This window comes from Aspergillus bombycis (assembly GCF_001792695.1).
Source record: "Aspergillus bombycis strain NRRL26010 chromosome Unknown contig00056, whole genome shotgun sequence".
NCBI lineage: Eukaryota > Fungi > Ascomycota > Eurotiomycetes > Eurotiales > Aspergillaceae > Aspergillus > Aspergillus bombycis.
Window position 1 is genome coordinate 63,947 of NW_019170058.1, and position 134,728 is coordinate 198,674.

A 134,728-nucleotide genomic window follows, 5' to 3' on the forward strand; every position below is an offset into this window, starting at 1 on the left:
GGCCCATTTGAGAAGAATATGAAACGGGGTGCATGAGACATACATCAATTTTTTGAGAAAAGGGAAAAAGCTGAAGAAGGGAAAGAAGAAAGGGGAGACAAGAAACGGCCGAGAGGGTAAGAAAAAAGAAACAGCCTGCGGAGCTGGACTGAAGTGGATTTGTAGTATATTATTTCGGTGCGACTAACAAGAACGGGTCTGCCCGATGGAGTAACTCTTGGGAGACGTTGGCAGGCCCGTAGAAAGAAATTGGAGAGTTTGGAAACGGTTGGTAGGCTATAGATTGGGAACAAATAAAAATATAAATAATATGTCTGGATCTTGGATTATTTTTTGTGGTTTTTTTAATAGCCAATAGTGCTAATTGTGCAGTAATAAAGTACTGCCAATAATCATCATCCCACCAGATCTGGTCTACCCGGGACATTTTCCGTCAGGTTGGGGTACCTTATTTAGTTTCGAGGGTTAAATTATTATGATTATAATTAATTGGTTAATGATGCAATGTAATCGATAATGCAAAGCGAATAGAAACTTTTTCTTCTTCCTTTTCTTTTTCTACTTGAAAATTTCCTACCTAGAAACTATTAAATAGGAATGGAAAGAAAAAGAAGAGAGAAAAAATTAAAGAGGAAGAAAGATAGGAAAATAAAATTGAAAAATACACCTGACAAAAAATAAACCAGAAATTAAAAGAAAAGCGAAATATAAAAATAACATCAAATAGGCTATTACAATACAGATCGATGCAGGAAAGGGAGGGTACATACTCTGTCCCTTTAGCGGATGGCGAAAAACAAAAGCCATGGTCATCGCGTGTCCTCTTCTTGCTGGTAGTGGATCCGGGAAAATGGATGATAGGGCCATAAGCCCAAGATTCGAGATATCCGTGCAGCTGCCCTCATACTTAGAGTTGTGGCTTAGAGCTGGATTAGGAAAGGAATCTATATTGTTTGTCCTCGAAGTCTCCTTGGATCCTCGTATCCATCCTACGATTCGAGATTAAATTACATGAATTAAATGGACAATATCGCTTTCCATGTATGTTTGTTTACATTTTGCATCTTACGTATGTCAATTTTCGTTTAACCCGCAGATCGGTCTGACGCTTCACGAGAATGAAAAGCGGGATGACCTACTCACAGATCCGACTTTCAATGTCAATCAGGAGAAGAAAGGGAAAAAAAAAAAAAAAAAAGAAAAAAGAGGGGACGTCCCATCAAGCCTGAGATACACGATCGCCGAATCAGATCCACTCCAGACAACTGTAGAAATCTATCCCCCTAGTAGTGAACCCCATACTGTACCATGGTTTGAATTTACATCAATAATTGTTTCCCCGTGATTGTGACAATACGCTGACAGACACTCCTACCTCTCACCTCCTAGTAGTTGAGGTCAATGCATTATAATTATATAGAACAATGCTGTGTAACTACCAGTTTATAGCTTATGCTGCTAGCCACAGAGCTACGAGGTTGTACAAGACATGGGCCAGGGTCCACATACAAGAACCATTTGGCCCTGCCTTAGAAGTTAGGATCATTTTCCATGTATGGATGTATCTATATACTATATGCACATATCCTCTTGTACGAAACTTGTAAAGTGGAAAGATAGAGCCACTCCGAGCCAATTCTTGCTCTTTCTTACTGCTATTTTTATTTTAGTGTTGTCACACAGTATCCCGGGCTGTACCTGGATTATCCTCCAAGCAACGAGAACAAAATTGTAAATGTCTCTGGGGATAGGCTTGTAGATGAGCGACATGTTATCCCAACTGGTGACGCTCGCATCTGCATCTGTACGTCTAGGCTACTACTCTGCCCTCATGGTTCAGGTGACGCTAGACATTTACATATAGCAGTTTTGGGTGTGTTGGGTAATTGTTTGATTTAGGTAAACTATGGATCAATTCACTCACTGAAAAGATATCAGCACTATCTACATACCACTGCACGCAGGGTCAACTACCACAAGTAGATGCAGCAGCAATAAAAACCCTGACCCTACTGAATCTTATGCTGTGCAATACAGGCATGTCTGTACAGAGTACAGTCATATATCGAGGTGATTCCTACCTACCTAGGCACATGAGGTCCACACCATGTACCTAGTCGGTATTGTAATGTAATGTAAGGGAGAAATTTTTTAGTAAGGATATCCCCATCCTTCAACCGCAAGTTTCCCGACACCAAGATGCTTATGATAATAAGAAACTGAAATGATTTCGGAAAAGGGATTCATTGTCTTGTTGTCATTTGTCTCTTTTTTATTAAACTGAATTCTTAAATCAAAAACTTCGCATATATTGTCGGCTGAACGGCTGGGGTCTAGAGGGATTTGCCACATCGTGATGCGGACGGGAGATTTTGCGCCTTAGTCAGATCCACACCCTGCAATGTCAGGTGTCTACCGCATTAGTATGCGAATACCGTTGCTGGATACTAGTAGAATCGACGGTGTCATAGCTGACATTCAGCCAATATTTCCTCCCAGTCATTATTACTAATCTTCTGTCCAGTCATCGTAGATCACGCAAGCAGATACGTTCCTAGAAAAAGCAATAGTGACCCAGAAAATCCAAGGGTTGGCTCCAGACATTCTGCTCGAGCCAGAAGCTGACGTGAATTGGCACCATAACTGCATAACCATGTATTGTATACATCCAGTGATGTTGTAGAGAATGGAAGGATGAGCGGTGAGCAGCAACAAGCGAGTTGCCACTGCCGTGACGTGTGGTTGAGGCGGCATATTTCTGATGCGAATAAGGAATATATCACCCCTGGCAGAATCTGATAGATACACTGGTGGATGTGGAATGTGATGCAGACATAATTGATGCATCCCGCCCGTGTTCTGCAACCTCGACCATGGTCCTTAGGCTGATCTCTGTTGGGACTGTTGTGTTTTGATATGAATGGAAGATTCGAGGGACAACAATTTCCCAACAGCGTCTTCAAGACCAAAGATCATGAGTGGTCGAGGTCTGTAGGCTAGAACTGATGTTGATGCAGTCGCGAAACTGCATAGCGGTGTGCTGTAGTATGCGAGATCGCCGTTGGCTGTGTCAGTTCATCATTAGGTTGAAGTCGAGTGTCCCTAAGGTGTTTTTTTTTACCCCGCTCTTAATTGTTTTTCCAACCACCTCTTCACAAAGAATGTATTCGTTGATCTATCTCGAGAAGTGATCTCAGCACAAAGTTACTAGGCCAAGTTTAAAACCGATGGACCAATGCTTCGCGCTATCAACGCCAAGTCCTACAGCCCCATTATATGCAGGATAAGAGCGGCACATCCTAATGACTTAACGCCGAAGGGATGATCCCGAAGGTATTTCCAGGAATTCACTCACATAAGGTGCAAATGCACGTTTACGAGACCCATGCGTACTATTCCTTCTAGCTTAATTGGTGGACTGACAGACGTAAGGGGTACTGGATGAAGTTTGCCACACTACAGACGGGACTATTCTCCTTTCAAGGTGAGGGATTAGGCGACCTTTGATTATAGGTTGTCCAACTCGGAAGGATATAGGTAGATAGAAACTAAATTGATTTCGATAGATAGATCGAGCTATGTATTGTATGCTAATTGCAAAATTACATGCAGGTACATACGAAGACGATCTGTATACTAGTATACATACACACCTCCTATAGGCCAGCGGGCCAATCGATAAGTTGATGCCTAGCTATGAAGATATCACAAGATATAGTGCGGTTAAGCAAGGTGCTAGTTTCAACTATGTGAACACCTCAATATTGAGTCGGTATAAAGACACCCTCTTCGGAAAGCCGCGGAAGCCACAGCGATCTGCGCTCAGCCTCGCAGATTTTGCCACTGTGGCGTGATAGATGTCCAGCACATATGTGAGAGTGCATAGAGCAGGCCGCCAGCCACCATTTCTATTAGAGTGCATTAGCCACAATTTGCCACAAAGCCTATTTCGGTAAAGAATAAACACTTTGTAGGTCAGTGCTTGCTCCCTTTGTTGTCTCCTTGTCTCGGATGAACCTCCCAAGTATTACTTTCAGGATGGAAATGCCTCGCATCTTTTTACCTGGATAGTCAAGCCTGCCGACTGTTTCAAGCGGTGAAACAATTTCTGGTGCTGAATCCTGCTTTGCTTTGTCCAAAGAACATACTACCGGTCGACTTTCTCGTCTTGAGCTGTGGGGTAGCTCTAATGACGTCTTATTTTCCCTCCCGAACATGGCTCCCCTGCTAATGCAGGGACCTCAATTAGGAACAAGTACAGTGCAAGCCGAGCCTTATGAGGGTGACAGTGAATAATCGTGGCAGGGGTTGCGATTGGGCATCAGGAATCCAAGATCATATACGGAACCCAAAGCAAGGAATAACAAACGAGAGAGCACTAAGTAAAGTCCAAGTGGAGAACTTGGGATACGCTTAACACTATACGGATGGTTGGGCATATGGCTTAATCCAAATTGGCCATCAGTTCTTACGTTTTGGCCGAATCCAGCCGGCATAGGGCAAGGCGTAGGAGGTGTCAACTCAATAGTCCTTATTTGATTATCTCTTTTAGGCCACACATATACCCACGGCGGCACCATGTCCTTGTAATGGTGACTCTCTCTCGTTCTTCTCCTTGAATTATAGTTATGTCAACGACAGCGTGGATACATTTTTTGAGTAGACTAGCCAGCATTGGTAAGGCTATCATTAGGTAGTCTAGTTTGAATCCCGATTCCCGGCCTCGGCCTTTGAAGAACAAGTTCCCTTCCCGCGGTTCTCTCCCTTTCCATTTTCTTTCCTTTCTTTTTTCTCTGTTCTTATTTTCCTTTTCCTTTTCCTTTTTCTTATGGGAAAATTGTCCTAACCATGTGTTTGGGCGACGTATGTTACTTCGGGAACACTATGAAGAGGGCGACGGCACGTTACCTAACCTGATCTATATCGCCATTGACACTTGGCCCTGACGATCCCTGATTCTTTCGCACCCTCTTGCTGCATCTCTGTTGTTCTCAGCGGAGGACTGGTCAAAATCAACAGTAATGAAATTCGTAATTTTCGTCTTATTCTGAGCCGGGAAACATGGATTCCTGGTCGATCGTATTGACAGCAAGCGGTTTGAAGCCATTGTCCATGAGAATATTTCCGTGTCAGGAGGTCATTCGAAGACCCACTCTCTTTGAGATCCTTGGTCACCAAGACCTCTATTCATCCAGACCATGTGGAAATCTGCAGATCAGCGACGGTGATCTTGTTCTGATATCTTGGCGTCGAATGTCTGTCATATCCAATTGTAGCCACAAAACCCAATTATGCCTTCAAAACCAATGTCAAAAAAAAGAATAACCCGGTGTGAATCTCAACTCCGACAGACTAGTGACCATCCCGTCTCCATTTTCGCTTGTATTTCCTTTTTCTTCTTCTTTTTCATTATGGAGAAGAATAACCTACGTATCATTGTCCCCCTCCCCACCGCCAAACAAAGCATCGAAATGGGTGCCTAAACTCAACAGCCTCACCGATCAATCCCCAAGATGATCCTCCCTTCGGCCGAAAGTGCGCCACATGACAATAGTCCCACCAGGATCATGGAACCCCGAAGTTTGATTTCTACTGACGATACCTTGAAATGGTTCGCTGCTTGCATATGGATAGCGTCGCGGGCCTCTGCGATGGCCCTACCAAAATATGCAAGGGCTATCACTGCGCGCTGAAACCTATGGGGAATTCTGTAGGCGCCCAATCAATCGGAACCCATGGACTCTGCCAGTTTCTGCGCTTCGGAATCCGCGTCTACCCCTTTCGTGCGGCAAATCTGATATGGACACAGCGCATCCATGTCGTCGCGATGGGACTGTCGAGAGTGCGGGAGAGTCTTCGGCATGCTGGAGCTACCTAGGGGAGCTGCCGTTACCGAGGCTGTACAGGTATCATGTTGGTGAATTTTCTCCTATATAATCTTCCTCAGTTTTTTCAGACGTGTTTGGTGTTAATGCCTCGTTACTTTACAGACGTCCGTAATCTTTGTCTTGAGCATTCGGAGGCTCTAAGTTGAAATACCTTGTTTCTCTCAAAAGTACCTACAATGCCCTTGCACCAGCTGGGAGTAGGTCGTTGGGGGTCCAAGGCACATCCACCACTTCAAACGGTGCTTTTGCCTAAGACATGTTTTACTCGATCATCGCCGTCTAATATGCAATATCGCTGCTGATATGGTGACCGGTGCACTGTGATCACTGATCACGACTCCAAATCACCTCCATGGTTATTCTAATCTGCTTCTTGAATGCCTGAGCTCCAAAAGAAGAGAACACATGGTTTCTCCTTAGCGTCTACCAACTTGAACGATTAATCGCATTGCGATGCAGGCGAACCATTTCATTCCTAGTTAACTATATACAGGGTTAAAGATCCATATCCATTATTCACGCGTGTAAACCATATCATTTGGTAAGTCTATTGAAGGTTCTTTCCAAAGAAATCAACCAGCTTGGGGCCAGACTCATTCAGATCATCATAGATGTCAAAGTGGTTCTTGCCCTTCACAACGAACAACTCCTTAGGCTCCTTCGCAGTCTCAACTGCCTTCTTGCTGTAGTGAAGCGTCTGCGCCTCACTGCCAGCAATCATTAATAGAGGTCTGGGCGAGATGAGGTGCTGGAAGTTGAACGAGTCGTAAGGAATCATAAGATCATAGCTGACGGGGGGCACCTTCTGAGTCGAGCGCTCATGCTTTCCCCTGGCCGTTCCATAGTACGCGACAGCGTCCTTAAAGAACGGGTCCGCATCGTCCGCCACATTCGTCGCATCGAACATGGCAGGGACCTCACTGGGAATACCGCTGGCGACGTTAGTCCGCCACTGGCCGGCAAACTGAAGGGCACCGGCGATAGCCTGGGCATTCTCCTTGTTGTGTTCATGCACACCTCCGTTGCGTGTCATGCGACCGACGCAGGCCGCGCTGACGGTAGCCAGAGCGCGGATGCGAGCATCCGACTGAGCGGCGTAGGAAGCGTAGCCGCCCGAGGCGCAGATGCCCAGCACTCCGATCCGCGATGCGTCCACCTGATCCTTCAGTGTTGTCAGGTAGCTGACGGCTGCCTTGATGTCTTCGACACGCTGGTGGGGGTCTTCGAGGCCGCGGGGCTCGCCGGTGCTTTCGCCTTGGTAACCGGCGTCGAAGGTGAGGGCGTAGAAGCCGGCCTTAGCCAGAGCTTTCGCGTGGTCGGTCGAGGTTTGCTCTTTCACACCGGTCATCGGGTGGCTGACTACCACGGCGGCGCCTTTGCGGTCTGGGGCACCGTCTGCTGGTGCGTAGAGTTCACCGCAAATCTTCAGGTGGAAGGATGGGAAGAGGACCTGAGTTGGGGAAGACATGGTGTTGGGAGATCGGCGATTGAATCGGATAGATTTGACGTTGGAATTAGTTTCCGGACAAGGATTTCATATTGCAATGCGATCTGTAACAGCGAAGCTGCTGTTGAATGAGAGTGCCTTCGTACATCGTGTTTTAGATATTATGAAGAATCGTTCAGGTCGAACCCCAAAGAAGCATGAAACCTACTAGTAGCTACGACCATGACGTAGCCAAAGTCCGAAATACTTTGGCGGAACCTAAACTGTTTCGGGCGAAGGAAGTGTTCTCAGGCTTGGATTGGCCCTTGTCATTGGTTCGTTGGGTCCTGAGAAATACAGTAGTCTTACTAAGTAGAGTTGGAATCTGATTTAGCGTCCGATGCACTGGGATTCGGCCGAATTTTTTGAAACGATCGGCATACCGTCGGCCGAAGGAATTAAAGGCTGTGATTATCTCCTGATGAGGGATTACCCTCCCTCCGGAGTTTGAGCGGACATAGGGGCATGTTCAAAGTGAGTAGAATAGAATGGTAAGGAGTTAAGAAGGATTTATAATCAAATAGTGTTTGTCGCTGACGGACTGCGTATAGTAACCATCGGGGTTATCGCCAATAGCTTCTTGTGAATAAGCAACGATGGCAATTTAGTCAGTACGACTTGGGTTTTAGTTAACAGTCTAGAAGGAAAGTATTGTGATATAAATTGAGCTCGTGTTGCTTAGGATAGATGGTTGGTTCATCTTCTCTGTTAATCAACACAACATCCTCCCTAACAAGCACTTAACTTCTATTCTAGAATATATATTCAGCAATGTCCTCTACACAATCAAGATATGCCAAAGCTCATGAGTCCCTTCAGGGACCTGGCGATGCACGACCTACCGCGTTACAAATCGTCCACGATGAAAACCGGATAAACGATCTCACTGACAAGGTGATCATGATCACAGGCTGTTCATCCGGGCTCGGCATCGAGACCGCCAAGGCCCTCTTCCACACAGGAGCGACACTATATCTGACGGCCCGAGACCTACAAAAGGCCAAGACCGCATTGAGTGAGATCGTCGATAGTCCACGAGTCCATCTTCTCCACCTAGATCTGAATTCCTTGGCATCCGTCCGCGCATGCGCTGAAGAATTCAGATCTAGAGAGAGTACTCTGAACATTCTGATCGAGAACGCCGGCGTGATGGCATGCCCCGAAGGTCGGACTGCGGACGGGTTCGAAACGCAGTTCGGCACAAACCATCTAGCTCATTTCCTGCTCTTTTACCTGCTGAAGCCACTTTTGCTCTCTTCATCAACCGCTGGTTTCCACTCCCGAGTGGTCGTGGTCGCTTCCAGCGCTCACCGGGTTTCGTCGGTTCATTTCGATAATATCACTTTAGAAGGCGAATATGAACCATGGAAAGCCTATGGTCAAAGCAAGACAGCAAATATCTGGACGGCTAATGAGATTGAGAGACGCTATGGCTCAAAGGGTCTTCATGCTCTGAGTCTGCACCCTGGTGCGATCGCCACCGAGCTCCTTCGTCATGTCTCGGATGAACAGAAATCCGCGTGGGATGGGGATGACTGGCTCAAGAAGTATTGGAAGAGTCCTGAACAGGGAGCCGCGACTAGCGTCTGGGGTGCCGTAGCGAGGGAGCTGGAAGGCACCGGAGGAAAATATCTGGACAACTGTCAAATCGCAACACCTGCTGAGCCGACCAAGCGACATGGACCAGGCCATGCTCCGTGGGCGTACAACCCGGATGGTGAAGCAAAACTTTGGGCGAAAACCTTGGAATTACTTGAGTTAAAGAACGAGTAAGACTGTGATGTTATTCATTAGACCAATTTTCAATTCCTTATAGAAAATGCTGCGATATGGGTACTAGTCACTACGAGATTAATGAACTTGGGGTTGAAAAGAAAACAAAGGGTTAGCACCAAAATTCTGGTAACAAGCAGTATGAAAGCGACCAATAAAAAAAACACCTGACAATGTAGTGAGGCGACTTGTATCACTGTGCTGAGATGGTCACACATAAATCTTCTTGGCTGTGTATAAAGCCATCGAATGCATACGTAGTGCTGTAAACAACAGGACAAATATAAATGAGGGGATGGAAAGGACGCCGTTATCGGAGCGGTTATCAGACCTTATTTATGACGGAGAGACTTCGCATAATCGTCTATTACCAGCAAATCTATTCGTGGATTCAGCATTCCTGATCGCTGCCCAAACCATAATTGAGATGCATTAGCCGAGAGCTTGGCTGACGATCTTCCACTAAGAGGGCAGGTGTGGGTACACAGCCTCGTTTGAGACTTTGAGTCGCCCGGGGTTGAATGTACGATGCGCTCCTGTTATCAAGCCCGGGGTAGACATGAGGTAATGATATTACTGAATATGATATGCGAGGGAGACGTACTCCCGTATACTCATGAATCATTGAGTCAGGACTGGCTCGGGATCACCCCGCCAGTTACTCCGCATTAGTAGAACCAAACGCGATGTCGTCTGCTCCCAGAGGCCTTTTCGGAATACGGATGGTTGTTTTAGACAAAGAAACAGGAAATGTCAACACGTTGTTCGAACCGAGTCCTCAACCGAGTTCGGTCTATACAGGTTGGCAGAACTATACCCAGATTATAGATACCATATCGTAGACTCATTTAAACGATGCCCTTCTAGGATATCGTCGCCCAATCCTGAATTGACAATTATCCCATGGGTGTTTGGCTAAATTGAAAAGTGGCCTTCTTTTGAATCGGCCAACATTGTAACCCTGAAGTTGTATTGGTCGAACCCGATTCGGATTTCCGTATCCGGTATGGAGGCGGAGGGCGGCGCTCCGTGCCGAGAGAACTGCAGTCGGGCAAAGCAGCACGACAACATAACCCGCTTTCATAATTCTTCCGTAGACGACAGAGAGATACATCGTAACCATCTCTCTTTGCCGTGAGGAAACCCCGTCTTTGTTGGACGGCGGGGGTCGCATGACCCTCACCCCACGTTAAACTAAATTGGAGCGTGCGGTGTAGCACGTCCCGCCTTTAGCGAGAGGAAATGATAGTACGTACTATTCATCCTTGTTTCGGAGGAATCTCCATCATATCAAAGAGGAAGGGAGCGGTTGGTAGTCCATGCGCCCCCGACCAATTGGTCTGAGCGTTGAGGGGGGGGAAGGAAGTGCCCCGGTGAATGTGGTCAGATACTGCAATCGGTTAGTAGTTACTGATAAGGTAGTGAGTAAAATGATCAGATAAGAGATTCGATGGAGGAGCCTGTGGGGCCTCAGGAACGCCGCTCGAATGAGGATTAGCGGGATACACGTGAGCCGGCACTTTGAATCGGGACTGGAGGATTCGCCGGTCTTGGCAATGAACATGGTACAGTACACAGTGCAATGGACCGACTGTGAATTCAACCACGAGGATTCCAGATGTTAACGGTCCTAAGGGGATAGAAAGGGAATCATCCTTTGAGAATGTTAACCCAGCATCGATGCCCGACTTCTTCTCCCGATATCGTTCCATAAAAAGAATCATCTAAAAAATTTCGAGCCACGAGGATTTCCCGGAACCAAAAGCGGACTGGCGGGGGGCGGGTTTCCGCCGATAGATAACGGGCAGATTATGATGACCTTAAAGTATCGAATAACACACCCGAAGTTCGGACGTTAACCAGTGCGCTGGTGCCGGCCTTCCGCTTAGCCGCCTAGTCCCCTACCTTAATTCATTCAACGAATCATCGACTCGAACGGCCCACCTCCACTCCTACTGTCCTCCCCCGTCGGCCATTCCCACCCTCTTTCTCGTCCGACTCCGGCTCAGTGCTCGCCGCCCTCCGCTGATATCTGTCCGGACATAAATTCCCTTCCTTTCTCGCCTCAAGTCTCTTCTCTTTCTTCTTCACTGCTCCAGACATCTCTCTCCTCTCTCTCTCTCTATCCTTAAATATCCTTGAATAGCCTTGACTTCGGTCAATTGACACTTTTTGCCACCGGTTTCTTATCGATACTTGATAAGCCCCTCACCTTCACCTTCACATATTTTCTCAAAAGAGACCCAAAGCAAATTCAAGATGTCCAACCTTCCCATTGAGCCCGAGTTCGAGCAGGCCTACAAGGGTATGTAATCTGAAACTTATATTTCATTGATCTATTCTTTTTATATATAGATCTTTTGTCGGATTGTTTCTAACAAAAGTTTTTCCAGAGCTCGCCTCTACCCTTGAGAACTCCACTCTCTTCCAGAAGAACCCTGAGTACCGCAAGGCTCTCGCCGTTGTCTCCGTTCCCGAGCGTGTCATCCAGTTCCGTGTCGTCTGGGAGGATGACAACCACCAGGTTCAGGTGAACCGTGGTTTCCGTGTTCAGTTCAACTCCGCTCTCGGTCCCTACAAGGGTGGTCTTCGTTTCCACCCCTCCGTCAACCTTTCTATCCTCAAGTTCTTGGGTTTCGAGCAGATCTTCAAGAATGCTCTGACCGGTCTGAACATGGGTGGTGGTAAGGGTGGTTCCGACTTCGACCCCAAGGGCAAGTCCGACAACGAAATCCGCCGCTTCTGTGTTTCCTTCATGACCGAGCTCTGCAAGCACATCGGTGCCGACACTGACGTCCCCGCTGGTGATATCGGTGTCACCGGCCGTGAGGTCGGTTTCCTCTTCGGCCAGTACCGCAAGATCCGCAACCAGTGGGAGGGTGTCCTCACCGGTAAGGGTGGCAGCTGGGGTGGTTCTCTGATCCGTCCCGAGGCCACTGGCTACGGTGTTGTCTACTACGTTGAGCACATGATCAAGCACGCCACCGACGGCAAGGAGTCTTTCGCCGGCAAGCGCGTCGCCATCTCTGGTTCCGGTAACGTCGCCCAGTACGCCGCTCTCAAGGTTATCGAGCTCGGCGGTTCCGTCGTCTCCCTCTCCGACAGCAAGGGTTCCCTGATCGTCAACGGTGAGGGTAGCTTCACCTCCGAGGAGATCAACACCATCGCCCAGATCAAGGTCGACCGCAAGCAGATCTCCGAGATTGCCAACACCGAGGCCTTCGCTTCCAAGTTCAAGTACATCCCCGGTGCCCGTCCCTGGACCCACGTCGGCAAGGTCGACATCGCTCTCCCCTCCGCTACCCAGAACGAAGTCTCCGGCGAGGAGGCCCAGGCCCTCATCGACGCTGGCTGCAAGTTCATCGCCGAAGGTTCCAACATGGGCTCCACCCAGGACGCCATCGATATCTTCGAGGCCCACCGTGAGGCCAACAAGGGTGCTGCCGCCATCTGGTACGCCCCCGGTAAGGCTGCCAACGCCGGTGGTGTCGCCGTTTCCGGTCTTGAGATGGCCCAGAACTCTGCTCGCATCAACTGGACCTCCGAGGAGGTCGATGCCCGCCTTAAGGGTATCATGGAGGACTGCTTCAAGAACGGTCTCGAGACTGCTATCGAGTACGCTACTCCTTCTGAGGGCGTCCTTCCTTCCCTCGTCACCGGTAGCAACATTGCTGGTTTCACCAAGGTTGCTGCTGCCATGAAGGACCAGGGTGACTGGTGGTAAACATTCTGCGAATGTTTCCCCTCAAGTCAGCTTCTTTGATTCATGCTTCCATTGATACCTCTTGTTTATGATGATGATCCTTCTTGGTTCCTTTTGCCTGTTTAAGCGCGGTTGGTTGATAGAGGCGCCGGTGTTCTTGCTTGCCTTTTTTAACCATTATGATTTTAGACATCGTTTGATGTCTTGCACATAATCATGATTTATGAATAAATATTATTATACTCAAAAAATTTTCTTCATCCAATTCTCGTCTGAAAGTATCACAATCATTAAGTGTTGTAGTCTTCCCTATCAAGCAGTCTGTGACTGGTAATGGTACTAAACCGCACCTTCTCTTTTGTACAAATGAATCTTTCATCAACTGAAGTAAGCCCGATTTGTTCGATACTTCTTAAATCAATCAAACAGGATTAGACATCTCATTAATATGTGTGTATAGTACTAGTATATACATATCATTAAGCTAGCAAACTGCATAAGATTCCATCAGGCTGGCTAGAATTTTTCTGATGTGTTTGTTTTGTCCTAGACTGGAACCAAACCAAGGTAAATATGGCTTCTCTATAACTATATATTGGAGCTGGAGAAAAAGAACAAGAGGTAGAAAGCATAAACGAAGAGGGGAAAAAAACCAGGTCTATCAATCAGGCCATATCCTCCTTCGCTGTTTGACTGGTCGCTTGGACAGGGACGGCCGGCTTAGTGCGCTTCCTCATTCCAAGAAAAGACAGACCAAGAGCAACAACCCACTCGGACCATAAAATGGGAAGGGCGCGATATAAGTGCGGGTTGCAGCCATCAGTCCAAATCTGAAGCAGGATCTCGTAGAGTTCGTGGGCAGGGAAAACATAGCCCAGCCAGTAGAACCCTGGCGAGAGCTCAAAGGGGCCGATACTGCTTGAGACATTGAGGATGATCCAGGTTAACATGAAGAATGACATGAACTGCATCGGAATGAATGCCGTGGCAGCGTCGATGATCAGAAAGTTTAGGTGCATGACTAGCCAGATCGCCATCCATGTCAGCCCAAATTGATCTGACGTGGCGTTCCAATCCTCCCGGAAGGCCCATGTGTAACCACTCATACAGAGGGAGGCGATGAAGGTATGGCAAATGGAGAAAGCCAGCCGGAGGGCGATATTCTGCTTTAGTGATAGGCCGGAGAAGATGTTGAACTGTGCGGAAATACCGTTGAGCGCCATGAGAAAAAAGAACTGTTGCAGGATGGGCATGACCATGGAAACAGTGTTGTAGTAGAATCGAACTCCTTGAGCAATAGGCCGGAGATCAATTGAAGAGCTTGAGATAGGATTCAGCACAGTTTTGGCGATGTATGGGTCGGAGACATTGGCGGTGGATAATATTGTAGTTCCATTCATCTGGTCATAAGCACCGGCTGTACCATGGACGAGCTGAACCAGCATCGAATACACACTTTGGGCATAGGCAGAGTATTTAGCTCCGTTCCAGATATAAGTCAGTGCCTGAGAGTTATTATACTCCCTAGCGGCTTCTGCGGAAGAAACCGCCGTGGCTAAGCGGGAGGAAGCATTTGCTTTGGAATATATATGGCACCCCAATAGTGACCTTTGCAAACAGCATTTCGCACATCCTGCTCCGTGGGGTATTCGTCTACGGAATGTCGCTGGATGGTTGGAAATGACGGGCTTTTTAGTTGATCGTACGCTGTCATGACGGACTGGCCTATCACGTCCTGATCATAATCTATAAACAAAAGTTTCATCATGCTGAATCGAATCGAATCGTGATAGGCAGTACCATACAGATAACACATGTTCGCGAGAAACAGCAACTGGAGAGAAATAAACGCTCCTGCCAGCGCACCGAAGAATGGTTTTGGCAGCTGCATGTCGCTGGCTGAAGGATTGGGATGTTGTCGGTATGATTGATGATGGTATTGGTTTTTCCAGTGAAACAGAATGGCAAGAAGAAGCCTTGGGTAAATAACGATTGACTTCTTAACATACAATGAGATGAAGAAGAAAGAAGAAAAACGAAAGAAAGGCGCCGCCTAGGACCAGGGAAACCCATAGGGGACTGACTGTTCCCCTAATATAGCCCATGGATTTGCCATTGATAAACCGACGTCCGACATCCGAGCGGATAATTCACCGAGCTGTAGGTTATATCCTAATTCTGCGCCTCATTGGGTTTCCCTTTTCACCTCCGGCGTAAGCCCAGGCCATGATTGCTGTTGGACCCATTGAGTCTAAGCAACTGAGGACGTTGTTCTTAGGGCAACCTCCCTGTCCGCTTAGCTAATCGGAGCAAATTAGCTAAGCGGGTGGCATTAGGCAGTCGGACTGCCTGCTAATCGGATCCAAGATCGTCTCGTTAGTGAAGCTACTAGCGACAAGGAAAGGACCCTTTGCCTGCCGGTAATCCGACCTCGAGCAAGGAGCCGGAAGTGTATTCTATTGAGTCCATGGTTACTGAACACGACGATCATCTATTCCCCCCCAAAAGAAGACAAGGATCTGTCGTCGGAATCAGGCAGTTTCAAGGCCTTGTTTGTTAATGTTGTCTATTTGTATTCAGTTCATATCAGGGCATACTCTGGAGTGGAATATATGCCCCCCGAACTACTAATACCGTTCAGTCATAACGTGTCCATATCCTTGCCAGATTGAGCCATGGGCAATGCAACGCAAACGTTCAAACGAGAAACCCCACCCTGAGACGATGATCATCGCCCATCGATCGTAGTGGAGAAGAATTCCATGCTATATACCTAGTCCTTGTCGCTTCCAAGAAACTATAAAAGTGTCTGAGATTCGTCTATAAGATGCCGAAGTCCTCAAGATTAGCCTCTCCGTTAGCGAAAAAGGGTTGATTCCATCTATTCAGATCTCCTATCTTTTCTTGACTCTTTGATTGTGCTCTTTGAGTTTTGATATCGCGCATAGTCCACGAACAGCATGCCTATCAATGTAGTCGTTGTTGGCGCTGGTCTCGCTGGCCTGGGTGCTGCAATTTCATTGAGCCGTGCAGGCCATGAGGTCCAGGTCTGATGATCCCTATCTTGCTGTGTATCCTGCACTGTCTTGGAAGGTGGAGTTGACTAATCCTGTTCATAGGTTATTGAGCAGTCAGGTTTTCTAAACGAAGTTGGCGCTGCTATCCATGTGGCGCCCAATGCCACCCGAATTCTCAAGGCCTGGGGATGTGAATTGAAAAGTTTACATCCCGTCTACTGCAAGAAATTACAGGTGTGGGATGCCTCTGGGAATCTCATGTGGACCCCCATTGTGAGTTACTGCTGGTGTTTCTGTTTTTGCCGGCGTAGCTGTGAATAGCCGGAAGGCCAGGTGACAAAAGAGCGTCAGATTGCCCTAAATACCTCAGATGAATGGCTGTTGACCCATCGAGTTGACCTGCATAATGCCCTGCGCACCATAGCCACTAACGAGGCTAATGGCCGTAAAATCAACATCCGCCTCTCTTCGCGTGTATTATCAGTGGTACGTCATTATGCACCCAATATGGCCCTGATTGTACCAGGTGGCGCTTACTGATCTCATATTTGCTGTCCACAGGATGCAGAGGCCGGCAAAGTGGTCCTCGAGGATGGTACCATATATGTCGCTGACCTAGTTGTTGGGGCTGACGGTATTCATGTAGGCTGTCCTTCAAGAATCATGATTTACATAACCTACCTGATACTAAAGTTATCCAATGCTGCCAGTCTCGCACCGTTCAGGCCATCGTCGGAGAAAACAAAGGACGTCAGAGTACCGGCCAGAATTGCTTTCGTTTCTTGGTATCCATGGAAAAGATACAGGCCAATCCACTAACTGCTACACTTATGGCGAAGACAGGCATTGATGGCGTGCATGTCTTCGCGGCGCATGACCGACGCACCGTGGTTTATCCCTGTCGGAGTGGCCAGTTGCTGAACGTGGCGGGTATTCACCCTGCGGGCAAAGAGACGAACGCCAGAGATTCATCATGGCTTGATGGGGGCAAATTGAGCCAGTTGATAGAGACTTATCAGGATTTTGGCGAAGAGCTTCAGGAGATGTGTCGCCTCGCGGAAGATCTGAAGCTGTGGAGCCTGGCTTCGCGCAGGCCAGCTCCCACGTTCGTGAGAGGCAAATTGGCTTTGATTGGAGATGCTGCGCATCCCATGTTACCTCGTAAGTAACTTTTATATGCGTGCAATTGGCTTTTTCCCTCGTGCTCCACTTTGTATACTGATTGGGTGCGCCGCAGACCAAGGACAAGGCGCCGCTCAAGCATTCGAAGATGCGGCAGCGCTTGGTGGGGTGATGACGGAGGACATGACCGTAGAGCAGATCCCGCAACGTCTGGAGTTGTACAACAGGATGCGGTACAAGCACGCGGTGACCGTGATGATGATGTCCAAAACCCACGACGAGCGACGGGCGGAGATGTTGGAGGAGCTCTGTTCCTATGTGTCTGACGCGGAGGTGCCTAGGGATATGTTCGCCTTCACGTGGCCGTCAGACCCAATTGGGGATGCACATCAACTGGTACAAGAAGCCCAGTTATAGACATAACGACCCATGTTGTCTACAAGAATTGATCCCATGTGGATGTATATTCGACTGCAATGCTCATAAATTTACCATGAACATACAGACACTGTGCCAGGGATATCCGTATTGGTAACAGGAAGGCATACAACAATTGAGGCTGTAGACGTAGCCCGTCTTGCAATGCTGTCCCCTCGTGTAGAACAATACAAGTTATACAACGCAAGGGCAATCGCCGAATGGTCACGTTACTCGGAGATGATTAGCTAAGCGGCTCTGTATCAATTCCGGACTAGGCCATGAGGTAATTAATGGAATTAATGTGCCCCTAAGGAGTGGAACTTGAAGTCTCTAGGATACTTTTTCTTTTCCTGTTAATTTCAAACTTTTTGATAATTATCTCGGTGTGAAGTCCAATCAAATTGACCAGCCAGGTGAGTTCGTTCGATATGCCCAAGGAGGACCCAGTTCCCAGAAGGGTAACGGCCTGTGATGCGTGCTACAAACGAAAGGTACATCCATCCATACTACACTATATAGCCACAGTTTACAACTGCCTCGGATCAGATCAAATGTGACCGCGTTGGTCCCCAATGTAACTGGTGCATTCACCATGATATGGTCTGCACATTTTCGTCAGACTGGCGTTCGAAGAGACGACGTCAGGATGGCAGGTATAGATAGACTCGTATTTTCTCAACCTCCTTCGATCTCCTTGACAATCAGTCATGACCAACCGTGAAACTAATTCCTCATAGTAGCCAAAGAATTAGCTTGATCGACCGTATTCGGCGCATCGATGAACGCAGAGCAGAAGCTGCAGCCATAGGTTTGTACTTGCTTGTCCCATCACCTTGTTCATTTCATCTTATCCTTTCATACATTGGATCGCCTACTTACTTGCTAATGAAGAAAGACCACCCGAAAAACAGCCTGTCCAACTAGAGCAAGCATATCCGCTACTGCCGTCCCCCAGGATCATTCACTTTGCAGGTTGGAAGATTGGAAATATTGCTCCGCAGATAGGAATACCGAGTCTTCTCCCAGAGGGTCTCCGCTGGATTGAGTCAAGAACCGGGACTGTTATTCCTCTTCCAAACCTTTGCCATGCTCCATGGGAGAAACCACCCCTATCTTCTACGTCCCCCAACCTAGATGGTGTCCATGAGGCCGTGTCAACACCTTCTGGGCTTCCCGCGCGGACGGTACTGAAGCAGTATCTGGACATGTATACTTCATCGGCCATCCGCGCAATCTTTCCTGTCATCAACTCGTCACTCTTCTCCCAGACGATACGTGCAGCCTATTCGCTGCCTGGCCACGATACAAGAGCCCATTCTCCTAGTTCAAGAGCATGCATCTTCGCTTTTCTCGCGTTGGTTTCTAGCTTAGATCATCCTGCCACTCGCTGTACAGCCCCTAAGCCGCCTCCTATCCCTCGAGACGAGTATGCCATGAAAGCCCATGCTCTTTTGCCATCCTTGCTTCAAGAACCGCTCAACTTGGATGCATTGCAGACAACTCTTCTACTGGTACTGAAATCCATTCTATTTTGCTGTTTTATCTTTCATCAAAAAGGAAGCTTCAAACTTCAAACTGGGAACCTGCGCTAATCCATTCATCTTGATCGATCCCCAGTCAATACTAGGGATACTCACCGGCGAACTGCAAACAGCAACAAACTATAATTCGATCTCATCACGTTTCATCATCGCTCTGGGAGCTCACACAATGGGAGATCCATGCGCGATGCCGGAATCTACCGTCAGTGGTTCCAGAGACAAAGCGACTAGGAAACACCTTCGCGACCTTTTTTGGCTCTGTTATGCCCTTGACAAGGATCTTTCGTTGCGTACTGGGCAGAGCCACTGTCTCAGGGATGAAGATTGCGATCTTCAACTACCACCCGGTTACACCGAGAAATTGCAGTCTGGGATGACATATTCTGCGATCGAAAATGCACACAGCCTTCTGTTTCCAATCGATCTACGGCTTAGCATGGTCAAATCTCGAATTTTCACCACTCTCTACTCACACCGTGGACTACAGAAAAACGACGCTGAAGTCATTCGATCAATCCGGGAACTAGACGAAGAGTTAGAACTCTGGAGAATATCTATGCCCTCAAATCTGAGACCTAAACTATCATTCGCAAAAGAAACCTCCGAAGACCAGCGAGTCGACACGATGTATCTCGTGCTGACACATCTAAACTACTACTTCTGCGTTAACATAATCCACCTAGCTGGAAGTCGATGCGAAGCGTGGCGTTCGACTTCCACACCGGCAGGGATGATGGACGGACTACGCTTAAGCCTAACTTTATCCGTGGAAGCTAGTCGATCCCTTTTACTCTTTCTGCATTGTTCCAAATCACTCGTGAGTGTAGGGAGCTTTTGGTAAGAGACCTATATGTACAGAACTTGGCTTTCGTCCTTATTATACCAACTACACACAGCGTTCTTCTAACCCTCTATTGGCCATCTAGGACTCTCCTTTTCTATCCCATGTCAGCAATGCTCACGATATTCTGCAACCTGCTGGAGAATCCACGTGCTGAGAGCGCGGCGAGTGATACGCAACTCCTGACAGTAACAGAGCACACGACTGAGCGGGTCTTCCTGAGACAAATTTCTCGAGCTGATAAAGCCGCCCATCTGCAAGCCATCACCGGATTTATTTCTAGTCTTCGAGATCTTGCCCAGCAGGCGGTTCGACAAGCAACCAAAGAAACGAGACCATCCAGAGTCGTTTTTTGAAGTGTCTCGAGAATGGTCTGGATGAGCATTAGTTAGTCACATGAGGAACATGCTGCGATATTATACGATCTAATGCGTGATGGACTTGACTAGAGTATGTGTTGATTCACATATTCAAAAGCCGTAGGGTCGTGTAACTCATTTATATACACGAGAGTTCTTTTCCCGTACATTGTTGTTCCCTCTATATGGTATATACTTCATGTGTTGGACCCTCACTTCATAGAGGAATCTATAACATTACTCAAAGACTCTGGGCATATACAACTATAGAATTATTTACTCCGAACATCGGCCCAGTCAACCGGTATATGCACTGGTCTAGCTCAAGAGGTACCCTGCATAAGCATACCCTAAACTTTTTTTTCCCTCAACGCCTCGCTATGCTAAGAAAGCAAGAGCAAACTGTAACCGTCAATTAAAATGATAATATCGCGAAATAGGGTATCACAAAAAGTAGAAACACTGCAAAGAAAAATACAGTCGAAAGCGAGATTAGCATTACGATTCAGGCCAGGGGGCCAAATCATGTTGAAGGCCGCCGTGGGCAGCTGAACGGGGTTGCCCATTATTAGCCAAGTCGGGCTGAGATGACGATTGGTCAGAAAGGGTAACCGCTGGCAGCAGGTCCGACAGGACGCTTCGCCGTCGTGAATAGACTCCGCCCACAGAAGGGTTTTCCTTCTCGCGCTGGACAATATTGGGTCTAGAGCGGTGGCGACGTGGGCGGCGGAGGTGTTCGTTTGGTACCGGGTCAACCTGCTTCTTTGCAGCAGGTACTAGGTTCAAGTACACCGGAAAGATGGCACCGGCGCAGAAGACAGCAACGAGGACACTATATGAGAATGACATGCCCCCAGCGAGGCTGGCTGCATATTGTGCGAACGGAAAGCAGGCACCTCCGCTGATCGCTGTCGTCAGAAGCGTTGCAGCGGTCTTTGTGTGTTGGCCTGCGCCGCGGAGAGAGATGGCGAATATAATGCTAAATGCGCCACTTTCAAAAAGGTAGACCATGAGAGCCATGGTAACCGCCGCGATTCCCGTCGTTTTCATGCATAGTACGGAGAATACTATCATTCCAATGTACGATATAAGCAGAATCCATCGTGGCTTCAAGAACCATTGCAGAAAGGCGGCAAGGAAACGACCAACCGCAAAGATAGAATGGGCGATGGTCAGATAATCAAAGGAGCTAAGGCGGGAACTGTGTTTCGAATAAGTGAACGTCCAGGAATATCGAAGTGAACCGTCAACTTACTTGGGGTAGGCATCCTCGACAAAAGCATTGAAGCTTTGCGAGATTACTTCCTGTCCGGCGACGTAGAAAAATTGTGAAAACACTCCTAGTCCTAGGGTCAACCAGACCACCGGAATTCCAGCGACCAGGGTCATGTTGTCGTTCCGACGCCGGTTTGCTAGCTCTTGAAGATCCTCATCTGATGCCTCTGGGATTGGTAGGTAATAGAAAGCCACAGCCAGAAGCACGTCAAATAACGCAATGCCCAGATAAGTCCATTGAACATCAACCAGAGAAGAAACGTCGGTCACCTTTTTGAAAAGGACCTTTTTCGCTAAGAGCGGCGAAACTACGCTTCCTATCGCTTGGACACCCTGCGAGATATTCAATCGGATCTCCGAATTCTCTAGGGGCCCACACAGCGCTATGAACGGGTTGGCAGCGGTTTCCAGTACTGCTAATCCAAAGCCAACGATGAAGTTAGAGACGATGAAGGCAGAATACGAAGTCAGAACAGCTGAGGGCCAAAATATCAAAGTGCCGCAAGCGTAAATACACAGGCCTGTGATGAAAGTCGACTTGAACCCCCCAATGTTTCAGCACCGTGCGGCCCACCAGCGGTGGGCCTATGAAATAACCCCCGAAATAAACGGCGTTCAGGCCCAACGATCGCCAGGCGTCTAAACGAACAATATCCTGGAATTGATTGTTGAGAATATCCAGCAACCCATAAGCGAATCCCCACAGGAAAAACAAGATCGTCGTTAGGGAGATCGGCGCAATGGATTCCTTATTGCTTAGCTTCAGCATATTCGCCGGTTTCTTCATGTTGACAAAGTCGAAAAAGGTGATACTAGGTAGGTATGAGGTGGTGATAGTTGTATTCGCTTCCGCATCTTGAGGAGGCGGGTTATTGGCCATCAGGAACTCTCTGAGATCTATTGAACCATCCGTCTCTCTCCGACTGGCACTGCTACCACTGCCTGACGGGGAGGATTTACTATGGTTAGCGGACTGCGAGCGTCGTCGCATGTTGGGACCTGGGAGAGTTGGAAGGGGCGCAGGTTCAGTAACATCTGGAATATCTGGGATATCCAGAGGCCCAGCCGTGGGGGCATCTGGTACGGTCGTGCTATCGTCCGTGTCCCGAATCATCTTTGGAACGATTCGCGCTACGAGAGGCTTAAGACTAGGCACACAGGCGCACATGACCGACACATTGACCTCGACCACCGACCACATGAACGAAAGAGAAGCATACCCTTGTCAGGTCAGCATGGGGCGTTAAATAGTTGGTTGAGGGATGAAGCCATGTCACACATACAATTTAGGTCGTCACCGCTAGCGTCCTGCAGGTGGATCTCTCTCAGCAAGATTTGGCGCGATGTAGCTGCATTTTGAAGGTAGGCAATGCGGATAACATCAACTACTGCAACGAAGAAACCAAAGCTAAAGGTGATGACAATGATGATTTTCTGTTTCCGCGGAAGACGCATTTGAGTTAAGATGGGGTTTGGCAAGAAAAGAATGGCCAGGTCGGTAATGATGTTCACCGGAGAGGAAGAAAGGTATAGCGTGAGGATATCGGTACAGTGTGCATTCGGGGCCAGGGGATAGGAAAAGGCCGCGCCAACCGGACGACATTGAAAGACGTTGACCAGTGTGAGCGCCAATCCGGCGGCATTTACGACAAAAAGAGTCACATAATTTGCGCAACGGAAAACCCTTTCCCCTTGGGTTAGAGTGAGATAGAAGACGAGGATGGAGGTTTTGACCGCCATCAACGCGGGGTTCTATTCAATCAGCAATCGGAGCCGACCGGACCTGAGCGGACAACTCACATATAGCACAGTGAATGCATAATTGGCTCGATTGAGGCTGTACCGGTCACTCAGAGCTATGTCGTCATCATGAAGGCCTAGGCCTTTCCTCGTGGCATAAAAGAGGGAGAATGAGAAGCCAAAATCGATGACCTATGTAACGTCAGTCATTGTTTTCGCCGTTCGTCTGTTCTTTTCCCCCCATGCGATGACGCTCGAATTCCAGCATTCGTATGCAACCGACGGGCGAGACACCAGACATACCCATGCCAACAACATCAAATAGTCATGTAGTCCGACTTTCTTAACGATGAAAACCCGCGAGACGAAGCGCAGTGCGACAAAGACGGAGGCGATGACGAAGAAGACAATGGACACGACCAGCACTTCTGGTCTGCGGTCCTCCATGGTGAGCGACCGCGACCACAGCACACGAAGCCTCGCGTGAACCCCGGAGATCGCAGAGTAACAACCCAAGGGTGTTTCACGACCATTCAGAACTTATCGCAAGAGAATTCGACAGAGAGGTAAGCGTTAATTCTCGAGGTTGAAACGGCTCCATGGTCATCGAATGCGGAGGAATCGAGAAAAGAAAGAGGGCATCCCCGATGACGAAAAAAAATTGACCGAGTACAGAGTAAGAGAGTGCGTGCGTGCGTGTGTGTGACACGCAGACCAGGAAGCTTGTTGGAGGGGCGGAGGCTGGAAAGACTGGATGTGTCGTTATTGAACTTGGCAATATTAATATTAATCGAGGTCAATTTACCCGAGAAAATCCGCCAAAAGAAGAGTCTATCACGCAGTCGTCAGACAGTGAGAATTTGCAAGAGACAACGTCAGAGAAGGAGGAAGAAAGGTTGACGATGAGGAGAAAGCGGAGAAAAGAAATTGTGTGGTTCGGCGTGGGTCTTGTTCGCCCAAGGGATGAGATCCTGCGTATTTTGATTTGTCTTCAATAGTTTGCAGCCTCCTCACGAAGGTGACGATGACTGGAATTCCAGTTTGCCATGGACCTTTTGGGAAAATTGGACTGGTAACCTGAAGTTCTTCCTTATACTCCGTGGAGAGTCAAGGGAAGCGGCCGATCTTGAGAAAAGAAGGTATGTCTTGGGCTTGTCGTTCGGAGGTATGTATGTACATACAGACATACATGACTTAACTTTCACTTCATCCGTTCTGCTTCCGGTCTTCTTTCCTTTCCTTTTTTTTTAACCTCATATCAGCTCGTCGTTTCTGACTCAGCCACTTTTTTTTTTTTTTAATTTATTTTCGCTTCATCCCTCGCATGCATGCAACCCAATCCGTAACGATGGGATTCTCATCTCTTCCGCCCCCCCACACCAGGATAAGAAATCACAAGAACCATTGTTGCGATCAAGATCGAAGTCCATTTCCCATACATGCCCCACGCATAATTCGAAAGGATCTGAATATAAGCCCTCTCGTACAGGGGGATCTACCGTGCAGTTGGGAACGTGTGACACTTAATAAACTTACTAGTATTGATTCTGATGGACAAAAATAGGACGGGGTTGGAACAACTGCAGGATTCGCTCTTGGCATCCTGAAAGGGACAATGCCTCGGCTGCAAATCAGGAGCAGTTCGATCAGATCTATCAGTTCGATTGATGAGGATCTTCATATCACAGAGACAATTACGACCGCCTGAAGAATGAAGTAACGCTGTCCATGTACAATGGTCCCCCATACTTCGACTAACTCTCGCTAACGCTTGACTAGTGACCATCGTGGCCCTTCTCCACCATGTCAGGCGTTGATTTTGTGACTAAATCTAGGTGCGGAGAACGCTACGGAGCCTACCGCTCGCTCGCGATGCAACCCAAGCCATCACATGGGCTCGTCTCCCCTCGATTGCCCTGAGTTCTGCTCTCTGCCCGGAGGCAATAGGCCAGAATGAAACGTCCCATTCTTCAGGACGATCAGTCGGCTTCCGACGGGAAGCGCTGCCTCAGGGGCTGGAGTCGTTGCGACACCCCGCTATAAAGCCGGCAGGTTCTGCTCTGTTTCGTGGACAGGACTTGAGACAGCGGAAGATAAGCTGCAGTGTGGTCAGCGATCTTGACCCCATATCAAACTAGGGACATGAGACCAGCTTACTTCCTTGCGGCCCTGGCCTCTCTGGCTGGCACTCATGCTAATGCCGAGGCCGACTTGGCTGGCACGATCTGGGACGATTTCAAAGGAGCAGTCACCTGTGCTGGCTGTGAGGTATGTCGGATGGACACCAAACTATCCACGGAAAGCAAGATGAGCTGACTCTCGTGACTCTCGTAGGGCCTGCTGGGGGCACTCAAACTAGTAGCTGGTCTGGGTCAAAGTGCATTGGAACATGTTGTGACGGACGCATGTAAGCTGGCCGGGGTGAGTAAATGCTTTCGGACGGAGTCCATCACCAGTCAAAGTCTAAAAGGACGTCGGTTAATGCCTCATGCCAGATCGAGGATGACGATGTTTGTGAGGGCGCAATCAAAGAAGAAGGCACGGCCGTTTATTACACCCTGAAGAATTTGAAGGTCGGCTCGCATACGTCCAAAACCTTCTGCTCAAGTATCGCCGGTCTTTGTGACTACCCTGACGTTCGGCCATACAACCTCACGTTCCCCGTGGCCAAATCCTCGGCCACTCGTCCACCTCCGAGTGGTCACTCTCCGATCCGGGTCGCACACATCAGTGACACGCACGTTGACTTGCAGTACACCCCCGGAGCCAATGCACAATGCACCAAGCCTATTTGCTGTCGTAGTTTCACCCCGGAGGACGCCCCCGGTAATACCTCGACCCCGTGCGGGCTCTGGGGTGACCATCACTGCGATCCCCCACTTCGTCTCGAGGACTCGATGATGGACGCTATCGCGGCCCTCGACCCAACGTTTTCCATCTACACGGGGGACGTTCCACCACACGACATCTGGCTGGTGAATCAGAGCGCAGTCCTCCAGAGCTTCAACTCCACCTACTCTAACCTGGGGAAACTGGGCGTCGTCTACGCGGCCCTAGGGAATCACGACACAGCCCCGGTCAATCTCTTCCCTTCGGACAAAGTCCCGGCCTCCCACAACCCCCAATGGGCCTACGATGCCCTGGCCAGCGACTGGTCCAGCCTGGTCGAGGGTTCACCCAGCTCAACCACCAAACACGGTTCCTACTCCATTGTCCACCCCAATAGCAACCTCCGCATCATCTCCTACAACAGCGTCTTCTACTACAAGTACAACTTCTACGCCTTCCAGGAACCAATGGAATACGACCCGGACAACCAACTCCAGTGGCTCATCTCCGAGTTGCAAGCCGCCGAGACCGCCGGCCAGCGCGTCTGGATGATCGCTCACATCCCCACCGGCAACACCGACACCCTGCACGACTACTCGCACTACCTCGACCAGATCATCAACCGCTACAGCGCCAGCATTGCCGCCCTCTTCTTCGGCCACACCCACACTGACCTCTTCCAAATTTCGTACACCAACTACACCGCCCGCACCGCCGACTCCGCCACCGCAATCGGCTACGTCACCCCATCCATGACCCCGGACTCGGGCGCCCCAGCCTTCCGCATCTACGACATCGACCCCGTCACCTTCGCCGTGCTCGACTACACCGTCTACACGGCCGACATCAACAGCACTAATTCCCCCAACACCCCACCGAAGTGGGTCAAATACTACTCCGCCAAAGAAGCCTACGGCTCCCTGCTGACCCCACCCGTCACCGACCCCACGGTCGAAATGACCCCCGCCTTCTGGCACAAGGTGACAGCCCAAATGGAGAAGGACGACTCCGTCTTCCAGGCGTGGTGGTCGCGCACCACGCGAGGCTACAACGTCACGGAGTGCACGGGCGAATGTGCAACGAATAAGATCTGCTCCCTGCGCGGCGGAGACGCCCAGTTCAACTGTGAGGGGCCGGGAACGCCGTTTAGTATTACGAAGCGGAGTGACGGTGTCAGCGAGGTGCATGTGGAGAGGCCCCTCTGTGAGGATGCAGTGTTGGCGAGAATTGTGGGAGGTCTGGCGCGGAAGGGAGTCGATGCGGAAAAGTTTGTTCGGGAGCAGGCGAAGCTTTATGAGAAGGTTTGAGTTGACTGGGGAAGAAGGGTTTAATCTCTGTGCGACGTGGTTGATATCTTGGTATATATAATGTTGAGTGTCTAATGATCCACCTTCGGAAAGCATTGACTTTGGAACCTTATATGGAAACGATCTACTAGTACCACAGCCGCACATGTTACGGAGTATATAGTCAGAAAGAAATCAAGCGTGACCCGGTCTCTGTAGAACCCTACTCGCTTTACTAGTAAAAAAGGAGTCTACGGCGGACACATGTCAGGCGCATGTGTGGAACTTGCAATAAACTTTTTTATCATTGTTCCCGACCCATTGCTACCTAATGCGCGTCAGATAGAATACCCGATTCCATCCAATTTGCAATGCGCCAATCCCAGTATCGTGGTATCATGTCATGGACCCGATGCGTCCTGCGTGCTGCTTCTTGTGTCGAATGTAAATGTGGTGTTAAATAACCCGAGAAGATCTATGAACATAGCTCAAATACTCCATGCGGAGCAAATTGCGTAAAAATATGTATGAAAACGAGTGTGGAGAAGGTTAAGAAGAAGAAGAGAAAAAGGGGGGGGTATGGATATCGAAGAAGTGAAGCAGCAAAAATCAAGTCAAGAGCCAGCAGAAGAAGCTAGCATTCAACGCATTTACTCCATGTACCACTCTACATTGAAGAGACGGCCCTCAGACTCGGAAGCCAGCGAATTGAAAAAGTGACGCGACAGGTCAATGGAGGTGCTGTCGCAGCCCATGCACTTGTCGACGACCTTTCCAGATTTGACCTTGCCATTGTAGTGAACGGTCACCATGCGACCGCAGTCCTCGTCCTTCATCAGACCGACGGGAAGGGCCAGGACGTCCTCGGTGGAGCCGTCGTTGGTGAATCCACAGCTGCTAGGGGCAAGTTGAGAGGTGGCAGTGTCGTAGAAGGTGACCTGACCCGTGCAGGGGGAGCCCTTGGAGCAGCTACCGGTGTATCCGCCGCCGCTGGGGGTGCTGGCGGTAGGCTGAGGGGCAGCAGAGGTAGTGCTAGATGACGTCGGGACCACGACCGGAGGAGCGCTGGTGGTGGTGGGCTCTGGCTGCTGGGTAGGCTCGGGCTGTTCGGTAGGCTCCGGGGTGGGAGTAGTAGAGGTAGTCGGCTCAACCGGGGTGGGAGTCCAAACTGGCTGGATGGTTGCAGATTGCCGGGGCTCGGGGGCCTCACTCTGCTCGGGCTCGTCAGGAACCTCACTGGGTTGAGCAGGCTCGGGAGTCACGACGGGAGCCGAGGATGCAGGGACAGAGACAGTGGGACGAGCCGTTGTCGGGGCAGGTTGGTCCATGGTGATGGTCGTGGTCACCGTCACGGTAGTCCATTCGACAGTGGTGCGGGTGTTCACGACAACATCCTGGCGCTTCTGCACAGGAGCGGTGGAGGCGACGGCAGCGAAAAGGGCGCCGGCGAGGGCGAGAGTCTTAGCCAGAGGAGCCATTGCAGGTATGATATCTTGGTTTTCAAGGAAGGTTGTGATCGGCGAGCCGAGGAAGTTCAATTGAAGGAATGAGTCAATTTAACCCACTGCGCAGCAGTTTGGGGATATGGATGAACACTCAGAAAGAATGAGAGTGTCGTTGGAAGGAAGAAGGAAGGAACGACAGAAAGCTGTCTAAGAGAGAGAAGACTGTGGTGAGTATCGGTGAAGAGAAGGGAAGAGAAAGAAGGGAGAAGCCGGTAAGGGAGGGAAGACCCAAGTATTTAAAACGAGGTGCATGGATGGTGACTTCCCTCCTCGGGTAGGTACACCTAGTTAGTTAGTACCTTAGTAGTAGTAGTAGTAGTAGTAGTCGACTCGTATAGGACTAGCATCCAGACTAATTCCTTTGTCTCTGTGTCTTTTCTTTTTTTTTTTTTTGTATTTCATTATTTATTTATTATTTTGACTTTTACATTTTTTATATTTTATATTTTTCCGTTTCTTCTGGATATCATTGGCATGCGCAGTGGACTGTTCAGGAACCCAGCGAATAATTTGCATGTTCATCAGATAGAAGTGGATCTCTCTGTTGTCCAAGCCCCGGACCCACCGCACAGCTCGTGAACCCATGGGACGGATTAAATATTGCGGCCAACCATCAATGGCTCACTCACCTCACCACTGGCTCCAAATTCGCCCACTTTCAATGATTGCTCGGTTCCACTCGCCCTGAACCTCAACCGTTGGATTGGGATCATCTTAACTTTGGGTTGTCTGATTGGGATGGCCCGAGAGTTATCCCAATGGAGGAGAAGGTCCCTGATCCTACCAAGGCATGTACATAGTACTCGGAGTATGTACTATGTTGTTGTGATCATTCCCCTTGCATTGATCTGGAAAATCCGGAACAAAAAAAAATACCATGAAAGGCACACATGTATGCTTCATTGCTCACCGGCACTTTGACCTGTCAGCCTCAACCGGATGACGTGTGGTTCAAAAGCAGCAGCGTCCGAGCCATCCGAAGTTTGGTGATTGATTGAATTCAGGTACCCGCTCCCCGACCAATTTGAGAATCTCACTGATTGGCGGTGCAAGATTGGCGCCGGTGTTACAGCGTGTACAATCTATGCCCATTTCAAGCATGGTTTCGCGACTAAATCTCGTCTAGCTCGCTTTAGTGTAGGCTTGGTATTGAGTTTAGGTTTTTTTTTTTTCTGCCCCCTTACGGTCCCTCCTCCATTCCTCGTCTCTGTCCATTTTGTTTGCCTTGGAGTTCCAGGGGGGATCGGCGCCTCGCTCGTTGTCCGAAATGACGATGGTACCTGACCTCCGCCACACTCTTGGCCTTGCACCTATTTCCGGTGTGGCTTTGCCCTCGTGGACTCCAGAGAAGTACATCAAATAAAGAATAAAATAAAAATAAGAATGAGAATGAAAACGAAAATGAAATGACATTGTCAGCCTTTTCGATGACGCTTTCTTTTTGAATCTGATGAGGAGGACTCGGCTGACGAAACGTCCACCCCCAAAACAAAAAGATTTCTTCAGAGACATTAATTCGTCAATTGTCTTAGGTCCAAGGATGAACAATTGAAGCGAAAGGAAGCGAGCAGAGGTTGACCCAACCCCTGTCAGCAAGTCATGGATGCTCGGGTACAATGAAAAAAAAAATAAAAAAGAGAACGGCTCATTCTGACATGGATACGTGGATGTCAATGCGCCGGCCAATATCATCCTTTTCCGACAACACACTGTCTCTCGCAACGGCTTTGTGCAATTGGGGGGTTCTTTCTTCTCTCATTCGTGAATACAATCGGGCCCTCCGAAGTCCAGACCTCTTCTTTCTAAGCTCTATGCAGAGTAGCATGGAAAAGTGGAAAGAAAAAGATGCAACCCTAATGGGGCGTTTTGACTGTTTAGTCTTCATCCCCCACCCGTGCACTGGACTTAATCGACTCAGTCCTTTCAGGTACCAACGCCACCCGCAAGATCACATTTTCTCAACGCCTTCGTAGTGCCGTTTTACCCCCCCTTCTTTTTCTTTCTTTGGAGGGGCGAGAGTCGAAACTGTGGCACACAAAGAGGGGAGAGCCTGTGTCCCTGCATGGTTTCATAGCGATTCAGACCAGAACCTTCGAACGGCGGCTTACGATAGCTACAGCTGAGTGGGAAAAGCAAAAAAAAAAAGAAAAAAGGGAAAAAAGAGGAGAACCCGGTTCGACGTCGGCATGTACTCGGTATCCTGTCATCAAGCCCGCTCATGCATGTATGTCTTGTGAGAGTGAGATGTGGTTCTGTGGACACCGCGAACTCCACCAGTCTAGGCCCAGATTTAATCTATCGTTGCCCGATAGATTGAATCTGGTCCCTACTCCCCCTAGCCCTATGTTATCGGTCCCTGAAGATTAGATGGAAAACCACCGAATCCATAATACTACCCGCTTTAAGGGCATGGATGGGGAATCCAAAACGAAGAGACAATAAAATGATATCAAATAAAACCACATCACAAAATAGCCTCGTACAAAGCCCCTCCCCTACATGTCACATCTGATATAATACTCCTCGTTGCCCAGCCCCAGTCTCATCTCATTCCAACCAGGCCCCCAAATAAGCGGAACGGGGGAAGAGAATGTGAATGTGTTCCCTTTGACAGGACGACACATCACAACCAGGACCAAGCCCGACGGAATACGAACAACCCTGTACAACTCGGAAAGACAATGCAAAGTCATACGTCAGAGCAGAAGTCCCCAAGTCTAGACCCGGGTACACATCTGGCCTGCGTCGTGCTCGGGACTCACCGTGGAAAGAGACTAATCGGGTTCAAAGCGGGAAACTTAGGGTATTGTCTAGTCTGCTAGTAGTATTGAGTGGTATTGAACTGGTAATGATGGGGACAATTCGATGCAGAAGAGGTTAGGGCAGGGAACCCCTCTTTTGGCACTACTAGCGGTAGGAAAATTTTTCTCCTCGCTAGGGCTTTTGCGACGGCGGGCTTGACATGATTGGGTGCTTCGTGGGACGGGAATTATCAACTGGTGAGTAGTAACTAACGTAACAACAACGTAGTTGAATTGAAGTATATGCGTTGCATGAATCTCGAATCTCCTTCTTTTGACCAATACCTGTCCTAGTCAACACTATGAGCGAGACGCTCCCGATCTAGACAACGCCGGCCGTATTTCACCACTGGAAGTGACCTGGATATGATATAGTACTATGCAAGTATGATTCTCGGTATCTTGTTCCTGCCTCTTTTGCTCGACTGTATACCGCTGTACTAAAGTACAAGGGAGTCACTTGTGTGACTTGTGCTACGGGAGATCCTTTGTCGCAGGTAGCACTGAATGGTACTGCTCATTTTGCCTTCCCCCAATGACGGCGGCACGGGAGGCAATTCACGGCGCAGAATGTAGCAGTACCTCAACTACACAAGTCATTATCTCAAGCTCCGGGGAGCCAGGCGATGCATGTCTCCTACAACTACATGGCTCACATCGGTTCCCGAGTGCATGGCACAAGACTCTCCATGAATAAATCACAAACGTTAGATTCCTAACCCATTCTATCTAAGTCACATTTTGCCATTAGGACCGTCCCAGGACGTTGAAAATAGAAAGATACAAACCAGTCAAGGTTTTTGGAGTACATGCATGTCACACAACTCATAGAAGAACAGCAAAACCATGAAATAAACAGTAGAAGCAAAATCAAGACCCAGTATCCATCAAACTCATGATATCAATGCGCACAAACAAAACATCAGATCCATACCCGCACGCCGTTTGCAAACCCAATCATTATATAGAATATGTTCAACCTTGGCACATCAGGCAGGCTTCCTTGTTCTCAATGCTGCATTGGAGAACCTGCTGAGAATAGATGTCATTCTCGCGCTCCTCGCTCGTCTTCTGCTCATCCTCGCTCTGAGAGTCGCCGTTAGCGGCCTCCTCCGCACGTGGGCTGGGCTCAACAAGGCCATTGGCCTGTCCGTTGGTCTCGCTTGTGGGGGAGCGAGGAACAGCGGAGTATGTGTTGGATGCAGCACCCACGGCCCGCTTCCGGAAAGAAGCATTGGCCCGAGCGACGTTCGTATCAGCAACCTTGAGGGCCTCCTGGTCCACGGTGAACTGGATGGGAGCCGAAGCGGCCATGGTACGCAAGTAGTACATGCCGGTCTTCAAGCCCATCTTCCAGCCAGCGAAGTGCATGCTGGTGATCTTACCCATAGTCGGCTCCTTGAGGTGGATGTTAAGCGACTGGGACTGGTCAATGTAGGCACCACGGTCTGCCGCCATCTGCAAGATCGAACGCTGGGAGATCTCCCACACGGTCTTGTAGAGGGCCTTGATGTCGGCGGGGATGTTAGGGATGTTCTGAACGGAGCCACCCTCGGCAATGATACGGTTCTTCATGTTGTCCGACCACAAACCAAGGTCGACCAAGTCCTTGAGAAGCCAGGGGTTGACGACCTGAAACTCACCCGCAAGGACACGGCGGGAGTAGATGTTCGAGGTGTAAGGCTCGAAACACTCATTGAAACCCAAGATTTGACTGGTGCTTGCGGTCGGCATAGGCGCCACTAGCAAGCTGTTGCGCACTCCGGTCTGCGCGATCTTTGCCTTGAGAGCGTCCCAGTCCCAGAGATCAGTGGGGGTCCGGTCCCACATGTCGTACTGAAGAATTCCCTGGGAGACGGGAGAGCCTTCATATGACTCGTACGTTCCAAATTCCTTGGCCAGGTCAGATGAAGCAGTCAAAGCTCCGTGGTAGATGGTCTCGAAGATTTGAGTGTTCAGCTGCTTCGCCTCGGGCGAGTCGAATGGCAAACGCAGGGCAAGGAAGGCATCGGCCAGACCATTGACACCAAGAGCAATGGGGCGGTGACGCATGTTGCTGTTCTTGGCCTCAGGGACGGGGTAGTAGTTGATATCAATGATCTTGTTCAGGTTACGAACCAGCACCTGCACGACTTCGTGCAGCTTGCCAAAGTCGTATTCACCCCGGGCAGCATCAACGAAGGTAGGGAGGGCAAGAGAGGCAAGGTTGCAAACAGCAACCTCATCCGGAGCAGTATACTCAATGATTTCAGTACAGAGGTTGGAGCTGCGGATTGTTCCCAGGTTCTTCTGGTTACTCTTTCTGTTACAGGCATCCTTGTACAGCATGAAAGGATTTCCAGTCTCGGTCTGAGCTTCCAAAATAGCATACCAGAGCTTCTGAGCCTTGATGGTCTTGCGGCCACGACCTTCCTTTTCGTATCTACTCTCTTGTTAGTACGAGTGGTTGATTTGGGAATCGGAGGGGAGTATGTCTAACCTTTCATAGAGCGCCTCGAATTCATCACCATAAACATCGGCCAAGCCGGGGGCCTCGTTAGGACAGAAGAGAGTCCACTCGCCGTTGGCTTCAACCCGCTTCATGAACAAGTCCGGAGTCCAGAGGGCATAGAAGAGATCACGAGCTCTCACTTCCTCCTTACCATGGTTCTTGCGGAGATCAAGGAATTCGAAAACATCGGCGTGCCAAGGTTCCAAGTAGATGGCAAAAGCACCTGGACGCTTGTTTCCTCCCTGGTCTACATATCTGGCAGTGTTGTTGAACACCCGGAGCATAGGAACAATACCATTGGAGGATCCATTGGTACCACCAATGTAGGAGCCGGTAGCACGAATGCGGTGCACATTGAGGCCAATTCCACCCGCGGTCTTGGAGATCAATGCACAAGTCTTGAGGGTGTCATAAATACCTTCGATGCTATCCTCCTTCATATCGACAAGGAAGCATGAAGCAAGCTGAGGCTGAGGGGTACCGGCATTGAACAAGGTCGGGGAGGCATGGGTGAAATACTTCTGAGACATCAAGTGATAGGTCTCGATAGCCTTCTCAATGTCATTACCGTGAATTCCAACAGCAACACGCATCAAAAGGTGCTGAGGGCGTTCAGCAACCTTTCCATCAATCCGCAGCAAGTATGACCGCTCAAGAGTCTTGAAGCCGAAAAAGTTGTAGTTGAAATCACGGTCATACACAATAGCTGAGTTGAGTTCGTCGGCATGTTTCATGATAATCTCGTACGTTTCCTTTGATATCATCGGGGCAGGCTTCTTATTCTTTGGGTTGATATAGTGGTATAGGTCTGAGATAACCAGGGAAAATTGCTTCTTCGTTTGCTTGTGAAGGTTCGAAACAGCTATACGAGCAGCAAGAATGGCGTAGTCTGGATGTGTGGTAGTCATGTATGCCGCAGTCTCAGCAGCCTACACAAACCCATCAGTACATTGCGTCGATTTATCTGCGGAGCTGCAGAGCCATACCAGGTTGTCAAGTTCAACAGTGGTGACACCCTGGTAAACACCAGAAATGACCTTCTGGGTGATAGCAGCAGCGTCAACATGCTCAGGGTCAAGACCATAACATAGCCTTGACACACGAGCAGTAATTTTGTCGAACTGCACGCGTTCTTTGCGTCCGTCTAATAATCACGGTTGGTTAGCGGGTGTCCAAGTCGGTGGCAAGGTTTCGGACGAAACACGACAAAGGTCGCATTTGGTAGCAGAATACAAGCTTAGGTTCGAAACTAGAAAGAATTAAAGGAGATCAATGCATACCTCTCTTGTAGACAAACATTTTGACGTGTAGAGGGGAGAGCTCGGAAGATACGTGAAGACGATGATAAGAAACAGGGTATAATAGTATTACTGAACGGATGAAGTGCTAAGGCTCTGGAATGAAGAAAAACAAAGGCAAAGTCGTTTTAAGATGATAAGGAAAGCCCTGAGGACTGGAGTGAAGAGGGGATGAGAAGGAGAAAAGAAGTTGGAGGGGCAGAGAGTCCAGCAGATATTTGATGCTGCCGGGACCAACAACGCGTTGACGGTGGATATCAACGCGAATTTTCGTGTTTGGACCAAGTAAATGGGGCTCCCTTACTTAAGCATCGAACCCCAAAGAACCCGCCAACTCACGTGATTCTGATGCTTTCGTCACGCCACGCGATTGACGAACCTCCGATCTCGCTAGAGTCTGAATTTCCGGGTATACGGTGCTCTATACTTCTTTCAGCTTTATATCTGACGTCAGGTCTATTGCCTATCAATTAGTTTAGGCGCACTAAGAAGTCTGGGCTTAGATCAAGGAGCACAAGATAGTTACAAGGTTGATTTCCTTACTATCTACCGGGAAGGAGCATACAGCCTCCTTCTAGTTATTGCAACACACCCCCTTACATGACTGAGATTGGTCTCAATATACGATTGGTACAAAGAATAGAACAAGAATGGAATTAAGTCATTCCACCCGGATACCCGATACTCACTGCGCAGCTGAGTAGAACGATTCGAAGGTTGATCACCCTTACAGCGTAGCGGCGAAGCGACGAAGACAACCGCAGCAAAAGCAGCAGCGGGAATATGTCTGTCAGACGAGCCAGCATTGGCGGTATGAAGAGGTACTCCAGAGGAAGAGGTCGAGCTGGGGTTAGTTCCAGAGCCGGAGCCGGAGCCAGAGTTAGAATCAGAATCAGAGCCGGAGGTAGGGATAACTCCAGCACTGGAACTGGAGCCGGAGCCGGAAGTGCTGGTAGCGGTAGCAGTGACAAAGCCGGAGCTGCTTGATTTGGAATCGGCAGTGGAAGTACCGGTGGAAGAGGCACTCGAGGAGGTTGAGGTGTTGACGACTGGGAGAGAGATGTTAGCGCACTACAAATCACGCCCTCGATATCAGCAGTCTACGATGTACATACCGACTTTGTGTCCAGCAGAGGAACAGGTGTCAGCGAACTGCTTCAGAGCGTCCTGCTTGTCATCATCGCTGCACAAGCTCTCGATTTTGGTCTGCACTTTATCAACACAGACGGCTTTGAGATCACCGGGGCTTGGCTCGTTGCTAATCGAGTTGTCAGAAACCATGCTATTCCCAAGCTCACATTTTTCTGGTTCTAGTATAAGCGTACCTGAGAGCGTCAAGAAGGCAAGCCCTAGGGACTGCAGCGGCGGCAATGTTGCCGAGGGCCAAAAAAGACAAGACAAGAGCAGACTTAGCGAACAACATGACGGCGAAAGTGAGCGTTTAGGGGTACAGGTGATAATTTGAACTGTCGAGTTCGGGGCGCTGTGTAAAAAGACTGACTAAAACAAGTTTGATGCTAAAGAACGGACTGGGGGGGGGGGGGGGAGAAAGGAGTGACAGCTTGCGATAAAGAGTGACAGACAAGCGATGGAAAGAATGATAGATGATCTTGAGTTTGGAGCAGCGGAATGGAAATTTAATGGAAGAAGAGAAAGTGAAGAGGGGACCTGTCTCACCCAATCAGGCATCGACCCTGCCGATCCTTTCCTGGCCCTGAGATCATGTCTGGGGTGGTTCTCATTTCCAATCAGTTTCCCTTGCAAATTTTACTGTACGGAACTATCTATTTTAAGTGGGTCCTTCTACTGCGGATTGCTTTTGTGGTTAAGTATCGGGACTCGATTGGTGGAGCTTCCCGGCAGTATTGCCATCCGGTTGTAACGCATGTAATCTCAAAACTTCTTCCCTCAGTATTAATTAAAGCCCAAGTCTAGAACATTAGTAGATCAAGTTTCTTACCAAGTAAGTTGTACCTAGAAATCCGGTGCAAATTCAACGTTGCAAGTAAAACATTAGGAAAAGGGTCTTGTAACTGTATGCCAAATGCAACCCCCTAAAAACCAACCTGTGGGGAATACATTCTGCACCTTTAAATTGATGGTTATCAATGCCAAGTTGGGTATCAAGTAACATTGTCTCAGTCCTTTTATTATCCTAAATTTATCCAACAGCTAGCAGTAAGCTAAACTAATAAGTGGCCAGACTCCCTATGCGTCTAATTATAGTATAGTGCCTACTGTTATGCAATGTTCCCTATCCCCATTCAATGAAGTGTTCTTTAAGAAACAAAAACAAAAGGGAACGCTCTAAGATGTGTCATGCTTCAATCCGTCATCTATTCCTCATACCCGCACCGAAAATCCACCAAGACCCATCAGTCACCGGTCCCAGTTAGGGTCATAATGACTTGTAATTATCTCCTGAACGGGCAACCTATAGTCCACGATTTCCCGGCCATTCACAAGGTCATTTTCTGTCGCTCGCTTATCTGCCTCGGCTTCGTCCTTCGCGATACCCGCCTTGACGTGCCTCCGAACCAACCTCTTTCGAGCTGTTTCGAATTCAACATCCACAAACCAAAGCTCATCCATCAGTTGTGCCGCCTTATTCCATGGCTCTTTATTTAAACTTAGGTAATTCCCCTCGAAGAAAATAACCCTGCATGTGGCGGGGATTTCAATATCATCATCGACAGGATCTTTGACTGCATGATCAAAGCTTGGCGCGTACAAGCTTTGTGTCTCCGGCGTCAACTGCTCCCGCAGAGCCTGGACTAATTTCAAAAACTTCTCCCCGTCAAAAGTGAAAGCTGCACCCCGTCGCGCAGCAGCATACACCGGGTCGGGCATTTGAGCGAGTTGCGCCCGCGTAAGATGATACCCATCCATAGGGATAGCAGTCGCGATAGGCGGTGAATTGAGATGCTGTGCTGTGTAGAGTTGGTTGATGCGACTTGCCATCATGCTGGCAAGTGCTGTCTTTCCGGACCCCGGTATGCCACTCACTGCTATCATCAACCGAGAATCATCTGGCGTAGATTGCGTTTTACCTTAAGAAGAGCCATTAGTAATCCATCGGTGTAAGAATTTTTTCGTCCTCGAAATCTCAAGGCTAGACGTGCTTGCTGTGCAATATGCGGCATGCCGAGCGACTTACCCCAGATCTTATCGACTAATCTGTCTACCTGGATATCCATAATTGCCCTTATATCTATAGATCCAGAGTATATTTGGGGGTAAGGGAAGATACTAGTAGTATAGAAATCAATCAAAATACCCCGGGCCGTGTCTCATGCAGATAAACGTTGCAAAGTACTTCATCAAAGACACAAGATAACGGGGAGGCTAAATCATTCAAAACAGATCCAGGGCCTTCAAAGGTAATTTCTGGGATCAATGTGCGAATATCCAACGCAAAACGATGATACTAGTTGATGTGATGGACAAAGAAAAGCCCCGTGGTCCATTGAGATAAGTAGAGGCAGTCGGCGGGGCTTGTCATCGGAGTGGGGTTTTGCGATCTGTACGGACTCCGGAGAGGTGAGCATCATACGCCGTAGGTAACTTACGCACATACCGGCCCTACGTCACAGGGGTCGTTTTCCCATCCCCAAGTCACGAGGTTACAACAGGTACGTGAACAGGCACCACTACCACATCCAGTATCATGTTTATCTCAGGTACAAACCAATACCTTTGTCAAACTAGACCAAGCTTTGGAATCAATTCAGGTACCCTCTACATCTTAATACAACAGGCTTATTAAATTCTAGTTCATGCGATCCTCAGCGCTGCCCACTGTTCAATTACTTCTGGCTGAAGCTGTACAACCTGGAAATGCAGGTTATGTACCACGTATGCAGAATGCCAAAGGTGACGAGAATCCTAGACAAACGCCCCTCGTAAGTTGTCCGTAGATCTGCCTCCATCCTGACCCCAAGAAACAAAAGGCTGCTAAACTTCAAAAAAACAAAATCAACGTAACCCGAACAGATATAGGGAAATAAACAAATGATCATCCCATTATAAGTGCTTCCAGCCACTGTAAGGCAACCCGCAAACCGTGTATTTTGAAAGACACCAAGAACGCCGAACGTGATATCCTTCCCGCTTAACCCATTTACATCGACATGACTGTCCCTCACAAAATGGAGATGAAAGGCTCAATAATTAACACAAAATCAGAAAGAAAGTATATAAGGCCTTCACTGCTGCTGTCTGGACGGCCCATCAACTGCATCAGTATTGTTGGTACCGTCATTTGCACTGACCCCGTGGCCGATGGTACGAGACAGTCCAGCTGCTGTCCACAAGTCATCAGGGACATCCTCTCGACGGGCAAGCCGGTCCAAAATAGCTTGCATATGTTGAAGGTCCGGGTCTATAGAGTTGGAAATAGCTAATGAGATCGCAGGAAGCGGAGGCTGGCTACTCATGGTCGAATGTGCATTACGTGCACGCCTCCTGGCATCCCTCCTGGCGTTGATTTCACGTATTCGGCGATAGTGGTATTGAAACAATGAGTTCTGGGTGGCCTCTGCCTCAGAATCGGACTCGGAGTCAGTTGAAGTGGAATAGTCACACGGATTGAGGAACTCCGGATAAGGGTCGAGAACCATTTGCACAGTTGCGGCAGTTGAGTCCATGGAACTTGGCAGTGTTCCGAAAGAAGTTGCCGAGCTTCGTGCCGTCCCGTTCATTGAAGTGTTTGTGCCCGCAGACGCCGATGTAAACGAAGAGTCTGCACTAGGAAGATTGGTGTCTGGTGTGATGGTAGTTAAGAGCGTTTCCCAAGCATCGTTCGCATTGTCACCATCTGGGCTTATGCTCCGTTGGCGATCTCCGAGGCCGTCGACAATAGTCTGAGAGTTTGGGCGGCTTGGTTGATTAATAGACCGCTGACCAACCCGCCGTAACAGAGGAATAGTCGAACCAATCGAGACATCTCCACCCAAGGTCTCCGACCGAGGAAATGGCGACAAACGGACGTCGGGAGGCGCCTGAGGAGACGCGGTCCTGTGGTACGCAATTGCCGGGGCGAATCGAGGAGTGAAGGAGGGAGGCGGGTGATCTTGTTCCTGTCGAGCACCCCCATGGTCACCAGCCGCTGCGCGCAAGTATATGTCGTCTAACACAGTGTTACGCGGTATCCTCAATCTCTGGCCGGGACGGCTGTGACGAAGAACATCGTTGAGTAGGCGCTGGCCTGCTTCTCTTGCGCTGGAATCCGACAGACCATTGGTCAGATCGAATGGATCTTCACCGGAGCCGGAATTCGGGATAGGAGAGCGTACATGGCGCGAGAGCCCATTCGCTTCACGTTCAATCTCGTCCGCTAGTGGACGGGGAAACGGCGAGCGCAAAGTCGCGCTGCGCAAAGCGGAGCTACTGTAACGAGAAGGGCGCCGGATAGTGGTCTGGCGACGAATTGCAGAACGTGCGGCAGCACAAGGGTCTTTGGCAGGATTGTTCTTTGCAGCCTCTGTGGACGAAGGCTCACGGTACATACTGCAATTACGTTAGTCACGATGGCTGTACCATACACGATAAGTACCGCGTAAAGACCCGAATAAGGCCAAGTACAGAGAGAATGGGACAAACTTACGGTATACCCATGACTACGAGAGACCCAAGGCTGTTTGTACGAAGACTAGTGTCCAAAATACCCTCTAGAAGAGACCCCACGCCAGAACCACGATAAGAGTGTCGCAAAATTGAAAGAAAGAAGGTGCGACGATTGCGGGGAGGGTGCGACGAAGCGTTGTGTTGATGGAGAAACGGGGAGATTTGATTTTCCTTGTAAGGGTAAAAAGCGGAGGCAAATGGATTTGCCTTAGGCTGTCTGGCGCGCTTCAAGAGGGAGAGGCTGGGATGTGGCGCCATTAGTGGCGCCAATACCCATCTGCGTACAATTCAGTACGGTCAGCCTCGGAGTTCGAGCAAGTTTCCCGTTTCCCGGCTTAAAACGCCGCTCTTATCTCAACGGAAATCCGATAGATAGCCGCGCGAAATGATACCGAGTGATTTTTAAAGAAGAGCCATGCACTTCTCAACTCCTTCCAACTCCTTCCAACTAGCGACCACACAGATGTCGTCCTTCTCAGAGAGGTACTCCTGATCATGAGATTGACCTTGACTAGTTGCCAGAAAACATATAATCGGAGGAATGATCGAGCTCGGTCTTAGTCGCATATCCCGTCTCCTTCAGCAGACGCCTTTGACTTGGAAGTCCATCCACATCGCTGGAACAAATGGCAAAGGCTCGATCAGCGCTTACTTGTCTCACTTATTGACTTCCGGTGGAATTCGCTGCGGCCGCTTTACCTCACCTCACCTGATAGACCGATGGGACTGCATCACCATCGGTGAGAGTGTGGTCCAAGAGTCTTTATTCCGGCAGATTGAAGAAGAGATCAAGCTACGGGACCAAACATTGGGCATAGGGGCAAGCGAGTTCGAGTTGTTAACCGCCACGGCATTCGAGATCTTTAACCATGAACGGGTTGACATCGGTGTGGTTGAGGTGGGCATGGGTGGTCGGCTGGACGCTACGAACATACTGAACAATGTGCTTGTATCGGTCATCGCTAAAATAGGTCTGGATCACCAGTCGCTGCTTGGAGACACCCTGGAAGAGATCACTAGAGAGAAAGCCGGGATCTTGAAGCGGGGGGTTCCGTGCGTAGTCGATGGAACGAACCTACCAGCAGCCCTCTCGACTATTGAAGAGCGTATCAAGGAACTTGACATCGATGCTATTTACACTCGTCCCGATGCGCCGGATGAGCACTCTCCAATGCTTAGTCAACTTTTCCAGCAACTTGATCCACAGCCTCACCAGCGGGCGAATATGTGTTGCGCAATCTCTGCTTTAAAGCTGGCCCTCCGGAGAGTCCGTCCAGACCTCAAGGCTGATTCTTTGGTTTCCCAGCTCTCTCGTGTCGAGTGGCCGGGACGTCTACAAGAAATTGTGCTGAGTCCTATGGTTGCTCGCACAGACTCTGTCCTCCTTGATGGCGCTCACAATAGCCAGTCGGCCGAAGTCCTCGGGCAATATGTGGACCGTAAGCTTCGACCGCAAGGGAGTCCTGTCACTTGGGTCATCGCAGCGTCACGTGGAAAAGACATAACCTCACTTTTTCACCCTATCATCAAGGCTGGTGATAATGTTGCAACTACTGCGTTTGGGCCCGTCGACGGTATGCCTTGGGTAAAAGCAAATGATCCCCAGGAATTAGCCTCCAGTGTGCAGTCTATTTCTGCAATTGGAGATGTGAAATCATTCGATCACGACATACTTGCTGCCATCAACTGGGCCTCTAGCAAGGCCAATGGCGGTCCCATGGTTATTGCTGGAAGTCTTTACCTTGTTTCGGATGTTCTCCGTCATCTTCGAGAGGCGCAGAAACAGTTGGGAAACACCGCTGGGTCGTGATAGTTGTGTAATTGAAGATACCCTTTCATTGTTAGCAGCGCCTGGACTTCTCTGTACATGATTGACACAGACTCAAGGGTCTCTTGGAATTGAAACCAAGACCATTCTCTTACATAGATAGACAAAATGTAATACATGAACGGCATGGCTCCTTTCTTATCCTTCGTTCTTTTTTCTTTTCTGTTTCAAGTATTTCTGTAACAACCGTGACAGCAGTCATAAAAAATAAAAGTAGCATGTAAAGAACAGTGCAGTGCGCATTACTCGGAGTCCGATAAGACTGATCGGAGATACAGAGGCGGTCACTGCGTCATGCCCCAAACAGGTGGTGGCCTGAATTGTGGAGAAAGGGAAAGTTCAAAACACCCTTCAATTTGTTGCATTTGGTTCAGCCGACACAGCAGTAAGTTATAATTTCTTTTTTGGTCACTATTCTGAGACTGTTTGTGCAGTTATCTATCGAGTAGATTGAAAACTCTGACCTCAAAGAAAGCTGCAGGAATCTGATGTGTGCAGTGACGCGCTTGGTTCAACGCGGCTTGATGGGTGTGAGAGCAGTAGTCTATCTGTACGTTTTTCCTAAGCTATGCCCATGGCATGTCTTTTCCGGCATTATTAGCTTCCTTCATCTTAGCAATGTGCTTTGTTGTTCTATTGTTAACTCTCACTAATGATGTGTGGCCACGAAAGACAGGTCTTGCTGATATGAACAATACTCTCCGATCGCCTGGCTCCTGCCTTCAGCCGTCCCGTTCCTCCCCTGAAACCGCAAGGTCCGAGATCATCTGTCGACATCGGTGAATCCAGACTCTATCTGACGAGGGGGTCAACTCATATTGGTCTGGATGATGGTTTCTCGATGCAGTGGGGGGATTGAGGGGGCCCTCCATCTTCTAAACCACAAAGTGCTCCCGCCAAAGCACGACAGGCAAGACTCGGCTCCAGTCCATCAAAACGAGATGACAGGCCGAAGGATGACAGAGTGGCGAAAACCACGGCCAAGGATGTTGCAGAACTGAAGGATTACGTATGGCTGTGGCTCCAGAAACCTACTAGTAGTGGAATAAGTTACTGACGCTAATATACGGTAGCAACTGGGTGATTGTTTGGGTAAAGGCGCATTCGGATCAGTCTACAGGGCACTGAACTGGAATACTGGGGAAACTGTTGCCGTAAAACAGATAAAGTTGGCCGACCTCCCAAAGAGTGAATTACGTGTCATTATGGTAAGATCAGAGCATCCTGGCAGTGAATTGATGTACGCATTGCTAATCTGGAGTTCTGCAGCTGGAAATTGATCTTCTGAAGAATTTGGATGTAAGCTCCAATGATCGAGGACTACGCAGACCTGAACCCTGGTAGACAACTAACTCAACGACTGCAGCACTCAAACATCGTGAAGTACCATGGATTTGTAAAATCCGCTGAAACTCTAAACATCATACTAGAGTACGTTTACTGAGCCTCCATCGGATGGGATTCAGGGCAAGGGTTGCTGACAGACTTAGATACTGTGAAAATGGCTCCTTACATTCAATCGCAAAGAATTTTGGCCGTTTCCCAGAAAACCTGGTTGGGCTATATATGTCGCAGGTCCTCCACGGTCTCTTATATCTCCATGAGCAAGGTGTCATACATAGAGATATCAAAGGCGCGAATATTCTTACAACTAAGCAAGGCCTTGTCAAACTTGCGGACTTCGGTGTTGCTAGCCGTACTACTGGGCTCAATGAGTCAAGTGTTGTTGGCACGCCGTATTGGATGGCCCCAGAAGTGATTGAACTGTCAGGTGCGACAACAGCTTCAGATATCTGGAGTCTTGGTTGTACTGTGATTGAGCTGCTGGAAGGGAAACCCCCCTATTACAATCTCCAGCCAATGCCGGCTCTTTTCCGCATTGTCAATGATGATCATCCTCCCCTTCCACAAGGCGCCTCTCCGGTCTGTCCCCTGTTGTGAAAATGCCGTTTCATGTCTAACAAACACAACAGGCTGTCAAGGATTTCTTAATGCAGTGTTTCCAGAAAGACCCAAACCTCCGCGTTTCTGCGAAGAAGCTTCTAAAACACCCCTGGATTGTCAACGCCCGCAGATCTGATTCGGTTGTTCCCAAAAAGTCAACCGAGTATGAGGAGGCAGTCAAAAGTGTCCAAGAGTGGAACGAAGCCCTGCGTTCACCCGAAGCAGGAACTTTGCGAAGGCCATTAAGGCATGATTACCAAGGTTCAGCCCCTCTAACATCGTCCCGCAATACGCCCACGAAGGCGTCTCCGATTTCCAGAAATGTGGCAGATCGGTTCAGGTCGCCCGATTCCATCGAAGAAGACAATTGGGATGATGATTTCGCTACTGCAATTTCCCCTAGTGCATTGCAACTACCTCACCTTCGCCCACAGGATAACTTCGGAGGAATGCTCTCCTCTGAAAAGCTCAAGGCTTTTGCGTCTTTGGATGGGACAGTCCTAAGGCCTGAAGAAAATTTTGACGATTTCGATGATTCTTTTCGAACCTCGCTGCAGTCTGGAGACTCAGATCCCCTGGAAACCATACGACCTTTCTCAACCAAACATGTTGGCATCGAAGATACACAGCCGCAAAGCCAACCACGCTACCCGATCAATAACAACGCCATCGCCATGCATAACGTGCCCATCCTGACACAGAACCCGGTACCTCCAATGAGACAACCCCGTCCAGCTTCTTACTACAAGGAGAACTCTGTAGAGGATTACTCCGATCTTATACAGGCGAACGAAGATGTCCTAGACCGGAAGCTTGGCCTTTTTCAGGTAAACATGAAAACCGTCCTTGCTATCGGAGTGACTTATGTGCAAGTTTTCTCTAACCTCTTAACAGGAAGCCGATGACGACATGGATGGGCTAGTATTTTCGCCCACGAACGCAGTAGTCCGATATCAACCTTCCCTTGAAGATGAGAATGACCCCCAACCTCAGCTTAGGAAAAGGATATCTGTTAAACGCCATCGATCAGCCATAGAGATACAAAGGTTCGCTGAAAATGAAAGAGACGAAGATTTCTCTGATATTCTTGGTGCGGATCAAGTAACTCTGGACAAGTCTGAGAGCGAGGGAAGCTCTGACCAAGGCACATTGATGCTGAACTCTAAGCTGTCAAACGATTCTTGGCTTGGGGACCAGGATGACGAGGATGATCCGTTTGCTCAACTTGAGGAAGGGTTAGACGAAGTAGACCTGGAAGCGAATATTGCACGCGACAAACATGCACGGCTCCGTGGTCAAGTCGAGGGTCTTGTTAGCTCATTAAAGACCTCACAGGATGAGGACGTGCTTGGCGAGATCTCCGAACAACTGCTGAACGTTTTCTATGATCTCCCGGAGACTAAAAACATCATCATCAGCGCACATGGGATGCTGCCAATACTTGAAATTCTTGACATGTGCCGTCGGCGTGACATCATCTTATGCCTATTGAGAATCGTTAACGAGATCATCTACAATGATTATGAGATACAAGAAAACCTTTGTTTCGTTGGAGGTATTCCTATCATTAACGAGTTCGCCTCGAAAAAATACCCACGAGAGATCCGACTTGAAGCAGCAACCTTTGTACAGCAGATGTATCAAACTTCCACTCTCACTTTGCAAATGTTCGTCAGTGCAGGAGGACTGAATGTTCTAGTCGAGTTCCTGGAAGATGATTACGAAGATGAGCGTGATCTAGTATTAATTGGGGTGACCGGTATCTGGAGCGTTTTTGAGCTGCAGGTATGTACCTGCATTTCCACTTTGAGGAGGGATGCTCTGACAAATTCTTTTAGGGTTCAACTCCAAAGAATGACTTCTGTAGAATCCTGTCCCGCAACTCGGTATTGGATCCTCTGTCGTTAGTCCTGAGTCGGGTATTGGACGAAGAAGGGGAGCTGGCGGAGACTGTCGAGGGTCGTATTGCGAACATCTTCTTCATTTTCTCACAGGCCGAAAATCATGTAAAAGAGATGGTTGCTGAGAGAACGGTCCTACACCGTAAGAATGACTCCTCCAAGTCTTGATCGTAATAATACTAACATCCTCGCTAGGGGTACTTAAAGAACTAAAGCGCATGACTCCTGCTCACCAGATAACCATGCTGAAGTTCATCAAAAATTTGTCTATGTTATCGACCACTCTGGATTCCCTACAGAATTCGAATGCCATCGATGTGTTGACAGACTTGCTGAGGTCTACCATTAAACGACCCCATTTCCGAGAAGTTTCGAACCAGATCCTAAATACCATCTACAATATGTGCCGCTTAAACAAGCCTCGACAGGAGGACGCCGCTCTGAATGGCATTGTTCCGCTGCTCCAAAAGATAGTAAAGACCGAACGACCATTGAAGGAATTCGCACTACCAATTCTCTGCGACATGGCTCATTCTGGCAAAGTTGGCCGCCGTGAGCTGTGGCGCAACAAGGGCCTGGCATTCTATATATCTTTACTTTCCGACCCATATTGGCAAGTGACTGCGCTAGACGCTATCTTTACATGGTTAGTATTTTTGCCCCGGCTGTATTGGAATGAATGTGCTCGAGCCTAACAGATTGATAGGCTTCAAGAAGAGACAGCGAAGGTTGAGGAGCACCTCCTCGACAACCGACCCGATAAACCCTCATTTACAGATTCCATTGTTAGGTGTTTAACCATATCAAAGGCGAATGCATTTGAGAATCTCCTTGAACCCCTCCAAAAACTTCTTAGACTGAGTCCCCCCATTGCCTCGACGCTCGCGCGACCAGACCTGTTCAGCAGAATAGGGCAGAAACTACACCATAGTAAAGCAGCAGTGCGGTTGAATTTACTCCGGATAATATCCAGCATCTGCGATGCAAGCGAAGAGCAGGGTGGCCTTCTAGCCAAATATGGGTTGCTGGATGCGATCAGGGAGTTAGAGAACGATCCTGCCATTCTCGTCAGGGATATGGCTGGGAAATTAATTCAATCCAACGAGAAAAGCGAAGCCTATAGCCTGGGTAAACGCAAACCTGGCGTGCGACGGCGAAGTACGTCCACTACACCTCCCAGTCTATTGGCAAACCAGTCTGCCCCGTCCACGCCACAGATCAATCGAGGTAGTCAGTCCAAAGGGTTCTTTGAAGGTCGGGAGAGCCAACGGCACCCTCGAAATGCCCTGAGTGGCTCTGCCCTTGTGATCCGACCTGGAAGTAGAGACGGGGTCAGTTCGGGCCTTACGGCAGGCTTGAATGGGAACCCTGGTGTGTCAAGGAACAGGGTCCCGCGGGTGTCCAACAGGCTATCTCATGTCGACCTTCTGGCTGAAGAAGACGGTCGAAGGCCAAATTCAGTATCCCGTCGGCCGTCAATCCTACCTCGACGTCGACATACAACACAAACAGATGCCGAGTGGACGCCATGAGCTTGAAACATACGCCTGGCCTGTGTTTCACATTCTCTTTCCTGGATTCTTGTGCTTATTTTCCTTGGTCCTTGGGGGTTGCGGATTCTCAAACGCTAAAAAGTCTGCGGTATATTGGGTCTTCATAGGCATGCATTGCATAGGATGGCGCATTGGGGTTCTTCCTTTGTTGGTCTAGAACTTGTCTCACGTAGACAGTTTCTTTGTTTGAGTTATAGCAGATGCAGAGGTATCGTTCGGACTCCTGTTCGAATGCACAGTAGTTCAGGAAGATGGTCCGATCTGCCGCTTGACTGGTCTATGTATATAGTGGAGTGATGGCTATCTCCTGCAGTCATGAGTAGGAGGACTTGTTAATATGAAAGGATATACTAGATTCAGCCCCTCTCGAGCAATCAGGCGAAAGGATTAGGGTAATGTGCAATAGTCGGAGTACTTCGGGACGAGAGCTAAAAGCGGCAAGCGGCGAGTCCGATGGTGGAGCAAACTAATTATTCTACGGAATTTCAAGTCCTTCTTCCCCGTGACGCCCCCCTGACGCAAATGGCCTGATATTATACCGTTGGAACTATTGCCAATTCCACTATCCCTCTCGACTTGCGGTCGCTTCTCATACGGCATTGCTTGTGTACGGTATGAGGGCGGCGCTCCGCGCTCCGCTGCGGGCATGCGATTTTGTTCCTGCGCCGGTGCTCCGATATACCTCGTCTACTTCTTGGATTCGCCCTTTCCAGCGCGCATCGGGCCCCTGGTCTATTCACAAACCAGTCTCTAACTCAGCACGAGCCCTTAGAAACACCCGCCAACTGCGTCCACGAGCACCGTTGGTAGCGTCAATACCACACGCTTCTTATTCAACCAAGACCTCTGCCTTGTTTGGTGCGGCGGAGAAGGCGAGCGGCGGCAATGGCAGGAAACCACCGGGGTCGGAATGGTCACGGAGGAAAGTGATCACGTATACGGTTGTTGGTGGAACTATACTCATCGGAGTGGTGGCATTCTCAGACAATGTTCAGCACCTCTACCGTGCTGCGGCGAGAACGGGGAGGGTCGTTGGCACATTGGCCGTGTGTATCAATGAGTAAGTAGGAGGCATGCACATCATACGGTTTTTTCTGTCTCTTATGCTCATACCAATGCTTTAAGCTATCGAGTAACCCTCAACCGGGAAACATCCTCACCCGAAGAACGAAACGAGGAACTCCAAGCATGTCACAAGCGTTGCGCAGAGCGGACCCTAAGGGTTCTCGAGAAGAATGGCTCCATTTTTATTAAGCTGGGACAACACCTCAGTAGTATGGGCTACTTGCTGCCATTAGAATGGACTACAACCTTCATTCCGCTTCAGGATAAATGCCCTGTCTCCTCAATCGAATCAATCGAAGAAATGTTCATCGCCGACACCGGCCGTCGAATCGACGAGCTCTTCTCAAGTTTCGATACAGAGCCCATTGGCGCCGCTTCCCTTGCCCAAGTTCACATTGGTATTCTGAAGGAAACAGGTCAGAGGGTTGCAGTCAAGGTGCAGCATCCAGCATTAGCGGAATGGGCCCCCTTGGATCTGGCATTGACCAGATTCACCTTTTCCACCCTGAAGCGCTTCTTCCCTGAGTATGATTTAGAGTGGTTATCGAAGGAAATGGACCTATCCTTGCCACAAGAACTAGATTTTAGGATGGAAGCCGACAATGCGAGGCGGGCTAGCAAGTACTTTAAGGAACATTCAGATGCGCCGCTTGTCATCCCAGAAGGTACGTGCTAGCTTCATTTAAACGCAGTTACTGTATACTAATAGGCATAGTTATGTGGGCTCAGAAGCGCATACTCGTCATGGAGTTCTTGTCCGGCCGTCGACCGGATGATCTAGAGTTCCTGGATTCCAACAATATTGATCGTGACGAAGTCTCCGCTGCCCTAGCGCATATCTTCAACGAGATGATTTTTGGCGACAATGCTCCTTTGCACTGCGATCCTCATGGTGGCAATATTGCGATTCGCAAAAACCCTAACCGGCGCGGTCAAAACTTCGACATCATCCTCTACGACCATGGATTGTACCGTGATATCCCCCGTGATTTGCGTCGCAACTACGCCAAACTGTGGTTGGCGGTCATCGAAGCTGACGAGGCACACATGCGCGAGTATTCCCGTAAGGTGGCGGGCATTACGGACGAGCAGTTCCCTCTCTTCGCTAGCGCAATCACCGGTAGAGACTACACCAAGTTGACCAAGAAGAACATCGCCACCACACGAACAACTGCGGAGAAGGAGAGCATGTCCGGCGCTCTTGGAGAGGGCATGTTGCAGCAGCTGGTCGAACTGCTGGGCCAGGTACCCAGAATCATACTCCTGATTCTTAAGACCAATGACCTCAGTAAGTGTACCATTACCGCCTGCCCGAGTACAGTGGTAAACTAACAACCCGCACAGCCCGCAGTCTCGACGAAAATCTCCACACCAGACAAGGCCCCGTCCGCACATTCTTGATCCTCGCTCGCTACGCCACTCGCACTGTCTTCGAAGAACAAATGGACCTCATCCACGAAACGGGCGGTCTTCTCCGTCCCTTCAACTTCCTTCGCTTCCTCTCTGCTTGGACCGGGTTCCTCCGCGTCGAGCTCAAGCTATCGGTCTACGAGACACTGCTGTCTCTAAAGAGTCGGCTCGGACTACTCTAGTGAACCGGTTTGGATCATCTCTTCTGGACGTGTTGTCAGAAGTAGCACCTTGTAAATTCTTATTTTAGACCAATTTTTCTTCCCTCTTCTCCCTGGGAGCCCTTTCCTACTCGGTTAATGATCGATAGATGAGCACGGGTTGGCTTATCTGCATCAGCGGCGTTTCTTTCCTAGTTATCTATTTCACAATGGCGGGGCTAATGAGTGTCCACATTTTTTTGGGGTTCTTCTTTTTCTTCATTTGACTTGCTTTGGTTAAGAACGAAAAGTTCCTATTCTTTGTTTCCTTATATATGTATATCAATAGAGATCTCTCCTGAGTGGATGAATATAGATTGTCAAGAAGTCCAAAGCATCCCAATCCCTCCAGATAGATACCGCTGGCTTAAACTGCACAGGGAAATGCGGATCAATGAGCGATAGAGGACGATCTAAATTCACTGCACGCAAGTGCTTTTCATTAGACTATTTGACACATCAAGTGGACTAACTATATCACAATGCCTTCCTGCATCATCACAAACAAGGAAAAAAGAAAAGAAAAAACACATTTGTGAAGAAGAATAACAACCTTGCTGTAAAGGACTGCACCCAATGCAGTCTGTTGCCGGAATAGAATGAACCATCCAAGCACGCTATTCCATTCTAAAAGGTATTTTCAACCTCCCGCTAATAAACCGTAAAACTGTTGAGGGAATCTCATCTGGTATCAACTTGAATTTTTTGTTGGTTTGGATTTTCGAATTTTTGTACTTTGATTGTTGTGCTTGTTGATTCGTTAAGCAGTAGCAGCGGCACCCTCAGACTTCTCAATCTCGACCTTGACGTTAGGGATAGAGGCACCGGTACCTCCAAGGTTGGTTGTACGGGCATTAGGGTTCTTCGTATAGTAGTTGGAAATCGCGGACTTGATGGCGTCCTCGGCAAGCATAGAGCAGTGCAACTTCACGGGGGGCACTATGTTTGGTCAGTATGTTTTCTCCCAGAAGCAAGCATATGATTGTTTAGTGTTCTTGAGGTAAAAATGAAGGACAAGCCATTCAATGCAGCAATTGGGGCAGGGTGGACAATGGGACCTGGTTGGGGAACACATTGCGGGATATATTTTAATGAGAAAGCCGACCCAAAGTACTTCGCGTGTTCTTCAAGACCGGCAGCTTCGCACATTGGTGGCGGAATCTTAGAAGTCGACCATTTACCCCAAGATCCACATACGCATGTACGAAACCCCACAAAATAACCCCCACAGGAGCACATCAGGCAGCTTGCAAGGTTCGGCGTTCGGGTAACGAATAACCATCGGTTGGGAAAAACACGTTCAAAGGCAGGATAATGTATGGCGAGGGAAAAGAACGATGAATAACTTACAGCCTAGAACGTATAAAGTTAGCAGACTGTGATATAGATGATAATGTATAGTTTTCCTCGAAAAACTTACAAAGTTCACGAGCAATTTCAGTATTCTTAATCTTTCCAGCCTCCTCGAGAGTCATACCGCGCACCAACTCTGTCAGGTAACTCGAACTGGCAATGGCGCTGCCACAGCCAAATGTCTTGAACCTGACGTCGCTGATCACATTCGTATCCTTGTCAACACGAATCTGGAGCTTCATGACATCACCGCAAGCGGGGGCGCCAACAAGACCAGTGGCAACGTCGGCGTCATTCTTGTTGAAACTGCCAACTTTGGGGGGTGTTAGCCTTACTCCTGTCGGAGACTAGCGCCATAAAAAGAAGCATAAAAAGACAGCCGGGGAACGGCCGGGTACATCATAAAATAAAATGTATCGAGTGCATGTTCACCCCGGTCCATCAAAGGTCGAATAGCTTCTGATATATGCAAGTGGACGTACCATTACGGGGGTTGTTATAGTGATCTAACAGTGCATGCAGTCAGTTTCGTTGTCGTCCTTTTCTTATGAGGCGAAGTACGTATCTTTCTCGTGATATCCTCTCTTCGTCGCAGGGGCCCGGAGAATGGGCTGGCTTTGAATGCCGGCAAGGGCCGGGGTGATGCGAGGCGACACCACGGTGCCAACGCGGGGAGCGACAGTTACCAGACGTCTGAACATTTCCGAGGATGTATAACCAATTGCTCGAGGTCGTGAAAAGGGATTCAGATAGTTATGTGGAAAGAGCTCCGGTTGTGGGGGATGAAGAATCGATGACCGAGGTAGTGATGGATGATTGAAGAAAGATTGATCGAACTTCACTGATTGATTAATATGATAAAATGGGCGATGACAAACCCGGCCTAATTCACCGGCGCTAGGCCCCTTTCAGCAACCCCGTCGCCTTCGCGGGTCCGGCCTCGGACATGACGTTACCCCCGAGTCGCGCATAACCGAATGATAGAAGGATTGGTTATCTGATGGAGAGTTCCAGCAAATGACCTTTCCTCATGATGAGAGCATCGATGCAAGTGGTTGGCCGTCCAAGCCATTTCCCACGGGAAACCGCAGAGAGTTCCACCGGTGGGAGAACCGGCGGGATGCGTTCCTTCTAGTTTTGTTTCTAGTATAGAATCCCGGTTTAGGAACGGTATTGGTTCTCCCGATGGCCAACGAGGGTCTCGTACGGTCTGAATTACCAAGCGAGCAGAACACTCTTTTACCGGCGCGTTGGTGTAATTAATTCCTCTGATCTAGGGGGATTTGCCGCCCTCCATCTGATAAGACTTTCCTCATTCGGTTAGGGAATAACTATCCCCCGACCATTATCAGCTGATATCAACTTCCCTTCTGTTTTTGAAAAACACCTCCAAGCGCTAATTCGTGCGATGTACATTAAGATATAAGAAGCGTGGAAATGGCGGGGAAATTCTTTGGTCGATCGTCGGGTGTAAGTTCGATCTTACCCTTTAATGGTACCCGTAAAGGATGCATGAACACCGAGCCTCCTTATCGCCAGTACCATTCCCGCCGTAGGTATTATTTCACAGCAATTAATGTCACCAGTCTGTCAACGCCCCAATAGCTGCCTTTTCCATGGCTCTCATCCTCACGACCTACTGTGTCAGCTCCATCCGTACCGCGCGCCGTGAAGCGCAGGCTCCAAACACCGCTACACGTCAGAAATCCGCAGGAGAGAAGACGGAGCAAGTGTCATGGGTTCAGCAGGCACTAGAGGAAAGTCGCGAAGCTGAACGGAAGGCGTCAAAGTAACGCATGTTGTATGGTATAATCATTAGAGTTGCAGTCAGGGCGTAGTACTACAGGCTGAAGGGGTATGTATATCGCATGTAATATCAATTCTTCTCTCATTGTTTTTAGTATATGCTAACTAACTAGGCTATCCTATTATTATTGAGGTAATACTATAGGGCACACTAGTGAAATGTTAGCAGATGTACAGCCAAATGCTAAGTCAGATTTCGCAGTGATATCCATGATCAGAATTTTCAGTGTATGAAATAGTCCTTTCCAGAGTGTTGACTGGATCTACCATTTATAAAGAAGTATCATCATATCATCGGATAGCAAAAGCTGCTTTTAAAAAATCCCTCCTAGACATTATAGAGGGCAGGAGACGCAATGCGAATAGGGTTAAACATTACCTGTGAAGGTTTTTGATGTTCATAAGAGGTTAATTGAGGAAGAAGCCAGTGACTGTGGGAGAGCTAAAAAGAAAAGTAGGTAGATCGTTTAATTGGTACTAGTCCTATTCCGGTAGTCAGAAGTGAGCTGACTAAGCGTTAGACTTGGTCATGAGTCGTTCTATAGAACTTCCTAATTGAGAAGTCCTATCCAGACTCGGCTTTTATCTTTGTTTCCTCGAATTCTCCAAGGTGTCTTAGCCCTGCTTGACCAAGAATAGTGCGTTATGGTAATATTAATATGGTGTGAGGCTAGAGCATGATGTGGCTAGCATTATCTAGAAGAGAAATGTGGTTCAGGAGCAAGAGTAAACAATCACACAATATATATTCATGCACGGCTTTCTTTCACATTTCAGATTGGTCGTCTTTGAAGTCAGTGTGTCGGTGTACTATACGGGGACGGGCAGCTTTGTTATCTATGCTTACTGAAATAAATGAAAACACGCAAAAAAGGAAGCCCGAGAAGACCAGTTCGTTGTGTAAGAGTGTTTGGAAAATTCGACCATGTAGCATCATTCATATCAATCGGCAGCTCAAGGAGCAAAAAAAGAGATTGCATCATCCGTGAATCGAACACGGGCCTCATCGATGGCAACGATGAATTCTACCACTAGACCAATGATGCTTGATTAGAACCAGCACGTTATCATGCTAATTGCTTGGCATATGTTCATCTTTTTGGTATTATAGCCTAAGATAAAACCCAAAGACATGTACTATGAGTTCCAGCCATCGTAGTCATGAAATTGCATATACACAGGAGAATCACAGAATTCAATAATCGCATATCTCTGATGTATTTCATTACAGAATTGTAGGGCTTCACTGTATCAGGTACAGCCCTTATTCCTCAGTAGTTTCCCCAAGGTATAATATATGCCACACGGCCTCTTCTGTTCCATCAAGCACACCATCGTGCTGTCCGAAAGTGATTTATTTGTGTATACTACTTTGACGTATACGCGAAAACTCATTTCAACTCAAGCTACCAAATAGATTGCATGATATGATTCAATCATAGTTGTCTTCTGTAGTCCATTTTATCTCAAGTACTTCGCTTCGCTTCACTCAGTATATGCGTTTTCTGGCGATAAACACGTAGGTATAGTAACGTATGTACAAGAGCAGTCATGCAAGTATTATGCGAAAACTAATCGAACGCTTGTGAATTAACGAAAAAGAAAATAAAATAAACGAGGTTTTCTACCGACACAAACCGGTCATAAGACTGTAGAGATTAGGGAAATCGATTCTTCACATGCCAAAACCTCGATCTACCTTAATACCCCTGAAACCGACTACCCCCGATGCCGAGGAACATATTCAAAGGTAAGACCCTTTTATTTCGATGTATGAGGGTAAAACTTGTAAGAAAAGGAACAAGCCCAAGGCAGTTCTTTGCTGTATCCATTACTAGCAGCGCAAAGCCAAGACGCCAAGGCGCATACAATTAGCTCCCTTGGTAATGGTAGCATTGAGGTTTACAATAGCCTGCAATGCCTCAGATTAACTAATGATTGAATGTTCAGTCACCATCATATACCGGAGGGGTCTTTAGCTGCTTCTGCCATCTGCTGCTTCAATGCCCCTTCGTGTTGAAGGTGGTTAATGGTTTTCCGTAGATATTCGTATGTAAGCATGGTAGTCATGGCGGCTGGAACAGCACGGAATAGGTTCGTGCCTATTCCTGAGTAAAATGCTCGCCAACCCTCTTCTGTCAAGATAGTCTGACACGTACGAACGATCCCTGTATACCGAGGCCGATTAGGCATGCCATCCGACGAGGCCGCTGTTGGAGGCCTACCACGGCACTCTGGGTGGTCTACTCCTCCGCGGAAGGCTATCTCTTCCGGAGAAGACACAGGAGACGTTCTCTGTTGGGTTTGAAGTCTCGTTCGCAGTACCTCATGCGGATAGGTCATTGTGCTCGCACAGATCTTACTGAGGAATGTCGCCAACGATATCCCAATCCAGTGAGAGGTACCGTGGTCAGGATTTTCCCCAATTCCATACCCAGTAAATGCCATTTTCAAATATTCATAAAGCGGAAATTGTATGGCAACGTGTGTCAATCCCAACAATGCCGGTGTGAGCCCCGCGTAAAATGACCGAATCCCTTCGGTCCTGTACATCTTGCGAGCCGCATCCCATGTGCCCGAGTACCGCCATGGAGCACGGAAACCCTCGCTATCCGATCTAAGGCTCTGTGACATAAGTCGCGTTTTGATGACCCAAATCGGATTAGTCACAATTGTAGAGCAAGCGCCAGCCGTTAGAGAAGCATAACCTCTTGCAAGCCACCAGCTATCTGCTTAGAGCTTTAGTAAAACAGATTCCCGAGATAAATAAGAAAGGGGACAAACCGGTGACTTCATGATAATATTCCCGAGACCTATCATAAACTGCCAAATAAACTGCCCATGTAGGCAAATATCCCAAAATCATGGGGCCTAAACCTTGGTATAGTCCTCGAATACCATCTTCACGCCATATCATCCTTCCAGTACCTAGCATACCTCGGTATAACGCTTTCGTTTCAACCACCTGCCCGCCTCTCCGCACAAACCCTCCTTGGGCCTGCAACTTGGTCTTGATCACATCGAGAGGGCATGTCACAATACCTGACGCGACACCCGCACTGGCACCGCAAAAGGGGGCAATATAGAAATCTGGAACGCGGGTAGAGAGTAGTTCGAGGCGAGTGATCAACGCAGAACTCGGTGGGCTTGTAGCGGAAGACGCATCGAAGTTGGGGTGGGTAGGGCCGTCTGTATGTGTAATTTGCTGCTCTTGGGAGCTGTTGGCAGTCGCCGAAGTGCCGTGTTCTTCTGAAAACATCCTTCTAGCCAGCGCCCAAGTAGTCTATCTATCCGTCTTAATTGTCACGAGGGCTCCCGGACCCGAGCATAGCGGTGCTCGCTCCGGAACCCAGAATGGTTGGTTGTCCTGCGGAGTGTGAATGTTTTCCGTCTTTTGCAGCGAGCGTTGGAATGGCAGTGTCTGGTCCAATGAATTGAGGGGGTCTTGACAAATGACTCGATGCTGAGAAATCCACCTTATGATTGAGCGTGCCCTATCCGAAGCACAGACAGGTGGGGTCTTTGAAGCGACTCAGCTCCCCTACAGGACCACAGGATGAATTTAACGGTTGATGATCCCCATAACCAATTCTCAAAGATTGGGGATGGTCGGTAGGGTTGCAAGTCTCGAGGGGGAAATGAGTCAATCGAGATTTTCGGAACTGACGGCGAGGACGGAGCAGCACGGAGAATGGTAACTGAGGTGAATCGAAGGAACGCCCTCTGTCGGTCAGGTGGAGTACTATTAAGTTCACCCCGGTCCCAAGCGCTATGCAGTCTGAGGCAAGCCGAGAATTAGTCACGTGCGCAAAGATCGGAAGCGTCAAGGTCAGGTTGATTGCCTCAGGCATGAAAGATCGGATGTTTTTGGGAAAGTCACCCGCCGAACCTCCGTTTTGCACAATCTCCAACGTCGGGCCAACTCTTGTTCAGCTTGTCTGATATCTCACGACCCCCCTCCTCTCCGCATTATATCAATTGACCCCAGAATACATCCATTTGGGATTATTCACCATGTCCGCTCCCTCTCTCAGCAGCTATATCGTCAAGCGCCCTTGGCTCAAGCGCTGGATGATGCCCATTGCCAATTGGTACACCGACGCCGCCGGCTACAGAAGACTCGGTTTGAAGTAGGCCTCCCTGCCCTCAATCTCCCAAAACAGGCGCCAGGAAATACCGATAGGTCGAAGCGATGGCTCCCAATTGAATGCCTCAATATTTCCTATAGCCTCTCTCGTCCTATCTCGGTCTACGCCTATCCAGGGAACAATTTTCAATAGCTCGACATCAGACGCAGTTTAGCTAATAGAAACAGGGCTGATGACCTGATCCCCGAGGAGAGCGAGGTTGTCCAGACGGCCATCAAGCGCCTTCCCCCTAAGGAGGCTTATGACCGTGTCTTCCGTATCCGCAGGGCTTTCCAGGTTTGTCTCTACTAACTACGATATCTTCCCAACCAGTGGTCTAATGCATACAACAAATAGTGCTCCGTTTCCCACACCCTCCTCCCCGCCAATGAGCAGACCAAGCCTCAAGATGTGAGTTGAATTTCAAGCTTTTTACTTAGCATTTCGCCCTCCCATTCTCCGCAAAGCCTCTCGACCAATCCCGTGAAGCGGATTTGTCAACCGACCTACATCATATATAGGCCACCTCAGACCCCAAACCAAAGGAAGCCGAGACTTTCTATAGGGAATTGGAGCAACAAATCGCTGATTGCTATTGCTAGGATGTCGAATACTTGAGCCCCATCATCCGTGAGATCGAGAAGGAGCAGAAGGAGCGTGCGGATCTCGACTCCCTCGTTGTCAAGCGCCGGTAAATACCTTGTGCTCAGTTCTGCTGATTAGGAAGAGTCAAAACCGCGCCATGGTGATAGAAAAGCGGGCTATAGATGAAGACAGGCTTATGTTTCGGTTCGGTTGCAGCGCTTAGTTGCGATGAGCACTGGGCTGAATTTAATTGGTTTTGATACGTCGTTCGATCATGTGTACTGATACTGTACAAATTCATTTATCGTCATTTTGTTGATTGAATTCTCCCAATTGACCATTCAGTCAGTAATGTCTGTGGCTGAGGCTCCACCAGTCGTAGTATCTGCAGCCATGGATACATATGCCGGGTCTAACCAGATAAGCATTTGGCTTGACGAGCACGGCCAACTAGTACTCTTCTGAAGGGTTTTTCTCATACTACCAACTGCAACCTGGGAAAGCACTCCGTTTCGCAGGATACCTGCGGTTTTCAATTTCGTGGTACACACTACCAGGCCGCCCAATATATACCAACAACGTCGTACACTACAAACCAAGAATTTACTCTCTAAGTAGTCAAGACCGCGATATCCACGTTCTCTACCCTCCACATGTACCACATAAATAAACTTCTATCGAGGGCATGTGAGAACTGCATTCCACGCATTTCGCTTTCGGGGTTCACATAACATACCTATACGGCGCGAATTTCGCAGCCAGCTCTAACATATCCTTCTCTGCCATGTACTTGAACTTACCGCCCCCCTTTGCCTTTAATTTACTCACATCTTTCCCTACGAAAGCTGCGCATCCTCTTCTATCCCATAGTTAGTAACCATTTGGGGATTCTCCAGCGATGCCCGCATAGACATAGTGCACAACGACTTACTGCACGCCCAGATCACCGGTCGAGAAGACGTCTATGCGTTTCAACGCAAAGCAAGCAAACATCTCAACCGACCACTTGCCCAAGCCCCGGACAGCCGTCAGCTTCTCGAGAAGTTCTTCATCGCTTGCATTCAGCAGCATTCGGGCACTCAATTCACCACTTGCGAATTTGTGCGATAGTCCTTGGATATATTCGGCTTTCCGCTGAGAGAGACCGGCAGTCCGCAGTGTCGCGATATCACACTTGATTATCTCTTCGGGTTTCGGGAAACAGTTCGTCTCTAGTGCAACATCTCCGCTACCCTTGCTGTTGAACAATGCCACGAATTTATCCCTGATTGACTTCGCCGCAGCGCCTGATACCTGCTGTCCGATGATGCTAACCACCAGGCTCCGGAAAGGATCGACCTCCTCTGCTAAACCCTCTGGCGAAAAGAGCGGACACGGGTGTTGCTTTATGACCGGCTCCAATCGGAGGTCTGTAGCTATTAGATGAGCGACAGCTTTCTCGAGAAGCGTACCGGTCGTGGCTGTTGGGCGTGGTCGGCCGGTCTTGCTAGGCGAGGCATTCTCAGTACCGGGTGGGTAGGCAACCAGAGAAGAACCGTGAGGTGTTAGAAGGGTCGCATTTGTTCTGTGAGGTTCAACGGGACGGTCAAGAGGAGGGGGTGTAGAGTGTAGCCTGCTAATACTACGATCAGTGGGTAAAGGATCGAAAATGTTACTGGGCTTTTCTTGTTCGGCCGTGTCGGCTTTTGCTGTTTTGCTTGGAGGTGGGTTCTCAAAAGTCCGTTCTAGATTCAAGCCCGCGGTTTTCTTTCCCTTTGCAGGGGGCTTTCGTGCTTTGGTGACGCCGTTGGTTTGCTGGGCTTTGCTAGTCTTCTTTGTTTGGATGGAGGGTTGTAAGCTGTTGGTCACGGTGCTTAAGCGTGCAGAGCGCCGGAGGGCCATTGTATATTCCTGTATAGCTCTCTATATACTTTCCACTTCAGAAATGAAATTGGTGTTCTGTATCTTGAATGTAATTAACTCAGCGGTCTTTTGGAAAGCTTGCGTTGGAGCTGTGGTTAGTGGATTGTCACGGTGAGAGCTCGGGATATGTCATCAATCACGGGGCTCGTATTTCCCGCAGCAGTAGTAACCTTTGAGAATATTGAGCTTATGTGCTTATTTGGTGTAGTTCGTAGGCATTAAGGAATGAATCTACTTGAAGGCAGTGAAAGCGATATTAGGAAGTTAGGTGTAACTCCGTATATTTTGTGATGTGGGTCCCAGCTATTGTGTTTCCCCTATACATGTGCTACGGTCATTTGAGTGCATAACACTCGAAAGCAGCTTGGCAAGTTAACATATTGTAAATAGTAATGGGTAATACCTCCAGCTGTCATTCTTCTGGTAGCAATTGCTAACGCATGCTTATTCGGTATAGCTGGTCTATCTTCTGGTATGGTAATATGCCATGTTTAGTCCGAGAATATACTACTAGTAGTATCTTTCATGGTATATCCTTTGTGGCTAGAGTGTGGACTGAGTACTCGAACCATTCAAGATAATTACCGAGTATCATCTAAAATCTTCAGAGTACAACATGTACGTACATGCATACATAATCAAGTCTCACTGCAGAACAGTCCACTTGGTGCTACCGAATAATATATCATTATTGTTCCTTGCCTTTGCCCTTACAGTGTGGCTCAGTTATGCATAGAGGATAATAGAGACGTATCGTTTTGAAAGACTCTAATATCGGCAAAAGTAGTATTTCTTTTCTTTTCTTTTTTCTTTTTTTCTTGTTTTTGAAATAAAATGAAATCCGAATAGAATCGCCCACTGCATACAGAAATCGAGTCCACATACACACACATCCAAGGAAAAGTCACACAAAAGAATGTGCTTGCGTCATCTCGACGTTAATTAATGCTCAAGCGAACCGAAGCCGTCGATAAACTTGATTATCCACATCAGCAGCCCTAGTGTATGTAATACTGCTGCCCGTTGTATATTGAATTACTAGGTAGTAAGTAGCCTGAAGATACCTATCGATACGGCTGCCACTAGGAAATATGGTACAGGTGCTCCATATTATCTAAGTCCGTAACTAGGGTCAACAAACCGGCCCTTGGCCGAAGGAAATGGGCTTGGCCGGACATTGCACTCAATTAGCCGTCTAATATTAGAAACCCATAGAACAAATGCACCGTATACAGAGCTTTGCATGCGCTTGAGTTGCACTCGGACTTTGTTTTCAGTCCGATCTTAGCGATATCAGCCAACTTTCTCGAACGCGACAATGACCAATTGTGATCGGTAGCGGCTAACGTGCTGATATGATAATGTATGAGTTGTTCAAAAAGCTTAAGTTAAGTGGTGCCAAGCTGACAGGCAGGGTTTCCGATATGATGAATATCGGAGCGGAACCCAAAGCCGCTGCTGCATATTCCTGGTGGTTCAGGTCGCACTGACATTGTCTAATGACCCCCCTACTCGAGTTGCACGGCGTCCTGTAATCGTCGGGGTAACCGCGTCTCTATGTTCCGTTTCGCATGTAACTCTGTGATGTATATGAATATGATGATTGTTCATTCATCCTCAGCCACTTTTGGCTATTTCCGGGCCGCAGTTGTTTCATCCTTTGAGAGCAGTCATACGAACTAACGTCGTCGGGGCACTGGGGCGTTAGGTAGTGTTTAGCCACCCGCCCAGTGGCGTCCTCGAAGAACGTGGTGGCGGGTAGGTACAGGTAAGATTCGTCTTAGGTATTGGTGTATTTACATAGTGTGACAAGGAGTATTATACCTAGTATACAATACTCTGTTTCCGATCAAGTCTAGCTTCAGCTCAGCCGAGTAGATACTGAGCCAATCGATTGATAAATGAATGAATGAGTAGTTAACTACATGCAATGGCAGCATGACTAAACAATGTATTGATGTTCTGCAACCATAATACCCTGTTCCAAGTTCACTGAGTGCCTTTTAGGTACCTCCTACCAAGGTAATTCTCGGTGATAGTGGTTTACTAGAGGTGGTATAACCCTAAACACCCACTCCCCATTTGCCCCATCCATGGATACGGAGTACCTTTCCGGAGCCTTCTTTGGCTCCATAGTCTGCATGAACGAGAGGGGTAGATGGAGATATATAGCTACCAGGGTGTTGTAATAAGACTATGTGTGGTCCGTAGTTTATGAGAGGATTGCGATAAGGTGCATCCCTACGATACCAAGGCCAGCATTTGAAAAGCGGTGCGCTCATCGTCGAAGATGATGGTAGTTTCCATTAGATACAGAAGAGAGATGTGGAATATAAACGAGTGTTATGTGAATTCTTTCATCAATATTGTATATTGTGGATAGAGCCGGTCCTCATCCCCTAACAGTGCGAAGCAAGCCCTTTCACGGAGTCGTATAGAATATAGTCACTTCTATATCTACCACTAAGCTCAGCGGACAACCTAGCTAAATCCCGGGCCTGGTATTACTAAATGTAGGTGTGGATCTGCTCTGGCTGTGAGAAGGCTAGCGAGCTCTTAGATAGACTATATATGACTCTAGGCGGGCGAAAGATAGCATGTCAAATGTCATAGGAAAAGAGAAAGATGCCGGAAGGTCATTTCGATCTGTGTTCTCGATACTCTATATGTGTTGGGATTAAATCTGCTACCGTGCCGTTCCAGATTCCCTGGAAGGAATATGTAAAACACGGAAGTCACTTGAAACCCTTTCCTAGTGACAGATCGGCGAGCAGTCATTGAAAGGATAAGATGGAAGTGTAGACAAATGTTGAAAAGATAATGATCATTCCTTAAACTCTGGCTACATGTGATTGGCCTGTCATTTGCCTCTTTAGCCTTGGATATCTCAGGAAGCGTGTCACAAGGCACGAGGTTGACGCTGGTATGCAGATCGAATCCTTCAATCTGGTTGACCTCAATACAGTACAAAACCTCCTTTGAAGCTACGGTATATCCGCTCTAGAGATAACGGGAAAGCTGATCGGCTATTGCGATTAGGGGATTGTCCGAGTTAGAAGCCGACTTTGTCCGAGCTAAGTAATTGTGACGACCAGGAGTGAAGATGGGTTATAGAGTTGAGTTGCGAAAGTTGATACTCTGGATGATGCGGATGGACATGGATTCACTGTAGCACTTACATAAGATACCTTGTGTTGTCGCCGCTCTCGTCCGAAGCATACGTACCCTTGATATGCTTTCGGGTCTTTCTCTGCTTTTCTAACATGTGCGACGATCAAACCAGGGTTTGCAAGCATTACGTGGACTAGTTTAATGGGTTTGAAGGCACCGAAGTGCATCAGGCTTGTATATCTAGGTGTAACATGCCAAGGATATGGGATTGTAATAACTTTGTACACTGTATGGTCAAGGTAAAGAGCCAACGGAAACGCCACGGTGTGGAATGTACTGGCAAACACTACACAAAAGCCATTACCTACTTCGTAGTGCATGACTCTCTGTGAGATGGGGAGAGAAGCTAGAAGATCGGGTACATTACGAAATAGTACTTTCGAAATACTCCATGCAGTTATACCAATAATATGGCAGACTACCAGGAAGGGGCGATTGTTACGACGGCTAGCTGTGGAGTTGGATGGGCCGTGGCCGATAGTGGAGTGAAGGGTGAGAACCCTAAACCGATCGCGACGAGAAAAGTAAGCAATCAGCTTTCATTCTTTCCAACAAAGGCTGGTTTATGAAGAAGGAAAAGGATCGATCTGCCAAGCTATTGCCGTTGAGTTTCCCAATTATTGTAAACAACTGGAACATTCCTCAAAATGGCTTTTGTATCTGGAGGACTACCGGATTCTGTATAGAGACGGTTCTGTTTACGTCCATATTGGAATGATTCGTCGGTCGTACTTTAATCATCATAGTATTTTTTTTATTTCCAGAGTGAGACTGAGAATTCGCCACAGCAGGGAGGAGTACTTAGGTATAGTCAGCGTCAAGCATAGAGTCTAGAAGACGTCTTTGTTGGTTTGTGCAGATTAAACTGAGTCGGGTTGCCCCGTTGTGTTGTAAGATCGCAATTACAGGAGCTTAGTATGGGTCTGACTAGCTTCATTAGCATCAGACCAAGTGGGCCAGAGCTGAAGTATGGAAATTACAGCCGTAGTTGTATTCTTCGACACGTGATGATGATTATCCATTGGACGTTCCAGCCGTGGTTTCGCCACTAGACTCACCTATTCTTATCCACCATTGGTAAACGGTTTACTTATACTAGTAATTACCCACTTTATCCATGGTACCTGACCAGTCCGGCTCAGAAAAAAAACATGAGCCAAGAAACAAAAGAAAAAATCGAACCATGGAATCGGTTACATTGGGTTTTACGGAGTAGATCGAGTTATCGTCAACAGACGGAGTAGAGGTAAAGCGATTAGTTAGGTTACCCCATGAGAATAAAATGCGATCGCGGCCAGAAGAATGTAAGTAAACGGCAGTTGACATGACAAGAACGAAGATTCTGACAGCCACATATGAACGCGCATGTCAGCATGAGGCCAGAGTTGGTCGCCGACCACTTGGGCAGGCGACTCTCCATTCCAATTGTCTGTTCGCAATGGCTCACAAACCAGAAATGGGAAAGGGAGCGGGTCCCACTAGATTCCAGCAAATTCAGATCGGCCACGGCAGGCTTTATTTATCCTCTATTAATGAATTTGTCTAACGTTAATAGCATTCAAGGGACTCCGAGAAATGAAGGAATGACATTTGCTCCTAAATATGGTATGAATTGGGTCGGCCGTAGCAGATAGTTTCGGTTTGGAATGGGGTGATCGGGCTTGCTCACTTATTGCCTAGGTAGATGCTGGACTGAGTGGTAATAATACTCCCGACAACGACGCTGCATGCAAATCCATGATATCCAGGTACTAGTAATCTGTCTGAGTCTGGCCCCTTCTAGCGCCAATACAGAGAACAAATAGTACTTTGTAGGTACTCCGTACTGGAGGGGGGAATTGTCTGTAAATCTGTATTGTTGTTAATGAATGATCACCATGATGATCTTGATAGTCGTATCTATACTTCTATACTGATTATATCTGTTTAAATAGAGTCACTCCACTATGAGGTCAGGGATTTTTATTTTTTTTTTTTTGCTCTTTGTTTTGAGACAGTATTTTGGCGCATACCAGCTGTCCTACTCCGTATACTGTACATAATACTCAATACTCAATACCAAAATACTGTTTGTAGTACTATCGATGTTCTAATAATGATAATTTAGTGAAAAATGGTAGAAGAACTACAGGAGAGCAGAAAGGCAGACATCCCAAGTTGTGCGCAATACAGACACGCAAGGATGATATTGTATACTGTGTAGGTACTTTTTCCGATCATTATTTTGGTTTTGATTATGATTATTGCTATTTCGGCTACAGTAGGATTGTACCGACGGGGGTCCAGGTACACAGCGGAGGAGTGGGACGGATTGACAATGTTTTGGTATGAATGGTCAATGGCGATGGGGAAGGAAGGCTCCGATGGCGAATCAGAATTGGAATTGAACCTTGGTGATTGGAAAGGTGCGACACGATAGGGGAAACTCAGCAGGAACAACGGGCTCATTCCCGGTCAGAAGAAAGAAAAAAACAGGATTTCCCCCTCCTGCTAGCATTGCATCCGGTAATAATATTTTCCCATGCGAAACAAAACAGAGGATTCAAAAATAAAAAAATAATGGATTACCGTGGTGATACACGTACTAGTAACGTAATTAATTTTGGTCGTAGCAAGGAGGGACCCCCCCCGGTCTCAGGTCCACCGTCCTCGGGCCACGACTCCTTTCTTGCGCTCCTGGAAAGCCAATCCTTCCTTCCCTCTTCTGACGCTTTTCTTCGCCATCCTAGTCTCTCTTTTCTCTTCCTCTCCTTTTCTCTCTTTCTGTTGTGTCAAGACGTGCCTACCGAATCTGTGCACATCCTTTCGCTGAAGGAACCATCATCAACCAGCTTCTCTTTCGTTGAAGCTCTATCTTTCTTCCACTCGTTTATTTATCTTTGAATCCCACCCCTCTTTCAACTCTTCGCGACTTTGCGCTACTGTTATCTGGTAAGGGCTAAACATCGCCCCTCATACTCAAGTAGTCCACAAGATTATTAGTAAGTGAAGGCTTCCATTATCTATTCAATACTCAGACAATCCTTCAATGTGTTCCATTGGATATACCAATACCTGAGACTGCGTGCGCTACTAAACCCTGGTTGCCTGTTCTCTGAAGAAAGTTTTTGATGGTGCCCAACGTACTAACACTATCTCTAATCGAAGGAATCGCATAACAATGTTCATCAAATACGCTCTTCCCGCCCTGGCTGCGGCCCAGGCCGTCTTTGCTGCTAGCGATAGTAAGTGAAGAATGGCGCACAGAAACAAGATTCAAAACAAATAACTAACCATCGACATAGACTGCGGCAAGGGTGATACCATCAAGATCGAGAACCAGAGCGATGCCGACGGCTACTCCAGCTGCAGCACCCTTAAGGGCGATGTTGAGGTCTCCGGAACCTACGCCGGCGATCTTCAACTCAATGGAATCAAGCAGATCTCCGGTTCGCTGAGCTGCGATGGTGCTTCCAACATGACCGGTTTCTCAGCTTCTCAGCTGAACTCCATTGGCGACACCTTCAAGCTGACTGGTCTTACCACCCTCACTACCCTCAGCTTCGGCTCGCTCACCAAGGTTGGCTCGATCGAATTTACCGCTCTGCCTCAGCTCCAGAGCCTGGACTTCACCAAGGGAGTTACGGAAGCTGGCAGTGTCGTCATTACCAACACTGGCTTGAGCAGCCTTAACGGTATCTCGCTTGAGACTGTCGGCGGCTTCGATATTACCGAGAACACCAACCTGAAGACCGTCAACGTCAACAACCTGAAGAACGCTACTGCTCTCATCAACTTCGCTGGTAACATGGACGGCCTCGAGATTGAATTCCCCAACCTTGGTACTGGTCAGAACATGACCTTCCGTAACGTCAGCTCGGTTTCCGTTCCCTCTTTGGAGAAGCTCAAGGGCCAGCTCGGCTTCTGGGGTAACAAGTTCCAGTCGTTCAGCGCTCCTAACCTTACCGAGACCAGCGACTTGATCTTCAACGACAACAGCAAGCTCAGCAACATCAGCATGCCTGTGCTCAAGACTGTCAACGGTGGCTTCCAGATTGCCCGCAGTGACAAGCTTAACGTCATCGACTTCCCCAAGTTGGAGACCGTCACCGGTGCTATTGACTTCAGCGGTGAATTCAACGAGTAAGTTTGGAAGCTTGCCATGAGTGGCATGAAAAATTTGAAAATCCGTTCTAACGATATCTTCTAGGGCCCACCTTGACTCCCTTAAGTTAGTTCGCGGTGACTTCAACATGCAGAGCACTGGTAACATCAGCTGCACTGCCTTCGACAAGATGGCCAAGGGCCGCGAGGTCATCAAGGGCACGGAAACCTGCAAGACCACCGAAACCCCCGAGACCCGTGATGGCAAGTCTGGCTCTACCACTTCCACTGGCAAGGCTTCTGCCACCTCTACTGGTGCTGCTTCTGCTCTCGATGTGTCTTCTATGCCTGCCATGGGCTTGGCCGCTGTCTTCGGTGCCCTTGTCCAGTATGCTCTGTAAAGGACTTCTCGATACCAAACCGTTGTGCACTTTGTTATTTCTTTTATCGGACTCCACTTACTGCCGTGTAGAGTTGCTTAATAAGCAATGGGTATATTGATTCCTGTGCTTGGTTTTTATGACTATAATTGAACTTGTTTGAGCAAATTCGCAGTCTGGGTTTGTCGCCCTCAGTGGAAACCTGTAACGTCCATCTGATGGTCCAGCTTTTTTTTTTGTCTCACTTTGTATGAAATTGCAATTGGTGGTTAATATGTCTGAAGCCGCTCACTCGTGTCGGTCTCGAGGCAAGCCAGCGTGCTTGATATCAGTAATTACGTGCGGGCCACACGCTTTGTTGAAGACAGGCGTCTAAAGTCTTGTTTTATAGCGCTCCTTTTCAGATGATGTATTTGTGTCATAAACATTTTTATTCTTTGGCCACTTGTTCCAGGGCCAGTTTGTGCTGTAGGTAAGATTGTGAATGACTTGACCTCGTAAATCAATAACTCTTTGAATGTAGGGAGATATCTTCCTGGAGGCATGCAGTAGCCATGGGAGTTGCTGGGGTCTTTGACGTGGAGAACAGAAAAATCCAAGTCAACCATGGCAACTACCATTCCGACTGATACTGTACTACACCCATCGCAAGATTCGTAACCGATGAGGTCATTGCGGCTCTCGCCCGGAGGCGATGCTGAGATCGTGCACGATTCAGCAAACGGAAATGGATCTCAGAACGGGACGTGTTATCTCCATGAGCATTTAGCACACGGCGGCCCGTGGGAGGGTATGTGCTTCGTACAGCTGTGCCTACATGGGCTACTTCTCCTAAAAACAAAAAAGTTCTTCAATGGTTGCAGACAAATTGACGAGTCATTTCACACGGTGGGTGCTCTCCTTATACAGCTTCATGCAGAGAGTCCTGCAATCACCTACCTTCAGGATTTCCCCGTTAAGGTTTAACCTTTGACAAATTGTGACCAGAAAGGAACCTCTCTACTTCAATATTCGAGATCATGATATATTATCCCATCTTAAGGGGTGGCTGAGTGGGTGCTCCTCTTCGACAGAGAACGATGATCCGCCTTTGTCGATCCGATATAGTTTCAATTGACAGATCTATATCTGTTTCATTTCACTCCCCCCCCTCCCCTCCCAATAAACACTAATATGCACCATGGTGGGGACTAGGGAGAGTGAGTGAAGAGGAGTGGAAAGTCAACAGACAAAGAAGGGAGATCGAGATATCCACACGGGAAGCAAAAGTAGATAGATGGAAACTAGGGTGCAAGAAATTAAGGTGCCGGAAATCGACCCGTGCTGGTGGGCTCTAATGTTAAATATTGGAGAGATAGAGGTTCCCAGGACAAGATACTACCCCCAAAACAAGAAAATGATGGATAGTCTAGGTAATTATTAGTTCTAAGGCCGATAGACACTGGAGACTCGTGGATCTGATCGTGTATCTGGTGTGGCCGGAACAAAATTCCTTGGTTTCAACCATGTGGACGAAAGGGTCGGAGAGCCCGCGGGTTCCTTTCCCTTTCTTTTCTCTCTGACTCTCTCTTTCTATTCTTATTATTCTTATTCACGTTATCTTTCGTCTAACCTCCCCTACGTCTTATTCCCCGTTGGTGTGGATATCGTGTGATGGGAGGGAAGTTTCTCTCTCGGCTTTTGGTACTTTTGTACCAGCTGGACAGGTGGTTCTGCCGGGTACGCTTTGGGAAATGTGGATAAAAGGGACTATTCTGTTTATGTACGGATTGACATTGCGTTTTTACGTTCAATGGAGCATGGGGTTCACAGTGGGTTCCCTTCCTTTCCGAGTAAGCAGTGGCTGTTCATTGAGTTTTGCTCCCGATCCCCGTGAATGACCATATCTCTCTCCCTTCGGTGATAGACAGATAGATGGGGACTTGGGTTTCGACAACCGGGATTTGCTGGGGTTATCTTTTCCCTGGCATTTGACACCAAGTGAGGAAGCCCGTGTTTATTGAAATTGGGTACCGACGGGTCGTTCTATTGAAGGGCACTCTGGGACGCAAGAAAACCAAGGAAAGAACAAATACTTGGAACCGAAAGCTTGGTCGATTTGGAATGCGGTGGGTGGGATTGATATGATAGATACAATGGCCATGCCTTGCAGCTTCTATGCGGATACTACCTGCCGTATCTGGCTGTGGATGCCTCAGGTTTGTTTTCTTTTCTGAGTTAGGGCTCAATCATGTCGGCTTCGTTTAGCCTGGATAGGTAATGTAAGGTGGCTGTCTGTCTCCGGCGTGTTGACGCAATTGGCTATGCTTGAGAGAGCGGTTCTACGTGGTGTTGGACCGGGGGAGGGTGCTATGCCTGGTACGCTACGCAGCTCAGTTGTCCTAGAGCATGCGTTGGTTTGGTTTAGTGTCGTCGGCAGGTAGGAAGGAAGGTAGGAAAGTTTTGGGCTTCGTGGATTCGGTGGCAATAATGGTCAATGTGGATGGATACCTTGCTATCATCATACAAAGGATCCTACTGGGCTTGTCTGCACGCTGTTCAGCAGGCATAGGTGATCCTTGCAGGAGTGGATAATGGAACCTCTGTCTCTCTATGTGCGTAATAGAGAATACAGGGAAAAAAAAAAAAGGAAAGAGGCACTGCATGCATATATCAAAGAAAGGTCGGATGTAGGTACGTATGCTAATAATACTATGCCGGCGGCAATAAACTATTGGGATTGGGGGGGGGGGGGGGGGGAGGAGAAGGAGGAGGAAGAACCAGAGCCACAACCTGAAACACGAGCACGAGTCGATTAACTTAGACATCGAATCTCGCCCCCAGCTGGTAGAGCAATGCCTTCGTGGCCACCTCCCAGCGAATGGATGAGACTTGATACATGTTGTCCCCATTGCGCAGGGTTAGCCCTGGGGAGGGATGTCCCCTGTTTGAGGGTAGCAGTTGTATGCATGTAGTAATGATGCAGGTCGTTAATGTATGTGTGTGCGCTTTGAAACCGGTAGGAGGCGTTGGGTGTCTGTGTGGTTGATCGGTTGGTCTGTTGTGGGTAGGGCTTCTGGGACCAATGTGATGCATCATATTGTTTGGAGATTGTTCGAGTACCGTGGCGAGTTGGGGTTCCCGTTGAGGCGTTTTGTCGTGACGTCCATTTTATTTATGACTTAACTCTTTTGGGAATGTTGATTACTCGTTTTTCTTTTTTTTGATTTTTATATGATTATTATTAACCTTTCACCTCAGGGTGGCAAAAAAATAAATAAATGTATAGTTGAGTGTCGCAATTGAAGGATTCCATTTGATCGTGGTCGGGGATGTTGATCGTGCCCTAAGGCGAGGCACCTAGTTCGTACTAATAAGATTGGTGCTATTGCACTGACCCCCCGCTGGATATCCTGCCGTGTAACACCACCAACACAATAGCTCGACCTTATGAAGTAACCAGGAGTGCATCCCGGGAAGTCATGACCCAGTACGTTTTAATGGAATCATATGTGCAAACCCGTTGGTGTGGATGAGATCCCGAGAGAGGACTTCCCACGGGAAGGGGAGCCCTTGCAACTGGAGGAGGGCCGATTAAGGTTCAAACCTCACACGTCCCCCTCTCATCTATTCCTGCTCCCACAGTCTGGGTCACCAATAACAGGCCGGATGATGGAGTATCGACTCTTCCAGACCATGGTATATCGGAGAATATATGAGGAATTGACCAAACCCCAGGCCATTCGGACAATTTCGGTGGCATCGTGAAGGTTCAATGTAGGTACACATGACTGGTTCTGGGATTGTCCATGGCTTGAGAGGAACTCACTTGCAAAAAGGTACGTATGCGATGTATGTACTCAGGTACATGCATACCGACATCCGTCTGTGTATGTGTGTACGTGACGGTCCTTTTTTTTTTGTTTTTTTTTTGAGTTTCGAAAAAGAGTTCGTGCCTGGGTGACGAGTACGTGCCAGGTTGAGTTTGTTGGTCCAAACAGGGGTTCATCATGGGGTGCTCGTCTTGATTCTGACCTCTGTCTCGGCGGTCTTCAAGAATTGGATAGATAGATGGAGGTATTGCCAACTCATCAAGCTAAGGGAACCGGGGCACTCCTAGTCCTGAATTTCGCTTATATTGGTGCTTAATTAAAAAGCCTCTGCGGGTTGGCTACTAACGTCCAGAGTCAGTCGAAAGTCGAAACTCCCCCAATCGGGTAAAGAAACGAATCATCCGCCATCATAACGGGGGAAACGGGTGCAAAGTGGGAAAAAAAATTCATACGGGACTGCTATATCCAGGGAGTGTCAATCCGGGAATGACCAAGACCAATCTTTGGTTACTCTAGCCTCAAGACTCCCAAGGGATGGGCGAGCACGGAACGTGGGGCTAGCTGAGAGAAAGAACACTTGCTCGATGCATGAGGCCCACTGAATTCTTCATCCTCACCCGTCGATCCCTAGATGTTCGAATATGACAGATCTTATCCGGGCTGCCACGAGACCCACCACTAACCATCCTAACGGGGTCACAACAGTCCACACATCATCTGGGCTGTTACGCTTGTTTGTACTGTTTGAATTTGACCCCCATATACCGTATTTGGATCCTCCGCTTCTCTTCCTCTCCACCGAAGTACTCCGTCCCCGGGCTCTGTCTCAAGGATCCCGGGTAGGATGATGGACGGGCAAGCCGCCGACCTCATGGGCTGATGACCAGCATAATAACCCTAGCCTTGCGAATCTCCTTCACGGAGCAACTTCCCTGGATAATCTCCACCCTGGCCTGTGGGTTGGATCTAGTGAAGCTCCTCGAGCGATCTGAATCCGTCTCTCCCGTTGGAGACGTCATCAAATAACCCAATTCCAAATCACTGTGCTCGGTAGCGGGTGACAGCCTTAAACACAGTGTTAACCAAAATAAGAAAAAAAGAGTCCAGAACTAATAATCGTTGGGTCTGACAGCCGTCAGATCCTGGTCACTGGGATTTCCCGGTGACCCAAGTGTATGGGTCTGTCTCGGGGGCTGTGACGATCAGAAACTCTGTGTTTTGACCCCCCTTCTTTTATGAAAGCTAGGAAAGTAGCGTTCCGGCCCCATTCGGCTATACTCGCTGATAATGTGGATTCTGATACGATGGCGTTGAGATCCAGTATTGGTCTATGTGGTCATGCTAAACATTCAACGTCTGGTAGGCATCAACTCCTCACAGAGAATGTCTCAGGTACCTCTTGATGTGTGGACGATTTTCTCTCTGCCCCAGAGTCCTTGCTTCGTGCTATCTGGCTCTGAACACCTCCTGTGGAGGAAAGATTTACCTCGGGGAACCTGCGTCCGCCTGTGCGTCGGATGTAAATGTACGGTTCATTATCATGGTTCGTCGAGGCGCTCCATTGGTATTTTTGTCCATCTTTCGAATATTCTAGGTCCCTCACTGTGTGCCACACTAGACAGGGGAGTAAGATGGGACCCTGCTGCAAGATGACTGTATGTCGATACATTGTAAATCGAGAACGGAGGACTCCGTAGCTCGAGCGATCGAACCCACCCAGAAGGACAAGTATTCCCCTTGTCTCATCATGGCTGTGGCTGCAACTCGCGGGTGTCCGATCTGAGCTGCTTGGGAACGATGCTCATGATCTAGAATAGCTGATTCTCTGTTTGGACCACGCCCCAGCATACTGGACTCACCATGGATTTCTCCGAACCTATGTCTTCGACATCTATCGGACAAGCACCGGAACCAGTTCCGTAACAGCCACAATGCCTGCGCATGGCTGCAGACAATAGGCACTATTTTTACTTAATCCTCACGGGTTCTCCAGATTTGGGGGGAAGGGAGTAGGAAAGGAATGCGATGCTATCCTAGGTAGTTTAAGAGGAGATACAACCGCATGGCTGACGGCCATTGGCCCAGATGGACTATTGAAGAGGTCGAAGCAAGGGGATTCGATGCATTTACCTTCTATGGCCCGTGTAGATCGAATTCAAACCATTGCATCGGTGACAAATCAAGGGCTGTGAATACTTTCTATTCAAAATGAGTGCCTCGCGATCATAGCACGTTGATTCGTCGATCGTCTCGGCCTCGCGTCTGTGCCCATTTTGTGACCGAGATTCGGACGAGTCTCTCCCAAAAGGACACTAAATGGGGTCTGTTGAACTTTGCGGAATGTTGAGGCTACTTCCCCGCGGCCTCATGGAGACCGGAAGGGATGAAGTGGGCTGCAGATGCACACATGTAAGTAGTAGGAGTTTACTGGAGTCTCTTACGGACAGGAGGCTCCATGATGCCCTAACTTTCTACCTCTATCGGGGATCCGGGCATGCAATACGGGCAGGTAGGGGGGGAAACAAAATATTATTATTTTTGAATTATATATTTTATGTAAAATAGATATTTTACGTATTTATTCTTCTATCTTTTGTATCTGTACCAAAAGATGAATTCATTAATTAAATAAATAAAAAAGGAAAGGAAGGGAAAGAAAATACAGTGAAAGCGAAAAATGGAAAATATTCTGTAGTTTTCTATTCTAGGAGATCAACATTACTTCAGAAAAGTCACAATAATGACAATAATAATAATAATAATAATAATAATAATAATAATAATCACAGATTAATAACAAGATCTATTATTATTTTAAAACTATTTGTAAAAAAGAAAACCCAAATAATACTATTGATCGATCTCTTGGACCGAAACAAGAGAAAGCGAGAGAGAGATCTGTATGTCATTGTCGGAAAGTACATCCACACACACCCTAATCAAAATCCACTTCCCTATCGAGATGAGCGCAGATCTTCAACATGATACATCTCCATCTTCACTCTATCGATTACTGCAGTCTCCATGGAGTCCTGAGCGCCGCCACAATCCATTCTCGCCCCCCTCTCTCCTACTACTTCGGGTTACTTGGATCCATTTCCCTCCTCGTTCACCAACTGCAAAGATATAAAACATGCAGCGGATCGCACCGTACCTTCGGGAAGCATTCTGTTCTTCATCTTGTCTATACCTCGTGGATCAGTCTGACTACTCTCTCGTCTGATCCCTTATTTCTCTCCCATAGCAACAGTCTCCCTTGATTGTTTCATCACCAGCCCTTACTTCGTGCCTTTGACCTCAGACTAATTTATTATCAACTGTCTTTCCCGCCCTGAAACCCTCGTCGATCTATCCTCCCCAGAGACATTTGTTTATGTCAATCTCAGACATTCGCACATATAGACGCATCGTACATATCGACATCTCACCCGGTCCTCCACTCGACTAAGACATACATATCCTCCCGGTGCACCTCACCTTATCTCGAAACTTTAGCCAAAACCGCAGCTGCCATGTTTGAAGATATGAGTTCGATGACGGATGACATCTCACGGCGCTGCTCTCTTCCGTAAGTTATGACTATCACTGCTGGACGACGCATAATTGACATGGACTCCCAGAAGCGTCCGTTCTATCGCCAATGCTCCTAGTAACGCAACAGAAATGACCGACGACCGTCGGCTACCACCCCTGCCTCGCGTAGACCCATTGCCTCGCGGGCCCTTCAACCCTTTGGCCTCCAAGATCTTTGCTCCTAGCCCTCCCAGCTCCCAGGACTCGTTCCCCGTCAAGTCGCCGTGGCCAGCATCCGAACACATTGTTACGCCCCCTTCGCCTGCCAATTCGGCCGATAGCTCATGGCCCGAGTCTCTGCCTTCTCAGAAGATGTTTGAATGGCCCCAGGATCTTTCTTCGGCCGACCTTGTGAACTTGATCGCCCCAAAGCATATTAACCGCAAGCCCCCGCTGCAGCAACTGTGTGGCCGAAAGCGTAAGGGGAGCATGATCACGGGTGAATGTGACGACCAGAGGGAGAAGCACCGCATTGCAGAGGGCAACCGACGAAAGAACTTGAGCCAGTTGCACCGTGAGCTCGACAGTCGTATTCATGACTTCTTCCTTGAACGGGCCGGGTGGAATCCATCCAAGAGTCTTCCCGAGTCGAAGGAGCACATCGTGCAGGGTGCCATTTTCCTCATCGATTTCATGCTTCTGATCATTGTCCATCTTATTCGCCAGGAAAATGAGATGCCTCGCCAGCTCTCTGAGAAGCTTCAACCTCAAATCCGGTGCATGCAACTTCAGCAGTTGATCGCCAACCTCCAGCAGCAGAACCAGTCCGCCCAGCAACAGATCAAGTCCTTGAAGCAAGAAAACCAGCTCTTAGAGGAGCGGAACCAAGCGCTTGAGCTCCAGCTGAAGTCATATGAACACATGTTCCGATCGCCCAAGACCGAACAGCCAAGCCCCCAGCCTCTTACCCAGCTTTCCGATTCCAGGCCGCGCAACATGCTGCCTGGCCTACGGGTCTTCTGCGACGAGATCGCCGTGAATGGCACGGAGGTCTCCCGCTTCGACCCGCCACACACCGGGTCTTCCCAGTCCTTTTCGCAGAGCTTCCTTAGCCATTCACCCCCAGTGACCGGGCCTTCGTCCCCCGTCTTCACACAAGCGACTTTTTCGGTTCCCACGTCGCGGCGCCAGTCGATGATTCCATCCCCATGAGATGGTGGCTGGACATGTTGCCTCACATACAGAACCCCTGCTTGGCCTTGTAATGAATTTCCTTCTCCTCGGGCATAGAGTTGTGATTTGGAGTCGATTCTGCTGTTTTAATTGTGTTTTCTCGCATAGCGTGGCATTGTACCATTTGATTTTCCATCGGGACGGATTATTGACACCGGGATGTCTTGCTGATCTCATCCAGGGTCTCTGGGCCACTGTCTTCTTGTTTTCACTGGATCCTGGCGAACTGGAGCAAGTGTGGTGTACATTAAAAATTGGGTCAGGGATTGTGAGTTGCACGGATTTCCTTTTCTTATGTTGAAATACATAATTTCTTTCCTTTGTCCATATTGGGATTGGTTGTCTTCGTCTTTTGGTTTCCTGTGGGGATTTCGGAGTGGACGGGGGATTTTTCTTCCTGCAGGGTCTATCTATACATATATATATATATATGTACGGTTGATTTCGGTTGTTTTCCATTGTTTTCCTTGTGTATGTATCCATGTCCTCTTTAAAGCGAATACGAACATAGAGCGAATGTGATTGAATAAAGTATTATTATTATTATTATTATTATTATTATCATCATCACCGTTCAAGACTTGTTTAGTGTCGCCAAATTCTCATGTAATATGTAGAGATGAACCCCCTGATCCAAAAGGCGGACGAATTGAACGGGTCCCATTGGCCGCGCGTGTGCCAAGAAGACAAAGACCTTTTCGTCAAGTGGAATACCGAGCGAGGGCTCATGGCCGGCATCATACAGAGAATGAACGAGATCTGGTTGTTTGGATGCCCCAGGGACTTCGAGGCGGATGCATTGGTGTCGTGGGGAAGAGTCCCCAGGAATGAATGGCGTAGGGCCGAGAAAATGAACTTGGAGAACGGTATGGACGGAGGCAGGATGGGATTTGGTGGTGGAATATCTCATGCATCTATAAAAAGTAACGTGAACGCCAATCCCGAAGCGTGTTTGTCTGGACTTTTCCATCTCCCACCCCCCCATTTTCGTCGCATTCGAGAAGCTATTGTTTTTTGATTTTTCCCCTTCTTTTCCTTCTCCTTCGACACGGTCCCGTTCACATCTTGCTTTGTGCAAGTCTTGTAATAATATCATTATTCTCCTCGTCTTGACGTCCGTCAAATCCATTCGTTTGGTTTCTCTAGTCTTTCCCCCCGGTTTTTATTTTTATTTTTATTTTTTTTTTCTGGCCGAGTGGCATCTTGTTGCCGCTCCCTCCCGCAACCAAACGTTTCTGTCCTTTTTCCACACTCACGGACCATCTTCGTTCCTCCTGCCCCCTTCCCCATACTTCTTCTGCGCAAACCTCGACTTTTTTCTTTTTCATTTTTCTTTTTTTTTTCTCTCCTTTGCATTCCATTTCCCGTCCCAACTGAGTCGACAACAACTTCGGATTGCCTTCGACAAGTGACTCCCCTCGACTTTGTCGGCGCCACCGCCAAGTGCTCTTTTCGGTCGCTCCTTTTCCCTTCCGTTCTACCTTCATTGGTCGTGCGATCGGCTAAAGGGTCATTGATCTCCGGACGTTGGTGCCAGCGACCCTACGTCTTCCCGGGATCGTCATCCGGTTGGAGACACCGACAACTTTCGTCTTGGAACGATATCCCTATCCCAAGTCCTCTTCGCTTCTCGCTATTGCTTAGATCGCAAAGATGCTTCTGCCCAAGGGTGGTGTAACGTGGAAGTCGGCGAAGGCGAGGTTGCCTCCATGGAGGGCCATTCTGGTCCTAGTGACGCGGACTCGTTTCCTGGTGTCATTAGCCCTCACCGGCTTGTTGATCTTGCTGTGGCGTGGTATTAGCAAGTCCGCTTCGGAGATGCAAAAGTAAGTGCTCGACTCACTTTCAACCTGGCTTTGGCGCGACACGCGGCTTGAACCAACCCCTGCACATGATGCACATCCTAACTCGACGGTCTAGTTTCTACTGTTACGGACCTTCCAAGTCACCAATGGACATGAGTCTCAACGAAATAGCCGAATGGAATGCCCATATGCAAACCCCTGTCGTCTATAACCATCATGAAGCTTACGAAGTCAACTCCTCTACCATTTTCAACGTCAACCTCAACCCCATTGGCTCTAGTGCTCAAGCTGTCGCAAACGCCGAACGAGTGCTCATCTTGACGCCGCTGAGAGATGCTGCCCCATACTTGCAAAAGTACTTCGAGCTTCTCTACAAGCTGACCTATCCTCATGAGCTCATTGACCTGGCTTTCCTCGTCGGCGATTCCAAGGATGACACCGAAAGCGTACTCGTGTCTGAATTGAACCGGATCCAGGTACAGGGTGATAAGGTTGCGTTCCGCAGTGCGAGCATTATTAAGAAGGACTTTGGGGCCGATGTAAACATGAACGTTGAGGATCGACACTCGTTCGCCGCCCAGGGTCCGCGCCGTAAGGCTATTGGCCGGGCACGCAACTATCTGCTCTACTCCGCCCTGAAGCCTGACCACTCTTGGGTTTACTGGAGAGATGTGGATATTGTCGACAGCCCAGAGACTATCCTTCAGGACTTTATGGCCCATGACAGAGATATTCTCGTTCCCAGTAAGTGGACTGCTACGGTTGTCCTATAGCAAAGGCTGACCTCTCTGCAGATATCTGGTTCCACAGATATAAGGACGGTGTTGATGTCGAGGGTCGCTGTAAGTGGAGATAATGCCTGCCGATGATGGTCAATGCTAACCTTTACAGTTGATTACAACTCGTGGATTGAGTCTGACAAGGGACGACGACTGCGACAAACACTCGATCCGGACACCGTGCTGGCTGAGGGCTACAAGGAATATGACACGGGCCGCCAATATCTTGTTTCAATGGGTGACTGGAGGAATAATAAGGACGAAGAGGTCGAGCTTGATGGAATTGGTGGTGTCAACATTCTCGTCAAGGCCGACGTCCATCGTACAGGTATGTTGTGCACGGCCTTTGGAATGATTGCCCCGGAGAGCTGCCGCTAACTGAAAACCCTAGGAATCAATTTCCCCGCATATGCCTTCGAGAACCAGGCCGAAACCGAGGGATTTGCGCGCATGGCGAAGCGAGCGGGATACCAAGTGTACGGCTTGCCTAATTACGTGGTGTGGCATATCGACACTGATGAAAAACCCGGCAACCTTGGAGAACGTAAAGCGTACTAAGCGCGTGCCTGGACTTGGTCCTTTCTTCACCGAACTGGCGGCTTTCGGTTCTTATTTTCTCCAAGATTTTAATACCCTTTTCCCCGTTTATGTCCGTGGTTCACAACATGGGATTCTTTTCCTTCTTGATACTTGTGCTTTTTGCCTCTACCATTTGCCCCCACTTGGACGTTTGAAACGGACATCTCATGGTTCCGGTAATTAGCCTTCTTCATGTCGCGTTCTAGGGATCGTGCTGTTTCTTTTCTATTTTTGGCGCTAGGGGGAACGTGTTCAGCGGTGTCGACGCTCATAGAGTGAACGGGTGATTTTACGCTTGTATTACTGGTGTTGCCTTGTTCTCCTTGACGACTGTGCAAGCCAGCCTACTGCCCCGGCAGGGTTTCCTAAGATTGTGACGGGGATTTCCAGTCTGCCGTGGCCTGGTGCTCGCACCCACTGGGTGGCTGTTATTATCCGCATGATCAACATCTCTGAGGGACACAGCTCAGTTAGGACTGAGCCATGTCTTGAAAAATGGGAGCGAGGCGGTTGCCGTCGGCGAGCCCAGAACCAGGGCATAACGGTGCCTGGCGTCCATGTACATACATATATAGGCTACAATTTGTCGGGCTGTTATGATTGCGAAGGTTAACTGATCCGTAATTTGAAAATGCAACTACGTGTGATGTAAAGACGAAAGAAATCTGTCGAGAGTGACTGTAGTATGGATAGTAATCTGAGATGATAGAACAGATAACCAATCAATATGGATCCAATTGTTTCTGTTTCCCCGCAAGACAATCCAATCCCCCCCCCCCACTTCGACCTCCATAAATACCGACCTCCCACTAAGACATCAGCTCTAAATCCTTCTATCGATCACCGATCTGAGACATCCCCCTCCACCGACGCCAGCCGCAAAAAGAGAAACACGAAAAAGGAAAAAAAAAGAAAATAGAAAAAAAAAAATGTCCGCCAAAAAGGAATTCATCTGCCTCGTCCCCGACAAGCCGGACGCGCTGCAGAAGCGTCTGGAAGTCCGCAAGTATGTAGTCCGCCCAACCCCCCCCACCATGGAATCTCAAAAAACAACCACTAACGTGGACATCCGCTCACACACAGTCAACACCTTGAAGGGGTAAAGCCTCTTGTCCAGAATGGCTCAATCGTCTGCGGCGGTATGTTCCCCCTCCATACCCTTTAATCATCATCCCTTTCCAATTGGCCGATATGGACGTGAGAACTGACGGCGCGGGGGGGCGGCGGCGTCATCTACAGGTGGAACGTTGGATTCTCACCCCGTCCCGGGCGAGACCCCTCCCTTTAACGGGAGCGCTTTGATCGTTGTCGCCGAGAATGAGGCCGAGGTGAGGGAGTTGATCAGTAAGGATATCTATACGCGAAGTGGTGTGTGGGACGTTGAGAAGGCGCAGGTTATTCCGGTATGTTGATTTCCCTTTCTTTTCTCTTTCGTTTTTCGCTGTTGTGGTTTCGGGTTCGGCTTCTCCTTCTTGGATCCCTGGGGCTGATGTCGGTTGGTGTAGTTTATGTGTGCCGTTAGAGTTGGGGACAAGGCTCTTCCTTAGATCTTGTGGGGATTGGATTTAGTTGGTTTTATGTGAGGGATTGGGGTACTACGATTGTATATGTGTAGATAGGTACATGTCCAATACGAATGTGTGTATTGTCTGTTGTACATATATATATGAATATATGAGTGGATGTAAGATCCGATTTACAGCTTTGCCTTGGGTGTCAGCATCGCCTCTGCAACCTTGCGGCGCTGGATTTTGCCTGTCGCGGTCTTGGGGATCTGGAGAACGATCCAGACCTAGTGATCGGGTGTCAGTCAACGTGACATTCTTGTGGTATGTGGGGATGTGTTGGACAGGTAGTACATACCCTCTTGGGAGTCTTGAATTTCGCCAGCTTCTCTGCCATGAACGATTTGAGTTCGTCCTCCGTGGCGGTGTTGTTGCCCTTCAGGACCACTGCGGCACCGATGTCCTCGCCATAGTGTCCCTCGTCGGGGATGGCGAAGCACACAGCCTCGGCCACCTTGGGGTGGTGCAGGAGCGTGTTGTCCAGCTCAATGGGACTGATCTTCTCTCCGCCCTTGTTGATGAGCTCTTTGATACGGCCGGTGATGATCACGTAGCCGTCCGGATCCTTCTTACCCTGGTCTCCCGTGCGGAAGAACCCGCCCTTGGTGAACGAGGATTTGTTGGCGGATGGGTTGTTCAAATACCCCTTGGTTACATTCTCACCGCGTACGCAAATCTCGGCCTCCTTGCCCTGGGGAACCTCGTTTCCATCCTGATCGAGAATCTTGACTTCTACGCCCTGTCCGAGGCCGACACTGCCGGGCTGGCGCTTTCCGGGCGGGAGAGGGTTGCTGGTCATCTGGTGAGCGGCTTCTGTCATTGCGTATGCCTCCAGAACTGGTGCGTTGAACGTCTTTTCCAGATCCTGGAAGGTTTTGGGGGACAATGGTGAGGAGCAGGAGCGGATGAAGCGGATATTGGGGATGGGGTTGGGTAAGGGGGTTTTAAGCAGAATCTGGTGGATAGTAGGCACAGCTGTGTACCAGTTCGCGTTATAGGCTACGAAGTCTGACCAGAATTCATGGGCCGAGAACTTCGGAGGTACAATGACGGATCCTCCAGAGTATAGAGGCGCCAGGAATGCTGCTAGGAGACCATGGACATGGAAAAGAGGCATCACCAAATACGTACGATCCTTCGGCGTTAGGGCGTACGTGTCCCGGATGTTCCCTACGGCATGGTTAATACTGCTCATTGTATGCTATCCGGGCACATACTCATGGTTGTGGTGAGGTTCTTGTGGGTGAGTGGAACCTTATTCCATGTCAGTATCTATAGTTTTGCCGGAACGGGAAAACCTACAGCTTTGGGCCTGCCGGTCGTGCCACTTGTATGAAGCACGAGAGCAATATCGTCTGGCTGAGCCTGTCCGACAGTCGCACCCGCGCTACCCGCCAATTTTCCGTGTTCCTTCACATCCAAAACCACCTCTGTGCCATTCCAGTAGCACTCCGCAATCGCAGCATTGTATTTCCTTCCAGCTCGCACGGCGGGGCCATTCTGTGCATACGATCCCTTAGGGATCAGCACTAACGTCGAACTAAGGTCATCGATATAGAACTCGAACTCCTCCTGCTTATAAGCGGGATTCAGTGGAGCGGCGATCGCCCGCTGCCAGGACGCGCCTAAGAACCCGACGATGAATTCGTACGAATTTGCCAGCGCCAAGGACACCGCACCTCCGTGACCAACGCCCAGCTTGGCCAATTTAGCTTGAAACTCGGCCACATGAGCGTGCAGCTGTTGATAGGTGATGCTGAGAGTAGGGGACAGGGGGGTCTGTCTCTTGGGGACCACAACAGCAATGTCGGTGCTCCGAGAGGAGAAGGACTGCGCTAAGGTGGTCATGGTGGATCTGACAAGACACTGATGATGTCTTGGCTTCAGGGATTGATATTAAGGACGTAGATCTCCGATTCGTGGACTAATGGAAGTTGTACGATTTTGTCAGTCGAGTGTCACTTTGTTACCATCCCAGGGAGTACAGGAGGAGTAGATAGACATAGCTCAGCTCCTCTCGGCCGGTAATGGGTAGTTAGGCAACGGATATGACCGATCGCCTCCACGATTCATGGCACGATCCGCCCTCGGGGATTATCGTCATTGTTAGGGGGGTTCTCCACCCCCCACATGACTAATTAGTTAGGGGTTGCCGTTTTCTTCCGGGCTGAGTAATGTCTTGAATGGCTGTCTATGTATGTACATACAGCAATACTTGGTAGCTGCTGGCAGCTTTCCATTATGTTGTTGTCTTCTCAAGGTTGCTCAATAGATTCAACCGCCACCTATGATGCTAACTTCTGTCTGTGAGTGCAGTCTGTTGCGTTTGAGCTATTAACAACCCCTTACTTTGACCGATACCCGTTCAACCGGTTGAAGAGAGAGCTATCGTCGGATACGGCCGCCTGGAGGAGTGCTAATGAGCAATCCGACTCCAATCTTTAATCTCCGCATATAAGTTGCAGCTTCGAGGATGTAGCCTCCAGTGTGTAACCAGAACGTGGCCTGGAAAGAACCGCCGGTTTCAAAATCCCGCTAATGGTCTTCAAGAGCAGCATACGCGCAAATGCGAGGTGCAATGAGGTGACCGCAAGAGATTCAATTGCACCTTGAATGTTTCGTCGCATATTAAGCACGACAGCGGCCAAGGGGTCGATTGTTTACCGGGATGGTGGTTGTTATCGCGCTCTCTATGCGGAGAAGCCATTCCAGCGCTATTCACACTTCTTATAGAAATTGCTCTGAATTGTTGCTGACCCTATCCTGGCGCCAATCTCCCAGTATTTTATAAACCCTGGATATAGGTCGATTCCTCTTCGAAACTGCAAGTATATGCGCTTAAGATTAGTGGTTTAGTGGCCTTCAGCTCGGAGTGACCTCTTGAAGTCAGGTCAACACAAGAGGCATACATTTAACGCCAAATAGGACATGCAAAACCTAAACTCGATGCTATCATGATTCAATCCGTAGCAATCTTTAAGTTGAGTGATCTGATCAAGTACCGGACGGCCCTACTACTAGTAGCTATAGTTCCTTCACCATGATAGGAGGAAGGAGAGCATCCAATAAGGGTGGGTGTCGTTACATGACTAAGCTACATGATCCACATGTCAAGTGATATGGGATGCAAACAAGTTGCTCAAGCTGTACTCCGCACGATAGTACTTGTCTCCAACTTCTCCGATACAATTATCGTCACTCTATTTATTCGGTTGACTTGTCTATAACATCAACCGGACTCATGGCTTCTGAGAACACCCCCTCGAAGCCCGGGGGCATGCTCTCGCTCTATGCAAATCTGCTTGATCCAGCCGCCGATAACTCTCCCGGGACGATTTCTCGCGCCCCGGTCGTCTTCAAGCAAGCCTCCGAAGGCGAGTCGCAGCCAGATGAATTAGCTGCCAAGAAACAACAGCTCAATGCCGGTAGACCATAACCCTCCTCATGACCGACAGTTTCATGTATTCTTGTTTGATCTGATTGCTCACTTGTCCTTTGTTCTTCTGGTTTTGGCGATCAGCTTCTCTCCGATTTCAGCCTACGAAAAGACCCCAACTATCTGCGCAGAAACCAAAACCGAAACCAGCTTTACCGAAGGCAGCTCCTGTTCCCGCACCGGCAGCGGCTCCTAAGACTACTCTTGCAGATTGGGCTAATACCGAAGAGGATGATGTCAATGACTTCTATGCTGGCCCAAAAAGGCAGCGGGGTGGGCGCAAGAAGCGCAAGAAGAATAAGGATACGCGGGAATTTGCTCAGGACTGGGACGATATCTACGACCCGTCGCGGCCTAATAGTTACGAAGAATATAAGCACAGCGATGAGCAGATAGCCGAAGTTCGCGAGTGGAAAGATCGCCTCTACGCACATCGCATAGTGCGATCTCCGAGCCGAGATTCGTATAGTGATGAGGACTATGGAAGACCAATGAACCGTATGTGTTTTCCTATAGTGATAGTGATTCCACGGCTGAACTGTTACAGGACAATTCGCCCCTCCGAGCAGCTTCGCACCACCTCCAAACCTCAACGATATGTCACCCGCTCCCGCTGATATACCAGATGCTGCTTCCGGAGAGGAGGCATTTGCCCGGCGTGCACAACTGCAAACAAACCTAGCCGATACGGCTATGACCGACTATATACCACCACCTCCCCCAGAGGCATCTTCAGCGCCTGTTACAGATGACCCTACGGGTGGAGATGCTTATCTACGTCGCATTCAGATGTCGGCTGGAGCCCAGCCTACAGCAGAATCTGCACCACCGCCACAACCACGGCCGCTAGAAGCGCTGCAACCTGCCTCTGCAACTATTTCTCGTGCACCCGTCCGCTATACTTTACCTCCCCCACCGGCAGATATACCTGCATCAGAAGCAGAGCTTGAGGAAGTCTTCGCTAAGGAGCAACCAATGGAAGGTGAGGGTGAAGGTGAAGAGGAGGGTCAGCGCTCACTCCGACCCGGACAGAAGGGATTTGCTCAGCGTCTGCTTGAAAAGTATGGTTGGACAAAAGGTTCTGGTTTGGGCGCAACGGGATCGGGTATTGTCAACCCATTGCAGGTCAAGGTCGAGAAACAGAAGAAGCGGCCAGACTCGGAGGGTGGTGGCTTTGCCACTCCCGCTGGTAGGGGTAAAATTATTGGTGGTTCTAGGAAGAAAGAAGACGAAGGGAAGTTTGGTCAAATGAGCGAAGTCATTGTCTTGAAGGGCATGTTAGACGGCATGGATGTGGAGGCAGAACTAGAAGGCGATCAGGATGGGGGCTTGATGCAAGAGATCGGGGATGAGTGTTCTGAGAAGGTGGGCTCCTACTCCTCTGGTGCTACTATGCAATTCTAACCTGAACAGTATGGAAATGTCGAACGCGTCTTCATTGCCCGCGGCTCGGCCCCTCCAGTTCCGGTATTTGTCAAATTCACCAATCAGCTATCTGCTCTAAGAGTAAGGGTCTTTAACCGAGTGATTTGGTTGTTGGTTTACTAATGTATTTCTTCCATTCAGGCTGTCAATGCCTTGGAGGGCCGAATATTCAACGGGAATCCAATCACAGCTCGGTTCTTTGATACACAGAAATTTGAGCAAGGATTATATGAATAGGAACCACAAAGGAATAGAATTAATGAATGATACCGATAAGCATCTAATTTTTGTCTGCTTTACACCGGGCACCAAATTTCTTTGGTTCAATTTTTCAATAACACCTGGCACATCAGAACCATGTGTCACGAGAAGGGTGGTGAGAGAGAAACCATACCAAACAAGTCTATTGCGCCTCCTGAGGCTTTGCAGCATTTATCAATGAAAGTCAAAGCTCTCTTCAGCCGTGTTGCTACTGGTCTTAGTGATAGGAATCAGCCTGCTCATCACATAGGCGCTCCTTCTACCTTTGCTTCCCTCGCCTTGCGACGCGTTTGATAAGAGCACCAGTCCAAATCACCGGCCAATGTGATGTAAGACCTTTCTCAAGGCATAACAATGGTAGCAGGGATTTATATGGAGACATAGGGCTTGGTATCAGGTAATACATGATGCGCCTTGTTCTGAGTCAAATTATTGGAGAGGTTGATTGACAATAAGGAAAAGCGAGGTTGTCCCCTGTGTAACCTCCGAGCTCTTTATAGATCAATACTAGTAGATATGGCATTGGCCAACTCCTATTGCTAGTACCTACTACTACTGGTATTCCGTTATGGAGTACACTTGTTATGCATGTAATGCGTGGTGGTCAGGTGACCCAGGTCAATCTCAGTAGGGCCGGCCAGCGATTGGCTGTGGGGCATCAAGACGATGGGTTTCTAAGAGGTACTTTGGAACATTCACTGACTTCCACAGATTCAGTGATAGCGTCTCTCATTCCCACCTTTGTGTTCCCTCCCAGTTTATCTATTTTCTTTTTTTACCCTTTCTTACTTCTTTATTACCCACTCATCCCCCGCTGATACCATTCTACAGCTGATCCAGCTTGCCCACTCTTCACTTGGCTTCTATTTATTCTCTGGTAGATTCTCACCATTCACTACTTTTTGCGCCACTCCAACGATCAAGATGTCTCTGTGTCTGAATCGCCTGACGGAAGAAAGGTATGTGATAGAATTGTTTGGCGCTCGGCTACGGCCTTGCCTCAGGTTGGCTCTTCTCAGATACTGATTGCGATCTTGCGTCTGTACAGGAAGCAGTGGCGACGCGATCATCCTTTCGGATTCTATGCGAAGCCTTATCGAACCCCTCAGGGTGTGTTGGATTTGAAGCGCTGGGAATGTGGTATCCCTGGAAAGGCGCAGACTCTCTGGGACGGAGGACTTTTTAAGCTTGATGTTACTTTTCCAGACGGTACGTTGCTATCCACTTCTCGGATGTCGCGAAGACCGAACTGGGATTGGCTAACTTATTTTCGTAAAGAATACCCGACTAAGCCTCCAAAGTGTACGTATTACCACCCTCCGTTGAAGACAAACCGGGGTGGAAAGCAACGGTGACCTTCCTGGGTTCATGGCGGATAGCTAATATTCACTACAACAGGCAAATTCGTCCCTCCTCTGTTTCACCCAAATGTTTACCCCTCAGGCACCGTCTGCCTCTCAATTTTGAACGAAGAAGAAGCCTGGAAACCTGCCATCACCATTAAACAAATTCTGCTCGGCATCCAGGACCTGCTCGATGACCCCAACCCGGAGTCGCCTGCACAGGCGGAGGCATACAATCTGTTCAAGAAGGATCGGCCGGCATACGAGAAACGGGTGAGACAAGTTGTGAAGGAGAACCCAACGCTTTGAGCCACGCTCCCTTCTACGGCGGACTGGATTACGTTTTCGGGGTTTTAGTTCTTTCTTTCCACATATGTCCTCTTTCTTCACCAAATTTCTTACACGGTCATGGCGCATTATGAACGGAGGCGGACGTTGATGGCTGCTAGATAGCCACGTGGGAGTGGTTTCACATTGGCAGGCATCTCACTATGCAGCGTCTTTCTCGTTTCTTGTGAAGGGATAGGGGAGAATGAAAAGCTAGAAGGACGGGTTGTGCATTTTTCTGGCCGTGACGACTGATGGCGCATGCGCGCATCGCTTTCTTGACATTTATGATCACGATATTTTGTTTTTTTTACTCCCTCTAGCGAGCATGGCGTCTTAGCATTCACAAAATGGGTGGTTATGGACGGCGTTTTTAGAATCGCTTTGTTGTTCCTTTCTTCTCTGACCCAGCCCGGTTCTTCGGGTCTTCTCTGGCATCGTGCAATCACTGTGCTCTCGCATATCATATGGTCATTTCTACCTACAACGGGTGATCTGACACTTCCGTACTTAGTATGTGGGGTAGAATGATCCGCTTGATCGATGGGGAGGAATTGGTTTAAGGGGTCGAGTTGGTCTGCTCCAGACGTGCTCCAGTGAATTACACAATACCTCCCCTGGTACAAGGAAGTAGTATCTGGTCAGTTCTGTAACGTACGAAGAACCTTCAGAGAAAGGAGTAGTAGTCATGGAATAATCAGGCTGTCATTGGAGGGCACCGGATCCAGACCCAGAGCGGTTATCTTATCAGTGAGTCACGTCCGTCAAAAAAGATTGAATAAATTGTGGCCGAAATCGCCCCTCGATTCCGCCCCGCCGGAAATCGCATTTTTAAAAAGTCACTCTTCCCCATACCCTATACTTTTCCCGGAAAGCACGCGTGGCAATTCCTCTCCCTTCTCTTCTTCTCGTCATCTTGCTGCTTGTTACTTTTCCTAGTGAGCCAATTGCTCGTCGTCATCATGTGTGGCATTTTCGCGTGTTATAAGTATGTCCCTATCGCTTCTGCTTGATCCCTGCCCTTCCCCCCCGCGAAACCCTAGCAGCGGGTATGGGGTCCTTTCCGGATCAAGTCGCTAACAGTAGTTACCCTCGGCAGCCACCCTGATGTGCAAAAATTTAAGCCTACGGCTTTGCGCATGGCCAAGGCGTAAGTGCTCCTTCTCTTTTGTCGGACAGCAGAATTGAGACTGATTTCGTTGCCAGCGTGCGCCACCGTGGACCCGATTGGAGTGAGTCACATATATGTGGAAGGGTTTAGTGAATACTATACTGAGAAAATAACAGGCGGAAACTACATTGCTGATAAGACCAGTTAGTCAACTCCATGTCTACAAGGAATGTCCCCCCAGGAACTAAAAGCTAACGCATCGCAGTCCTTGCACACGAGCGTCTGTGTATCGTCGGTGTCGGTATGTGCCCTGCCAAGCTTCGCAAGCGAGGTGTCCTGCTAAGACCTTTCAGACTCTGGTGCTCAGCCCCTTGTGAACGATGACGGTTCCCTCGCTCTGGCCGTCAACGGAGAGATCTATAACCACCGCATCATCAGAAAGAACCTCAAGAACCAATATGACTTCAAGACACATTCGGATTGCGAAGTTGTTATCCCATTGGTACGTGCGAAAGGACCATTGTAGCCGCAAACAGTGACGTTATGGAGGCTGACGAGTTCAGTACATGGAACATGGTCTGGATGCCCCTAAGTACCTTGACGGCATGTTCTCTTGGGTTCTTTACGACAGAAAGCAAGACCGGGTTGTTGCGGCACGCGATCCCATTGGTGTCACTAGCTTCTACATCGGCTGGTCTTCGGAGACTCCGGGAGCTGTCTACTTCGCTTCGGAGCTGAAGTCCCTGCACCCAGTTTGTGACAAGATCGAGGCTTTCCCTCCTGGCCACATTTTCGACTCGAAGACCGGCTCTATGACTCGTTATTTCCAGCCTACGTGGTGGGATCCCACTAACGTTCCCACGACTCCTGTCGACCTTAAAGTCCTCCGTCACACCTTGGAGAAGTCTGTTCGGAAGCGTCTGATGGCTGAGGTTCCTTACGGTGTTCTGCTGTCCGGTGGTCTGGATTCCAGCTTGGTCGCCTCTATTGCTCAGCGTGAGACTCTGCGCATGCAGGAGGCTGCCAAGGTAGCCATCCAGAACCAGACTGGCTCATCCGATCTGGTTGGTATTGATGACAGCAACGAGCTCTCCACCGTCACCACATTCCAACAGCTGCACTCCTTCTCCATCGGTCTGCCCGGTGCTCCCGATACTGAGGCTGCCCTTGAAGTAGCCAAGTACCTTGGAACCAAGCACCACGCTTTCACGTTCACCGTTGAGGATGGTATCAACGCTCTTTCCGATGTCATCTACCACCTGGAGACTTATGATGTGACTACCATCCGTGCATCTACCCCCATGTATCTCCTCAGCCGCAAGATCAAGGCGATGGGTGTGAAGATGGTTCTGAGTGGTGAGGGAAGTGACGAGATCTTCGGTGGTTACCTCTACTTCCACGCTGCCCCCAACAAGGACGAATTCCACAAGGAGACTGTGAGACGAGTCAAGGCCCTGCACCTGGCAGACTGCCTCAGAGCGAACAAGTCGACTTCTGCCTGGGGTCTGGAAGCCCGTGTGCCGTTCTTGGACAAGAACTTCCTTGAGACTGCCATGGGCGTTGATCCTCAGGATAAGATGATCACCAAGGAGCGCATTGAGAAGTACATCCTGCGTAAAGCATTCGATACCACCGATGAGCCCGATGTCGAGCCATACCTTCCCGAGAAGATCCTCTGGCGCCAGAAGGAGCAGTTCAGCGACGGCGTTGGCTACAGCTGGATCGACGGTCTGAAGGACCATGCTGAACTTCATGTCACTGATGAAATGATGAAGAACCCCAAGCCCGAATGGGGCAACGATATCCCTGATACCAAGGAAGCGTATGTCCTGCACCTTACAGAATCATGAGTGAGAAATAGGAACTGACCATAGCAGTTACTGGTACCGTATGATGTTCGATGAGCACTTCCCACCCTCCTGCGCATCTACTGTTGAGCGCTGGGTGCCGACATGGTCGAAACAGACCGACCCTAGTGGAAGGTAAGCCTGCAATGATTCGCCTCTCTTTTTGATTGTTCGTTACCTCAAAAGGCAAATGCTAACGTTTGACACCAGAGCTATCGCGACTCACAACGCCAAGTACAAGCATGTTGAGTAAATGTTTAAATAATTATGCTTGCGATTTGTGTCGGGTGTTTGGGATAGACTCATGCATTAGAGACGTGTCTCAAAAAGTGTTTTTTCCGCCCCAAACAGCGCGGAGGGTTATGAAATCCCTTTCAAAACGGCTCCTGTTCCCCTTAGCTCTTGTATAATCATGCCTTCTTTTAGGTTAGGGCCCTCAAAATAGACCAGGTTGTAACTCTGTTATAACTTATAGATAAAATAATTGGGAGGCTTCTGGGCAGTTGACATGCGGTGGCTCATGGAAGGTGAAGAAGTAAACCTTGATAGTATATACAGCCATTGGATGAAACGTTCCGGTTGCAGATGACGGCATAGCCGCCCCAGGCATCAACGTCACGAGACTTAGCGGAATTTACCGGCAACCGAGCAACAGCCAATCAGAGAGAGCGGCTTTTCCCGTGGTTTCGTTGTTTGGGACTCAACCTTCAACCTCGCTTTTCCCCATCGCTTTCCTCCTTCTTCTCCCCTCACCGTTTCCGTTCCCCTTCAACCATTATATTACCTTTACGATACCCACGTTATCGTTAACCACTCCTCTCACATTCACAATGTCTGCTCCTGCTTCTTTCTCTGACATCGCCAAGGCGGCCAACGATGTATGCTCTTGTGGTTTCCTTTGATTTGCAAAAATCGACGACAAACAGCTTGCCGGAAGGATTTTCGTGCTAATATTCTGCGCAATAGCTCCTTAACAAGGATTTCTACCACACCAGTGCTGGTATGTGTGTCTTTCTGTTATACCTACAATTGGTGGTCACACTCCTTTTCGCGCGCAACCTAGCTAACTTGATTTTTTTTAGCCAGCCTTGAGGTCAAGTCCAAGGCTCCCAATGGCGTCACCTTCAACGTGAAGGGCAAGAACGCCCACGAGGGTCCCATCGCTGGCTCCGTAAGTCTCATAGCTTGCATACTATGAGTAATGTTAGGTTACAGGACATGATGCTAATCGATCAATCTTATAGCTCGAGGCCAAGTATGTCGACAAGCCTACTGGTAAAGGCCCCAAAAGACGCAAACGTCCCATACGCAAACCACCCAATTCCAATTGCCCATTATTGCGAGACGCTCGGTCCATGTTTTCATTTTCATGCGGCCAAGCCTTGTCTCAGCATGTCAAAGTCTTTCTTTCATCTAGGATTAGCCATCATGCAGTCTTGCTAATATTCTGTCCCCGCCCAGGCCTCACCCTCACCCAGGCATGGACCACTGCCAACGCCCTCGACACCAAGCTCGAGCTCGACAACAACATTGCCAACGGTCTCAAGGCCGAGATTCTCACCCAGTACCAGCCTTCCAAGCAGTCCAAGGGTGCTAAGGTCAACCTTCACTTCAAGCAGCCCAACCTGCACGCCCGTGCCTTCTTCGACCTCCTGAACGGCCCCTCCGCCAACTTCGACGCTGTTCTTGGCCACGAGGGCTTCCTCGTTGGTGCTGAGGGTGGCTACGACGTCCAGAAGGCTGCCATCACCAAGTACTCCGCTGCCATTGGCTACAGCGTTCCCCAGTACACCGCTGCCATCACCGCTAGCAACAACCTGTCCGTCTTCGCTGCCAGCTACTACCACCGCGTCAACGCTCAGGTTGAGGCTGGTGCTAAGGCCACCTGGGACTCCAAGACCGGTAACTCCGTCGGCCTTGAGGTTGCCAGCAAGTACAGACTCGACCCCTCTTCCTTCGCCAAGGTATGCGAACCTTTTGTGTCTATGCGAGGTGAAACAACACTAATGAGTGACAAAATAGGCCAAGATCAACGACCGTGGTGTCGCCGCTCTGGCTTACAACGTTCTGCTCCGCCCTGGTGTCACCCTTGGCCTCGGTGCTTCCTTCGATACCCAGAACCTGAACCAGGCTGCCCACAAGGTCGGTGCCAGCTTCACCTTCGAGGCTTAAACGAGTCTCTCTGTACTATCTCTCCACGCCTATAATACCGTGTTCCGCTCGCCTGAGGATAGCAATTTGTGAATAATATTAGACTTTTTCTATCTATGGTTGCTTTCTAGATGCCATATAGCTGTACCCGGAATGGGTACATATATATCAGGCTCCGCTGGGAACGAGCGAGTGTTATCAAATGCCAACCTTACTAATCGTGTACCGTATCTATCCATGATCAATGTATATCAGTTAGGACCCAGCCTCCCTCGATTGTAGAGCCAACGTCAGGTTGTTTGAAGCGTTCGTTCTGACATGTCTGCTATGGTGACCATTATTCGAAGCAAAGTTGATAAGCACAGGCTGCATTATGCCCCATCCACCTAGACAAGCGTACTAAGATCCATACAAGGGAAATGCAGCTGTGGGGGGGGGAGCCACGACCGTGCACGATTCAATCTGGGGTATATGGTTTATTAAAGGAATCACACCCCTAGCTCTTGAAAGTACTGTGCATAAAGAACTAGGAAGACAACACTTTCTATATGCCAAACCATAGAATACTCTCGACTCACTCTTCTTTCCGCCGAGCCGGTTTACTACCGCTAGCCTTGGTGCCCCGTTCCCCAGGCCAACCGATGAACCCCGTCATAGATCCAGCGCCCACCAGAATGCCGCAAACGATGATAAACCGTATAGCGAAATCCCCGCGACTTCCAATATACTGATCATTCAGCTCCGAACCCATCTCCTTCGACCGCCTCTCCTTCCGTCTCGCATCCTCAGCTGACTGCGTCTTATAATGCCCCGGCGCATTGAAATGATTCACAGGGTTTCGATAAATAAACGCCGTAGGATCATGCTCGCTCCAGCCGCCCGCAGCCGAAGACGACGACGCTCCCCCGGGAGCTTTCCTATTCCCGTACCCCCCATGCGCATAGAAACTGGGCGGCGGCCCGCGAAACTGTCCCCGGCGTTTACTCAGTCCGCTAGCTGGCCGTGATCCAGCGTATGATGCCCCTTTTGTGTGTAGGTTTGCGCTGTAGCTACTGTAGCTGCCCATAGGGTGTTGGCCAGGGTTTGCAGTGCTGTGTGTTGAATGGTGGGCTATGATTCCGTGTTCGCGATCGTAGGCGGCGCGTTTGGTGTGATTGCCGAGTATTTCGTAGGCGGAGGAGATTCGGGCGAAGCGTGAGGAGGCTTTTGGGTCGTTGGGGTTGCGGTCTGGATGGTGGCGGAGGGAGAGAGCGTAGAATTTTCTGGGTTGGAGGTTTTAATTGTTCGTCATTTTCTTTCATATTGACGGGATTGTGATTGAGGATGGGGTTTAGTGAATGCGATATTATCGTATTATGTGTGTGTGTATGTATGTATGTATGCATGTATTGTCTGACTGAGGCCAGGAGACCTGGTGGTGTGGAGGGGGTATACGCACTTTTTGATCTCCGCTGCTGACGCCGTTATGGGCACTTCGAGGATTTCATAGTGGTTCGGTTCACGACTTGCTGCGCGTCTATTTGGCGATGTCGAGAACGAAGCTGTACTGGCGTATGACGTGGGGTGAATATGGTTCCAATGTTGTGTGTGTGGATGCGTAGTCCGGAGTCGAACACCGGGGGTCCTCACGCGAGGAAATAGCATGTCTTTAGACGTGTTTGTGTTGTCATTCGATCCTAATGCTGGAAGATAGGGATAGTTTTGCAGTTGGGGGAGAGATCACGGGCGATTGGGAGGCGAAATAATAGGCAGTTGGGTGGATTGGATATAGATTGGGAGCGGAAGTACTGTATGGGAGGGAGGAAATTCCGCCGCTCATCGGAGGTGCTGCGTCATCGGCTGATTGGTGTTATCTGATAATCTAACCTTGGCCGATCAAATAGGAATGGACTAAAGATATGTACGTCCATTTAATGTATAGAAGCTATTTTAGCGTATGATTGCTATTAGTACTAGTATGTTTATTATCTTTTATTTTAACCGTTTGAAGTGTTAGACTTGTCTACATACTATCGTTAGTTGTATAATACCGTGTGTCTCGTCCATGTAATTTGGACTATGGTTGGAAAACGCAGGGTTTTCTCGGCACGACCGTAATTGAACACCTGCAGAGGACTTAGACCGAAAAAAATACATACATACGTACAACATGCACACACATATATAAGTATATCATAGCGTTGGTATAAAAACTAGCTGTGCACGCGACAATTTGCTATTGAGTCTCGAACCAACCCAATACCAAGTTACACCACAGGGCAAGCCTCTTGACCAACGTGCCTTCCGTCATATTCAAATCACAGGGGAACCAAATACTAGTAGTACCTAAGGCAAGAGCAATTCTCCCGCATTGATACGGTGGCGAGGGTGTATCCAGCTATGCCTGGTTATATGATAGTAGAAGGCAGTATGTCTTGGCATTGGAACCCTGCGATACTAAATACCGAATGCAGCCGCTCCCCTCTTTTTTTTCCGCCGTCAGATTTCTCTGCCCCCCCAACGCAGGTTTTTGCATCCCGCCAACGGATTTTCATACTTTAAATCCTTTTCATGATGGCTGCTCAGGCTAGCGAGGATCTGCAGAAGCTTGACCGTAGGTGCTTGCCCCGTTCTTACATTGTTGATCGCACTTGAACTGATAAGATATGTCCTGTCCCAGTGAACGGCCAGGGCGGCGCCGCTAAAGCGGACGCCCCTACCGTGGGTCAAGCAGAAGCCGGAGAGGCGGAGGACGATTCGGATGACGACGCTGATGAAGGAAACGCTGCTCCCGAAGGCGGAGCCAACGGAGGTGCGCCAAACCAACCAAGATACTCCCGGCCAAGGAATACGGAACCCCGCTGACCACAACCGGTGATGTATAGCCGCTAAGAAAAAGAAGAAGCGCAAGTCTAAGAAGAAGAAGAAGGGTGGTGCCAAGGTTCAGAGCGAACCCCCGCGGGTCCCTCTGTCTCAGCTCTTCGCCGGCAAGCAATATCCCGAGGGCGAGATCGTCGAGTACAAGAATGATAATTCGTACCGCACGACCAACGAAGAAAAGCGTTATCTCGACCGCATGAACAATGATTTCCTGCAGGAGTACCGCCAGGCTGCCGAGGTGCACCGTCAGGTCCGTCAGTATGCGCAGAAAACCATCAAGCCGGGCCAGACCTTGACGGAGATCGCTGAGGGCATCGAGGATTCGGTGCGTGCTTTGACTGGCCACCAGGGTCTTGAGGAAGGTGACAACCTCAAGGGTGGTATGGGTTTCCCCTGCGGTCTGAGCATCAACCATTGTGCCGCTCACTACACACCTAATGCGGGCAACAAGATGGTGTTGCAGCAAGGAGATGTGATGAAGGTCGACTTCGGCGCGCACATTAACGGCCGCATTGTCGACAGTGCTTTTACTGTGGCTTTCGATCCAGTTTATGATCCACTACTTGAGGCCGTTAAGGATGCTACCAATACTGGAATTCGCGTATGCCTTCTATACCTCTAACTTCCTAGGTTAATAGGGATGTTGCTGATTACTGAATATAGGAAGCGGGTATTGACGTCCGCATGAGCGATATTGGTGCCGCTATCCAGGAGGCCATGGAAAGTTACGAAGTTGAACTCAACGGGACTATGCACCCCGTGAAGTGTATTAGGAACCTCAACGGCCACAACATTGAACAGCACGTCATTCATGGAGGCAAGAGTGTTCCGATCGTGAAGGGTGGTGACCAGACCAAGATGGAGGAAGGTGAAGTTTTCGCCATTGAGACCTTCGGTAGTACCGGAAAGGGCTACGTGAGAGAAGACGTATGTGTACTACTGGTCGATATTGTCAGTCTAGACGGAACTAACTTACTGATAGATGGAAACCTCCCACTATGCTTTGGTTCCTAATACCTCTCCGGTGCCTTTGCGTCTCTCCTCGGCCAAGAATTTGTTGAATGTGATCAACAAGAACTTCGGCACTTTGCCTTTCTGCCGTCGTTATCTTGACCGGCTTGGACAGGACAAATATCTACTTGGAGTAAGACGATAAACTCTCTAGGCCTTCGGAAATCCCCACTAACATATTCATAGTTAAACAACCTGGTTTCGTCCGGAATTGTGCAGGACTACCCGCCACTTTGCGATGTCAAGGGCTCTTACACTGCCCAATATGAACATGTAAGACCGCACCACGCTTGTACCTGGAACTTAGAATTCCGACTAACTGGCCATGCAGACTATTGTCCTTCGGCCTAACGTGAAGGAAGTGATCAGCCGTGGAGACGATTACTAAACCAGGGCGGTTGATTGGATGTTGTATATGTTACTTTGCGTATCGTATTATTATGAGATCAAGAAAACCCCAATGATAGTATTATAAATGGCCATGAACATACTACTCGTGTATACACTCGGATCAACCCATGGATCTTGGATATCAAACCATAATTCTCGAATAGGCAAGGCGGTAGATCGGGCCAGTCACAACCATCCATGGCGCCGGCCGGGCCCCACGTGGAAACAATCCACTCCGACTCACGTTGTCGCTGCAATTAATCAGAAGACTCGGATCGTCGCTTGCCATTGCCTCCTCTTCTTTCTCTCCTTCTCTACCCGTTCTCGACCCATGGCGTAAATCTGTCACCTTTCCCTATCCCATCCCGCCCTCCCAATCATGTCCTCCGCCGTCGCGACCACCGATACTCCGCATCTCCGCGTGTCCGCCGCGAAGAACAAGGGTCTCGATGTAAAGAATGACCAGCAGCCGGTCAGAATTCCACCGCCAGAGTCGTCTATGGTTGAGGACCAATTTTTTGGACATATACGGAAGAGCCTCACCGTTCAAGACGGCAAGCGATTATCAAGGCTCATCCAGAGGTGCGTTCAACGCCTTTCACCGCTTCATCGGAGGCACCGCTAATCTCATGGGTTCACTATATCAGGTAACCAAGCTCTGCGGTCCCGAACCTCTCACCAAATATGTGGTGTTCGGTGTTGTATCTCTCCAGATATGCTGTGCATATCTACTCCGGGACACCTCGATGCTGTCCTGGCGGTTCCTTGCAACCGCATACTTGATCGGGGCAACTGCCAACCAGAACCTCTTCCTCGCCATCCATGAAATTTCTCATAACCTTGCCTTCCGGTCCCCGATGGGCAATCGCCTGTTGGCGATTTTTGCCAATCTCCCTATTGGGCTACCTTACAGCGCCGCGTTCCGGGTATGTCCTGCAGGATGTAAACGCCTAGAAGCTATCAGTCACTGACAATGTAACGACTAGCCCTACCACCTAACACATCATAAATCCCTCGGCGTCACAGGCCTCGATACCGATCTTCCAACTGCGGTTGAGGCCTTCCTTCTCGACTCCCTCCTCGGCAAGGCTTTCTTCTGTACTTTCCAGATCCTCTTCTACGCCGTCCGGCCTATGTTCATCTACAGCCCGCCCTTCACCTACATCCACGCTCTGAACCTCGCCGTCCAACTCTCCTTCAATTATGCCCTCACCAAATTCTGCGGCGGGTCGCTACAGCCCTTCTTTTACTTCATTCTGAGCTCGTTCCTCGCCGGCTCGCTCCACCCATGCGCAGGCCACTTCATCGCAGAGCATTACTTCTTCTCCAAAGTCGACCACGGAACAGAGTCCATTGTAGAGCAGAAGACGAAACTCACCGAAAAGAAACAGCCCCATCCCTTGGATAACATCCCTCCCCCCGAAACATACTCCTACTATGGACCCCTCAACATCCTGACCTACAACGTAGGTCTGCATAATGAACATCACGATTTCCCTGCCATACCCTGGACAAAATTACATGCGCTCCATCGCATCGCGAGCGAGTTCTACGAGCCGCTGCCTTGTCATCATTCCTGGGTCTGGGTTATCTGGACGTTTATTCTGGATAAGAATGTTGGGATGTGGTGCCGGGTAAAGAGAGCCCAGGGGGGCCGGATTGTCGGTGGTGGCGGGAAGTCCGGACGTAGCGGAGAGACTATCTCGGCTGAGTCGGCTGGGCCGGAGGAGAATGAAGATGGGTGGAAGGAGAGTGAACTTCAAAGCTGACCTGTATATGTACTATTGCTGTTTTTACATACTGGGTCACGGATACTGTTGATGATTGTAGAATAGAGATGATATCGTATAATCCATGTGCAATTATTAGGGAATAAGTGTTACTAGGCTTCTGGTGGTGTTGACTTGATCCATCTAATTCCAAATAGAGCGGCCGTAGAAATACATACGAAGAAATGAAAGGGAGGACGCAAGTGCATTAACTGGGAGCGAGCGTATGATGTCTGTATTGACTGGATCACGATTAACAACACTTGATAAAGATCGACCTTTAACAAGCCAAGCAGAGATGGTTAGAAACATATGATACAGGATCGGAGTACTCGTATAATTGGGATTTTGTTTTTAAATAATTGTTTCTATTGCTGTTCTGTGCTTCCATTTTGGCCGTCATGATCGAATATAGGTAATCGAGAAATGTGTAGAGGAACAGAAGAAGAAAAAAGGGGGAGGGAAGAAAGGAAGATGAAAGAGAAAAGGAAAGGGTAAAAAGTAAAGAAAGAAGGAGAATAGAAACGAAAAGGGACACAAGAGGTATGAATAAAGGCAACAGCGGTGTAGAGTGCAACTGGGGAAATAACGATATAAGGGGGTGCTGAGGCTAAGAACGATGCCACGGAAGCAACTCAAAGGGAATACAGTTCATCTGTCACAAGATAGTTCAAACATGGGGGGTAAAACTGAGATTAGTAAGAAAAGAAAAGATAAAGAGGGAAAGATCGGCGACTAGAAGAAAAAGTACGCAATCAAGAAACTAAGCAGGCACAAACCAGCCACCATTTGCACCGGCACTCCGGGCTCGACGGATTGACCGTGCTGTTGTTGCAACGCCGGCGCAGCTGATTTTTCGGTCTCGCCGCCGATCTTCCTTTGCCTCAAGCCTTGGTCTGCCAGCCTGTCTTTCAGGTTCTGGATCTGCGCCTTAGCCTCGGCAAGCTGTGCACTTAGGTCTTCACCCGAGGTTGGAATAGCGCTTGCAATGGCTGCCTTTGCAGAGGAAGCCTTGGATTCATTCGTCTGTGGGGTAGAGATGTTCCGCTTATCGCTGAAATCTGGCGGTGGGATTGGTGACGTGTCGTTGGCGACTTTGCTGGCAGCTCCTACGGCAGGGGTCTGGAAGTTGGCAGCGGGAGAAGTATAGGCAGGGGGTTCGTCATCCGGCACATTCTAAATCAGCTATTAGTCCTGCGGTGGCCTATGCGAAAGGCTGGACGATAATGTGAAACGTACAACACCGTTCGTATCCCCCTGCTCTGCGGCTGGGGAGTCCTCGGCGGATAACCAGTTCACACGGATCTTGCGCTCCTGGATTGCAGCTTTGGAAGCCTTCTCAAACTATGAGACCGTTAGGAGATTGGTCTGTAAATATCGATCGGGAAGGACGTACGATAGAAGTGACGTTCGCAAACTCCATGTCACGAGTTACCGCAACAGTTTGGACGAGGAACTTGTCCTTGCATTTGGCATCCGGGACAGGCTCCTCTTTCATGGCCTGTAGCAACACTTTATAATAGTTAGGCCTTCGGGGATTTCCGACATCGTATGGTTTATTTCTGAACCCACCTTGGACATCGACACTCTTTCCGGGTTCTATCCGTCCCGAGTTGGGGCGAACACAGTAGCTGATCCATGTTAGTAAACACCACGATCACTGTCGGCAGGGAGGAAGTTGGGGGGGGGGGAGAAAGCGACTGCGTACTGTTTCGGGGCGGTCGTTTTAACCTAGTACCGAGCAACTCTTTAGTGGGCGATCGAGATCTCAGGGGAATGTCCTTCCGCATACCTTGAAAACAACAGGCTCCTGATTTTCATTATTGAGATGTAGGATCTGGCAGACTTCACGATTGAAGGGGCCTGCGACCAAACGATTTAGTCCCGAGTCAATGATGAATGAGCCTAATCCCGAATGGTATACTCACGCTTGAAAGCCAACTCGGGAGGCTCGAGAATGATAGACATTTTGGAAGGCACAAGACACGAGTGCGCAGGCAGACACAAGGAGGGTTAGGACTAATAAATGGATCCGAGCAATGGAGAATGAATGTATGCGTGGTAGGGCAGCCGATGAGGTCAAGAAGGCTGGACAGCAGATGACTTAGGAGGCTGAGAGATGACCAATGTAGTTAGTCTGGTCAGGTAGTAAGTTGTACTGATGGTGATGCTACTGATTTATTATTCAGGCGCAATACTCGAGTTGTCGCAACGATGCCAATTGGCCCCCGGCCGCGCTGACTCAGCCAACCCGCGGGTGGAAGTCAGGTGATGTCATCACGGACTATTTATCCTCTTTTCCCCTTTCACCTCAGAGATCGCCTGGTCCTTGTACTTTACTACTATCCAGGAGTGTCTTGCATTATGGAGGACGTGATTCCGCCCTCTCCCCCCTGGTGCTGAACACCATTCATTGCGGATAATGGAAGCAATCCATTGCAGGAGGGGAACCATCCGGTTCCCCTTTTTTCCTAGTATTTCGAAAGTCTGGCCCTATCCCTCGGGATCCACTCATTTGACATCCTCGGACCCTAAAAATGTGACCCAAATCTCCCTAGTTGGTATTCGATACATGTGACGGATGTTTTGCATAAATGGTGATCTGCTCCAGATTAGTAGTACTCCTCTCTAACGTTATGGTCCATGCGTACGGAGTGCAATTCACCATACTTAATTTCTAGGGGATGCCTTCGCGAGCTCCATTGGCCATTAATTAACGTTTTAGTTAGCTGTCTGCGTCTACTGACTGACCGCTCATCATGGGATGTCAGGATATGCTCCATGAAGCCAGACACGGGTCTCAAGATATGATCCTGGATCTCACCGCTACGAGAATGCATAGTGTCGCTGTTTGACGTCCAGTTTGATATTCTACAGATGCTGCGAATAAACTCTTTGGAACGTGCTGGTTTCCCCACTAGATGTGGACTCCCAGATCTAGGACACTGTAGCTTAATTATTTTGAGTTAGTCCTCGATAACGAGAAGGACATAGTACATACCCCTGCCAGCCGTAGCAATGCCTGACGTGCCAGCTTTGTAGATTGGGTTCTGTTTCATAAGAGTCCCTAGGTTGTCCACAGTCTCGTCTGCTCTGACGGTATCCTCCCCTGGTGATGAGCCCCATATGTACGAAAAATATTAGTTATATCGAACATTTTATAGTGTAAACGAATATCGGTTTATTCAGTCGGTCAAGAAGATATCCATATAAAGCTGAACAATGGTATTGTGGTATGTATGTACATACAGTACCGTATCGACGGTGATTAATAACAGCCCAGCAGTTCCGCTAACTTGTTAGCTAAGTACGTCACTTGAACACCTTTCTTTACTACAGCTTCCACCCAAACATCCATTTAGATAACTCTCGGAAAACGTTATTATTCCTCTATTTCTCTTGGAATACTGAGCATATCGAATTGTCTGCTTCCGCCCATACGTCGGCACACCAGATAACGACGACCTTGTAGTACCTTATTCTGCCCCACTTCTTCTCCAACCGATCCCATCCATACTCAATCCCACTTCGAATCTCTCTACACCTCTCTACCCCTCTTGCTACGACACTACCATGGCTCCCTCCGATTTGGACCAGCTCATTGAGATGGGCTTTGATAAGGAACGAGCCGAGTTGGCCGTTGCCAAGGGCGGTGGCCGTAGGTGTTCCGCCATACTACCACTGGTTGTACTCCAAGTATCCACTAACAACATTCTTTTCTTCATCAGTCCAGGGCGCTTTAGAATGGCTCGAAGCGAACCAAGACAAATCTTTAGAGGAGATAAAGGCCGAGGCTAAGAACGATGATGAGGAAGAAGGTCCTGAGCTCCAACCGGGCGAGGAAGCTAGGAGCCTGGTCTGCAACGACTGTGGAAAGAAATTTCGAAGCCATGCACAAGCGGAATTCCACGCCTCCAAGTCTCAACATGTTGATTTCTCTGAATCTACGGAGGAACTCAAGCCTCTCACGGAGGAGGAAAAGAAAGCAAAGCTGGAAGAGCTCAGACAAAAGCTGGCAGCGAAGCGATCGGTGCAATCTGAGCAGGATAAGGTTGACCAGAAGAGAAATGAAGTAAATGCGCCACCCTTGACTACATTTGGAGGTGTGCCTTCTAACCACTCCGCGAATAGGAAATCCGACGAAAGAGCACCAAAGAATCCCAAGATGCGAAGGAGGAGCTCCAGAGGAAGCAAATGCTGAAGGAAGCAGAGAAGAAGAAAAAGGAGAAGCTGGCAGACATCGAAGCGAAACGACGTGTTAAGGCGAAGATTGAGGCCGATAAAGAAGAGCGGCGACGGAAGGCTGAGCGGGAGCGCGCAGAACGAGCGGGTGTAGCACCTCTAGCTGAACCAGCTTCTGCTCCATTGGCCACAAGTTCGGGCCCTCCCACTTCGAAGCCCGCATCTGCCTACACGGAAACTCGCCTGAGATTCCAAACCCCTAAAGGAAACATTATGAAAACGCTTCCTGTCACGACCACGCTGTTCGAGGTTGCTGCAGCTCTCAAACAGGAGGATGGCATTGACGTCCAGAGTTTCTTGCAAACCTTCCCAAGAAAGGTTTTTGATTCTGAAGTCTACGGGGAATCACTAAAGGACCTTGGCCTTACGCCCAGCGCAAGCCTCGTAGTCCAGTGAGGGGGCTCTTGTGGGAGGTATCGGCCATAGACAGGAGTAGATATCTATCGAGAATAGTAATGGCGAGAAGAACATTGATACCACTGGTTTGATGGGCCAATTCCCCGACGATAGTACTACATAGAGAGTCACGTGATACCGCGACTGCTGGATTCCGTCACGCGTCGAGCAGCTCAGTTGACCTCTGCCTATCGTCATTATCTCCCACTGTGTACGCCACTCGCATCGGTGTATTCTAATGCTACCCTTTCTTAGCTAGTGTAATATCTATATAACTCTTAACGATGCCCGCGTGAGCCACTCCAGTGTGCTAGGCTACCGCTACTGATAATCCCGATCTAAGCTAACGCGTCCTAGTGTTGGCGACCAACATCGAGGCAATCCGACATGCATCATGATGCCCAACACGGCCGACACTACATCAGCAAACCCGTTTGAGGAACGTCCTCGCCGCATGAATGAGTATACAGCACGGGAGATCGCCACATTGCAAGCACGGCTCGATAAGAAACTAGGCCCCGAATACATCTCCTCTCGGCCAGGCGCCGCGGGACAGAGAGTCCATTATTTGGCTGCAGACAAATGCATTAACCTTGCCAACGAGGTCTTTGGCTTCAATGGGTGGTCAAGTTCGATACAACAAATTCAGATCGATTTCGTATGTTCTATTGATAAGACCATATCTCTGTCGCGTTTACCCGAGATCGGACAACTGATAAACCCCCTCGTTGTAATAGGTTGACGAAAGCCCAAATACAGGAAAGATTAGCTTGGGTTTGTCGGTGGTAGTGAGGGTGACTCTGAAGGATGGGACTTACCATGAGGTATGCCCTATCGTGAATGACATGTCGCTGAGGTGCCCAACACTAACCATCCTGAATGACATTAGGACATCGGGTACGGTCACATTGAGAATTGTAAAGGGAAAGCCGCAGCTTTCGAAAAAGCAAAGAAAGAAGGAACCACAGATGCCCTGAAACGTACATTGAGGAACTTCGGCAACGTGCTGGGCAATTGCATTTATGATAAAGATTACGTATCGAAAGTAACGAAAGTGAAAACAGCACCTGTATGTGTTCTTATGGCATGTTAATCGACTAGGCTCGTGCTAACACGCCCCCAGGCAAGATGGGACGTGGATGACCTTCACCGACACCCTGATTTTGCACCCATCAAAAAAGAACCAGTTCAGCCGAAGCCGATACAGGAGGATGATGATCTCCCTCCTCGCCCGATTAATGCTGGAAAGAGCAACAGTAGCTCAGCCGATACCGCCTTCGATGCTGATGGAGAGTTTGGAAGTACGCAACGATAACTCAAGCTACGTTGGTATACGTTTTGCTAACGATCGCAGGTGACCTATTTGACGAAGCGGACTTTGGAGTCGCCGCAACTGGAAACCCAGATGAAATAGTAATAGGCCCAGATGCGCAGAGGTTTCAGCAGCCACCAACACCTATGAACCGTCAAACTGGTCCAGCTCCGTACAGAGGCCCTCAACAACATAATCCCTTAGCCGGAGCAAGACCCAATTCCGCCATTGTCACACCATCCAAGCCAGAACGACCGCTCAGCCAGGCAGCTGCCTCTAGACAGATACCACCTCCTATTCTGAATGGCAGGCCAAACCCTACTGCACCCGCTCAAAACCCGCCCCACAACCTTCCAAGCGGAAGGATACAACCAGGTCAACCAAGACCTAACCAGGACACAGCCTTGCCCAGTGCAGGTGGTCAGGTGCCCATTAAACGGGAACAAGTTCACAATCCCAACGATCCCAGATCCCAGGACATGCTCCCACCCGGAAGCTCACCGATGCCATCCGCTTCATTTTTCTCAGCCCGAGCAGTCGATCTCCTACGAGACAATCCACAAGCCAATGCAGCCCCGGCATTCGACCCCCACGCAGAAAGCCCATCCATCCGCAAGACAGCAGGCGTCGACCATAGCAAAAGTGTCCCGATTTCCAAACCCATGCTTGCCGGCGTATCCCCGGCCGCCAACAACACCCGTGACTTCGTCAACCCCTCTCAAGATATGCATCGGAAAATTGGCGCCCCTGGCGGAATCGGCATTCCCATGAATCGAGGCCAGACAACCTCATCCTACCGCCCATTAACAAGACCGAACATCGACCCCAGGAATGCTGCGAATGCTGCAGCTGCAAACCGGGGCGTCGGGCCACAGAATCTAAACGGTAAACGACCTCCTCTGAGTGACGTAACTAATGCATCCACCTTGGGCAGCAGCGGGCCTGCTCCCGTCGGTGGTGCAATAGACCCTAAGAGGCCGAAAATCAATGAGGGACCTCTACCACAGCAACAGCAACAGCAACAGCAACAGCAATAGGACCCTTATCGAATTCAGTATAGTTATACAGTAACATGAATAGAGTAGCCATGGTTACGCGGAGATCGCCCAGACATTGCATCGTTATAGGCCATTTCATCAGCAGTTCAAAGGCATTGGAGTTCAGGATTGGGAAACGGATAATGGAGCTCTGGGTTCAAATGTACTGAATGTTCTTGATGGATGTTATTTTCGTTATATTCTGTGCACTCTGCTCAAGGTGTGTTTCCTTAGACAATGTGGCTGGGTTGCCTGCGGAAATCACACAGATTATACTATACGTAGTCTGTCAAACAAACAAAATAAACCATGAGCATGGACGCTGCCTGGAGTTCCTATAGAGGTTTCAAAACGATAACAAAACAAGGAAAAGACAAGGGGTATGCCTTGCGAGTCCCAGCTGGTGGTGTCATTCCATCGATCGTAATCAAGCATTGAATATCTATTACTTTTCCTCCAACAAGCATTTTTTAATTGACAACTGAAAATATAGAGCTTTCTCAGAAGATCAAGATAGCGAATGTACAGCCAGGGAGACTTTCGTGTATTGCTATGCCCAGATAAGCATGTACTTCAACGAATGCATCGAACCATCAGTAGCCCTCATGACGAATATGCAAAGGACGACTTTCAGACCCCGCAGTATTATACATGAAATTGCTCCCAGAGTGTGCAGAGGAATAAAAACACTGTAGGCAAAGAAAGAAAAGAGGAAATTTTTTAGATAGCAGAGAGAAAGGATTCATGGGCTGAAGCAAAGACTCAAGGTCACGTAAACACTGACTAGAATAAAGAGAGAATCGAGCACATGGAGTCAACGAGTTAGAGAGGAGGCAAATAGTTTTACAGAGTAGAAAACCGGCCGTGAGCTGAAGTATACTTACTTCAAGCAACTCAGATTGCTGGTCATTCCCCGAGGTCTTCATCTCAACGGATGGGCTTGCTTTTCTCATGAACTGCATAGATTGAAGCTTGAAGGCCACCCAAGGCGTGTGCACCCGATAGAGTCACTGGGGTTTTATTTTCCTTTGGTGCGTGTATTGACTGCTGCAATTGATCTTCAGGTGCACCGGATTTTCGGATAACCTTGTTTGTTGGGCCTGTTTGTAGAATTGTCTGTTGAGTGTCGCCAAGAGGATGGAGTGAATCTAGAGCAGGGTCCTCAAGCCCTTCAAATCCCGGGATTTTCAATTTTGGTAGCACTGGTGATTTTCTCGGGATACTGAATTTAATTTGAGTGCTGCTTGACTCTAAAAAGCCGCGATCTCAGTAGCTGCTGTTATATATCAGGGATGGGGAAAGGGGTGTGGCATACCACTCACTTGACGTCTACCAGGGAGGACATGATCACCAAAGATGTGAGTCTCCTTAGGGTGTACTACAACCCGATGCTCACGCCGACCTGGTAGCAGGTGGTCCCCGAATATATGGTCCGGGTGTACCGCGAATGACACGGATCTAGCTCGTGCTCGAGCGGGGGTGGGTGACATATCGGGTCTGCTTGGAACGAACGGGGCCGCCGTCACATTAAGGCGGCTTAGTAGGCTAGGACTGTTTCGATTTTGTGAGCCACTCAAGTCGCCCTCTCCCCTTGTAGTGCTTTCAGCTGAAGGCTGTGGGGGTGCTGGATTTAGCGTAGGTGTGCGCTGAAAACTCTGGAGTTTTGCCTCGAGCTCCGCTTTGCATTCCACCAAGCTTTCACGATGCTTGTTCGAAAGTGAGGCTGACGCCATTAACTTACAGAGCATTTCTATATCACGCTGGAATTTGCCATAGGGTCCATCTTCATCTGCCTGGGTAATAGCTGAGCTTGCTTCAACGGAAATTGTGCTCTTTGAGGGTGCTTCACAGTCAGGTCTCTGGATATTATGGGACGATATGCTTTCAGGGGTGCTTGCTAAGCTCTGTATAAATTCGAGGCCTTCCAGTTCTTGGAGTGAAGGGCTCATTATCAGATTGTCATCGCTCGCAAGTGAGACCTTTGTGGGTGGTGTACTGCTCAAATCAAGAAGAACTTCCGAGGAAGTTCTATTGAGACTGGTTTCTGAAGCCGGCTGATCCTTGCTGGTAGCTTCGGAGCTAACGATAGTAGATTCTGCATTTTGAATAATCGCATCACCGATGACTGGCTTCGCAGCGACTTTGGCCGTGCTCAGCTGTGGCGTTTGATTCTCTTGGGGTGGTTTTGTAGGGGTAGTCACTGATGCTGGCTCATCATGACTGGCCACAGCTTTAGTGTTTAGCAGTGGGGCTTTTCGTGTGGTGCTGGATGGTGATATTCGACTTTCGCGAGTTGGGACCGTTGAAGGAGTACTATGGAGGTTAGAGTCATTCTGGGCAGCAGCAGCAAGTGTGGCCTCTGAGACACCCTGGAGTAATTTTCTAGCTTCTGCTAGAAAACACTCGGGAGGGCTAAGAAGCTGTGGTAAGTCATCCCTACTGACGGGTGTCAGAAAGAGGAAACTGTAATTAGCCTATGACTTACATTGGCCGTCTAGTTTTGACAACAGCAGATATTTGACTCCTTTCGTCATCTAAAATGTGGACCATGATTAGTTGTGCTGTGTATAACTTGTGCGAGTAACTGCTTACACCCTCTCTTCTTTCCAAACTGATACAGTGGCTTATTCTGGGCTTGTTTCTCACGACCTTTACCGTAAGAATCACTGCTATTTATTTCTAGAGCCGGGTCTAGTGAAGTCTTGCGGGTGCCAGACATTTGAGGTATGTGGTGCCCCGGCTTAGAGGCAGGAGCACGATCGGAGGTACCGGACGGGGTTCTTCGTAGTATCAGCTTTATCCATAAAATATATAACATAATGGAAGCATACCTGCCAGATACGACTCTCACATCGCCACGGCCTCTCGTACCCGCTATTCCACCACCTCGACCTCGTGATCTAGAACCCCTAGTAGACGCCGAGAGTAAAGCTTCTGATACTTTAGGGTAGTCGTCCGTTGTCTTTAAAGATCTACCACTTCCATAACTGCCAGATCCGTGCAAAGCGGCTCTCAGTTGAAGACGGTGACTTTGGCCATTTAGGAGATCATCGAGATTTTCTAGATCAATGGTGTCACCTAGTTTTTTGAACACGTCTTTTATATTAATTAGCAAGGAGCGGTTGTAGGCGACTGAGGGGATGTGTGACAATATGGCCACTTACTCTTCCATTCGGTGAGCTGTTGTCGATTCTGCTCAGCTAAACGCTGAGCCTCCGTCCCAGGCTGATTCGATAGTCGAGTGGCTTCAATATCTTCTAAACGGGCCTTCTTAACTTTCCTGTTATCTGTGGTAGAGATGTGTTCCCTCCTGGCAGTCCCCAAATCTTCCTATTAATGATAAGTGAGATGAAGATGGATGATATGTAAACAATAACTGCACAAAAACAAGGATTCACAGAGAAACTTACCATCTGGAGCCGGCTAAGCCGCTCAGCTTTCTCGGGGTCCATCTTTCACTGATCTGGCCCCGACAATGTAAGCAAGAAAGTGATGCAATGTGTAAACAAATGCGGATACAAATATAGAATATGTAGAAGATGAGGGGTAATGGAATTCTCAGTGAATGGAATGAGGTAGAGCAAAAGGCAAAAAAAAAAAAAGAAACAGAAACAAAAGTGAATGTATGCGATGGTAGACAGTGTTAATTCGATTGAAAAGGAAGGAGGCATACAACAAAGAACCTCACGAGTATGGAAAGAAATACAAACAAGAGAAAATAAGAGTGAGAGGGCGAAGAGATAAAGAGAAAGGATGTGGGGGAAAAGAGAGGAGTTGAACTGTTTTGAGCTGCTGGCAACCCAAGTTGGATGCAAACGCAGAGTGAAGTCCCGTCAAGCCAAACATAAATATACTGTTTGTTTTGGATATTATATTCCTTTACATTGTTTGCTTTCCCTAGTACAAGTCTTGAACATAAGAGTACACTGTATATGCTGAATGCTGAAAATATCTATTTACACCAGCCCAGATAAGGCTATGGACAGAAAAGTCTATCATCTTTTGGGGGAAAGGCCTAGAATAAGTATGGGGAGGTTGGGCTGTGTGGTAGCCTGGCTAAGCACTGCAAGTGCTTGCACCGCCCTCATCTATGATGGTACAATTCCAGAATCAGTATCTCATTCCAAAAGGTCTTAGTTAAAACTTATCAACACTTACTCCGGATCATTTGTGCAATTGCCTGCAGTAGGCTAACACCCATGACTGTTATCCCGAAGACAATGCACAAATACGCGGGGATCTTGGCCTTTCGCGAGGCATTACTAAGCTTGATATAGCATAGAGGAGGAAAGATGTATGCAAGAGCGGCGGCACTTGTTGCCCCGATGAGTTCGAATACGGCTCCAAGGTCGCAGGTAATCAAAGCCATGGCCATGGCTGACACAACCAGCGCCGACGTGAAAATTATGTGCCGATTCATGTTGAATGGCTCATCCGAAAAGTAATAAGTTGTCATGACTTCACGGCAGACAAAAGCCTCCAATGGCAAAGTCGTGAGCATGTTTAAGCCAAGGCAACTTCCAAGGTCAGCCCATTTGGAAAATTGCTAGGTTTATGTAATGTGGTACTTACAACCGTGCTATATTGACCATGATATTATCAGATGGGAAGTTGTTGAGCACGTTTCCTTGAGTTTGGGAGCCGAAGAAAAGAAAGCCCGAGATGCCCATAGTCAGGCACATCATGAGCGACACTCCGGTGGAGTAATGGGTCACCCGCGCAAAGCGATCCAAAGTTGGCTTCTTCAGAGAACCATATATGAGGAGGCTGTTGTGGTCTGTGGCACAGTCAGACTTCAAGCGGGATTCGATAGACTTATAAATACATACGGCAGACAAATGCTATGCACAATTAGTACACCAAGGCGGATGTTCCGGGCTATACACAGTTTGAGACCTACCGAACGATATCACTCCAACAGCCTGGAAGAAGCCGGCGTTAACAAACAACAGACTTTTTACCTCCCCCCGAGATTCCGAGGGGACACGAAACCCCTGCGTTAGCACAGCGACCAGAATAATCACCATACTCAGTAACGCTAAAGTAGACGCTTTGGCCAGCTGTATAATTGTTAGGTTTAGTTATGGCAACTCCGAGGAGAACACACCTTGGCAATATCCCGATATAGAGACAACGGGTAAGAAATACCCAGGGTAAGAAGGACGATTACTGCTCGTCTGTCGGTAAGAAGCCAGAGAAACGACATATCTCGGAGTGAAGGGAACAATGAGCCGAGCACATGCGGTATGGTATCGCCAACAATAATACAGAATGCGATCATGCCGCCGAAGGCAAAGGCCCACTGGGCAATGGATATAGCAATGAGGCCACTTTTCCCGAAGCAGTGCTGCATCGTTGCCTGGTATGAATCCGCGCCGCTCAATTTGGAGTTGATCACTATTAATCGAATGGTCCAGTCCACTGCGACTGTAAGCACAACCAAGAGCGTTATGCCCATCAGCATACCTGCCTGCCGCAGTGCATAAGGCTGTCCGATGATGCCAGCTCCGATGATACTGTTCGCCATATTCATAAAGGCCATTCGCATTCCACTTCTCGGCCTAGCATTCTCAAGGTGCTCCTCTGGAAAGAAGTCTTCGGACGTTGCGAGAGTGACACTCGGGGCTTCTATATCTGTCAGAAGAGGGACCGTCTGCCCTGTGGCACTCCTTCCTGACCGAGTATTGTCCCCGCGGGCGTAGTCCTCCTCCTCTAGCCACGAGTCTTCCGAGTGTCGGGGATAGCCATTCGATCGATGCTCGTCTTCCGTGTCGTCTTCAAGGTCAAATCTAACGCGATTCAAGGTGCGGGGAGTCCGCCTTTGGCCTTCAGCCACTGGCTGGGCAAACGAGGATTGCCGCTGGTGCTGTATTTCATTGGACAGGGTGAGAAAAGAGACCGGGGGGTGGGGAGCTGTATCAAAAGGGGTTACCGCATCGCGCTCCTCACTGGGAGACCCTGGAAGTAAGGACTGAGACTCCAGCCTATCAATTCCATTCTGGTCAACCAGGAGCAGATCTTGAGCTTCATCCCTGGGCATTGCTGCTTGCGAGGTTTCTTGTCATCCTAAATTCACATGGATGATGCTTTGGGACAGGTAATCATGCGAGCTTCACGTGAGCTCCTTATCGATAAGCAAACGTAACTTAGTGCCACTTATTTATAGCCACCAACCAATCAGCGTGATTATCCAAGGATCAATAGACCGTCAATAGACAATCCATAGATTTGAATTAATATTACTCGGTATTCCCTACGCATACGAATTATATTGCTTTTTGGCGGTAATGATTTTACAACGCTAGTCTCCCCCTAATTTTCTCCTTCTATTTCTTCTTATACTCTTGTTTTCTGGTCTTTTCCCTTGGGAATATCATAAATTTTAGTTATAGAAGTTATGAGGTGCCGTGTAAGTATAGTTCAAGCTAGTACTAGTAGTAGATCCCGCCAACGAGACTACGCAGACTTTATTTACCGAGTATACTACTACTAGTAGTATTTGCATTGCTACTACGCAGTCCCATGTCAGGTGTTTCCACCTCAGGGATCTAGTACAAATTATCCCACACGCTACCCTACAGAAATGCATAGCCGTGTTCCGATCATGGGGGTTACAGACCACACCATAAGGGGCGCCTAAAATGGCGTACACGGTCGACTTGGGGTCGGATATCTTCTATTCTACCAAATGTGACTTATATCTTACCCTGCATACCTCAGTGGAGATGCTCATCCCTGCAGGGGCTACAAGACTGCAATCTGTTGAAACCCTCAAGAACGTACTCTATTCCGGTACAATATGGGTGGATCAGGCGCCCGAGCTCAGACTGAATATTCATGTCAGCGCCGAATCGGGCTTGAGCCGACCATTGTCAATCCTTACCTCTCAAATTGGGGACGCACTATGCAACTCTCAGGTATTCTCAGAAATTGATCCGATGCGACGAGCGAATTTTCATCTAACAACTTACATAGTGCTGGTTGGAACTAGGTCTTGGGGCTCTTTTCAAAAACTGTGACCATTGGACCGAAAATAGCTCCTCTACAACTTTTCGGTTGTCGTTCGGATTACGTAGAAGGCCTGGAGGGTCTGTAACAGCTGAAACATCAAAACGTCCAGCTTTGGTCAAGTCCTTTACCAATGCAGTTCCTCCTTTATATACTCCAGCTTTTCATATATCTGCAATTGATATCTCGATGATCTATAGTCGCCGCAGTCAACCCCTGCGGTATATATCATCATCTACAGCGCCCGAGAACTGTGGAGCCACGCCACGCATGGAAATACCTTATCTCGTCGACAAAGTTGTTGAGCATTCTCAAGATTCTGCCTCTGCAAGTATTCTACTGGCCAACGACACCTGCCAAGTCTCGGAGTTCATATCCTTGTTCAACATCGGGTTCAGCGCCCTCGTGCGTGATGATCCGCCCAGGATTTACAAGTATCCAACGCTGAAGAAGAGCGATTTACAGTCTCTTTCTCGAATTGCGCCTTCAGTATTCAGTCTTAGATACCGCGAAGTGAGCAGCCGGTTATCTCCAAGTACCCACCCTTACAGATCTGACTCAATTTATTGATAGGCCATGAATGAACGGTCACAACTAATGCCCCTAATCGCCAAATCGATGTGTTCTATCTTAAAGTCCACACAAAACAAATCGCTACAAGATAAAGCTGCTGCCCTTGAGACATCACAACGCCGTCGACTTGATGGCTTATCTTCCGTTCCCGAGGTCATGGATATGAAAACAACGATAATGACCTCCCTTTGGTGCATTGCCCAAAAGAAGCTCTATAAACCTGAAGCTTCGCGAAAGCTAAGCCCATTATGGCCTACACTTAGGCCGTGCAGCGTGTCTCTGCTTCAGAGATACACCGTAACCAAAGAATACATCGAAGAACACATCCAATTCCACGATGACTGGGACATCGACGAAACAGAAACATCAGACTGTTATCTAGGCACAAATGGAGATATTGAAGTATACAACCCATATGAAACAAGCATTTTATTGTCGGATGGGAGAAATACCTCGGTTTACTCTGATATAATGGAAAGCCAGAAAAGCGAATTTGATTGTCTGGAATATAGCCCTACAACACCAAATTCCTCCTGGGAAACTGATCACGGCAAGCAATGTGTATCAACAGGCAAATCACTATACGTAGATCGGCTGAGCGATGATGAAATGCTTATGTCGGATCGTTTCGACGATTACGTATCAACTTCATTGCCTATTTCATGTATATCCTCTGACATCGATGTAGAGGGGCCCTATGGTAGAGAAAGCGATGATATGTTGGGCGACCAGTTGTGATGGCCTCCTAACTTTGGACTGTTAGTATCACGTTTATCTTATATATTATACGGAGAGTCTACGTGAGCTATTATGAGACAGTGAAAAATGGAAGGAGACAAGCAAAGTTGTGATTATTTACAATAATACGTTATTTATATACCAGAAAGGAAAAAACAAGAAAGCAATCAGCAACCCGAAATCCGTTAGCTCATGATCCACATGTTGTTAGTAGCAGGTGCATATTGTGGACATATCCATTCCATGAGAGTACAGTAGTACACATGGAATTTCCCGGCTCAGACATTGAATGGCCAAGGTGAACACACGTGGCATTAAAAAGTAATAGAAAACGCCATATAAGGGCGAGAAGCAAGTCCAGCATACTCGGATAATTGAACGCCGGGGGTTGACCGACAAGTTTCAAGGGAAAGGAACATCAGATATAGCAAGAATATAAAGCAACTGCTCTATTAAGGCACAATAACCCTTAAAACGTGCGCTCTTTATTCCATGTAAATGCATTGATCTTTGTATAAAAGTTCCGTAGATCTCTTTCTCGGAGTAGCAGGTTGTCATAAGTCGTGATGGTTAACAGGTTCGGATCACTGAGGTACCCGTCAAAATGTGGAGCGCAACGCATAGGGCTCTGGATTTCTGTGGTTACCGGTAGGTTTCCACAATTTGGCACTAGAATCCTTAGCCACCTGGTCGAGTTTGCTTGCGTCGAACGCTTCGATAAACCTTTCATCCAGAGCTCTTGACTTTGGCCAAGAGTAGCTTAAATATTCGTCAATGACTTCGCGCAAGTTCCAACCTTGAATCTTTCGGAAGCAGGCCACTACGCAGCCAGTGCGATGCTATAGATGATCAATTAGAGTAGATACCATAACACAAAGAACCCTCCACATACCTTTCCCTTGTTGCAATGGATAAGAATCGGATGATTGGCCTTGTTGAGGAGAATTTCAAGGATGCCATTGATTACATGATCAGGGGTCTTCTCTTCAGGATCCTTGTTTGCTTGAACGATAACGCGAAAGTGTGCGATCCCATTCTCGCGAAGAAAACTCATATGACTCACACCGTACGGTTCCTCGACGAGAGTGCTATGTAGCATGTTAACACATAATCCATGCGACGCATGGAAATACCACTGACATTATAGTCTTTAGGCCCAGGTTCTCTAGCGCGGGAAGATTCCAAGGGCTGGGAAATGCGCTGCGATAGATTCCTTCCACAACCTCCCCAAAATTCGGGGGTAACTCAGAGTACATCAGCTCGGATTCTGCCAATGAGCCTTTAAGGCGTGCTCTTTCTGTCACACAACCTGACGTACGTCAGCTCGAAAGCAATACAGGATGTGGGTATCGCTAGAAAACCCTCGTTGTATCAATAGAAAGATTCTCACCATTTTGACCGACAAGAGAACTGCTGGAGGCGTTCTGCGCCAGGGGAATAACCATGGCCATGTTAGCCATGTTTATGGAATAACACGGCAGGTCGCTGTATGCCTCAAAGGCCTTCGAGGATTGAAGGGGCCAATGTTCCTAGGCGGAGGTGTTCGGCACGCAAGGACAGTAAACAAGACCCTCTAGTGTTCCAACCAATTTGAAGCGGAGGAGAGGCCTATTCCCAGCCTAGAAAGTGCTGAGAAGTCGTCCAGCGAAAAATGACGCGGTGGTCTATAAAACTTGAGAGAGACTTGAAGAAGTCTGTCTCGAGAGTTTCAGACAGACGAAGATCTTTGAGTGACAAACATTTTGACGAGTTTAAAGTCGAAAGAGCTGTTAGGCTAGGACGAGCAAGAAACAAGGGAGTCTTTGAGACAGCAATCCAACAGTCTGGGGGAGTGGAGAAAGAAACAACTGTTGCACTTTTGCAGCTTCGGGGCGGTGAGCTGATGGAAAAAAAGGAGCAGAAAAGTTGCTCTTGTAGACCTTTGCCGTCAAAGCCCACTACCAGGGAGCAGCCGGCTTTAATAAAAAGAACAAATAAACCCCAGCTCTGCAGGGAAATAATAATGGGCGACAGATTTATTGAAGGACAAAGCGTATGATTATCCACTTCCGTGACGGGAAGCTTTGAGAACAAAGAGCGTCTGCAGGGTCTCTTGTTATACTCCTAATTCCCGACGCAACGCCGTGGAGTTGAGTGGTCATCAGTCTAAGTTTTCGCTTGTTTCGTGTTCAGTAGGCGGCTCCAGATCCAGGTGCAGCCCTGAAAGCCCTCTCGAACCATGGTTGGGGCCTTGGGCCTTTTCGGGGAGATCCGGGAATCCGCAAAGTAACGACAAATTCCAGACTCATCTATCTATCATGATCATCACAGCAAAGCAAGGATGGTTAAAACTCTGGCAAGGGATATCCGAAGTCCGTGTCTATTAGGCTATCAAGAAAAGTTCAAAGTCAAGTATGAATAGAGCACTCTGTTTGGAAAAGATAGGGACCGAGCTACGATGTTCCTTCTCCAAGTCCAAACATTCTAATTGAATTGTTATAGGCACTAGAATGCGAGGGATTAGCGATCTATAACTGGGAGGTTATTTAATTCGGGAAATACTCACGCTTCGCAAACTTCCTCAACAGTGATTCCCTTAACCATGGCAATGACGTGGGCGACATGGGCGATAGCAATAGGCTCGTTGCGACCCTTAACCATACAACCCTTTTGCCATTTCTCCTTCTTGACAGCCTTTGGCAGTGTCGGTGCACCTTCTAGGTATTTGGAGGATGCGTGAGACGGGCGGATTTCGCACTGTAAGGAAGCACCGTCAACAATGAAGTCCAGACGAATGGTAGGAAAACAGGCTGTTTGCTTACCCACGGGCCATCCGTTTCTATTTGAAGTCGTTCCAGAGGTATAGCCTTCACCACCTCCAGGTTCTCCTCCGTCTTTAAGCTGCAACCATTGACACCGACGTCCAAGCCGAGGGCCACCATGCGTTTCATCTCCTCGATAGTCCCGGTAAAACTGTGAACGAGACCCTTCTTGGGAAGCTTCTCAAGCCTGGGTGCCAGTAACCGCTCAAAGTCCTCGCTAGCAGCCCGGGAATGGAGGAAGAGGGGTAGTTGTATCTCTACTGCGAGATCCAGCTGGGCCTCGAAATATTTCAGTTGAGGTTCTTTTGCGCTCAGGAACAACCGGTCATAATCGAGACCTATTTCACCGAATGCAACTGTGTATCCAGAGTTTTTCGATTCTAGTGCAAGAGACCTCAGTTCGTCAAGCATTTTCGACGGTCCACCCGGAAACTCATCGAACAGTTTCGCCTGGCAGGGATGAACACCAACTGTGGCATAGCAAAACCCCGCTGTTCAAGGACTTGTCAGTTAGGACCAGACAATGTTAAGCCAGATGAGTTACACAAGTTGAGAAAGAATATAGAAAGCAGTACTACTTACGATAGTTCTGGGAAATCTCGATAGCACGTCGGGACTCTTCCACATCAGATCCTGTAACCATGAACTTCTCGCAGCCTACTTCGCGAGCACGCTGGATGATGTCGTCCAAGTCACCTTCATGAACCTGCTTTCCATGGTACTCTCCCCTGAAAACAGGATCACTAAAATTGATCCCAATCTGGTTACACGAAGGTGTCCTTCCTTATCAGCTACTGAGACGTTGATATGTAAAAGAGCAAGGGAACTCACGTCGACATATCTTAAGGGTTTACTGGTGTCACCCATATTGGCTGCAGCTGAATATTTGGTTGCGCCTGTAGAGAATGCTTTTTTGCTCAGAATAGAACAGCGAGAAAGTTGTGACAAAAAAGGGTTACTGCAAAGTACTGTATATGTCCAAGTGAGTTGTAGATACAGCAGCCGACAATCTACTCAGCCTTGACCGGGGCAGAATACATGTAGGTATTGGGCAGTGTTGAACATACCTCCACTATGCTGCTGGCAAAATCGAGGCAAGGAAAATGCGGTGCAGGTTCCTCTGGATCTTACACAACTCGAGAAGGCTGTATTACTATTCCCGAGTATCCTGGAAAGGTTTTCTACACCAAAAGCCACACGCATCTGAAAACAACGATACCTCTTTCCTGTTGCCCTCACGACTTCTTTCTTGAAAGGATCCCGTCCCTATCGATATCCGCGAGACAATTTCGGTGGTGGACCTCTTGGCGAGAGCCCACCATCAGCCACAGAATTGCTGCGCCTCCGTGGCTAGTGAAAATGCTGAGTCATTTGATAGTAGATTGTTGATGCGGAGAAGTGTCCGAATCAGTGATTGATCTCGGTGCTCCTCCGATTCTCTCGTTAATTCATTGTTCCTCATTGGATTCCGATACCTTCCTTGTTCCTGTAGGGACTATGGAGATACCAACTTACTCATTGCGACGTGTTGTCTTCATAGGAGATTGACAGCGCAAAATTCTACGCATTTTGCTCATGCTTGGGATACAAGGGACTTTCTCTTTGCCTGGATACATACACGAAGGTGTACTGTGTGCTAAGGTCGGGCTCTTCTAATCCGGGCGTTCGGGACGATGGCCGCTGTGGAGCCCTTCAATTGTTACATTCTCCGCATTCCTGCGATGGATCTGCGGAGGTTTCTGTTACCGCTGATTCTACACCATCGATAACAATTTGTTTTAAGCTCTACTTCGGCGTTTCCCCGTTTTATCAAGGCTCCAACAGTATATACTTATATGTAAGCATTGCGCACAGGTGAAATTCTATCATCTGAACATTAGATTGCTTCTTTTCTGCTATTTTGAGTGATCGTCAGCATCGTTCAACCTACACATTTATTCTGAAATGGCAGACAAGAAACTTCTGTCTGTTCAGCAAATCTCAGAGCACAATGCCGTGCAGGATTGCTGGATTGTTGTCGACAATCAGATATGGGATGTGACAGAATTCTTGAAAGAACATCCTGGAGGACCTTCGAGTGAGGCATACATCTATACTTGAACGCTACAGATATTAACACAGTCGCCTTGATCATGCAGTTATTCTGAAATACGCAGGTCGCGATGCTACCAAGGCCTATTCGGAAGTTCATGCCCCAAGCGTTCTGACAACGAACTTGCCCCAAGAAAAGCATATGGGTGTGTTGGATGTGTCCACGATCGATGACGAATGGGTCAAGCAGCCAACTACCGAGAATGCCAAAGTAGTCCTTGATCATGAGAAGCCACCATTGCATACCTTAATCAACTCGCACGATTTCGAGCTTGTGGCATCAAAGACAGCCAGTAAAAAGACATGGGCGTTTTACTCCAGCGCCGCAACAGATCTTATTACCCGGGACGCCAATAAGTCTTGCTTCGACCGAATCTGGTTCCGGCCACGGGTACTGAAGAATGTCCGATCTGTAGATACGAAGACTAAAATCCTCGGGGTCGACAGCAGCCTGCCATTATTCGTGAGTCCTGCAGCGATGGCGAAACTTATTCACCCCGATGGCGAGTGCGCTATTGCTCGAGCTTGTGGAAACCAAGGAATTATGCAGGGAGTAAGCTTGGAAAACTTCCCCATTGATTGCTCCTCGTTTAATAAGTATATCAGATCTCCAATAACTCTTCGTACACAATGGAAGAGCTCAGAGACGCCGCACCTTCGGCAAGCTTCTTTTTCCAATTATATGTCAACCGAGACCGTGAAAAGTCAGCCGCGCTGCTCCGTCAATGCTCAGCAAATCCTAACGTAAAGGCCATATTTGTGACGGTTGATGCAGCTTGGCCGGGTAAAAGAGAAGCAGACGAACGTGTCAAGGCCGACGAAAGCTTATCCGTACCGATGGCCCCATCCAAAGCGAAGAATGATAACAAAGGAGGTGGCCTGGGACGTGTGATGGCCGGTTTCATCGACCCTGGACTGACCTGGGAGGACTTGGTGTGGGTACGGCAGCATACGCATCTCCCTGTTTGCCTAAAGGGCGTGATGTCTGCAGACGACGCCATTTTGGCCATGGAAGCCGGCCTCGACGGTATTCTACTTAGCAATCATGGAGGCCGGAACCTTGACACCAGCCCTCCGTCGATCATTACGCTTCTCGAACTGCAGAAGCGCTGTCCTGAAATCTTTGACAAGATGGAGATATACGTGGATAGTGGAATCAGACGCGGGACCGACATCTTGAAGGCTATCTGCTTGGGCGCAACTGCAGTGGGTATGGGGCGCAGTATGCTATTCGCCACCAACTATGGTCAGGAGGGTGTCGAGCATTTGATAGAGAGTAAGTGATGAGTCTCTTTCCCTGTACGCTTTGTCTCTAATCATCGCTTACCATACCTTAGTCATGAGAGACGAATTAGAAACAGCTATGCGCAACAACGGGGTTACCACACTAGACGAAGCCGGTCCACATCTAGTCCACACAGCCGACATTGACCACCTGGTTCCCGAATCCCGTCAGCACCCATATGCACGAAAAGTTGCCAAAGGGCGACGTACGTTGCACGTCTCCAAGCTCTGAACAGCTCTGAGATACCCGCAGACCTGTATAGACCCCCACTAACAAAAATTAAATAAATATGAAATGCTTATCTTCAAGTGCTTTGATTCGCGTGGATGCAGAATGGTTGGATTAGGGCTCCCGTCGGCCTATAATTGTCTTGCTTGATCACGGCATGTAGGTTTGATACTTATGATGCAGATATACCCAAAGCGGCCCAGTTACATCGGAGTAGATAGACGGCTATCGGGATGCTTAAAGTGCGATCGTCATCGTTTAACAATTCAGTGGTGGCATAAATATCAAAAGTATATGTGAGATGTCTGGAAATACGGCACGAGGTAATAATTAGGTTAGGCCATACAACTTGAAGTGCATATCTTGTTCCCAGTTAAGCTTCCAATCAGAGGCATTAAAGGCGCAAGGAATAATGTGAGAGTAGATAATGGTGTCGGGTATGAAGAATGAGATACTCATTATTATCATGTTTATATGGACCAGATCACCGAAGACTGAAAGAGGAAGGTTACATACAGGGAGGTTGACTGGGATGTGTATCATCATCATGATTTGATGAGGTGAGGACCAGAGTCAAGTAAACAAAAAATACGCAATTGAGCAACCAATAAAATGAAATGAAATAAAACAAAACAAAACAATATAAACTAAAAGAAAAAAAAAGGAAATTGGGTTAGACCCAAAATCAATTACTTCATGCAATCGACAAATTACGAGGCATTGAATGCTTCTTGTCCTCGTGACTCTCCCCCAATGGGATGGCATGCAGAACAGGGAGTCGATCATTCCCTACGCTACAGTGCATCTTTAATCCCAGCCCCTAAAATACTGCGTATGTTTAATCCTACTGCCGACAAGTCTGCGAATTACTGCGTACCTTCGATCCTGCCCCGATGTTTCCACCCGTTTTCTCCTTAACGCGGTATCTTGAATCCCAGTCTATCCTTTACACAGTACCTTTGGTCATGTCCCCATAATAATCGTGTCGTTTAGACTAATTCTGGAATAAAAAGCCTCCCGGAAAATGGGGCCAACTCCGATCGACAACAAGGTCGCTTGGATCCCCACTTCACCGCCTCTCGCCTGAGTCTCAACAGTTGAGAGGAACAATGCGGGATCAGAAATTAAGACGGACTTTTGATGAATCATGCGGACGGCGGGATTCATTTACTCTTCCTGTAAAGGGTAAGAATCCTCCCAACTCGGTAATATTATGGAAGCTTCGTCATTGATCCGTCCGCTTAGCATACTACTAGTGCTCGTAATTTATGTATGTATGTATGTATGGACGGTACTGACTTCCCCGCGGTATTTGTCCTCACGAATCAATTGCGTCACTGACTACGGACGAAACGAGGATGCAGAACACACTGCATACTACATGAGATAGGTAGAAATAGAGAGCATCCAATTCAATGTTGTGCCGTCCTATTGTAGGGCTGCGATTACTAGTATTGCCCCTTTCGTTCGCTCGCTTACGCTTTCTCTGTGTCATAGTATTTCGGTCAAGGACTCTCCAACGTTGACTCATGAGTTCATCACTACTCGTAGCACCACCTGGCGTGCCTCGCGAGGGCAAGACAACAAATCTACTCCGTGCAGAGTAGTAGTCTATCCAGTCCTACAATAGGAAGATCGTAACAACTAGTACCTCCCTGTGGAGTTAAGGTGGGTGACATGGAGTTTTCTGTTTCGAAAAGAGAAAAGAAGTGATTGGATTGGTCTCTATACACGACGCTAGACCCCTCCGATGTGCTTCAAAGTCAGTTAGAAATACTTTTAATAATTTAAAACACAAAATGGTTTAAACGCACGAGGAAAGAGAGGGGAACCTCAGGGCACACCGACGTAACAAGCTTCGATGCACCAGGGTTGACCAATGTTTAATGGCGACAGGTTCCGGGACGGGCAAGCGTTTTCGTGATCATCAACTGACCTCGTAGTCATAGAAATTCATGGATTGCCTGATCGATTGGCTGTTTTACCAGCCGTAGCGCCGGGGAATATGCATGCTTGTACATCCGATCCTTGAGGTCCACGGATGTGTTGAGTGTCCATACCCCATACTTTGACTCTTATCCTGCTGAAGACCTGATATGTAATGTATGGAACCGACCATCATTACTTATTTTTTAATCTCGCATTTTACCCCACCTCTACCCTCCTCTTTCTATTTTCTTTTATCTTATTTTTCTTTTTCTTTTTCTTTTTCTCTTTCTTTTATTAAAATACAGTTGTTCAAGCGAGAAGATCTGCTTGAACGGGGACGAGTAGATCTGAATACTATTGGAGAAACAAGAAAATAGTCTGTTGCGTTTCGGTAATTACATCCATACATACCCATTTTTTTGCCCGCCCAGACGACACCATCGATCGATCCATTTAGTCGGGGAATTTAGTGGGTTACTACTATTAGCAACCCGCCGACTTGGCCCAGACCGCCCCAGTCTGCGTCAAGAGTCCACCGGAAGGGTGAAAGTGGATAGCTCACTCTTCCCCCCCCCCCCCAACGGTTCCTGCAAGCATTCAGAAGTACAAGTACTGAGCTCTCCTCGACTGCATTCCTTCCCTCCCTTCCCTACAGCTCCTGTACATCTACTCAATACTCTTGGATTCCTCTGTGTTTTTCCTACTTAATCATCTTACACCTATTTTCTACGTTATATCTTCTCATACTCGATCTACTCTAATAATATCTATATATCCATATCCCTTCCGGGTACCACCACAACTTTAAAGCACCGTTGCTTTCTTCTTTTCTTGAACATAACACCCATCAACCGCGCTACTATTTTCCTAATGGCAGCTCCTCGCTCGACTTCTTTGCGCGCCCTTCGCGCGCTCTCTCAGCAACATGCTGCTACACCCTGCCTCCGCCGGGGCCTGCACATCACTGGGGTCAACTCTGCACAACCTGTCAACGTTCAGGACCGTACGTCTTTGTACGCTACGCGCAGCTTGGCAGACCTCCAGAGGGAGTGCCACAAGAGGAAATTGGGAGTCAGCGGCAACCAGAGTGAGGTACGTATCACTGATGTTTTGAGCATGGCTTCCCATTAAACCCGAGCTAACCGCTTCACCCCCGTACAGCTCGTCGAGCGCCTTGCCAACCACGACTTCCTTCAATCCCGTGCTTTCAGCATTGCCATGAGAAGAATCAATGGCAGCTCTGCAGCGGAGTAAGTGCTTAACCTCTAACTGCCCTCTTGCCTCGGCACAAAGGGCTTGACGCTGACATCATTCCCCACCCTTGTAGATCTGTTCCAACCCGCCAATTCAACACTTCTCGTGCCATGAAGGCCGTCAATGACTCATCCACTGTGGATTTTGCATACCTGCCATCCATGGACGAGATTGATGCCCCTTCTCGCCCCGCTGATACTCGCATTCCGATCCTTTCCGATGTCTACACCAACAACAGCTCGAGCCAGCCCTCGAACCCACCCATGAAGCCCCAGGTACACACTATCTCCGGGGGCGGGGCCGATGTCGCAGTCAGCCCCATGGCCGAAGTTGTTGACAACAACTCAGTGGATATCGACCCATTCTCACTAACCGAGGCGGTTGGCAAATCCCGCTTCGGCGAGGAGCTTTGGAAGTCCCAGAACGGCTCCAAGGAGCCCGGTGTTGTAAAAGAGCTGTGGAACGGATTCTTGGAAGACGTTTTAGGTCCCAAGCAGCAGAGTTACCAGAAGCAACACTGATTTAACTAGCGTTGTTGTTTTGTTCTACTTTAGCGATGATTGATTTCCACTGAAGTGGCCTTTCTATTTCCTTATACTTATTATTTCATCATGAAGCTCAGTGATGCTATCTATGCACAATTTGATGACATCTATTGAATCACAGTATATCAAAGTATCCATTGTGAAGCTATCGTAGTGAATAACTAGAACCATCTCCTGATCGCAACCAAAAACTCGGGATTCGAGAAGAAGAAACCTGAGTCACACCACCTCAAAAAGGGTGACGTCGATCATCCACTAGGCAACCAGCCAATCAGTCTCTCCGTACCCCCGAGTCTAAAGAAACGGAATAACCCTAATAACCTAGGTAAGGCTGGCACAAGGCATGCCTCTTCGGCATTCGGGAAAGATTCAATGAACCCATTGATTGTGATTATGTGGGATGATCGGAAATACGGGGTATTACTCAAAGGGGGATAAACAATTAAGGTTCTCCGATCTGTTCCGATGTCTGAAGAGTCCTTATCCAAGATTAAATCTTCCAGAAATCACATGCGGCATGTGAACCGGGGATTTATTGTAGAATCTTGAAACTTGGGCCCACGGCCCATCTTGTAATCTTTCCCATGATTCCCCCCTACATTAATTGGTTTTGGCTTTCGATCTGGTAAATATCGAAGGTCGTATTGAAGAGTCAAAAGTACCGTAGATCCGTTTCTACCGTTTGATCAGATTAGATCCCGAAATGAGTCAGAGTTAAACTATGTAATGAATTAATGACGGTAATATTCGCGTATAACATTTCTGTGTCCTAGGTTATACTTATCTTACAGATTCGGTGGTCATTGCTGAGTTGAGTAAGTATGCAATGTGGTTAAGTGAAACAAAGAAGTATCCGAGTACGGGCTCAGCTTGTCTTCTCCTAGCTTAACATACGGTACAAATGGTTAGCCGGTTCTGTTTTGAACTGTGGGATTCATAATCTATATCTATATCTACCTGTGGCATCTATTAGGGCTCATGCTCATTGGTGGGGGTCTTTGTGGACGAGTCGACGACCTCAAGAGCTCATAGTGGAGCGATAGTATGTTTCCAGGCGATGGGTTCTACCACTCCTGTATCATGGCGCCTATCAATGGATAGATCTAACGAGACTGGACATAAATGTGCCCTATTTGACTGATTCAACATCTTCAATCCTGGACGGAGCCCAGTGGTTGGCCCACATATTGGGTAGATTTTGGATGTTGACTGCATCGTAGATATAAATATGCTTGGTGGATACGCAAACGGAAGAATGAGTAGATGACTTAATGATATATCATTCTAAAATGAGCCAGATCATGATATCCCCGCTATCGCTACTAGGATCATTGACCCTGTCGTCCCAGGCGCATGACGTTGTTGCTTACTACGCATGATCTACAAGTCGTACATCTTCGCCTAAGGCCAACCACAGCCGCAACGATGATGGAAGAAGAACGCGTCCTCTTTCTTGGAACGAGTGCCTAAGGAACCTCCCCCTATTGGCCTTGAGAAGAAAGTGGATTTTCGCGATGCGTTGCAAGTTCAGGTCGTACTCAGCTCCTCATTGGTCTAGTTGAGGTGAAGTCATGCTGATGTGTATCGGCTATCCGTGGATGAATGCTTTACTACTAGTACTATATAGCGGCATATCTACAGCATGACATCAGCCGGTCAGCCTAGTGTCAACGCTTGAATGAAGCTCTTTATTGTGGTGCAAGCTTCCAAAGCTGGCGAACTTGATCGCAGCAAGGGTCTTTTTGAAGTGAACGACCTACAATTCAAGCTGGTTGTGTATATCTTCAAGGCTCCGCTTTCGCTGACCTGCCAGGGGTGATTTCTACTGGCCTATTAGCATGCACTCCATTTGTGCAGCCGATCTATCTCAATTAACTCCAACTGCAGGCATTACGGTCACTGTTCCCATTAACGCCTATAGACAACTCAGAAGAACAAACAGACCAATTAATCCAAACCAAAACCCTTCCATCCAAAGCACCCAACGTCATTCCGTGTCCCAAATGCATCATTACATTCCATCATAAACATTCCTTATGCCTGTCGCAGAGTGCAGCATCACAGCTTCCAAAGCTGTTTCGTATTTCCCGTCAGCTCTCCAAGGTACCACTGCCCAAAGGTTTTAACTAAGGCCTCGTCCTTCTTACGAAGATCAAATAGCGGGGTTGTACGCATGATAAACGAGGTGCCACTGAGATATGCTTCAATAACCCGAGCATGTTGGGGCCCCATGAAGGAGAAAAGAAGAACCTATATATTCGCTTAGCTTCTGCTTCACTTTTCTAGGCTAACCAGGCGTAGGCAGGGATGAACGATCCTTGACTTGATGGGCCTTGATGGTCCCATACTCAAGATACTCATCCTCCCATAAGCCTCTCCAAGGCTCATCACTAGTGCTGTTGTCTAGTGTCAGAAGATGAGTTCAATATATTGATGTAGGAAGAAGTATAACTGGACAAGGACATCTCGGGGGTTAGTTACCTGACACCAGACCACAACTCGTCAAGGATGAAGTCTTTGCTATGGATAGCGCTAGCAACGATATAATAAGAGAAATAACTGATCATCCAGCGCGCACAGTAGATAGGACGTCCGAAATCTGGGCTGATTGAATCAAATTCGTTATATGCTGACCTTGTCTGGTCGTATGTAGCATCCGGATTGATCAACAATAAAGAAGCATCACATGGCATGAAAAATCTAGGCTTGATGCTGGAGCTTTCGTTCAGATCCATGAGTGAGGCGTATATATTGTGAGTCTTCAGTTGACTGTAATCAAATTGATATGGTTCAAGGCCCTCAATATCTTTCTTGATTGCACATAGCGCATCCCGTAGCTCCTTGTGATGCGGAGACTCGCAAGAAGACATTTTTAGTATGATCAGTATGTACAAGCCTGCAAATTTATTTTCATTCGAGAATCACAAAAACAGATTATATATGCTCGACCATGGTGGGGATTATCCCGTTGTTTGGGGGAGAGGTTTTTGTTTTGCTCTTCAAAGTCGGGGTATTTGCCGCCCCAGCGGCATGACGTGCAAGAGGGAAACTACAGCTACAGTCGCTGTGACTTGTACTTGTAATGAGACCTCATCTCCAGAGAGCCGGTGGTTGTATGAGGCAAGTTCATTGGTCATAGCCATGAACGGTGACGTGGCTCAATTACCCAAATCTATTTCATACAGAGTAAGCGCCCTTGGCTTTATCACGATATGACTTAGACGATAGTATGCTTCGCTTGAGCTGAGAAGCCGTCTGGTGTGTGGCCCCTATCTGGGCCCCTCTTTTAGGTCTAAACAACGCCTCAGCGCGACAATGGGGCTGGCCTATTAAACAAGCTTGGGCTCCTGGATCTCCTCTAGGATGAAGATGGCTTCTTTTAAAGCCTTTTTATTGCTTCTTCGCTTGTTGCGACAAAGCTCCAAACTCCTCTTCTATTGAACAAAGGAGAAAAGCTAGCATTCTATTTGGTGATCAACTGTCCCCACGACATTTATACTATCATTGTCTCTTGTCTCGTTAGGATGAGTGGTACTACTTTCAGTGACATTCCTTCCGATTGCCATGAGTGGGAGCATTTTGCCAAGCAAAGGAACTCGAGGGGAAAACTGTTCACGCAGCTGGGCTCGCTTCTGGATCAAAAATTGGCTATGACCAATACTTGTTCCTTCGCGTTATCTGGGCGGTGCACCGCGTAGAGGTAGCACTCCCGGAGCAAATCAATGACCTGCTCCCAAAGGCAACTCAAATGCTGGCGGACTTTCCATCGTGGAACACATACTGTGATAGTTTTGGTAGCATGAAAACCCCCGAAGGGAGCTTTGCAGTGGCTCGCCATTATCAGAAGATGGCCCAGATAGCAAAGGGAAGACAAGACCCAATAGCTTCGATACTCCGATTGCACAGCGTATCCGCAGCAGACGCGATGGTAAAGCGCTAGATATATCTCGACTACAACTGAATCCACCCGAAACCTCACCAAAAAAGCAAGCCAAACCACCGGATACACCAGTTCTCTCATCCTCGGACAATGAATTGGAATCAGATACTGAGGAGCCTTCCCCAGAGCCCTCACCTATTACTCCAGCCACCCAAGCCCCTGAATAGCTTCAGAAGTTGATGTTCCCGCCGACAAAAGATGAACAAATTGTCAATGCTGCACTGATAATATTCTTGGATGCACTTACAATTCACTTTGGTGATTTTATGTTTTGCAACTGGACAATTCACCGAAAAGGATTCATTGCCAATTTCACCAAGGCCAGCTTCGAAGCTCGGACGGATGGATATCTGGATGACGGCGAGGAGAATGCTTATGCTCTCATTGAAGTTAAGCCTGCCACCCGATCAAAGACACAGAATCTTATTCAGATGCAGGAGAGCGCTCAAATGGTTGGGTGGCTCATAAATGACTCTGAAGAGAACAACATTGGCAAAATGTAAGTCTGTGATTTAATCCCAATAAAAACACGATGAATCTGACAGTTGATTGCAGACGAATCCTTATCTCACAGGGTCGGCACGAGATTTTTCTAACGTTTGCTGAATATGATGATAGGTATCTTGCGTATCTCAAGAATGAACCATTCCAGGTTAAACCGTCCGAGACTGGAGGATCCCAGAACGAAGCGTCAAGGCACCAAATGTCTGCATACCAAGCACCTGGCACTGGAGCCTCATCCTTCCTGACCATGCACCAGTATGGTCCATGGAATACCCAACAGCGAACGGATATGGCAAGATTGGGTCCTATCCTTCTTGCTATAACCCTTTACGCTGAAGGTGAAATCCAAGCAAAAAAGAGATCTCAGCGCAAGTAACTAGAGTGCCCGCGAAGCTCATCACCACAATTGCTTGGCCTTTTTATACATTTAGAGGCCATGATGTGTGGCTAACAATTTCATGATGTAATATGATTAAAGTGAATGGCGAGAAATTTTTCGATTCCTAATGATGTATAGCATAGTCCTGTCGGCAACATTTCCCTTGATTCCTAGAATGGATTATGTGCTTGTCATGGTACCAGTCTAAAGCAGATCGCTTGGCTACCCGAGACCGGGAGGGTGCTCACTGTGGAACGGAAGGTGTGGCTTTTCCGAGGAGAGATGGAGCTTTTGGCGGGGGATGTTCGGGGAGCTCCTGAGGACGGTAGGGGCCGAAGCGGAATTAATTATGACGGAGATTGGAAGTGGGGATGTGGAGTGTGAAGATCTGAATGGCACCAGGGTCTTTCCCAATGTCACCATGATATTGTAAGTATGACAACTCAGAAAGTTATCATCGTGAGGCCCTTTTGCGAAACGGGGTTGGAATATGTGGAAAGAAGGTCTTATTCCTCCCTTGGAGACAAGTTTATCACTGCGACGATTAGAATCATGATGCTAATTCCCATGCGCTTGGAAGCGTCAAATATGAATATAACAGGTGTCCCCGAAGAGCTTGGATAAACATGGAGTCAACCATCACACCCCGCTTAATCATCGGTGAGGAGATCCGGACTAACTACTAGTACTAGTAGTATTGCCCGCCCCCACCTCTAGTCTAGATCGCGTCGGACACAAAAATGCCGATAGAGGGGCTGAATATATTCGGAGTAGATTGGTTTTTCTTGGCTCATAATGTATAAATGCTGTCTTGGTCCCAAATCTTGACTGGTGATCTGGAGAGAACACTCGTCGCTGCGAAAGTACATTACCCGTGTCCAATATCACTCAAATTCGGTGAATCTCAAGATGGGCCAGGTCATTTTCATTACAGGAGCCAATCGAGGTGAGTCAAGAACACATTGTAGAGATCGTGTATCTGAGTTAACTCGACCATACAGGCATCGGAAAAGGCCTTGCAGCGCACTATCTTGGGGAGACGGACACCACTGTCATTGCAGCCATTCGAGATGTCTCAGCTGAGAACACCAAGGAACTACGGTCTTTGCCAACGGGCTCTGGCTCCCAATTGATTCTCGTGCCGCTCAGCCTCGACATCCCATCGAGCGCCACCGAGGCCATTGCCGAAATCCAAACCCAGCATCACATTGAACACATTGACATTGTCCTTGCCAATGCAGGGGTTTGCAGCCACTGGGGCCCTGTGGTGGACATGACGGATGCGGACGTGCTGTCCCACTTCGAAGTGAATACCCTCGGACCACTGAGGCTGTTCAGGGCCACAGCACCATTGTTGCTGAACGCCAGCCAGCCCAAATTTGTCTACACCTCTACTTTACTGGCAAGCCTTGATGAGATCGAACGCATCCCGTCCATGGCCACAGCTTATGGAATGTCCAAGGTGGCGGGCAATTACCTGGTCAGGAAAATCGAGGCAGAGAACCCGAAGCTGGTCGCTTTATTAGTCGACCCTGGGTAGGTTCTATCCCTATAACTCTTCTTCCTTTCCAATGAATTCAGAATAGTTCCTTGGTCACTAACTTTGATCAGACTTGTCCAAACAGACATGGGTAGTCGTAATGCGCAATTCATTGGACTGGAACAAGCTCCGTTGACCGTCCAGGACAGCGTCCAAGGAATCACCAAGCAGGTGTGTATAGAGCTTACTTTATCTTCATCGTTCTCGAATGGAAATGCTGACTTCTCTCAAGATCAAGGGGGCACAAAAGTCAACTACACCGGGTCAATTTGTTAACTATCTCGGCGAGAGAGTACCATGGTAGGCCAGAGGCAAAGTCACATAATATAGGCTGGTAGTAGTGAAGAAGAGCTAACTTCGGATGAAAATTTGTGTGTAGCTAACATTTCAAGTGTACTTTGAATGTCTTGTACACATTACAATAGACTTGTATATATTGCAATAGAAGGCAAAAAAGTCAAAGGACCAGACCCTAAATTTGTATTCCCAGCTGGTAAAGCTATACAGTATGTCTATAGAAGAGATTGGAGATATATGATAGGAGATTCTAGCCCCTAGAATGACTCCCAAACCAAGACTATCTCATAATAAATACATCGAACATCCAGATTAGAAAACCGCGTTGTTTCAAATTCTGCGTACGCAATACATACTTGAGCCTTACATCAACTTCAAACTCAACTCGATGCTCCGTAAATGACAAGCTTACATAGTATGCGCGTAGTTTGGCAACATAGTCCCAGCCGGTCTTATTCTCATCAATAATGGGTCATGTTTGCTTGAGCGTGTGAATGATCAGGTTGGAAAATGCCTAGGCAATCTCTTCTTCAATTCCTGGAGACCTTTTCTGGTTAAGGGATGCCAGCTACTATATGGTTAATATGCTTTCATATATGAATTATTTTGGTATACAAATACCTGGATGAAACAAGACGATCTCAATCATAATGGAAGCCACAAATTCAATAATGCCTTGGATCAAATTCTCCTGGCTCACCGGCGGAATTAAACTTGCATTATTGCTGAAACTGGTACTAGCCAACATGGAGTTGCGACCAAAACTGCCTGTGTGAATTGTCTGGAGGAGATGGTCTCCATACGTTCTCATCGTTCAACAACCCTTCTGCGGGCAGTAAGGGTGCGCTTCACGAAGTATATACCTATCTTCTGCAGGATGAACATGACCAGACAGATCGTTCTCTGCTAGGAGGACCTTGAGAGTAGAATCAGCACCAGTGAGGAATCCTTTATCCCTGGAATTGGCTAACATCACCCAAACTTGCAAGAGGTTGATCCGTGCGAAAAAGTATAAATTCCACACTAGAACGACCTCGTATATATTGACCAGAAGCTAGTGTTTTTCCTTTATTTCGAGTGTCTCACTTGGCCTCTTTTAGATCTGCCGAGGATCTATTTTAATGCAACTGTATCAAGACATTCCTTCCGGGCTTTTCGTGGTATAAAAATAGAGCGTGGAGCTACAGGATCCTACAGATACTATTCCGCACGTGCGGTATCACGTGGCTAGAGTATGAGAATCAATGGATACTTGATCGGGAGAGAAAGATAGACATCTCTGAAGATTCGCTACGGCTTATGCACGGGCTACTCGGTGAGCGCTTGAGAAGTGGCTGAAATAGCTTATAGCACACTCGAGCATATTTTGCCCGTACACAAGCCAAAAAAAAAAAGGCAAGGAACCCAGCCGCTGAAAACAATTGCTCCCTTACTCCGTATGCACAACTACTGATCAGGTCGTCTTGGCTTGAGAATACCATTTCCAAGGTTTGCCATGCTGGAACGGGTGTATTCGGATGTATATGCATGATCGGCATCCTTCGTCTTCTTCTCGAAATGCGTATATTCCAAGCAACAGGGTAAGATGCACGGCCGGCACTCTATCAGAACCTCCCTCTCCTGAAGCCAGCTTAGTGGCCACAATGTCACACTTTATTCTCACAACTGGGGTACGGAGATGACATACAACCCGCTCCGATACCACAGTAGGAGCAGAATGTTGGACAGAGTTCCAGCGATGGGCCCATCGTGGAGACACTAGGGCCAGTGCCTGACATTACGTTAGCAGCCACAAAAGAACCACAACCACTCACCTATGTATAACAAACGCCTCCTAAGGCCGTGTATAACCCGTACACAAGTCACATTGAAATCGTGGCAAAAAAAAAAGGGCAGTGGGGCGCCCGAGAATGCGTCAGCTTGCAGTCTAGAACTTTGGTTGAGACCAAACATCCCCGTTGTTTCAATCATCGCAGTGAATCAGATCGATCAACACCTGCAAACAAAGAGACAGATCAACTGGTTGCTATTTTTTTTTTTTTTTTCGGATCCCTCTCATGAGGGGGTGGAAAGAGAGATCGCGATTCTCCTATTTGCACATTAACCAAGTTCAAGAGTTGCCTTGAGCAAGTGGATCGGCAACTGTCATGCCAAGAGGAGATTTTGAAACACTTCCGAGGCCCTTTGGGACCAAAAAGAAGTTACCCCTGACGTGGTTCGTACAATAGTTCGGCATCTTCAAACCAAATCTACCCACCAAGAGGGATGTACTGTGTATGTGTGGAAGTTTGCATCCATTCCCCATATTCTTTGTCTTCCTTTTTCATTCGCACCACCGCTGATCACCTTGGGGATCCAATGATGCAATGACCAGAAAATCAAGGTTCCAGTTCAGGGGATCAACTGGGAATTTTTCTTTTTTGTCTCAATGTCTCCCCTCTTCGGCTCCACTTGGTGGCCCTGGAAGAAGTTCGGTCCAGCTGTAGATCGGGGCCTAGAGCAGCGCCGGCTTCCAACCAGAGCCACTCATGAGAAGACCCAAGAGCTTGGCCGTTGAAGCCCCCGATTACTATTTGCTCCTGAATGGTGGATGATGGATACTCCTCTGTGTACGACTAACTTTGGACTCCCTTTCCATGCCTGCAGCATCCGGCTCTTTATACGTCCTTCCCCTCATGGCTATCGCTGCATAATACCATTCACTTTATGTCCGTTGCTTGTCTTTTCTCTCGTCGTTCCTTTGCATGTGGCATTGTTCTTTTTCACTTATAGTTTTCTTCTTGAAGCATTCTTCTCCCACCGCGGTTGGTCTTCTGTTCGGGTTCTATTTATAACCTCTGGTCTGGTCGGGTCTTATTCAATTGATTGCTCATAAAAAAAGGCGTTTTCCGAGTTTGCATTGTATAAGACTTGATTATTATCTTTCGTTTTTTTTATCGATACTAGCCCAGAAACCTTCTTTCAACCTGACTGCCGCTTGTCGGTCTCTTCCCTCGAATGCGCCCGTTCGCTTTACTCTTTAGTTAGAAGAATTGACATAAAGTCATGCGTTTCTTACAATGCCTTCTCGCTACAACATCTCTTTACACTAGTGTCACGGCATTT

General features: G+C 48.3%; 46 protein-coding genes across 46 annotated transcripts in view; 27 read left to right on the plus strand and 19 right to left on the minus strand.

Annotated features, from left to right (window-relative positions):
• Positions 1-6,435: 6,435 nt before the first annotated feature.
• On the minus strand, positions 6,436-7,356 carry ABOM_006791 (alpha/beta hydrolase; the record flags this gene model as incomplete). The annotated part of the gene is made up of 1 exon (XM_022533920.1): positions 6,436-7,356. The coding sequence occupies one exon, from the start codon at positions 7,354-7,356 to the stop codon at positions 6,436-6,438; it is 921 nt and encodes a 306-aa protein (XP_022388075.1).
• A 789-nt stretch (positions 7,357-8,145) lies between these two features.
• On the plus strand, positions 8,146-9,147 carry ABOM_006792 (short-chain dehydrogenase; the record flags this gene model as incomplete). Its single annotated transcript, XM_022533921.1, has 1 exon — positions 8,146-9,147. One exon carries the CDS (start codon positions 8,146-8,148, stop codon positions 9,145-9,147), a length of 1,002 nt encoding a protein of 333 aa, XP_022388078.1.
• Positions 9,148-11,406: 2,259 nt separating this feature from the next.
• Positions 11,407-12,871, plus strand: ABOM_006793 (glutamate dehydrogenase; the record flags this gene model as incomplete). The annotated part of the gene is made up of 2 exons (XM_022533922.1): positions 11,407-11,452; positions 11,541-12,871. 2 exons carry the CDS (start codon positions 11,407-11,409, stop codon positions 12,869-12,871), a joined length of 1,377 nt encoding a protein of 458 aa, XP_022388077.1.
• Positions 12,872-13,515: 644 nt separating this feature from the next.
• On the minus strand, positions 13,516-14,741 carry ABOM_006794 (SNG1 family protein; the record flags this gene model as incomplete). The annotated part of the gene is made up of 2 exons (XM_022533923.1): positions 13,516-14,405; positions 14,459-14,741. 2 exons carry the CDS (start codon positions 14,739-14,741, stop codon positions 13,516-13,518), a joined length of 1,173 nt encoding a protein of 390 aa, XP_022388072.1.
• Positions 14,742-15,810: 1,069 nt separating this feature from the next.
• On the plus strand, positions 15,811-17,406 carry ABOM_006795 (monooxygenase; the record flags this gene model as incomplete). Its single annotated transcript, XM_022533924.1, has 6 exons — positions 15,811-15,897; positions 15,970-16,140; positions 16,219-16,353; positions 16,429-16,509; positions 16,578-17,028; positions 17,105-17,406. The coding sequence occupies 6 exons, from the start codon at positions 15,811-15,813 to the stop codon at positions 17,404-17,406; spliced, it is 1,227 nt and encodes a 408-aa protein (XP_022388071.1).
• Positions 17,407-17,837: 431 nt separating this feature from the next.
• Positions 17,838-19,727, plus strand: ABOM_006796 (fungal specific transcription factor domain-containing protein; the record flags this gene model as incomplete). Its single annotated transcript, XM_022533925.1, has 6 exons — positions 17,838-17,867; positions 17,935-18,062; positions 18,147-18,217; positions 18,301-18,920; positions 19,027-19,577; positions 19,634-19,727. The coding sequence occupies 6 exons, from the start codon at positions 17,838-17,840 to the stop codon at positions 19,725-19,727; spliced, it is 1,494 nt and encodes a 497-aa protein (XP_022388074.1).
• A 921-nt stretch (positions 19,728-20,648) lies between these two features.
• ABOM_006797 (putative MFS monosaccharide transporter) lies at positions 20,649-23,612 on the minus strand (the record flags this gene model as incomplete). Its single annotated transcript, XM_022533926.1, has 6 exons — positions 20,649-21,351; positions 21,406-21,946; positions 22,023-22,646; positions 22,709-23,177; positions 23,226-23,357; positions 23,469-23,612. The coding sequence occupies 6 exons, from the start codon at positions 23,610-23,612 to the stop codon at positions 20,649-20,651; spliced, it is 2,613 nt and encodes an 870-aa protein (XP_022388073.1).
• A 1,695-nt stretch (positions 23,613-25,307) lies between these two features.
• ABOM_006798 (sphingomyelin phosphodiesterase) lies at positions 25,308-27,301 on the plus strand (the record flags this gene model as incomplete). Its single annotated transcript, XM_022533927.1, has 3 exons — positions 25,308-25,433; positions 25,500-25,586; positions 25,661-27,301. 3 exons carry the CDS (start codon positions 25,308-25,310, stop codon positions 27,299-27,301), a joined length of 1,854 nt encoding a protein of 617 aa, XP_022388070.1.
• A 629-nt stretch (positions 27,302-27,930) lies between these two features.
• On the minus strand, positions 27,931-28,758 carry ABOM_006799 (allergen Asp f 7; the record flags this gene model as incomplete). The annotated part of the gene is made up of 1 exon (XM_022533928.1): positions 27,931-28,758. The coding sequence occupies one exon, from the start codon at positions 28,756-28,758 to the stop codon at positions 27,931-27,933; it is 828 nt and encodes a 275-aa protein (XP_022388069.1).
• Positions 28,759-32,561: 3,803 nt separating this feature from the next.
• On the minus strand, positions 32,562-35,376 carry ABOM_006800 (ribonucleotide-diphosphate reductase subunit RNR1; the record flags this gene model as incomplete). Its single annotated transcript, XM_022533929.1, has 4 exons — positions 32,562-34,008; positions 34,066-35,006; positions 35,064-35,221; positions 35,358-35,376. 4 exons carry the CDS (start codon positions 35,374-35,376, stop codon positions 32,562-32,564), a joined length of 2,565 nt encoding a protein of 854 aa, XP_022388066.1.
• Positions 35,377-35,874: 498 nt separating this feature from the next.
• ABOM_006801 (putative GPI anchored cell wall protein) lies at positions 35,875-36,798 on the minus strand (the record flags this gene model as incomplete). Its single annotated transcript, XM_022533930.1, has 4 exons — positions 35,875-35,921; positions 36,107-36,424; positions 36,491-36,633; positions 36,701-36,798. 4 exons carry the CDS (start codon positions 36,796-36,798, stop codon positions 35,875-35,877), a joined length of 606 nt encoding a protein of 201 aa, XP_022388065.1.
• Positions 36,799-37,754: 956 nt separating this feature from the next.
• Positions 37,755-38,572, minus strand: ABOM_006802 (kinase-related protein; the record flags this gene model as incomplete). The annotated part of the gene is made up of 2 exons (XM_022533931.1): positions 37,755-38,425; positions 38,533-38,572. The coding sequence occupies 2 exons, from the start codon at positions 38,570-38,572 to the stop codon at positions 37,755-37,757; spliced, it is 711 nt and encodes a 236-aa protein (XP_022388068.1).
• A 1,008-nt stretch (positions 38,573-39,580) lies between these two features.
• On the minus strand, positions 39,581-40,882 carry ABOM_006803 (uncharacterized protein; the record flags this gene model as incomplete). Its single annotated transcript, XM_022533932.1, has 1 exon — positions 39,581-40,882. One exon carries the CDS (start codon positions 40,880-40,882, stop codon positions 39,581-39,583), a length of 1,302 nt encoding a protein of 433 aa, XP_022388067.1.
• Positions 40,883-41,541: 659 nt separating this feature from the next.
• Positions 41,542-42,810, plus strand: ABOM_006804 (dihydrofolate synthase; the record flags this gene model as incomplete). The annotated part of the gene is made up of 1 exon (XM_022533933.1): positions 41,542-42,810. One exon carries the CDS (start codon positions 41,542-41,544, stop codon positions 42,808-42,810), a length of 1,269 nt encoding a protein of 422 aa, XP_022388062.1.
• A 705-nt stretch (positions 42,811-43,515) lies between these two features.
• Positions 43,516-48,205, plus strand: ABOM_006805 (serine/threonine-protein kinase; the record flags this gene model as incomplete). The annotated part of the gene is made up of 11 exons (XM_022533934.1): positions 43,516-43,607; positions 43,717-43,837; positions 43,902-44,036; positions 44,098-44,127; positions 44,195-44,259; positions 44,319-44,751; positions 44,802-45,599; positions 45,667-46,557; positions 46,611-46,815; positions 46,869-47,319; positions 47,380-48,205. The coding sequence occupies 11 exons, from the start codon at positions 43,516-43,518 to the stop codon at positions 48,203-48,205; spliced, it is 4,047 nt and encodes a 1,348-aa protein (XP_022388061.1).
• A 635-nt stretch (positions 48,206-48,840) lies between these two features.
• ABOM_006806 (ABC1 kinase family protein) lies at positions 48,841-50,883 on the plus strand (the record flags this gene model as incomplete). The annotated part of the gene is made up of 4 exons (XM_022533935.1): positions 48,841-49,286; positions 49,352-49,956; positions 50,007-50,579; positions 50,636-50,883. 4 exons carry the CDS (start codon positions 48,841-48,843, stop codon positions 50,881-50,883), a joined length of 1,872 nt encoding a protein of 623 aa, XP_022388064.1.
• A 778-nt stretch (positions 50,884-51,661) lies between these two features.
• Positions 51,662-52,739, minus strand: ABOM_006807 (putative iron-sulfur cofactor synthesis protein (Isu1); the record flags this gene model as incomplete). Its single annotated transcript, XM_022533936.1, has 3 exons — positions 51,662-51,840; positions 52,322-52,601; positions 52,737-52,739. 3 exons carry the CDS (start codon positions 52,737-52,739, stop codon positions 51,662-51,664), a joined length of 462 nt encoding a protein of 153 aa, XP_022388063.1.
• A 952-nt stretch (positions 52,740-53,691) lies between these two features.
• On the plus strand, positions 53,692-54,047 carry ABOM_006808 (uncharacterized protein; the record flags this gene model as incomplete). The annotated part of the gene is made up of 2 exons (XM_022533937.1): positions 53,692-53,724; positions 53,841-54,047. 2 exons carry the CDS (start codon positions 53,692-53,694, stop codon positions 54,045-54,047), a joined length of 240 nt encoding a protein of 79 aa, XP_022388060.1.
• Positions 54,048-56,016: 1,969 nt separating this feature from the next.
• ABOM_006809 (putative mitochondrial carrier protein) lies at positions 56,017-57,319 on the minus strand (the record flags this gene model as incomplete). The annotated part of the gene is made up of 3 exons (XM_022533938.1): positions 56,017-56,789; positions 56,845-56,931; positions 56,998-57,319. 3 exons carry the CDS (start codon positions 57,317-57,319, stop codon positions 56,017-56,019), a joined length of 1,182 nt encoding a protein of 393 aa, XP_022388059.1.
• Positions 57,320-58,074: 755 nt separating this feature from the next.
• On the plus strand, positions 58,075-58,882 carry ABOM_006810 (ubiquinol--cytochrome-c reductase subunit 7; the record flags this gene model as incomplete). The annotated part of the gene is made up of 4 exons (XM_022533939.1): positions 58,075-58,190; positions 58,376-58,484; positions 58,545-58,598; positions 58,790-58,882. The coding sequence occupies 4 exons, from the start codon at positions 58,075-58,077 to the stop codon at positions 58,880-58,882; spliced, it is 372 nt and encodes a 123-aa protein (XP_022388098.1).
• A 500-nt stretch (positions 58,883-59,382) lies between these two features.
• On the minus strand, positions 59,383-60,653 carry alkA (DNA-3-methyladenine glycosylase II; the record flags this gene model as incomplete). Its single annotated transcript, XM_022533940.1, has 3 exons — positions 59,383-59,446; positions 59,509-59,631; positions 59,704-60,653. 3 exons carry the CDS (start codon positions 60,651-60,653, stop codon positions 59,383-59,385), a joined length of 1,137 nt encoding a protein of 378 aa, XP_022388099.1.
• Positions 60,654-67,005: 6,352 nt separating this feature from the next.
• Positions 67,006-68,329, plus strand: ecm33 (GPI-anchored protein Ecm33; the record flags this gene model as incomplete). The annotated part of the gene is made up of 3 exons (XM_022533941.1): positions 67,006-67,069; positions 67,130-67,967; positions 68,035-68,329. The coding sequence occupies 3 exons, from the start codon at positions 67,006-67,008 to the stop codon at positions 68,327-68,329; spliced, it is 1,197 nt and encodes a 398-aa protein (XP_022388096.1).
• Positions 68,330-75,632: 7,303 nt separating this feature from the next.
• Positions 75,633-76,845, plus strand: ABOM_006813 (putative HLH DNA binding domain protein; the record flags this gene model as incomplete). Its single annotated transcript, XM_022533942.1, has 2 exons — positions 75,633-75,688; positions 75,741-76,845. 2 exons carry the CDS (start codon positions 75,633-75,635, stop codon positions 76,843-76,845), a joined length of 1,161 nt encoding a protein of 386 aa, XP_022388097.1.
• A 1,674-nt stretch (positions 76,846-78,519) lies between these two features.
• On the plus strand, positions 78,520-80,008 carry ABOM_006814 (ANP1/MMN9/VAN1 family protein; the record flags this gene model as incomplete). Its single annotated transcript, XM_022533943.1, has 5 exons — positions 78,520-78,692; positions 78,787-79,415; positions 79,466-79,513; positions 79,563-79,778; positions 79,842-80,008. 5 exons carry the CDS (start codon positions 78,520-78,522, stop codon positions 80,006-80,008), a joined length of 1,233 nt encoding a protein of 410 aa, XP_022388102.1.
• Positions 80,009-80,958: 950 nt separating this feature from the next.
• On the plus strand, positions 80,959-81,576 carry ABOM_006815 (uncharacterized protein; the record flags this gene model as incomplete). The annotated part of the gene is made up of 4 exons (XM_022533944.1): positions 80,959-81,035; positions 81,113-81,168; positions 81,269-81,432; positions 81,535-81,576. The coding sequence occupies 4 exons, from the start codon at positions 80,959-80,961 to the stop codon at positions 81,574-81,576; spliced, it is 339 nt and encodes a 112-aa protein (XP_022388103.1).
• Positions 81,577-81,725: 149 nt separating this feature from the next.
• Positions 81,726-83,442, minus strand: ABOM_006816 (acyl--CoA ligase; the record flags this gene model as incomplete). Its single annotated transcript, XM_022533945.1, has 4 exons — positions 81,726-81,821; positions 81,893-82,764; positions 82,812-82,848; positions 82,897-83,442. The coding sequence occupies 4 exons, from the start codon at positions 83,440-83,442 to the stop codon at positions 81,726-81,728; spliced, it is 1,551 nt and encodes a 516-aa protein (XP_022388100.1).
• Positions 83,443-84,835: 1,393 nt separating this feature from the next.
• Positions 84,836-86,692, plus strand: ABOM_006817 (putative G-patch DNA repair protein (Drt111); the record flags this gene model as incomplete). The annotated part of the gene is made up of 5 exons (XM_022533946.1): positions 84,836-85,019; positions 85,115-85,528; positions 85,578-86,395; positions 86,444-86,536; positions 86,597-86,692. The coding sequence occupies 5 exons, from the start codon at positions 84,836-84,838 to the stop codon at positions 86,690-86,692; spliced, it is 1,605 nt and encodes a 534-aa protein (XP_022388101.1).
• A 948-nt stretch (positions 86,693-87,640) lies between these two features.
• Positions 87,641-88,368, plus strand: ABOM_006818 (E2 SUMO-conjugating protein UBC9; the record flags this gene model as incomplete). Its single annotated transcript, XM_022533947.1, has 4 exons — positions 87,641-87,675; positions 87,765-87,925; positions 87,995-88,018; positions 88,115-88,368. 4 exons carry the CDS (start codon positions 87,641-87,643, stop codon positions 88,366-88,368), a joined length of 474 nt encoding a protein of 157 aa, XP_022388104.1.
• A 980-nt stretch (positions 88,369-89,348) lies between these two features.
• ABOM_006819 (asparagine synthetase B) lies at positions 89,349-91,597 on the plus strand (the record flags this gene model as incomplete). The annotated part of the gene is made up of 9 exons (XM_022533948.1): positions 89,349-89,374; positions 89,486-89,536; positions 89,593-89,618; positions 89,674-89,700; positions 89,763-89,798; positions 89,851-89,999; positions 90,061-91,319; positions 91,375-91,479; positions 91,555-91,597. 9 exons carry the CDS (start codon positions 89,349-89,351, stop codon positions 91,595-91,597), a joined length of 1,722 nt encoding a protein of 573 aa, XP_022388105.1.
• Positions 91,598-92,174: 577 nt separating this feature from the next.
• On the plus strand, positions 92,175-93,516 carry ABOM_006820 (porin; the record flags this gene model as incomplete). The annotated part of the gene is made up of 6 exons (XM_022533949.1): positions 92,175-92,222; positions 92,311-92,344; positions 92,427-92,515; positions 92,589-92,619; positions 92,806-93,308; positions 93,367-93,516. 6 exons carry the CDS (start codon positions 92,175-92,177, stop codon positions 93,514-93,516), a joined length of 855 nt encoding a protein of 284 aa, XP_022388122.1.
• Positions 93,517-94,069: 553 nt separating this feature from the next.
• On the minus strand, positions 94,070-95,139 carry ABOM_006821 (DnaJ domain protein; the record flags this gene model as incomplete). The annotated part of the gene is made up of 2 exons (XM_022533950.1): positions 94,070-94,757; positions 94,934-95,139. The coding sequence occupies 2 exons, from the start codon at positions 95,137-95,139 to the stop codon at positions 94,070-94,072; spliced, it is 894 nt and encodes a 297-aa protein (XP_022388121.1).
• A 909-nt stretch (positions 95,140-96,048) lies between these two features.
• Positions 96,049-97,753, plus strand: ABOM_006822 (methionine aminopeptidase 2; the record flags this gene model as incomplete). Its single annotated transcript, XM_022533951.1, has 7 exons — positions 96,049-96,088; positions 96,155-96,286; positions 96,360-96,955; positions 97,018-97,281; positions 97,337-97,498; positions 97,552-97,638; positions 97,697-97,753. 7 exons carry the CDS (start codon positions 96,049-96,051, stop codon positions 97,751-97,753), a joined length of 1,338 nt encoding a protein of 445 aa, XP_022388117.1.
• Positions 97,754-98,134: 381 nt separating this feature from the next.
• On the plus strand, positions 98,135-99,524 carry ABOM_006823 (sphingolipid delta(4)-desaturase family protein; the record flags this gene model as incomplete). The annotated part of the gene is made up of 3 exons (XM_022533952.1): positions 98,135-98,227; positions 98,403-98,681; positions 98,742-99,524. The coding sequence occupies 3 exons, from the start codon at positions 98,135-98,137 to the stop codon at positions 99,522-99,524; spliced, it is 1,155 nt and encodes a 384-aa protein (XP_022388120.1).
• A 735-nt stretch (positions 99,525-100,259) lies between these two features.
• ABOM_006824 (putative integral ER membrane protein Scs2) lies at positions 100,260-101,492 on the minus strand (the record flags this gene model as incomplete). Its single annotated transcript, XM_022533953.1, has 7 exons — positions 100,260-100,700; positions 100,764-100,868; positions 100,921-101,036; positions 101,097-101,155; positions 101,233-101,255; positions 101,317-101,387; positions 101,453-101,492. 7 exons carry the CDS (start codon positions 101,490-101,492, stop codon positions 100,260-100,262), a joined length of 855 nt encoding a protein of 284 aa, XP_022388118.1.
• Positions 101,493-103,097: 1,605 nt separating this feature from the next.
• Positions 103,098-106,511, plus strand: ABOM_006825 (DNA repair and recombination protein radC; the record flags this gene model as incomplete). The annotated part of the gene is made up of 8 exons (XM_022533954.1): positions 103,098-103,182; positions 103,253-103,596; positions 103,656-104,158; positions 104,520-104,820; positions 104,900-104,986; positions 105,052-105,231; positions 105,286-105,463; positions 105,517-106,511. 8 exons carry the CDS (start codon positions 103,098-103,100, stop codon positions 106,509-106,511), a joined length of 2,673 nt encoding a protein of 890 aa, XP_022388125.1.
• Positions 106,512-107,438: 927 nt separating this feature from the next.
• On the minus strand, positions 107,439-109,963 carry ABOM_006826 (uncharacterized protein; the record flags this gene model as incomplete). Its single annotated transcript, XM_022533955.1, has 7 exons — positions 107,439-107,761; positions 107,827-108,950; positions 108,997-109,045; positions 109,104-109,291; positions 109,343-109,607; positions 109,676-109,841; positions 109,922-109,963. The coding sequence occupies 7 exons, from the start codon at positions 109,961-109,963 to the stop codon at positions 107,439-107,441; spliced, it is 2,157 nt and encodes a 718-aa protein (XP_022388124.1).
• Positions 109,964-110,567: 604 nt separating this feature from the next.
• Positions 110,568-112,551, minus strand: ABOM_006827 (putative amino acid transporter; the record flags this gene model as incomplete). The annotated part of the gene is made up of 6 exons (XM_022533956.1): positions 110,568-110,599; positions 110,670-111,028; positions 111,084-111,288; positions 111,341-111,352; positions 111,412-111,571; positions 111,619-112,551. The coding sequence occupies 6 exons, from the start codon at positions 112,549-112,551 to the stop codon at positions 110,568-110,570; spliced, it is 1,701 nt and encodes a 566-aa protein (XP_022388123.1).
• A 601-nt stretch (positions 112,552-113,152) lies between these two features.
• Positions 113,153-114,830, plus strand: ABOM_006828 (uncharacterized protein; the record flags this gene model as incomplete). The annotated part of the gene is made up of 3 exons (XM_022533957.1): positions 113,153-113,428; positions 113,487-114,032; positions 114,093-114,830. 3 exons carry the CDS (start codon positions 113,153-113,155, stop codon positions 114,828-114,830), a joined length of 1,560 nt encoding a protein of 519 aa, XP_022388116.1.
• A 599-nt stretch (positions 114,831-115,429) lies between these two features.
• yphA (tyrosine phosphatase family protein) lies at positions 115,430-116,290 on the minus strand (the record flags this gene model as incomplete). Its single annotated transcript, XM_022533958.1, has 4 exons — positions 115,430-115,669; positions 115,723-115,918; positions 115,971-116,139; positions 116,221-116,290. 4 exons carry the CDS (start codon positions 116,288-116,290, stop codon positions 115,430-115,432), a joined length of 675 nt encoding a protein of 224 aa, XP_022388119.1.
• A 972-nt stretch (positions 116,291-117,262) lies between these two features.
• On the minus strand, positions 117,263-118,498 carry ABOM_006830 (3'-5'-exodeoxyribonuclease; the record flags this gene model as incomplete). Its single annotated transcript, XM_022533959.1, has 5 exons — positions 117,263-117,314; positions 117,376-117,566; positions 117,632-118,122; positions 118,214-118,391; positions 118,463-118,498. The coding sequence occupies 5 exons, from the start codon at positions 118,496-118,498 to the stop codon at positions 117,263-117,265; spliced, it is 948 nt and encodes a 315-aa protein (XP_022388088.1).
• Positions 118,499-119,548: 1,050 nt separating this feature from the next.
• On the plus strand, positions 119,549-121,238 carry ABOM_006831 (FMN-dependent alpha-hydroxy acid dehydrogenase; the record flags this gene model as incomplete). Its single annotated transcript, XM_022533960.1, has 4 exons — positions 119,549-119,708; positions 119,770-120,275; positions 120,329-120,998; positions 121,060-121,238. Coding segments are annotated over 4 exons (1,515 nt in total), but the record flags the coding sequence as incomplete, so codon positions are not given.
• Positions 121,239-124,034: 2,796 nt separating this feature from the next.
• On the plus strand, positions 124,035-124,939 carry ABOM_006832 (uncharacterized protein; the record flags this gene model as incomplete). Its single annotated transcript, XM_022533961.1, has 3 exons — positions 124,035-124,256; positions 124,326-124,414; positions 124,492-124,939. 3 exons carry the CDS (start codon positions 124,035-124,037, stop codon positions 124,937-124,939), a joined length of 759 nt encoding a protein of 252 aa, XP_022388090.1.
• Positions 124,940-127,021: 2,082 nt separating this feature from the next.
• ABOM_006833 (uncharacterized protein) lies at positions 127,022-127,833 on the minus strand (the record flags this gene model as incomplete). The annotated part of the gene is made up of 3 exons (XM_022533962.1): positions 127,022-127,213; positions 127,287-127,359; positions 127,445-127,833. The coding sequence occupies 3 exons, from the start codon at positions 127,831-127,833 to the stop codon at positions 127,022-127,024; spliced, it is 654 nt and encodes a 217-aa protein (XP_022388091.1).
• Positions 127,834-129,082: 1,249 nt separating this feature from the next.
• ABOM_006834 (uncharacterized protein) lies at positions 129,083-129,783 on the plus strand (the record flags this gene model as incomplete). Its single annotated transcript, XM_022533963.1, has 2 exons — positions 129,083-129,402; positions 129,459-129,783. The coding sequence occupies 2 exons, from the start codon at positions 129,083-129,085 to the stop codon at positions 129,781-129,783; spliced, it is 645 nt and encodes a 214-aa protein (XP_022388092.1).
• A 912-nt stretch (positions 129,784-130,695) lies between these two features.
• On the plus strand, positions 130,696-131,630 carry ABOM_006835 (SDR family oxidoreductase; the record flags this gene model as incomplete). Its single annotated transcript, XM_022533964.1, has 4 exons — positions 130,696-130,732; positions 130,788-131,322; positions 131,398-131,497; positions 131,559-131,630. 4 exons carry the CDS (start codon positions 130,696-130,698, stop codon positions 131,628-131,630), a joined length of 744 nt encoding a protein of 247 aa, XP_022388093.1.
• A 3,038-nt stretch (positions 131,631-134,668) lies between these two features.
• The window catches only part of ABOM_006836 (pepsin-like aspartic protease), a gene marked incomplete at both ends in the record, with an annotated part of 1,428 nt that continues 1,368 nt past the window's right edge, over positions 134,669-134,728 (plus strand). The window contains one exon of the mRNA XM_022533965.1: positions 134,669-134,728. This exon is cut by the window's right edge and continues 1,368 nt beyond it. Within this exon, the coding sequence (XP_022388094.1) occupies positions 134,669-134,728 (60 nt within the window).